At 44.0% G+C, this 121,896-nt stretch overlaps 1 protein-coding gene across 3 annotated transcripts; it reads right to left on the minus strand.

Moving 5' to 3' along the window:
• Positions 1-18,360: 18,360 nt before the first annotated feature.
• Positions 18,361-121,260, minus strand: SERINC5 (serine incorporator 5). 3 transcript variants are annotated; one of them, XM_059175340.1, is made up of 12 exons: positions 121,066-121,260; positions 71,243-71,410; positions 50,869-51,047; positions 50,320-50,402; positions 48,516-48,648; positions 42,710-42,921; positions 39,873-39,968; positions 34,941-35,061; positions 28,704-28,770; positions 25,667-25,706; positions 24,918-25,062; positions 18,361-22,944 (listed from the first exon to the last, which is right to left on the minus strand). In XM_059175340.1, the coding sequence occupies exons 1-12, from the start codon at positions 121,090-121,092 to the stop codon at positions 22,797-22,799; spliced, it is 1,419 nt and encodes a 472-aa protein (XP_059031323.1). In that variant the 5' UTR covers positions 121,093-121,260; the 3' UTR covers positions 18,361-22,796. The 3 variants fall into 3 exon arrangements, with proteins under 3 accessions (XP_059031323.1, XP_059031322.1, XP_059031325.1); XM_059175339.1 differs by having other exon boundaries at positions 34,941-35,067; positions 121,066-121,259; XM_059175342.1 differs by having other exon boundaries at positions 34,941-35,067; positions 48,516-48,609; positions 121,066-121,258.
• Between the last annotated feature and the right edge of the window lie 636 nt (positions 121,261-121,896).

The raw sequence follows: 121,896 nt of genomic DNA on the forward strand, positions 1-121,896 counted from the left end.
CCTTGCCCTTCTGCTTGATTCTATTGGGCCCACTTGGATAATCCCTAGTATTTATTTTAGGTCCACTGATTAGGAACTTCAGTTCCACCTGCGAAGTCCCTCCTCAGCTGTACTACATTGGTGTTTGATTTGAGTAACAGGGCCAGAGAACAGTGTGGGGGGAGGGGAAGGGCTCGCAGAAATTTCAAGGGCCACATACACCCCCGTGGGAAGGCATCCCCGAGATGTGCCCACAGCAGCCCGGAGAGCTGCTGAGACAGTGCTTGCCCCTTTAGCCCACCGTCACCGGCACATGAGACACTCTTTCAAGGTCATGGTCTTCCGAAGGCTGAAGCCTCACTTTCTGACTCTGGCTCTCTTGGGAAGGCATTAGCTCTGCTCTGAACCACACTGGGACGGGACCTCTAGAGGCCGTGGTGTCACCTCTCCCTCAACACACCACACAAGCCATTTCCTCCCTGAGGGCTCCCAGGGCTCGTCCAGTTTGCAAGACGCAGGACATCCCCCAGTCCCCCATATAGGAACCACTGTTTCTGTCCCATCATCACATTTTCCTCTTCCTCCCCGCCCCGCCTCATCATCAAAGACAACAAATACCATGTCCCAGATACTTGGGCTAGATCCAGAGTCCTGTCTGTCCTGGAGCTGCTTTAGGCTTTTAGAATCTGATACTGTTTTCCTCCCCGTCAACATTCCTCACCTGAGGCAAAGGGCCTGGTAATCAGCTGCTTTCTGGTTTAAGTCTGTGTGTACGGGGAAGTGGGAGGGGCAAAGCAAAGCAACCGAGTTTTCCTGCCACTCTCCTGATGTGGGCTCTTCTTTAGAATGCCCTTGGCACTGGGTCCATCACAGGACATCCTTGGACACCGAGCTGGAGCCAGAATCCCCCCTTCCATGGGCTTCACCTTTAAGCATGGGGCAAGGAGTGGCTGCAGGCAGCTTTAAGGCCTGCACCTGACCAGGGAGACTTCTCTGTTCGCTGTTCGGGCCCAATTCAGAACTCACCTCTCTATGTGGCCTCTCCTTCCCTCCTTGGGGATTCTCCCATTTGCTGTCTGATGTCCTTTCAAGGAGGTGGTGACACACTTGTTCTTCAGGATCAGACTGCCAGAGGGAGCACGTCAGAGAAGCCTGTCCCCGGGATGAATGAATCAGGCACAGCTTTCCCCGGGCCCACCTGGAAAGGAACACGTTAAGGCTCAGCTTCCCATCCTAACCATGCCAGAAGGTCCACAAGCAGAAGGGGAACACAGGAGGGAGGAAAATCCTTCAGATCACATAGTGGCATTGATCTTCTGACTAGCCCTGGGCAAGGGCGAGTGGAATCTTTAAAGGAACATAATCTTGATCCTTGTCCTCAGGAAGCTTACGACCATTGAGGAGAAACAAGATTCTCACATAAATGAATGAGACCAGGGGACCTGGGTGGCTCAATAGGTTAAGCGTCTACCTTCGGCTCAGATTACGATCCCGGGATCCTGGGATCAGGTTCTGCATTGGGCTCCCTGCTCAGTGAGGAGTCTGCCTCTCCCTTTCTCTCTCAAGTAAATAAATGCAATCTTTAACATAACAAAAATAAAAAATAAGTTAATGAGACCAGACACCAAGGGGGACGGACCAAGTTCTCACACAAGCCAAGTCTGTGCAGTAAAAAGCAAGCTGGGCAAATTGGAAGGGGGCCGCTGGGGCAGGGTGAGGCAGGAGTTTCTACAGGTGGTCTGTTAGTTTGCTGGGGCTGCTGGAACAAAGCTCTGCAAACCGAGGGGTTTAAACAATGGATATTTATTGTCTCACGGTTCTAGAGAACTAGTCTTAGAAATTAAGGTTTCTTCTGAGGACCAGAAGGGACGATCTGTCCAGACCTCTCTCCTCAGTTGTTGATGGCCATCTTCTCCTTGTGTCTCTTTACATCATTGTCCCCCTGTGCCTATCTGTGTCCAGATGTCCTGTTTTTAACAAGAACACCAGTCATATTGGATCAGGGCCTAGCCTAGTGATCACGCTTTAACTTGGTGAGCTTTGCAAAGACCAAGACCCTATTTCCAGGGTTCATATTATGATGTGCTGGAGGTTAGGACTCCAACATGATTTTTAGGGGACACGATTCAACTCAAAACAGGTGGCTTCAGGGAGGAAAGGAGGCTTGAAAGACGAAATTTGCCCATTGGAAGGGGCAGGTTCCTAGGCACAGACAGGCACTGGGGGTCTTGCACTTTGTAATTACTGAATTAATTCTAGGATTTGGAACTATAAGAACATTGTCAGGGCCAAAAGATACCACATTGTACAGGCCTTCTGTAAGCATGCCCCACATACGGGTAGTGGGGCATGCAAATTAGTGGGTAATCTCTTCATGTCCCTCGCAGAGTCATGGTCCCTGAGGAGACTGCGTCTAGCCATAGGCATCGGCTAAAGCCAAGTCCCCAAGGTTTCCCACCAAAGGGGAAAACTGCTGAGATGTACATGAGGACCCTAATGGACACTGATTCAGAGGGCAGCAAGCAGCCAGAGTAGGCTAAGAGGGCAGGAGGATCCTTCTCTCTGTCCTCACTACCCATGCAAACATAGGAAAAACCCCTCTCCTGCCTGTTTGGATGACTTACGGGTCCAGGACACAGGGTAGAGGAAGGAGAGCCACTGAACCTGCACCTGACATGCACGAAGGGGCTTTGTTTGACTTTTGGTGCCATTTCCAAATGTCTTTGTTATAAGCAGAGTCGTGTCCTCCAAAAATCAAATGTTGAGGTTCCTAACTCCCCAGGACTTCAGAATGTAGCAGTATTTGGAGATAGGGTTTTTAAAGAAGCAATTAGGTTAAAATGAGGTTATTAGAGTAAGCCCTGATCCAACATGATTGGTGTCCTTATTAGGGACAATGGGACACAGAAAGAAAACCATGGGATGACACGGGAACAGACAGAAATCTACAAGCCAAAGAAAGAGGCTCAGAAGAAACCAACCCTGGGGACGGCTGGACTGCAGACTTCCGGCCTCCTGATCTGGGAGGTGATTTCTATTGTTTAAGCCACATGTCTGTGGTACTTCATCAATGTAGCTCTAGCAAACAAATACGACGTTAAATCAAGATTCACATCCTGTGTATTTTTAAACATTAATTCTTAAGTGTAAATATTAGAAGACTGTCACATTTTCATCTGTTCTGACTTTTTTTTTTTAAGGAGGCCCCACACCTAGTGTGGAGCCCAACACCAGACTTGAACTCACCACCCTGAGATCAAGACCTGAGTTGAGATGAAGAGTCCCCCACCTACCCAACTGAGCCACCCCAGTGCCCCAGCATTTCTGCATTTTCAATACACTGGAAACTACGACCAGCCCTCACAAATCAAATTGGCTCGGATCTCTGGGTACCTCTGCGTAGCCCCCGTGCAGTGCCTAGGCTGCAAAGAGACGATCAAGCAGCCCACTGCTGGCTCTCTGGAAATGGGGAAGGTTGGTGTGCCTGCACGCGGCCGGCTTATCTGGCCCCAGAGCCAGCTGGCACCACTGGACCGCACTTTCTCGGTAGGCTGGCAACATCCCAGCCCCCCTTCCCCCAACCCCCACAGAACCATCTGGAAAATGAAAATAATACCGTCTGCTTCCTACCAAGCTCCAGGGACTCTGCGAGGGACGGGGAGAGATTACCGACTAAGTCCCCACATTCCTAGAGAAGCTTGTCCTGGAACAGGCTGTTGTCTGACCTTCTTTAAACAGCAGAAGGTGCTGGTCGGAGCGCTCTCCAGCTGCCCTGGGCTCAGGAGCCCCACCGCCTCTAGCTCACGTGACTGAAGGTGAGGCTACCCACGGGCGCCAGCCCCTCTGAGGGGTCCTTGCCTCCCACTCCCGTGCAGAGTGAGGCCAACTCCGGCCACCTGGGGATTGTGAGACTGCAGACTCCAAGCTTCTTCTGCCCTTCGCCCTCGTGATGCAGATCTTAACGGTCAGGGTGGGAAAGAGCTAGACAATACAGCAGGAGGGAAGTGGAGTCTCGGATGTGTTTTGGCAGAAACCCCGACTCCCAGGCCAGCAGCCTGATGGTTGTTGTGAGAAAGTGTGCTGCTCTCCCCGGAGGCTCAGAGGGGGTGCAGATCCGCCTGGGCTTTTGCCCAGGCCCGTTTCCTCCCACTTCCAGGTGGGCAAGCAGCCCCAGAGTCAGGGCAGTGTTTTCACTGGCTTTCCATCAGGCACCAGCAATTAATTTGTAAATTAGGGCTCTGGAAATCCATAGGTGGGCACAGCTCAGTTTTAGAGTGTCCCTGAGAAACAACGCAGCCCCTCTCCAGATGGGCCTCTCTCTGCACCTTTCCTCCCTCCAGGGAGGCCTGGCCCAGGCCCCAGGGAAGATTCGTTCTGGTTAATTGCACTTTTCCTGGCAGGGTTTCCAGGCTCATGAAATTTGTCTCTTGCCAAAGGCAGAGGATCAGCTGGCAACAGCACGGGCTCCAGCGAATCAGGTGTAATCATTTTTAATGACACATTCTTCCCCCTAATTATCAAAATCGTGCAACTCACTTCGCGTAATTAGAAAATGTTGAAAAGTATAAAGAAGGAAACGAGCCTGCGGTTCTAGAACTGGAAAATAACCCGTTTTAGCATTTTGAAAAATGTTCTTCAAATCTTGCATATGCTTAAGTGTAATTGGTATACGGCTCCGCACTGGGCTCCCCATGGTCTTTGAAAACATGATTTTCGACAGCTGTGGAATATTTTCCCAAATAGACCCTGAGCCACTTGAGGCCAGGACTTGTTCCTTTTCATATTCCTGCAATTTGACAAACAGTAGGTGCTTGACAAAATTGTGGTGAATAAATGGAAGTTTCCTGAGTTTATGGTTTACTGCAAAAAAGATGATCCGTTTTTGCTAATTTCAATCTCAGTTGAATCTCTGAAGGCTAGTGTAGGAGTATACAAAAAACTATACGTAGAGGTCGAGTGCAGTTATCCTCTGCAAGCAAGCCATCTAGAACGTTTCTAGGGCTCTTCAACAAGCCTTCAGGGGGACCGCTGCCTCTGCTGACAAATGGGGAAAATTCTAGAAAGGAAGGGAATCTTTGTTTGGGGTACGTAATAGATTGGTCACAAAGTTAATTCAGCATTGAAATGGACAGAAGACGTCAATTTCAACAAATGTAAAAGAAATCAACCCTCTGGCCTCATCTGGGAAACCCATGCTGGGGAAGAATGGGGCAGATGGACTAGTGTGGGGCAGAGCAGAAAGCCTCCCGTTGGCTGCGGCAGTGTAAAATCGGACCCCTTACCTTTGGCCCCCCTGGCATTCCATCTTGTCTCTCCCCTTCCTGCACAAGCAAGCTATATTAGATTTCCTTTACAGATTCTAAAACCAAGCTTTCCTGTTAGAGTCAGGGCCCAAGACTTTCCACTGCCTCTTGCCCTGGGGATATTTGACCTGGGCCTTAAGTCCTATAACATTGTTTTCTGGGAAAGAAATAGAAATGAAAATCTAGCTTTGTGTCTCCTCTTCTCACTGACAGAGGTGGGACAGGCCAAGTCAGTCCAGGCCATTTCGAACCTTGTAGGAAATGTCAGTGCTTATTCCCTCCTTCCTTCTCTGGGACGTGGGAGGCCCATCTCCATGCTCTGTAGCTGAGGAGGGGTGAGGCAGGGAGTGCCCACCTGCTTTCTCCCCCACTGTGGGCAGAAGCTGAGAAGCTGGTGGCTTACCTCTAAGAGGATGTCATACGTTCCTCCAGTGGCCTGGAAGCAGCCTGAGCTCAGCCAGCATGCCAACCCATGCCAGCCCACTGACTCATTAGCAGCCCTCCGCGGAGCCAGTCCTGGCCTGGCCTGGAGGGGAGGCTGTATACGGGAGGATGAAGGCTTGCAGAGACCATTTTTCATTCCACTCCCTGGCTCTGGCCACCGGAAGTCATGGAGCCCAGAACAACATAACTAAGCACATGCAAGAGAAATGACCCACAGTGAAAATGGTGCAGGGGGCCGCTTAATCTAAGATGTGGGGGTAAGACAGACCTGAGTTTCCGGGGTCACTCTTCCCTGACTCGCCATCCCACCACAGAGTAGATAGGACCTGAGCCTCAGTTTCCTCATTTGTACCCTAGGCTACTAGCGGCACCTCCCCGGGAACTGGTGGGGGGCTTAAGTGAAGTGTGCCCGGACAGCACTGCGCCTGGGGCCCAGCACATATGCAGCACTCAACAATATTAGAAACGACGAAGGCAATGATGAAAATATCATAAGTGTGACACCACCAAAAGGAAGGGGCAGATGCTGACGGATGATTACAGTGGGCACCCTGACTCCCCAGTCTGCAATCTTTCTCTGATTTTCAGGGCTTTTTTTTTTTTTTTCAGTCTGCGAGCACACGGCATTTCCATCAGCCCTGAATGCTCACTGGTGTTTTCACTTGAAGCAAATAGGCTGTATTAGTTTTCTGTGGTTGCTGGGGGAAAAAACACGTCAACACAGGAGTTATACTCTCCCAGTTCTGGAAGCCAGGCATCTGAAATCTAGGTGTGCTCTGAGGCATCTACCCCAGGGAGCTTGCTAATGCAGGTTCCTGCCCTGCCCCCTGGACTGGCGCAGGAAGCTTGAGCAGAGTGGAGATAAGAACTAACCATTTCAAACAGGTGCCTTAGGTCGTTCCCATGCACTTGGACAAAACCAGCCATGACAAAGAAATTATAATCCAACCAAGCTGTCCGTAGCCATGGGCTCAGTCTCCAAACTTTCTAAGATCCTATGTGTCAGACTGGAAAGAGTAAGAAGTTGGGCGTCCAGCAGCATTGAGTTCCAAACTGAGGTCCTCCACTTAATAGCTGTGGGACCTTTGGCAAAATGCTTGATGTCTCTGGATCTCAGCCTCCAGTTCCGGAGAGTGGGAATAATACACCTCTCGTGATTGTAGTGTTAACTAAATGGCGATTACGTAGAATGCCAGCAGTAGGTTGAGGCAGAGACTGCCCCCTTCACTAACTCATTCCCTCCTCTTCGCTGATACACAGCTAAACTATGTCTCCAAACACCCGGGATAGTTAGATATGACCACTTGGCCAGCGCTCGCCAACGAAATGACTGTTGTGTGCTTGTGCTGGACAAAGGCTTAAAGAACAGTGCACCTACTCCATGTTTTCTTCCATCTCGCACTAACTGGAGGTAGACGACAGGCCCTAGGAAAGAGGAGAGCAACAGTTACACAAGGAGCCTGGGTCTCTGAACTGCTAGACAGTGGAAAGCTACCACCACCAAGAAATCCCGCCCGGTATTTTTTTGCAAATGAGTATGAAGCCTGTAAACTTTGAGAATCTATTTTTCTTTTTATTTATTTATTTATTTATTTATTTATGAGCACGAGAGAGAGAGAGAGAGAGAGAGAATGAGAGAGAGAGAGCAAGTGCCCAAGCGCAGCGGGGCAGGGAAGGGCAGAGGGAAAAGACTCCCAAAGAGACTCCATGCTGAGTGAATAGCCTGACGTGGAGCTTGATTTTATGGCCCTGATATCACAACCTGAGCCAAAACCAAGTCCCCAGGAAATGTTTATCTTCTTTCTGCAGCTCCAAATTACAATTACAAATTACCTAAAACTAGTGAAAGAGTTTAATGCTACTCAAAATACCTTTATAGGATAGAACATGATCTCTTTGTGGTAGGCAGAACTCAAAGATGGCCTCTCTGAGATTCTTATCCACTGGTTATTCAATCAACTGAACACAGATCTAGGTACTTCTGTGAGGGAATTCTTTAGATGTAATTAAAGGTCCAAAACAAGTGACCTCAAAATGAGATTATATCAAGGGACTGATTCAGTCATGGGGAGGGGCACTTGGGAGGTGCAGTTGGTTAGGACTCCCAGCTCAGTTCATGATCTCAGGGTCATGATCTCAGATTCTGGAGATCAAGCCCTGCCTCAGGCTCCCTGCTCAGTGGAGAATCTGCTGAAGTTTCTCTTTCTCTCTTTCCCTCTCCCTCTGCTCCTTGCCACTGTACTCTCTGTCTCTAAAATAAAAAAATCTTTAAAATACAAAATAAACAGGGTGCCTGGGTGAAATAGTCTGTTAAGCATCCTACTCTTGGTTTTAACTCAGGTTGTGATCTCAAGGTTGTGAGATGGAGCTCCAGGCTGGGCTCCATGCTCAGCACAGAGTCTGCTTGAGACTCTCTCTCCCTCTGTCCCTCCCTGCTCTTCCCCCTACATCACTCCCACACCCCTGCACTCTCTCTAAAATAAATCTTAAAAACAAAACCAACAAAAAAAGAAGGGAAAGTCAGAGAGATTCAACTGTGAGAAGGATCCATGTGCCCTTGCTGCTTTGAAGATAGAAGGCTATGTGAGGAGCACCTGAGGGCAGCCCCTGGCTGGCAGCCAGCAAGGAAACAAGTCCTTCAGACCTACAGCCACAAAGAATTGGATCCTGCCAATTACTTGAGAGAAGATTCTTTCCAGAGCCCAAGATAAGAGCTCTGTCTAGCCAACATCTTGATTTCCAACTTTGTGATACCCTCAGCCTAGAACTTAGCCAGGCCCACCCAGAGAGTTCTGACCTTCAGAACTATGAACTAATTTGTGTTGTTTGAAGCTGCTAAGTTTGTGGTAATTTGTTACAACAACAAAAGAAAAATAATATATTCTCTAAACGCAGCAGTAGTAAGTTAGAGGAGTTGCTATCCAAGTACCCTCTTAGATTCCCACTTGCTCAGTTCCTAGTGCTTGGTTGTATATTCGGGAGCTCCTTGCCCTATAGCACTTGTGATCTGGTGGGAACACACTCTGGATGTTAGCTGGAGTTTTATGAGCAGAGATAATCCACTGCCCACATCACCAGCCCTTAGATCCAAAACTTACAAGTGGGACTGCTGTCAAGAAAGAAAAGTTGGGCAAAGCGATTTCAAAGCCCACTGTGCTCACCTTCAAGTAATGGTAGTTGAGTCCCCTACTATGAAGCAAGTTCTGGAGAGCCTTTGCCTGTTCCCACTTAGCTTGTCTTCATCTATTTCCACCATGTTTATTTTTCAAGTAGATTTAGGGCTCTGAGATAAAGTAACATATTAGGTGTTTTTAGTAGTTTTAGAAATTATTCACAGTAATTCCAATAATAAAAGGAAAATTTCATATAAGGAGGCTACAGGAATGGGTGGTGGAAACTCATAGTCAGGAAAACATGTGGGGAAGATCCTAGAACCAGAATCTGGAAAAGTGACCAGAGCTCTCTCATTATCTTGTATCTTGTCTCAGAAATCTTTATCTTATCTTATGACAGATAGCCTTCTTTCCTACATCTCTGGTCCATAGGATCAAAAAAAAAAAAAAAAAAAAGTGACCATGGAATGGCCTGTATTTAATGGTGATTATCTGGCCACTGGCAGGGAAATAGCTCTTCCTCCCCAACACCCTATCCTGATTTCAAATTTCAGGGGAAGGGACACAAACTGGACCACCTTGGTCCAAGTGCCATTCTAGATTAATTCACCAACTAAGTCGCCAACCCCCTAACCTGGGTGGTAAGTGGCTGTGGGCTGTCTTACTTATGAATGTGGCAACTCAGCCTATCTCTATAACCCTTTGGAAGGAAGGGTTGGGGAGGGGACAATTCCTAGAGAAAATGTAGAGGGGAAGACAAGGCAAAGGGGATTCACCCCATTCCTGATAGTGTGGTGAGATAGTAGTTACATGGCACCAGACTCTGTGCCTCCCATTATTTCAGTATCAATAACTAACATGCTATAGTCACACTTCCTTGTGAAGCCATTCACCCATCCATTCATTTAACAAAGAGCAACTACACATCCCGACATTACACTAGGTACTTGGTACACACAATGGTGGAAAAAAATAGGATATTCTATCCTCTTGGAGAAGGCAATACTACCACATAAATTGAAAAATTACAGTACTGTAAAAAAAATATATTAAACTTAGTCTAAAACCCACATCAGATCAAGGGTTGGGCTGAGGAGGTTGTCAAGAAATCTTCCTAAAGAACATGATACCTGAAAGGAATCTTGAAAATCAGTGAGACTGGTAGAGATAGGGATAGGAAGAGTGCTCCAGGCAGCAGCAAATTTCATTGCCATGGAGGAGCATTTGGGGAAACAAAAAAGTAGTACAGAAAATTGACATGAAGTGTATGGGGGTGAGAGTATTGGGAAATAGACTAGAAAGGTAAATAGAGACTAGATCTGAAGGCACCTGGAAACCATAAGCACATGATGATGGCAATGGGCTTCCTACAAAGGCATGAACTAAGTAACTTGAGTTAATTTCTTGAAAGGTCACCATGGCTTCTAATGGACTGGGAGTATCCGAAAATGGAAAGACAGAGGTGGGCAGTTGTTCCAACAACTGGTGACTAAAGGTGGCCAAGGTGAACTAAGACAGCGACTTTGGAGATGGCAAAGAGCAAAGTGATTCAAGAAATGTCATTGCATGGGTCTAGAAAAGGCCATACAGTAGGTGGGGTGGTGAGAAAAAGATAAATAAAGTTTACTTGAAATAGTGGGAAAAAAACTGAGACTCATTCTATCAACATTTACTCAGCAGATTCACAAGGCTGAATCATGAACATTCCTGCAAACCTAAAGTTTGAGCTTATCTGAGCAAGGAGGAGCTTATGAGTTACCTGTCCATGTGGTTGTCTGGGTTTTCTTGTCTCCACAGGACAAACAGGAAGAGAACCTTTCAGGATCATTATTACAAAAATTCAGTCAAATACAATGCAAAGCCAAAATGGTGGGGTGGAGGAGAACTGAAAATTTGATTGAGTTTCAACCCCCATGTAGAACTGGGACAAAAATGACCAACTAGGCAGAGACCCAACTTGGATTATAAAAAGCTAATTCATCAGTAAGATCGGTACTGACTCTAAAAACAGAAGTAAATGAAGAGTCAGTTAAGCACAAAAGTTTTTGCTGTGATGTTATGCAGGAAGATCCAAACTGCACTAAATATGAAATTCCCTGCCAAGGAGAAATATCATCTTCCCTGATGGCAAAAGTCAGAATCTCATGACATCAGCCAGATAACCACAAAAGAATGAATCTTGTAATACAAGATGTCCGTAAGCCATCATGAGACTATGCTCTCCCCACTAACTAACCAACATTCATCATTCACTGATTCTTTTACTTAACAAACACATTCCATTTCATACCCATGTTTTTATTATGCTGACGGGTAAGATAGTGATCTACCTAAAATGTAAGCTTTCCAACCAGCATTTTTTCCTTCAATGTTGTGACATGTATCTTTCTATTTTGTGTGTGTGTGTGTGTGTGTGACATGTATCTTTCTAAAACGGCTGTACACATACCACTCTTTCTGTATTAAAACCAACAAAGAGTTATCTACTGCCTTTTTGTCCAAATAAAATTTATAAATTTTAACCTGGCTACTAAAGGAATTTTTAATTAAAAACTTTAATTTAAAATGTTTAATCTGACCACAGTACCTGGCTATATTCATTGTAGAAATTTCCAAAGAAGAATATTAAAAGCATAAATTCGAACACTCAGAAGCAATCAAGTCTGTAAATTAGCACATATTGACAATATAGGTGACAGAGAAAAAAAGGAAACTGTAAGAAAAATGTTAAAATCTCCTTATTCCATATTATGATTGTATTATACATTTTAATATTTGGTGTCCCACCCTTGGGGGAGATAATACGTCCCTGTCTCATTGCATCAGCCCTGGGTGTGTGACTTGTGTGGCCCCCAGTGTGGGAAGGTTATATATCCCCACCCTGTTGACCTCAAGAGTGGCCATGGGACTTGCTTTGAGCAAAGTGATGGTAACAGAAATGTGCACCACCTCGTGCTTCTTCCATCTTCTCTCTTTCTTCCATGTGATGAAGGATAATTAGAAGGTAGGCAGACAGGGACTAGCCCCCATCCTTCCCCCCCCCCCCCCCCCCCGCTAAAAGGAAACCACCCTTCAAAGAATTTACATCACCCTCAAAGGAGCCCTCCTCCCTTTCCCATGTGACAAAAACCTGATTGGATGGCAGGCGCAGGGATGGTTAATCAGATTAAAATAGCCCACCAACAAGCCCATAAAAACCCCTAGACTTAGAAATTCCTGTGGCAACCCCTTTGGGTACCCTCCTTCCTTCCTTTGTATTATTATTTTGCTGTCACTCAATAAACCTTACTTTGCTCTCCACCACTCTATCTAGTCTATGGCTTCATTCTCTGAAGTGGTGTGACCAAGGACTGTGGGCACCCATGGAGAAAAAAGTCCTGTAACATGCAAGACCAGTGTAGGGGAGAAAAAATAATTTTCCTTCTACCCTTCTAAGTTCTAGGCTGGAGCCCCTATAATAAAAGAGAAAAACAGAACAAAGAGAGATTTATTGACATGTTATAGTAAAGGAAAAAGAATTTTCACTCTACCCTTGAGTTCTTGGCTGAGACTCCTGTATTAATAAAAGATGAGCAAGAGAAAAACAGAAGCTTATTAATATGTATATTTCATGTACACATGGGAGATAACCCAGGGGAAAATGAGTGATCCCTGAGGTGGCTTAGAATTCAGGCTTAAATACTGTCTTAATAAGAAAAGGTGTGTGTGAGTGGGATAGGGTGGGAGGTGTAGGCTTTTTAGGGAGAGTAGATGATTTAGAAAAGAGGAATGGGCCCTTAGGAGAATGGATGGGAGGTATGATAGTTTGGAACAGTTCATCTGGGTGTGATGTCAACTTCTAGTCTCTCCTGTGATGAAGTCCATCCTCCCCAGTTGATGACAATCCCAGGGAGATTTATGATAACTGAGTTCCTTTTAGAGGATCTGTCTTTAGGCAAACAGGGGGAGTTCAAAAAAAGCTTCTCCCTGCACTTGCTGTTTTTAAAGTACCTACAACTCAAAATAATATGCTTAAGTGGCATGTTTGTTACCCATCATTCTGTACTTTGTGTATACATGGAGATACCCACAATGAAATAACTCTCAGAAACGGGTTACAACTCAGGCTTAAATAACAGCTTCAGCTAAAGACAAAAGAAAGAACAGTGTGGGGAAGGCCAGTTATGGGCAAGTAACCCAGAAAGAAAGAGCATGGTAAACAAGAGTAAGGTTTTTATGCAGATTTAAGTCACTTACCTCCTCCATTGATAAGGGTCTAAAGTTGTCTCCAGCGATGAACATTTCTCCTTTCTGGTACACAGAGGATGGGGGTAGGAGTGGAATATAGCTGTAAATTTACGCCCTGCTTTCAGGCAATAGGGAGAGAGCAGAGCTTTTCTTCTGTTTCTTCTCAATTACCTTCAGCTCAAAATAATCCTTATGCAAAGTGACATATTTTGGTATGCCATATTCTGCTATCTTTCATCAGCAAAGTGTCAAATAGCCGCTGTATCAATCTGCCTTCTGAAGTGAAGAGAAACAAACAGAACTACAGACAGCCCACAGCTGAATGTAACATGGAGAGCAGAACTTTAGTCACTATGAACCGCTGAGACTTTTGGAGTTGCTTGTTACCACAGCATAACTGAGCCTACACTGACTGATACACCCCAGGTGTCAACTGAGTTTTTACATCTAAAGAGAGCTTTCAGTGGCGCCTGGGTGACTCAGTGGGTTAAAGCCTCTGCCTTTGGCTCAGGTCTTGATCCCAGGGTCCTGGGATTGAGCCCCACATCGGGCTCTCCGCTCAGCAGGGAGCCTGCTTCCCCCTCTCTCTCTCTCTGCTTGCCTCTCTGCCTACTTGTGATCTCTGTCTGCCAAATAAATACATTTTTTTTTTTAATCCTTAAAAAAAAAATGAAGAGAACTTTCAGGCACTGAGATAAGTCTTATATTTGATATATACAAATAATGTATTTTAAATTTTAATTTCTAAGCCTTTAAACTCATGTAATTTTATTTACAAATTGATGATTTTTTTGTTAATATTTTATTATCCAATTTGATTTTGGTTTGATTCATAACTTTATAAGCCTAATTAGCAAATTAGGTTTACAAATTTAATAAAGTACACCCTAATATTATCAAATTTTTAAATTAAGTTTTAGAAAATTCACATTACAACTAATATATTTGATTTTCTCAAGTCCTTCAAAAATTCCAAAAAAGTATTCACATTTCTATAGACTAAATCTTTCTAAACATTTGAAACACGCTAGAGTTCAACTATATAAACTTAATAATCTGTAACTTAAACATTTAAATAGTGACTTTAAACTACCTATATGTTCTTATGAATTATTGATATTTTAAGTCTAATTAATCAGTCTCTTTACTTGCCTTGTCACTCTAAAAGTTGGAAAAACGTACTACATACTATAATGATTACAAAACTTATTTCTAGATAAAATTCATTACTAGACATAACTTATCTTGTCATCAGAGTTTTTGTAAGTATTCTTGTTTACTGGCAGTATCAGAATATTCCAAACCCTCATATTTCCTGTCCTAAGATATGCAGTGTGCTTCTCTGCAGGGAGCCCTGAGCCCTACCTTGGGCTTCTGTCTAGAATGTCAGAAGATGGATATACAAAGTAGCCCCTGAGGGCCACAAAGAAAAAGCCAGAAATTCACAATAACCTTTGGCTTGAAGTCCTTGAGATACTGAACCAAACAGTCAGGTGTTTAAGACACTGAGGTCCAATAGATTACTCCAGGGCAATTCCTCACTAATAAAATTGCTATACAAATAGAAAAGCCAAGAGAAAGCTCTATATATGAAGAGAAAATAAATTGACCGGAAAGGGTAATTTGGATGGGGGGTTGGGGGATAGTAAAAAAAAGAAGGAAAAGGGATAGGAGAATGGAGATTCGGCAACCTCTGTAAAAACAATTGCAATTATTCAGAATTTTGAGAAAAATTTGCCCCTTTCCCCTGTGTAAAACAAGGGTTAGAACAGTAAGGACCATGGGATCTTTGTGAGGATTATGCCAGGCACACATCAGGGGTTCCATAAACATGATCTACCACTATCCTTTTAAACTGGAATTCCAGAACGGATTAGAGCTGGGGACTGGACACCATAAGACATGCAGAAGCCCATTCTCTCTCTGCCTCCCTCTTCTCTTTGACTTCTCCTCTGCGCATCTGCTTCAATCCTGTAGCTTTCCTGCAAACTGGGTTTGTGTCCATAATGCCTAAAAGAACCACTAACAACATCTTTTAAGTTTCCGACCCTCTGGAGGTGCCTGGGTGGCTCAGGCAGTTAGGTGTCCAACTTTTGATTTTGGGCTCAGGTCATGACCTTACAGTTGTGAAGTTAAGCCTGACATCGGGCTCTGCTCTTATTGGGGAGCCCACTTGAGATTCTCTCTCCCTCTCTGCCCCTTACCCCACCCTCTCTCTCTCAAAAAATATAAATAAAAAAATAAAATAATAAATAAATAAATAGATAAATAGATAAATAAATAAACTAAAAAAAAAAGAAGAAGAAGAAGGAAGAAAAAAAGGTTTCCCACCTCCTTGGTTCAAGAATGCAGCCACTCTCTGGCTGTATTTTCAGTTCTAAGCCCAAATTTCGAGAGAGGTCTGCTATGAAGAGATGAGCATATGGGTACATTTTCTGGCTGTGCACACTTGTGGGCATGTTCTGACAAAGACCCTCCCCTCTCCTTGACCAAACTTTAGTCAGGCTCCTCTGGGCTCTCTTCTTGACTAGGCCTGGGCTATCCATGTCCATTCTGTCCTTGCCAGGCCCACACAGCCCAGTCTTAGCAAGAACACCCTACCCTTGACATCAGCTCATGTTCTTCATCCCTCACCCTTCCCCCCAACTTTTTAAAGGATTTTATTTATTTGACAGAGAAAGCATAAGCTGGGAGAGAGGGAGAGGGAGAAGCAGACTCCCCACTGAGCAGAAAGCCTGACATGGGGCTCCGCCTCTCACCTTTGATGTATAGATTTTTGGTATGCCTTTAACAAGAGTCTGGTTAGGCCAATTTATCAAGAATCCTTCCATTTGGTGATGTGGAGCTTAGCATAAGAAACTCCATTTTGGGCCTGTTGTCTTATTTTTAACAGCCTGATCTCTGCCCTGTTGTAGAACTCCAATGACAACAGTCCCGAATAAAATCTTCCTTACTGATTTAACAAGTGTCAGAATAATTTTCTTCTTTGACAGTTCACACACACCCAGGGCTTGGGTTACACTCCAATAGTTTTCTAAACTATTTTTCATTTAACAACATATCTGAACACATTCAATGACCTATTTCCAACAGCACTATTTTATTAGCTGCTTATCATTTCTCATATGCCACAAGTAAAATGTGACCTCAGCATCGTGATAAAGCCCTCTCAGCTAAGACCTCAGAAAGATTCGAGGGAGTGATTCTCAGATCCTCCTGGCTAGACAAAAAGGCTTCTGCAAGAATAGGAGTACTGTCACACAGCACTGATCTACAGCCGAAAGCAGAAATCTAGAAAAGATCAGTGGAGATGGCTTTTATCTGACCTATTGAATCTCACTAAAATTCCCAGAAAATACGATGTTTCTAAGAGAAATGAGCCAAAGCACCACAGCTTACACTGAGGCAGAACTATTCAAACTAAACCCACTGACTCGCAGTCATTATGGGCTGAAAGCCAGCTGAGCAAACTATTGAGCTGCAAATCAGACCTTATGGAAAAAGAAAGGAGGTTCCAGAAAGTGGTGCTAAGAATGAAGGTACTGTCCACTTGAAGACCATGCTCCCAGGGGTGGTTCCTTGGGTGTGGTCCTGTGGGTGCAGAGACTAGGACCTTGGGTGTGGTCCTGTGGGTGCTGAGAAAAGTTATCTCCTTCTTCTGATCTTAAGATCTATGTCAGCAGGGCCAAGGTAACAGAATAGACAATCCCTTTCAAAACAGGGTGTAAATATCAGTGAAATCTGAATGAGGTTGTTTAGTTGATACTTTCGAGTGCTTCTGATAACCCAAATAAGATGAGGACAAATGGATTCAGCAACATGGAGGTTACCAATGGCCTGAAAAAGCAGCTTCAGGTAAAAGGTATGTGCGAGGCCCTGTTGCAACCGGTTCAGTTCAAGAGCCCATGGAAGAAATGATGGCAATGACAAAAGTAGAGACTTTGGATATTCCTGAATTCTCACACAAAAACAGAGTACTTAGCACGACCAAACTCACATGGGCAACATTTGCAACAAAAAATGGTGCACCCCAAAGTACAAGTGAGCCAGAAACCTGCACAGGATCGTCATCTAGGTGGGAAGATGCACAGAGGGGACAATGAAGCAAATGGCAAATTCAGAGAGACAGAAAGTAGGACAGCAGTGCAGAGTCAGGCACTGGTGGGAAGTGCCATCTAATGGGTACAGGGCTTCTGCTTTGCAAGATGAGAAGAGTTCTGGAGACTGGTTGCACAACAGTACGGATGTCCTTAACACTATGGACCACACACTTTGAAATGGTTAAGGTGGTCACTGTTATATTATGTGATATGTATAATTCACATTTAAAAAAGGACTAGAAGAATCAAGATTACATTTATGGGATGCCTGGGTGGCTCAGTCGGTTAAGCATCTGCCTTCAGCTCAGGTCATGATTTGTGGTCCTGGGATCCAAGTCCTGTGTCAGGTCCCCTGCTCAGTGGGGAGCCTGCTTCTCCTTTTGCCTGCTGCTCCCCCTGCTTGTGCTCTCTCTCTGACAAATAAATAAAATCTTTTGAAAAAGAGATTAAATTTCATACAAAGACATTTTAATAAAAATAGCAATACTATACCATGCTACTAAAGAAAATTTTAAGAACCTACATGAATGAAAAATAACCCTAGATTGGAAGACTTAATGTTAAAATGTCAACTCTTTCCAAATTAGTCTAATGACACAATGCCATCCCCCTCCCTCAAGCCTAAATTTTCAAGGAAAATATAAAAGGCCTAGAAGAGCCAAATCTTGAAAAAGAAGACCCATGTTGGAACACTTCTACTATCTTCCTTAGAGACTTGCTCTAATTCTCGTATTTGCGAGAGTGTGGCACTAGTCTAAGAATAGGAAAAAGGAAGCAGCCCACAAAAGCTGTGGGGTGGGGGGGAGTGAAGGAAACAAAAAAGTTGGGTTTTCACGTTTATATTTTCATTATTAAGAATCAGAAAAGAGGGGCGCCTGGGTGGCTCAGTGGGTTAAGCCGCTGCCTTCGGCTCAGGTCATGATCTCAGGGTCCTGGGATCGAGTCCCACATCGGGCTCTCTGCTCAGCAGGGAGCCTGTTTCCTCCTCTCTCTCTCTGCCTGCTTCTCTGCCTACTTGTGATCTCTCTCTGTCAAATAAATAAATAAAATCTTTAAAAAAAAAAAAAAAGAATCAGAAAAGATTCTATGAGCTTGAGAGAAAGATGATTAACACCTGAAGGCAACATCTTTGGAAAATACCACCTGGAGGACTTCTAATTACAAAAAAACCCCCAAATCAAAACAACAGCAACATAGTTTTCCATTTTAATTTTTATTAAAGTACAGAGTTAACAAGTTCTGAGTTTTCTACATAGGAAAAGACTGGTCAACTTCAGACACTTCATAGAAAAATTAGCATTCAAAAAACAAATATAAACCCACAGTTGCCTTTGTGACTCGAGGGAAGAAAATAACTTTTAAAAAAGTTACCAAAACTCTAACCATATCCAAGGCTATTATAAATTTCAAACAGTAAATTTATCACACATACTACATTTCAAATTCTAAATAGAGCAAAACATAAACCCATAATTCTGCTACAACTAGTTATTTTGGAAAAGTTTAAAAAAATTAACAATGTTACAATTATAAAACTTCCGTAAAATTTTTTTTTTTGCAAAAGTAAAAAAAGAACTTAAATCTTTAATATAGGAAACCAAAACAATCCTCATAAATTTCTTATAAATAACTCTCAAGACATATATTACACATCTGTTGCAAACTTTCTTTACCTGAGAGAACTTCCCAGGATCCTTCACCCAGAGGATTACCTTAAAGAGTTCTTCATCATTTTACTCACATAAATATGACTAAACTCCTAAAGAAGCAGATTTGGACATATGTGGTTTTAATCTATCCTTACCCAATTAAGTTTTTCTGAAGGAATTTTGTTTAATAACAAACAAAAAACCCTCTTTGGTAAAAGCCAAATATTACCCCTTTCAAAATGAATGCCTCTGCAAGTGACTTACTGAGGAAGAAAATTTTTAAAAGGTAAAGATCTTTAGAATGACCAGTGTTAGTTGGAAAGATCTATGTAAACAGCTCTCTAGTTCTGTAGCGTAGGTCCAACATGAGAGTGCCCATCTCTGCCTGAAATGCAACACTGAGATGAATGTGTCTGAGGCTTTACAAGCATTGTAAAGATGGTGGGAAACATGGTGACCTTAAGAATTAAGCAGAGGGAGTTAGTCCTATTAGGAGACTATCCTACAGAGAATTCCATGAGCTGAGTGACTCCTGCACTGTCCCTGATTAAGGAGGACCCAGCGTTCTCTCTAGACAGGCAGGGTCGTAGCCCAAGGTCACACCCTTCTTCATTATAGGTTAAAACTGCTTTCACTTCCAAGAGGAGTAGAACACAAATGTACACTGAAATGAAATGCTATTTAGAAAGGCAGTCAAAGGAGAAAAAAAGCCCAGGTGTCTTAAACAAAGGCTCTGGAATTCCCTTTGTAGGGTAACATGAAGCACCAATCGTGATAAACTTCTGGCTAAAATTAAATAAGTACATAATCTTAAATAGGCAGAGGGGGACAATATGGGGGTGAGGGTGGGGACTAGCGCTACATGAAGGTCACCCAGAATGAAGGATCCTCTGAGGAACTGGAAATTTAAAAAGATGAGGTGTGGGGGCCCAATTGCTGTCTATTCCTGATGGGCACCAGAACCCCAAATCTCCGTAACCCCACCGTCCAACAGCCCACATGCAGACAGTCCTTCAACTCCACGAAAGAGCCCCAAACACCTCTGGGGAACAATTCTCTCAAGCTATTTCCCAAGAACGGAGAGGACAAAAGCAAAACCCGCTAACCAGTATTACAAAAACTCAATCCAGTAAGGACCCAATCGGGTTTCCAAAAGCTTTTGACAGAAAAGTCTCCAGCCTTAACTCAGATAACCCATCTAGGTATACAGCAACATTCCCAGAAGAATCCCTTCCCCCACCTAGTGTTTTTACTCATGAAAACGAGAGGGGAAAATATTTCCATATCTAAGGAATAGCACAAAAGAAACATATACACAGTTAAAAAAAAAAAAAATTTCTCTCACATCACTAAAGGAGTCTGACCAGCAGCTACTGGGAATGTACTTTTAAAAATCATGTACAGAAAGGTGGAGGAAGCAAAATTATTTTAAAAAGAGATCAGTGAACTTACCCAATGAACAGCATCATTACAGCAACTGAAAGCAATTGACACAATTTTTCCAGTTTCTCATATCACAATAGCACGAGAATGTAGGTTCTTTACACCCACAAACATTAACTCATCACCTGAGTATTGTTTATAACAATTAATAATCATTAAAGTCGACTTATTTATATGCCCTCAGTCCTTCGAATATATTCACATCTCTCCCATCGTTCAGATAAACTTGCTTCGATTCTGTTGAGGATAAAAATCAGAGTGACCGCAACTCTATCTCTTCCATCAGACTACACTTCAAGAAGAACTTTGGGCCACAAACCAATGTGAAGCAGTTGGCAAACACGGTTTGGCTGGGTCAGCTAAAGAAGGGAACTCTGAAGGCCCTGCCACTGGCAACGAATGTCCTTTCCTTTCTGTTTCCCTAAGCTTCTTTCTGCAGGGGAAGCCTGCCAACAAAAGCCAGCCAAGGAACAGGAGCCTTGTCAGCTGGACCGTGACCTGCCCTGAGGCCAGTTCTCAAGTCACATAGTTGGCTGCCCAAAGTAGCAAGACTCCAGCAGGAAGAAAACACAATGAAACTAGTATCCCAGTTTTTGATGGGATTCTTCTCGAGGTCTTTCCTAAAGCCACTCTCGGCTTACTGCCCTGTGTCACCGCGCCAGCTACTGCCACAGTTCCTGCCGGGGGCTCCCACACACGGCCAAGTCCCTCAACCTGTCCCCGACCCACAGAGCTCCCAGGCCAACGGGCTTAACAGGGGCTGCGCATGGCGGCTTTCCATTCTGTGATGCCAGAGGACCTTTCAACTGCCAGAAGAGCTTCTGACCTAAAATAAGAAATGGGATAAAGTTTGCAAAACAAGGCTCTCACTCATACACGAGTGCCTTTCAAAACGGAATCTCAAACATGAGAAATAAGGCATGATTCTAGAAGAATTCGTCCACTGAAGTTGTCTCCCAGCTTGTGTTCCTGGGAGGAGGGCAAAGGAGCAGAAATGAAGAATCTAATTCCCCAGACCAGCATTTTGGCACACTGAGACCCGATTCTGCCCAGCTCGGCAGGATACACTCTATTCTCAGACCCTCTGTGCCAGAGAGCTCAAGAAGACCCTTTCCACCCTTACAGGGCACTCACAGAAGCCTCCGCACCACATCTCCACTGGGGTCTCTGATAGACTTTCCGCTGAGAAAACTCTTCCCTGACTGAGGACAGACATCAACACTGAACATGAGTATTTTCTTGGGCAGCTGCCTAAAGTCAAACCTCTTACGAGGATTACTTTACAAGTTTGTATTTTTGGAAATCTCCGTGGATGTTGCTTATGGCTTAATTAAATACCCACTTCCCCACCACCCATCCTCCAACCCATCGTTTCTTTTAAGTATATTTGGCCACTTCTACATCTTGTACAAAAGGCCTTATCCTGTCAGCGCAGTTTGAGGTGCTGCCTGGAATCCTCACCTCAGCAAATTTACTCCAAAAACCACAGTGAATATTATCATTCACATTCCAGATCCAGGAAACAAGAGCCCTTTTGCTTTTACAACTTCAAAGGCCTCAAGGTGGAAAAAAACTGGCTGACTTTCACAAGAAAAGAGAGGTGCCGTGGGCTTCGGTTAAGAAGCGACTTTTCGGGTAAGGTCCTAGAGTACTGTTAAAATTAATAGTAGAAACAAGTAAGAACGATAGCCTTCCACCGTTCAGGCAAAGAAAACAACATGAATATTGTTCTATAATCATGTGAACAACACCACAGACAGGAGTCATGATTATTGCCGGAACTCGGATCAGGAACGAATAGTACAGTGGGGGAACCACATGGTAGTGATGGCAAATTGTGCTTTTTCACATTATAGCAAAGACGGCGAGGCCAGACAGGATGGGGGACCTCTGGGAAAGGCAAGGGTAGAGAGTGAAGTTGTGATTCCCAGCACCACAGCCTCAAAGGGAAACGTCTGGGGGCCAGGAGGAAACAGCACAAGGGTGGAGTTCAAAGCAGGTGCTTCCTCTTGTACCCTATAAATACCAAGTAGCGGGGGGCAGCAGAACGAGTGCTGGCTGCAGAGCCCGCTGCAGACGAGGGTCCCGGCTGAGGTGCGTGACAAGGGTCTGCATTCTGTCAGGGGCTGAGGGTTTGAGATTTTGGCAAGTTTTTCTATTCCAAGGATAAAAATGACAAGGGCAGATTTATCCCTGTCGTGCCCCAAACTCTGTTTTGGTTAAAAAAAAAAAAAAAAAACAAGGAAAATACTAGCCTAATTTCTATTCCAGTTTTTAGGGCTAACACACACACAAAATATATTATCCCTCAGGATCAGCTTGGTTTAAAATTTCAATTCTTTTGGAGTAAAATGGTTCTTTCTCTTGATTTTCCGAATTAAAAAGTCAATCGGGTGACTTTTTTTCCCCCCTCTGAAAGCCTTTTTCAGACTCACTCAAACCAGCCAGCTTTTCACAAAGCACCAGTCACGGCTCAGACCCCTGGGACACTTCTTCAAAGCACGTCACTTCCAACCTGCAGGCCGGCTCAGGTCCTCCTCACACGGAGAACTGCCGAGAGGGACAGCAGAGGGGAGCGACCAGGGTTGCCAGGTATAAGAGCACACACATCCAGCAAGAGGCCATCTTGACCCAGAAGATGGACCAGCTTCCGCTGAAGAAGGTTTCGATGTTGGCGCTTTCATAGCTATGGAAACAAGAACCAACTGTTGTCAGAGCAAGAAGAGAACAGGCAGAGGGGAGGCCTCTTCCAGAAGGGGTCTCCCTGCTCCCATAGCCTCCAGTCTTTCTGTTGTTCTGTTTTATCTTGTTCTTCCTAACAGCTCGATTCAGATACGACTCACACTATTTAAAGTGTACACCATTTCCCCACCTCTTCCCAGCCCCTGGCATTCACTGGTCTACTTTACTTTCTGTCTCTCTGGATTTGCCTATTCCAGATATTTCACATAAATGGAATCATGTGGCCTCTTATGACTGGTTTTTAAGATTTATTCATGTTGTAGCATGGATCAATACTTGATTCCTTTTTATTACTGAGGATTATCCTACTGTATGGAGATAATGTATTTTGTTTATCCATTCATCAGCTAACAGCCATTTGGGAGGTTTCTACTTTTTGTCTGTGATAAGTGATGCTACTATCAACGCGTGTGTAGAAGTTTCTGTGTGATCATACTTCTTCCTATAGGGAATATACCTGGGATTCGAACAACCAGATCCTACCATAACTGTGTTTAACATTTTGAGGAACTGACAAAGTGTTTTCCAAAGTGGCTGCACCGTGTTTATGATCCTAGCAGGAGTTTTTGTAAAAGGTTCTAATTCTTCCCATATTCTTGGCAACATCTCTTATTTTTTGCCTTATTAATTATAGGTCCCTCCATCAAGCTTGCCATGCCAAAACTTGCCAGGAATTACCAAAGCATTAGATGCATTGGGGATGCATTAGAAGCTTCCTCCTCCTCTCTTCTTCCTAGGATGTTCTGGAAAAAAAATCTCCCCGACGAAGCCTTCTGCTGGCCCCAGCATCCCCAAGCCCCACCTGGTATTCCTCATTCCTCTTCCTCTTTTTCCTCCCTAATAGTCAGTGCCATCTGCCTACTGCATTTGGATCACAGGCTGTCTCCTCCACTAGATTATAAGCCGGCCATTTATAAAGGGGCAGCACGTAGGAACCGCTTGGATAGTTGCTGCGTGAATGGATAAAATAAAGCACAATGAGCCTAAATGTCTATCCCATGCGTATTCTGAGTTATAACACAAAACTGGTTCAGTGAAAAATGATCCAAAAAGAATTAAAAAGAGTTTCTATGTAGTGACAGGGAAAGTGAGATCCATCATGGATTACCAACTTTAAAAAACAAAACAAAGCAAAAGAACAACAACAAAAAAAAAGCTGAAGGGGAAACACATATAATCGTATCTATGTTTTTTTGTTAATTTATTTATTTTTAAACATTTTATTTATTTATTTGACAGACAGAGGTCACAAGTAGGCAAGAGAGGAGGCAGGGAGAGAGAGGAGGAAGCAGGCTCTCTGCAGAGCAGAGAGCCCAATGTGGGGCTCGATCCCAGGACCCTGGGATCATGACCTGAGCCAAAAGCAGAGGCTTTAACCTACAGGGCCACCCAGGCACCCCTGTTTTATGTTTTTTTCCTATGTTTTAAAGATTGCACAGGCTTGGGGGCTTCTGTTGTTGAAAGGGCTGCCTTTGGCTCAGGTCACGATCCCTGGGTCCTGGGATCGAACCCCACATAAGGCTCCCTGTTGGGCAGGAAGCCTGCTTCTCCCTCTCCCACTCCCGCTGCTTGCATTCTCCCTCTTGCTGTCTGTCAAATAAGTAAATAAAATCTTTTTTAAAAATCGCACAGGCTTGTAAATGCACAGGAAAGGAATGAAGGAATATGCGCTACTGTAGCGCAGGTTGTGGGGCATGAGGATCAGGAAGTCCCAGGATTAAAAGCATGTCTGCAGACTGTTGAGACCCCAGGACTGTTTCTGTGTAGGTGAGCACAGAAGGACCTGGAGAAGAGTTAACTGACTCCCGGAGATTGGATCTGGGACTCCGTGTGGCTCCCAGCACTTAAAAAATAGGACTTAAGTTGATTGTCTAAAGACTGTCCCTTCTTAAATGTCTAAGACAATGGGCCACTCACTTGAACCAGCTGGTGACGGTCATCATCACATAGAGGGAAGCCAAAAAGAACACGAAGTGGAAATAGGAGTAGCTATACACGGTGCCTCTCTTCTCATCATAAATGACCCGCGGTCCCTCCTTTACGTTCTGCTGCTCTTCAGTGTCTGTGAGGCACAAAGCGAGCACAAGCTCATTGAGTGGACACATGCACAACTGCTGCCCCCGCAGAGCCACACTCATTCATTTCCACCCCAGGGGCTGGTGAGTAGAGAAAGATGGCAGAAGCCATGTGTAGCCTTGGGCAATTTCATCCACACCCTCTGTGCAGAACCCTCACCCCCAGGACCGTTCTGCACAGGATAGATTTCCCAACCTCACATTCGTTTGAAAAGAGCAGAAAAGAGCCCATATAAATGGAAAACCCATGCTCAGCTCAGAGGAAAGTGAAAGGGCATGACAAGTGTTTTCGAGCCCCAGGATTCTCCAGTCCAAGAAAGAAAGAAGGTAAAGCAGAGAAATTTTCAAAATTTTCATTCCTTTGAAAAATGTACTCCTCGAAGTCTCACTTAGAATTTACCTTACAGATGAGCCGGCCAGAATACCAACATGAATACACCCAGCGATCGATCGCTAAGAAAGAATGTGAAAGTAGAGCCAACAGTACACCAGCTCTGGAAGAAAACCTTCCTCTTACCATTCAAGTTATCTGGGTGTAAATCCCAAACACCTACAGACTAGAGCTGCATGGGAGGGAGGTTGTCTACTTACCCTCTCCATCAGGGCCGAAGCAAAAGCAACAGCGGGCTACCTGCAAGGGCAAAACCCAACAGCGTCAGGCGGTGTTTCTACCGTCAGGAAGGCACGAAGGGTCATCCCCATGCTGTGCCAAGCCCTCCATGCAAACCCGCGGCCAGGCTCGGAACTGCGCTCATGGACCCCTTTCAAAGGATCTGACTAGGCATCTGTTCTTCCCAAGTGCTTCAGTGCTGGTGACAGGAAACAGATACGGAGGTGAGCCACCCAGGTTCCCTTCAGCGGTGCTCACTTAGTGCTCAGTCAGCTCCCTGGGAGTGCTGGGCACAGCCTCTAGACGGCAGCTCCCAGGCGTTCTCTTAGCCACAGCGCCAGCCTTCCCAGGCAACCCACGCTGAACTGGCTGCTCGAGGCAGGGAGGTAGAGGTGCAGCCACTGACTCTTGGCGACAGTTCTGATGGGTCATATCTGCTCTGGGGCCCTGAAGGGGTCAACAGAGACTTTGTCCCACCTCTGGGGCTTTTTAACTTCGCCCAATCTTGCCTCCCTCCCTTCCACCAACATTGATCCCTAAGGGACAACCTGCACCTCAACTCTGCCTTGGCAGCTGCTTCTGGAAAACTCGGCCTGAAACACAAGGTGAACAAGACTGGTCCCCCCCCCCTCACAGAGCTCATTCCTGGTGACGATTTGCTATACTTGCTAGGTCTGGGAGCCGGTAGAGCTGGCAGGATCAGAAACGGTCAAGCTAAGAGGTCTGGAAGCAGGAGGTCCACCTGCATTGCCGATGAAATCAGGCTGCTCAACTGTCTCTACAGAGGCAGAGGGCTAGGGACCGGGTTAGATGGAGGGGATACTTTCCTTTGAAGAGTCTCTGGCACCTTTTAAATTCTGTACCATGTTTCTGACCTAGTCAAAACAATAAACTAATAAAAAACTGGATTACGAAAAATTAATACATGATTTCAGAAAGACTCTGGTAACCAGAGTAAGAAACATTACACGTTGGGGCACCTGGGTGGCTCAGTTGGTTGGGTGTCTGCCTTTAGCTCAGGTCATGATCTCAGGGTCCTAGGATCGAGCCCTGCATTGGGCTCTCTGCTCAGCGGGGAATCAGGATCCTTGCTTCTCCCTCTGCCCTTCCCCCGCTCATGGTTTTTCTCTCTCTTTCTCAAATAAATAAAATCTTTTTTTTTTTTTCCAAATAAATAACATCTTAAACAAACAAACAAAAAGGAACATTCCACATAGCAAGACCAGCTGGGAAGTACTGGGTCGTTGGCACTTTCAGGCTGATAGTATTTGTACTGGAAAGAACAGAGAGCCAGGGACAAGGGACAAGGACATAGGAGCTCCAGCCTACATACAGCAAGGCCAAACCCCTGTTTCCCTACTACATCAGGGACACTTCTAATAGAGGGAATGGACTTGACAGAATCTTGGATCAGGTGACACAGTCTAAGATCCACTAATCATGCAGGGGGCTCAAGACATGGTATCCTGGGGTCCTAGTTCTTCTGAAACTTGACTTAGCATAAGAAACTACTAACTTTCTCTTTCAAAGGTATATCCTGTGAAACCTGATACAAGGAGAGCAGACCAACTTCCGTTTTGCATGCTCTCCAGTTCAGAAGAAAACACTGGGACACTTTCCTTAGCACGAGAAGGAAAACATCCTCTTCAGTCTAACTTGGAGATGTGCTATTCTTTGGGCTTGCACTCTACACAACAGGGATATTGAAGCCGCTGTGCACAACCCCAGCAGGTGGTCACCCGGCTGTGGGGAGAACAAACGTGTCCCTTCTAGAGACCCTTCTCTTCTGTGTAGGAAGCAGTAACCTATTCAGACTCAGCAGAGCCTTCTTCTTTTTTAAGGGACAGAAAGAGCTGTTGAATGCTGCTGGCAGCCTGACAACCCTTCATAATGTTCACTGTCTCCAGGTCAGGTGCAGGAAAGACCGTCCCCATAGCCTCAGCTGCAGAGAAGAGTGTCCGTATCTGGACACATACCAGGGCTCCTCCATCCGGGGAAAGCTCTGAGGACACGGCAAGGGAGGGGGGGTGGAGGGCTGGGGGTCAGGCAGGGTCTGCAGCAGGGCTGGGAGCTGGCACTGAGCTCTCGCAGCAGAGTTCGGGAACATGGACTCTGGAACCAGGGTGCCCAGGTCACAGTGCCAGCAAATCAGAAGCTTAAGTAACTTTTCTGTCTCTCCCTTCTGTTAAAACAGAGTTTATAAAGCCCTCACTGGGTTTTTACAGGGCTGAAATGTGATCACAAATACAGTGCTTAGAACAGTGCCGGGCACGTAACAATTGCTGTGAAGTCTCAGCCATTATTGGAACCCTGTGTTCCTTCCATTCCTGGGGTCAGACTTTTCCCGGCTGCCTCCACGGAATTAGCCCTTTTCTGACCTTGATGGATGTTCCAAGGGCCCCCACAAAAGATTATGGCACAGGTAAGGAAGTGACAGGCTTCCTGCTGACCAAAAGGCATCTACTGCTAAGCCCCTTGATTCTCTGGACCTCTACTGCTCCCAGGTCCTTACCCAGAAATGCCCACCTGACCAAACCGAAGCAATGAGATAAGCTAATGTGTAGACAACGCTCAGCAGTGTGGCAGGGAGGGATGCTCATTCCTTCCCTTCTGTGTTATACCTGTCTGTGGCCTCCATACATAGCACGACCCTAAGGTTATGTGTAACAGCTGTTCTGGAGAAGAATGGACTAGAAGTTAACACACACACACACAAACACACACACACACACTCCATTGTGACAGGAGGAAAACGCAGAGAGCAGCCCAACAAAGCGACTCGGATGGGAGAGGGGGAGCAAGGCCACAGTAGAGGCTGATTCTGTTGGATGAAAATCAAAGATTCATTTTAATCCCATTGTCTCTACATTATTTTTTTTCTGTACAAAAATTGTGTTCTTTCCTGAGGAGAAAAATGGGATCATGGAATGCAGATCAATAAAGACACAAACACACAGAGCCTTCCTGAAAAATGGGTCTTCTGAGGTGAAGCAGGGCAAGGGAGGGAAATGAACTTACTTCCAGTTCCGGAGCTGCGTATCGCCCCTGCAGAGCATCAGAACTTGACCTTGTCGTCGATGTCAAGCTAAGAAACAAACACACACATTATATCCCATCCGAGGAAGGGCAGAGCCCCCTGGCCAGTGCTCTCATGAGAGGCTCACCACGTCCTCCAGCTCTGGCTCCTTAAAAAGAATTGTCTGTTTCAATATTCCACTTTACTCCAAAACTGACCGACCAATTCTACAGTTGTCTTTTTACACAGATTGCATTAGATCATTCTAAGCAAGAGAAGTTTGTCAATAAAGAGATAAGGTATCTTTTGGCCCTATTATCTTGATTTTCACCTCTCCTCCCTCATAAACCAAGCCAAAAGGATTTTCTGATTTCCATTTTATCTTTCCACAACTTTTGATTAGTCTCACTTAGAAGGATCAAAACCAATGAAAGAACCCAGAGATGGCATTAAAACAAAAAAGGCAAAGGCATGGAAAGCAAAGGTCACAGTTATTTACTATGATAATCAGCCTTTGGCAGAACAAGGTTTTCTGCTCGGAAATTCAACATACTAGCTATCAGTGTGATTAGGAAAAAAAAAAAAATTCTTCCCACCACTCTCCCTATTATAAAATCTGGCTTATAGGGGTGAAAGAGGTATTTCTTTGGGGGGGGGGGGAAAGGGAATATTTTAAGCAAACAGAAATGTATATAACACTCAGGGTTCTAACAAACTCTGTAAGTTCATTTAGCAAATATTTACTGAAGGCCTGCCATGTGTCAGGCCCTGTTCCAAGCCCTGGGGACTCAGTGAAAAAGACAACAGTCCCTAACCTCTTGCATCCTCTGTGCCAGCCTGGGGGTGTGGGGGTGTGGCCATGGGAGAAGCAGGAATTAGCAGACTCATTTCAACCAAATAAACCCCATGAGGCAACATGCCTTCTCTGCTCATTCTCATGCTCCTTCTCAAAGACAGAAGAGATCAATGAAATGCAAATAAACAATAAAAAGCCTTCTGCACAAAAAGGTCCTCTGGGATCCAAGCACACTGCTTCCTTTGTGGGCCACTCAAGTCCAATAGCATCACTTTCACTTCTGCGCGAAACAGATGGGATGCTGATCAAGGCCCAACCGCCCCTGCTTCCTGACTTCAAGCCTTGTCAGAGGAATTTTAGAGATCCTTTCCGACGGCGGTACACCCCAGAAACACATTCCCCTCGCTCCTGCATGTAAGAGCGTGCTGTATTTTCTGCATGTGAGTTATGATTTAATAGTGTATCATTTCTGTGGAGGAAAATGTAACTTTTTAGAAAGATCAATTTTTTTTTTGCAATTTTCACCTAAAGGATGGTATTCTTTCTTTAAAAGCATTAGAATAAATACTGTACTTTTGCAAATTTCTTTGGAATAAAGTGGTTTCAAGAACAACAAAGCTTTTGATTCTGGCACCTCTGCCAACTTACTTCCATCATCAGAGAGCACCGAATGGGGAAGCTTTTGTTCTTTTTTCTAAATACCTATATTCAATTACTCAGCAATCAAACGGGATCTTGCCATTTCCAACAATGTGGCTGAAACTAGAGCATATTATGCTAAGCAAAATAAATCAGAAAAAACAATTATCATATGCTCTCACTCATTACTGGAATTTAAGAAACAAAACAGAGGATCATAGGGGAAGGGAAGGAAAAATAAAACAGGATGAAACCAGAGAGGGAGATAAACAATAAGAGACTCTTAACAAACTGAGGGCTGCTGGAGGGGAAGTTGGTGGGGGGATGGGGTAACCGGGTAATGGGCAATGAGGAGGGTGTGTAATGTAACGGGCATTGGGTCTTACATATGACTGACGAATCACTGACCTCTACCTCTGAAACCAGTAACACACTATATATTAATTAACTGAATTTAGTTTTAAAAACAAATAAATACATTCAGTTCATCATTAATGACAGAGAACTTCTACAAGTAAGATGCCATTATAAAATACTATTATAATTCAGTCATGGCCTTCACCCAGAAGATACTCTTTTTGGAATTAACAAGGACACACTGTTTTCCCAAACTCCTTAAAAGCTTAGGAAATTCTTATTGTCTGCACTCTACTACTCAGACCCCTCTGTTTGGTGAATGCAAGACACGTTGCTGAACAACAACTCCTGGATTATGCAGAAGCTCTTCCCTTCCAGGGCTAAGGCATGAGCAACTTTCACCCACTGCTTCTGGTGGGGCGCGGAAGGACAATGATCACATTTGATTGGGACGGGGCTTCACTGTACAGACAAGTCATAGCCCGTTGACTATCTCTAGCCCCCACTCACAAGAATCCAGCAGTGCCTTGCAGCTATTGCGAAAAGCAAAAAAGTTGTCTCCCGTCTGCCCATCCCCCACCATCACTGCCATGCCCAGGGCCTCTTCTGTATTGGCAGAATGACTCAAAATGCAGGTGGCCCTCTGCACCTGTTTCAGCTGCTTCTGGAATTGGCCAAACTCTCCTAGATCAAAGAAAATCTCTAGAGAACAGGTCCAGACTTTCCTGTTGGGAGACCATGGATTCTGCTCCCTGACAAACTTACAGGGCCCTCAGGAGATCTCAGGACTAGTCCTACCCTTTGTGTGAAGTTTCAGTTAGGCCCCCGATGCACAGTATAACTGGTGACTCACAGCTCCCAAAGGAGATGACAGTCCTATGTGAACTGAGGGGGGAGGCCTGGCCATGTCCCTAACGTACAGCCAGGAAGATTTCTAGCTGGTAGTTGAGGGAGCAGCAGGATTCTCAAAATAAAGCTTGTATATTCCTCCTTCATTTTTTTTTTTCTTAACTTGTTCTCCTTTCTTAAATAAAGGTAGCAGACACAGAATGCACCAAAAGAACAGACACCATGATTTGCTAACTCATCTTGGTTTAAGCCAATCTTCTCTCCAATTCTCTTACCAACCATGTACTTATTTCTACATGGTTGGCCTTATTGCCATGAGTGTTTCATTTTGAATTAGCAAGTTGTTTCACATTTAATAAGAATTCTCAGTTTTTCTCATTTCAAATTCAAATTCCTAAACATTTAAATAATAAATTCTCATAAGCATGGTTAAAACTGAAATAGCTGGGGCCATTTTATAGCACAAATACCTTCTAATAATAAAATGAGGCAAGGCACCCAGCTTATGGTTGAACCTCAGTGAAAGACCTTACTCCAGATAATCCCAGGGGGAAAAATTACTTTGAACCTGCCTCTCTCCCAGAACCCTAGCACAGGAAACTCAAGGAGAGGGTCCCTGAGACTAGGAGTAGAGAATCACAGAAATGGGCTCTATGCTCTTCAGTTTCCTTTTGATGTACAATGAGGGAACTGAGGCTCCCTCACTGACTCCAGGATCCCGCCTGACTGGACGGTGTGAACTTGAAGCCAACAAAATAACAATTTCAATCAAAATCTAAAGACCAAGGAGGGAATTAAGAAATAGTATAGTGGAGGCTGGGACCTAAGGGTGTGTCAGGGGGATGGACCTATACAAAGGCCATTAGGGAACCCCTACCTGGGGTCCAAGCTGTGATACTTCTTCATAGCAGTAATGTCTGGGGACAACAGAAGGGGCATCTAGAGAAAGAGTGGCCTCAGCTAAAAAGCCAGGGAGTAGGTATAGGTTGAGCCGTTCCTTCAAGCTATGACAGCAAAGATAAAACATACTCAGAGTGAGTGCCCCAAAAGCAGGACTTGGGACAGAGAACAGAAACTGAGCGCGGAGGCCAGCACGGGAGTCCCCTAAAGAAGCAGATAAGGAGATAGCGCAGTAAGCCTTCTAGGAGCTTACAAAAAACTTAACCCCAAACATACGCAACCTTGGAACTTTCGGTAACAACATGTAATGTTCACCCTATGCAGTCTTTAGGCTTCCTACCATTTCTCTCACGAATCCTAGATATTCCTGGGGCAGACAGCAGATTCAGTCAGAAGAGCATACAACTCTTCATCTGGGGGTTGTGAGTTCAACCCCATATCAGGTGTAGAGATCACTTAAAAAATAAAATCTTTAAAAAAAAAGAAAGAAAGAAAAGAAAAAAGAATTCTAGATATTCCTTTAAAAAAAAAAAAAAAAAAGTATGGGGCGCCTGGGTGGCTCAGTTAGTTAAGTGTCTGCCTTCAGCTCAGGTCATGATCCCAGGGTACTAGGATTGAGTCCAGCCTTGGGCTCCTTGCTCAGCGGGGAGCCTGCTTCTCCCTCTCCCTCTGTCTACTGCTCCCCTGCTTATGCACACATGCTCTCTCTCAAATAAATCAATAAAATCTTTAAAAACATATATTAAAAATACATAGTTGTGTCTACATATATAGAAAAAAATCACCACTGTTTTATGGTGAGGTACCATGTCTCTTGTTTGTTTTTATATCACTAAAAAAAACTCTACAGATATTTGACAGAATAAAATGGTCTGTTTTTGTGGGCTGCGGAATGCCTAATCACACACGAGAAAAAGCGTTTGCTGCTTGGATGAAACAAGGCTGCGATTTTCTATAAATCCCTCAGTGGAAAGATGGCAGTGATTCTACTTCATGGGCTGACAGACCTGCCACGTGGTGTTAGTTTACAGCACGGCATTTTCACCCTGTCAGATTTTCACTGCCACTCTTGAGTGAGAGATGAGGAAGAAAACCTCACCTCTTTCGGAATTTAGAGGCTCCACAGTGGAGGCTGGTAGAACTGGTTTGATATTCCCAAAAGATAACAATTTTCAAAGCCAACCATAGCTACTTGGAATCTGTGTAAATGCCAACAACAGACGTTACCAAATGCTAGTAATTAAACTGTGACACCGTGGTGCCTGCTGGAAGGAGACGGAAATCAGTATCCGCACAGGGGGAGCCCTTCAGGAACCTCATAGCTCTGGGAGCCCTTGTGTGATAGGTGGAGTCAATGGTAATTACTCATTAGTAATCTACTTTCGCCTCACATAATCTGCAGTATTTCTTATGGGCCAATACAGAAAAAACCCTGAGGGATAAATGATGAAATTAGCCATGCTGCTGCTATTTCCCTCCAAAGCCCACTAAAAACAGACTCAGGAAGGAAGAGCTTACTCAGAAAAAGAAGAGCTGGAAATCAGCATTCAAAATTTGGGTGGCTTTACGGTTTTCCTGACAACATTCACTGACTTAGGCCCGAATCCTATCCACTGCTTTGGGTAGAGTAGGTACAGAGTGAACAACTATGGAATTAATAGAAATGAGAGGCCAGACATGGCCAATGTGGTCCTTTCCACTGCAAGGACAATCTGTCACTCTGTGGGGGACAGGATGAGGACCAGTGTTATGGAACCTTCCATGGGACAACCATTGCAACACAAGCAGGGACTTTCGTGGCCTAACACATGACTCAACAAGTACTCTAAAAACCCAGTTCCCCCATTTCCAAAATGTCTGTCTGTAGGTCCCTTTCTAACAGGAGGGAGTGTAGGAGCTGTAGGAGAAAATGCCAGCGTGCACAGAAAGACATTTTATTTACATAAGCTAGCACCACCAGGATTCTTTGGTTTCCACCAGAGGAGTCCATAATGCACCCATGACAAGTTGAAATTTTTATACATTGAAACCTAACAAATAAAACATAAAACACAGAAGTAAAACCTCAATGTGAAAAGGTCTCTGCCGATGGGAAGCTTCATTATCAGTGAAATGTGTACTCAGAATCAGTAATTTCTGTTACTTTCCTCCCCTGGGCAATCTTTTAAACATTCTAAATAAAGGGGGCACCGACTCCACCACGAACAAGCACGTGAAATACAGCCCGCTTTAACGGCATTGTGGGTTTCGGCATAAAAGAAAGGGGACGTTTCCTGTCTTTTTGGGCCAAGCACAAAATGACCGTGTATGTACTGCTTTGTACTCTTTCCATCAGCAGCAGAACAAATGGTATTTCCCATGGATTAGAAAGCTGCCAAAACGTTCTGGCACAAGCCATTTCTTCCCCACTTTGTAATCCCTTGCCCTCCAATAATGCTTTAGCAACGAATATTCAACCCTTTCCTCAAGGCTTGCAATGTACTATAGATCTATTATAGTTACCCACACAAATACAAGTCAGGAAAATGTCCAAACACTGAGGTTCGATGCTGTGAGACACACTTTTTAGTTCAATCTACTTTCCGTCTTCCTCGGCTGGGATTTGTTTTGCTACTTCGCCGTTGCTAAAGCTTACTTAAATTATCCTCCAAAATATTAAAGTCTGCAAAGGTGACCTCCAGTATCTCCTAAGACTTACCATGAATATAAGATGCACAAGAACAGGAGAGTGGTACCCAGGCCAGTAACCAAGTTTTCATCTCTGTACAGGTCCTGACCAAACTCTGGCACACAGATTGTCACATTCTTCCCATGCTCATCTAGAGCTTACAAGGAAAAGACAAAGAAATCAGAATTCATTAAAAAAGCATGTTGTAGCTCACAGACACATTCACTTGGGGAAAATTCTGGTAGCTTAGAAGAGTGAAGGCTTCTTATTGCAAACTCCTACTCTACAGTCCCACTGAACTCAGACTAGATTGCTCCTACTTCAAAGGACCCCCTGCGACACAGTGGCTCAGTTGGTTGAGTGCCTGCCTTCAGCTCAGGTCATGATCCCAGGGTCGTGGGATCGAGTCCCACATCAGGCTCCCTGCTCAGCAGAGACCCTGCTTCTCCCTCAGATAAACAGATAAAATCTTTAAAAAAAAAAAAAAAAAGCAACCCCTCCCACCTAAGCAGCATCTTCAAACAAGACCCTCAGATTCCAGTGGAGGGCCAAAGGGTTCAAAGGTTTCCTCTATGCCACGATGTAGTAAGAGTCTCCTCTTTTCAGTACTCTTCAAACAGTAGTAAAAAGTGAAACGAGATCCATTTTTCAGTTGACTTAGCAGGCTCTGAATAGAAGTAGTACGCACACATTGTTGAGTTTCTCCCATGTCTATCTTCTCCAGAAGCATGTTGAGGCTACTCAGTCACCAAATATGTACTGACTACAGCAGCCCCTGGTTCAAAGCTCCAGCCAGACGAGAAGTCCCTTTACGTCAGTAATAGGATCATCATGATCCTATGATCCTTTGCTTACTTCTTGCCTCCTTTCCCAGGAAGAGCCTCCCATAATGGTCCCTTTCTCTGCACTTTCTTTCTTTTATTCTTTTTGTAAGATTTTATTTTTAAGGTGGTGCCTGGGTGGCTCAGTGGGTTAAGTGACTGTGTTGGGCTCAGGTCATGATCCTAGAGTCCCAGCATTGAGCCCCACATCAGGCTCCTTACTCAGTGGGGTCACAAGCCTGGAATATGACAGGCCCCCTACCCGCGCCCTCAACTCAGCTCCCAGTGGAGCCTGCCTTTGCCCCCACAGATCAGGGTTGCCACGCCTCTACGCCCTAACCCTAACCCTAGGTTGGGTTATCAGGCTTCTGTACCCAGAGGCCTGGCCGAGTCAGCTTCTCCCTCTCCTCACCAGCCCCCACCCAGCTTGTGTTCTCTCTCTACTCACTCTCCGACTCAAACAGGCAAATAAAAATTTAAAAGAAAAGAAAAAAGGATTTTATTTTTAAGTAATCTTTATACGCAACTCAGGGCTTGAACTCACAACCCAGAGCTCAAGAGTCACATGCTCTGCCAACTGAGCCAGCCAGATGCCGCCTCTCTACATTTTCTTTATATATATATATATATCTATATCTATATATATATATCTCTTTATATTTACAGTCCTGATCAATAAAAAGAAATAAGAATATATATATATATATATATATATCTTATTTCTTTTTATTGATCAGGACTGTAAATGTGCTAAGTCTACAGTGCTAAAATAAAAAAATCAGTTTATTTATAAACAGAAGAGTTATTTAAAGAGAAGTTCTTTCCTCAATGATACTGCAGTATGCATTAATTCCATTTGTTACTACTGTGCACAAAAGTCTTGTTTACAAGGGAACAGAACAAACATATCATTTTGCTCAGTGTATTGAATAGGTATAACTGGTTAACAGTTACTGAATCATGATGTAGAGAAACATGACAATACCAGGTGTGTACTTCCTGAGTGTTTCAAATTACAGTCTATGAAATTGCTGACATCCACAGGACAGAATAAAATTACCTGTGCAAAGGTGGGGTAAAATTAGTGTGTGGGGTCGCCTGGCTGGCATGATCGGTAGAACATGTGACTCTTGATCTCAGGGCCATGAGGTTAAGCCTCATGTTGGGCATGGAGCCTACTTTTAAAAAAATAAAAATAAGGGTGGCTGGGTGGCTCAGTGGGTTAAGCCGCTGCCTTCGGCTCAGGTCATGATCTCAGGGTCCGGGGATCGAGTCCTGCATTGGGCTCTCTGCTCAGCAGGGAGCCTGCTTCCTCCTCTCTCTCTCTGCCTGCCTCTCTGCCTACTTGTGATCTCTCTCTGTCAAATAAATAAATAAAATAAAATAAAAATAAAAATAAAAATAAGTGCTAAACACAAACACACCCTGGGGTGCCTGGCGGGCTCAGTCAAAGGAGCACGCAACTCTGGATCTCAGAGTTCTGAGTTCAAGGCCCATACTGGGTGCAGAGATTACTTAAAAATAAAATGTCTTAAAAAAAAAAAAAGTTTAGGGGCACCTGGGTGGCTTAGTCGGTCAAGTGTCTGCCTTCAGCTCAGGTCATGACCCCAGGATCCTGGGGATCAAGCCCCACATTGGCCTCACTGCTCAGGAGGAAGCCTGCTGCTCCCTCTTCCTGCTGCTCTCCCCACTTGTGCTCTCTCTCTCTCTGACAAATTTTTAAAATCTTTGAAAAAAAAAAAAAAGCTTAAAAAAATAGCATATGAACATCCTGATGTTTTCTAGATTTCTAGATTTCTTAAAAGTTTCAAGAAGTAGGGTACCTGGGTGGCTCAGCTGGTTAAGCATCCAACTCTTTTTTTAAGATTTTATTTATTTATTTAAGAGAGAGAGAGAGCATGTGTGCACAAGCAGGGGAATAGTAGGCAGAGGGAAAGGAAGAACCAGGCTCCCCGCTGAGCAATGAGCCCAATACTAGACTTGATTCCAGGACCCTGGGATCATGACCTGAGCCAAAGGCAGCTGCTTAACCTAATGAGTCACCCTGGCATCCCAAGTAATCGAACTCTTGATTTCGGTTCAGGTCAGGATCCCCAGGTTGGGAGATCAAGCTCCATGCAACAAGCTCCCTACTGGGACTGGAGCCTGCTTGAGATTCTCTCTTTCCCCACTCCCTAAATAAATAAATAAAAATAAAAACCATTTTACAAACATGTACATTCTGAGTATTAGAAGATGGACTACAATTATTACTGGAACTCACATTTGAGACAGCAAAAATAACTGTGCTGTGGTGTAAGGAATCTTTATTCTTAAGCCAAAGGGGAAAAAAATTTTTTTAACTGACCAAAATATGAACTTTTCTCTTTAAATAGTATTTCCTGAAACTACGAGTAAGTTTTCTGTTTGTAAGTGATAACTGCCATTTAAGAGAAAAACACTCTAACCAAAAACCTCACTATATTAAAACCAAAAATTAATAGCTGTAAAAGAAATTCTTTTTTTTTTTTTTTTTTTTTTTTTTTTTTTTTAAAGATTTTTAATTTATTTATTTGTCAGAGAGAGAGAGAGAGAGAGCACAGGCAGACAGAGTGGCAGCAGAGTCCGAGGGAGAAGCAGGCTCCCTGCGGAGCAAGGAGCCCGATGTGGGACTCGATCCCAGGACGCTGGGATCATGACCTGAGCCGAAGGCAGCTGCTTAACCAACTGAGCCACCCAGGCGTCCCGCTGTAAAAGAAATTCTTAAAGAAGCTAGACAAAAAAACTTAAGAGTCAAGATAGAGCTATTTTAAAAAAGAATTAAATCTAGGATAGACTATACTTAATATAAGACCTATAATTGTACCACTCTGCACTATAAAAAGCTCTAAAGACAAGATTCATACACACAATACATGTATGTAAAACTTTAAAGATGATCTTTACATTTACTTCCTACATTTAAAAAAGGAAAACTTCAATTTTCTATTCCAGAGAAAAGATAGCACATTTATTTAACTTGATTTATAAAAGATCAAATGTACCCAAACATACACACATTTATAAATACTTCTGTGTATATATGTGTGTATACATTTATATATACATTTATCACAAAACTGATATAGATAATGAAATACAGTGAGTTCAGAAATCAAAATAAAAAATGGTCTTTTGGGGTGCCTGGGTTCAGCTCAGGTCATGGTCTCAGGGTCCTGGGATCAAGCCCCGCATCAGACTTTCTGCTTAGTAGGGGGCCTGCTTTCCCATCTCTCTCTGCCTGCCTCTCTGCCTACTTGTGATCTTTGTCTGTAAAATAAATAAATAAAATCTTTTTAAAAAATGGTCTTTTGGTGTTTTACTGACAAGGGGCTCATACATTAACAATTTATAATACGACAGGGCTCTTATAGTTCTCAAATAATCTTTACAACCACTCTCCAGTAACAATAGCTAACCCACATAGAGTACCTACAACATGCCAGGACCATATACACACATACACACTCACTGAATTCTTTAAAACTACCCTATAAAATAGGAATCTTATTTAATTGCCTTGATAAAATAATAATGAAAATCCTTACTTTAAAGACAAGGTATCTAGGCAGAGAGAGGTATAACCTTCTACAAGTTACTGAAGTGGCAGAAGCAAGCTATAAACCCAGGCGGTCTGACTCCCAAGTTCATGCATGTTCTATAGTCTCGATAAATAAACAGCATTTAAGAAGAGCAGTTCAAGTCAGCCACTGTTAGAGCTGGGCTCAAATCCTGTCTCCTGCTTCCTTCTCCCACTCTCTCTTACGTCAGAGAGATGACCACCTGAAGAAAAGTAAATTAACAACAAGCAAAAAACAACACAAAATAAGCAAAATACAGTAACGTTCATTGAAAACACAGAGTGGGAAAATGCATATTAGGCCCCAAAGCAAACTCAACAACCCATCTTTGTTCCTGTCTTCCCTACACAGCGGGAAGACTCAGGAGAAGAAATTTTTCATTTTCGCATCCAATGTTAAAGACTTTATCTAGTGAAAAATTTAGATCATCCATTCAATTTATTGTACCTTCGACATTCTGAACAACAGTTCAAATTCCTTCCTCCACAATGAAAATATTCGTACCGCACGCACACACTCCCTAAGGTGGCGGGCTGGCTTACCTACTTCTACGGGTTTGCTGGACAGAGCCGAGAAAGTGAGATACGTCACGTAGCAGCTTATAAGCCCAGACTGCAGTAACCCGGAATGGGGCTGTCCTGGAAAAATCAGAGGGTCAGATTTTAACACAGGGTCTGAAATTTCAAAAATAAGAAAGCCTAAGAAAACGAGGTCCCCATCCCCAAATGATGCTTCTCAAACCAAGACCCCCATCTCTGAAGGAAGGAAAAGGTCAATAATGTTATTTTCCAAACAACACTAAAAAGACAGGGAAAGGGGCAGAATTATCCACGAAGCCTGACTATGTTGTTTTAGAGACACCAGGTTCTGCAGTCCTCTACTGCCACATCACTCTAATAACAACTGAATTAAGTGTACTGCCTGGTCCTCCTGAAGTTCATGGACACTAGTTCTCAAATCTTAAGACCTCAGAAGAAAATTCACCATCATTATCGGTGAGACCATGTAGCTTAGTGAGATAAATGGGAAACAGATGTCACAAGGCATGGATTCCAGATTCTAGGAGGCCATCAGACACTTGAAGTCCATGACAGCAGAAAAACTTCGACTTGTCAATAGACAAAAAACAAAAAACCTTCGTGAATACCAGTTCAGGTCAAAGAAGAAGGCACTGGGGTTAAGCAGTCATTGAGGGAAGAGCTTTAACATGCTATAATATTTAAATTAAATGAGGTGTTTCCTTCATTCAGAGTTACCAGGAAATGACAAAAAGGATGTATCATTTTTGGGTGGAATTTTTAACCATCTGCCTACATGAAAGGACTCAGAGTTCATCCAGTCTTCCCTCTGATTAAATTTGTTTCAAGTTTTAATTGCTAAATTTTACTAACCAGGGGTGCCTGAGTGGCTCAGGCAGTTAAGTGTCTACCTTCAGCTCAGGTCATGAGGTCAGGGTCTTGGGATCAAGCCTTGCATTGGATTCCCTGCTCGGCGGGAAGCCTGCTTCTCCCTCTCCCACTCCTGCTTATGTTCCCTCTCTCACTGTCTCTCTCTCAAATAAACAAATAAATAAAATCTCCTTTTAAATTAAATAAGATAAACTATACTATACAACAAAAGTATATAAGTAGTCTTTTTTTTTTTTTTAAAGATTTTATTTATTTATTTGACAGAGAGAGATGGCGAGAGAGGGAACATAAGCAGGAGTGGGAGAAGGAGAAGCAGGCTTCCCGCCGAGCAGGGAATCCAATGCAAGTCTCGATCCCAAGATCCTGGGATCATGATCTGAGATGAAGGCAGATGCTTAATGACTGAGCCACCCAGGCATCCCTAGAAATAGACTTTTATAAATGCTGCTCTTTGACACGGGAATAAGACTCACTTCAGCAACTAATGGCATTAAACTAAATATTTCAAATTATAACTATTTTAAAAAGTAGGATTTAATCCAAATGGAAGTTTAATCTGAATACTAGTATGTTTTAGGAAATTCTTAACTGATCAGTTAAAGGGACTGGGAGATTAGGACTCTCATTTTCAATAATGTAATTGGAATTTTCAGTACCAGAAAACCTTTAAATTATTCAATACTAGTTCACTTCTTTTTTAAGTTTATTTATTAAATTCCTTAATCCCTACACCAAACGTGAGACTTGGACTCATGACCCTGAGATCGAGTGTCATACACTCTTCCAATAGGGATGGAGCAAGCCAGGTGCCCTAAGACTAGTTTCACTTTTTAGATAACCATTTTAGAAATGACTGGAGGCACTATACATTATTGGTCACCTTTCCCTTTTCCTATTAAAAACCTAGATATCACTTGCATTTCATCTCCTGTAGAGTAAGATACCTTCAAGAAAATTAGATCATGAATACTTCTTTCTACAACCAAAGATGGTATTCTGGTCTAAGATATCAGGAGTTGTTTATAAAAGACAACTCAGGCCTATACTTTCTAAAGCATTTTCAAATCCCAGTATCTCTTCCGTTTTGCCTTTGTGGGGTTTTGTTTGTTTTTAAGTAAGCTCTAGCCCAAAGTGGGGCTCAAACTCATGACCCTGAGATCAAGAGTCACATCCTCTACTGACTGAGCCAGCCAGGCGCCCCTCTTCCATTTGCCTTTGAAACAACCTTGAGCCAAGAAGATTTACAGATTTCTGTTGGCTTCACTGAGAAAGAATTGGGTCTGAGGAAGGTTAGCTCACGGGGCTGGCTGCTGGCTCAGCCAGACTGGATTTTCTATTTCCTGACTCCTACACCACATGGTTCCCGATTTCTGACCCAGAGGCCTTGGGTGAAAGATGAGCCCAGAAAGAGCTCCTTCTGGAGTTTTCTCATTCAAGTTTTACACAGGAATACAAGGAAGAACTTAATACACACTCAAGGCATCCTCCACTTAAAGGGTCCCTGTAGTACATTATTTAATAATGGTAACATCTGGAGCGCCTGGGTGGCCCATTTGGTTAAGTGTCTACAGCTCAGATCATGATAGGATCAAGACCCATGTCACACTCCTTGCTCAGCAGGCTCCCTGCTTCTCTCTCTCCCCCACTCCCCCTGCTTGTGCTCTCTGTCACTATCCCTGTCTCTCTTCCTCTCAAATAAACAAATAAATAAATAAAATCTTTAAAAAATAATAATAACGGTAACATCTACCTTCCTGTTGATTGACTTCACCATATTCCGATCTTTCTGGACCCGAGGCACGCCGGCTATCACATTCAGCCCAAGTGTGTCCTACCCTTCCTATGGCGGACCCCTCCACAGTAACTTAAGGAATGACCATAGTTTAAAAACACAAAAACATGAGGTTTTGCTCAAATTTAGACACAACAAAATACAAATCAAGGGGAAGGGGGAAAAAAAACGTGCTTACGATTTTGGACGCAGGGCGAGATGGCTACTGCTGAAATGAGCAGACACAGGCCCCCATTCAGCCCCAGGAGAATTTTGTTTTCCAGACAGCCGTCTTTCTGTGTATAAAACACCGCCATCAAAATCAGGCCTCCGGTGGCAACGGAGTACATGATGAGTGTCACGAGGGCCAGAGCTGCGTACCACAGCTTGTTGGTAGCCGTGCCTGCAGTCCTGTTTCTCCACAAGTGTCAGACAGAGGGGAGAGAAGACAAGTCAATGCAGCCCCCATTCTCTGACCACACTTAACCACCCCTCAGGCACTCACAGTGCTCTCAGGCCACAGGCCAAGATAAACCCAACTGTCCAGAAGACCTATCCTTTTACCACAATTATGCTCCAGCAAAGCCAGAAGATACAGGTAAATATGCAAAAATGTTTTAGATCAGGCTCAGAATGTTTTCTAAACATGAAAACATTGTTTTTAATGTGTGTTCATCAACTACAATGCACGTCCACAGACTTGATTCTACCCTCCCCGTTCTGAATAGGAATTACCCTGTGGCGGTCTTTGGCAAGTCTCAAAAACAAGTGGCTCCTAGATGGGGTTCTCTTCACATTTTCCCCGCTCAGCATGGAGCCCGAACGTGCCACTGCCTCTTACTACTTTAGGGAGAGAAGCAGCAAGTCAACCTCACTCACAGAAAGACTAGCTGACCTCGGCCCTTTCATCGATCTGCTGCAAAGAGGCATCTACTGCTTCTCAAAAACAATGCCATGTAGGATGGAGGGAGAGTGTGAAGAGAATAAAATCAGCCTGGAAATGAGTAAAAATTATAACGGGATTTACAATAAGAAACTTCCAGAGATTAATCTGCTTTCTAGTTTATATATATATTAATAAAGGGAAGGAAGGAATAGGTGGTGGTTTAATAATCTCTAGAAATTCTTCAGAAGAATGACCCAAAAAAGTGTTCCAAACCACGAAATAAAGAGGACAGAACAAGAGAGCGCACGGAGTGAATCAATGCTGTCCGTCTTACGATTAAAAGGCCCCGCTGTAACTACGTTCCAACAAACCTTCACAGAGAGAGCAATTTGCTTCATGTTTTCACAAAACTGGAATGCATTCAGGCAACTCAGCTAAAATGTTTTAATTATGAAAAAGTTATTGTAGCCAGAGACAAACAAGGAGGACAGAGAGAAATGATAATGACCATCATATTCCTGAAACCAAGCCAGGCACTCAATGACGACAGAATTAGTCTAACATAAAAGAGGAAATGACAGAAAATGAGACTTATGAAAAATAAAATTCTAAAAGCCAAATGATGATCAGTGACAGAGAAACAGAATGCATCATGTAGAAAAAGATGAACACAGCTGACCAGTATGTGGGTGGGGTGAGACTGTTTCACCACTGGTCTTTTGGGCTATTTTTAGCATATGAAGGGCTTTTTTTTTTTTTTTTTTAAAGATTTTATTTATTTATTTGAGAGAGAGAGAGAGAGCACACACAAACAGGGGGAGGAGCAGAGGGAGACAAGCAGAGTGCCCTGGGTGCAGAGCCCAAGCTAGGGCTCAATCCCAGGACCCTGAGATCATGACCTGGAGCTGAAACCAGGAGATAGACGCTTAGCCAACTGAGCCACCCAGGCACCCTGAGAAGAGGAATTTTTTACAAAAAGGGAACAACTCCTGACTGCAATCTTCCTCTCCCAGCTCCCTCCTCCCCGACCACATCCTCATCACCAGCAGCAAAGTCTATGAGTTCCAACTTTGGAACATACCAGAACCTAACTGCTGCCATCATTGTTCGAGCTACAGTCAGGCCTGCTCACTTGCAACTCTATCCTCCTCCAATCTTTTCTGGAATTAAAATGTACATCATATCATGTTCTTCTTGTTTCAAACCCCAGTGATGCCCTCCCATCTCACACAAGGGCCCCAGAAGCCTGACATGATCTGAACCAATGCCTTCTCCTATTCTCACCTCTGGTGCCCACCCTTCAGCACTAGGGGGCGCAGCACAGAGGATGCCCGTTTGCCCCTCAACACACTGGGCCTGGGCCCAGCAGAGTCCTGCCTCCATCTCTCCCCCTTCCACCTCTCACGGTTGTCTCCCTCACACCTGATTGGGAAGCCTTTCCCTGCCCTGCTCTCCCCAAAGCCCACACCCTGCTTTCTTTCCCTCCAGTCTTTTCTACCACTGAGCCTGTTACTTCCTTATCTGCTTGATCATAAACTGATGTCCTCCCGGTGCCCCTGCCCTCCCCAACAGGAGGAGGTAAGCTCCATGGATCAGGACATCACTGTGTTCTCTGCTCTTCTCCTGCTGTTGAGTGACTGGCAGATAATATGTGCTTAATGAACACTGGTGTGAGGACTATCAACCGTTAAACCATAACTTTGTGCAGCAAAGGTAGCAGAATGGCCGCCACTCCTGCAGCTTCAGACTCATGACTTCCGCCTCGGTGACAGCTTGCTCCAGCAGGTGTCCCACATAGGTGCCATATCTTTATACTCTCTGTGCCTACCACACAGTCTGGCACATAATTAAATCCCCCCCAAAATGTGAGTAAATGCTAAATGGGAAGAAGCACTTGGAAGGAGATGAGAAAAGGACCAGAAAACCGGCAGAGTGCACAACACAGTATGCGGGTGCCAGGTTGGGAGAGTCGGCTGCCCTTGGGCTTGGGACTCAGTAGGACCCAACAACAATGGAAATAACAGATCTAGCACATTTAGAAGATGGGTCTTTGTGAGAAACACCTGAATGTACCTTCTACTTTTTGCTATTTCATTTTTGATAAAGAGTTGTCATTTCAAATCACAAAATTTGAGGTAGAAAGGAAAGAACACATTAAACATCTAATGCAACCATATTATTCTGTAGGTATGAAAACTGAGGTCAGAGAGGCCAAGTAATAACCTAAAAAGAAGTGGGGACATGAACACTTGGAGTCTCCTGGTTTCTGGGCCCAGGGCCTCAGGCCTATTAGCACTGGGATCTTTTCCTTCTCAGGATGTTTATTGAAAAGAGAAGAAAGGGGGGCCCTGGGTGGCTCAGTCATTAAGCCTTTGCCTTTGGCTCTGGTTGTGATCCCAGGAACCTGGGATCAAGCTCTGCATCCAGTATCCTGGTCAGTGGGAGGCCTGCTTCTCCCTCTCCCACTCCCCCTGCTTGTGTTCCCTCTCTCACGGTCTGTCAAATAAATAAATAAATAAAATGTTTTAAAAAAGAAAAGAAAGGGATGCTTGGGTGGCTCACTCAGTCAGGCGTCTGCCTTCGGCTCAGGTCATGATCCCAGGGTCCTGGGATCAAATCCCCTGTCAGGCTCCTTGCTCAGTGGGGAACCTGCTCCTCCCTTTCCCTCTGCCTGCTGCTCCCTCTGCTTGTGCTCTTTCTCTCTGACAAATAAATAGAGAAAATCTTTAAAAAAAAAAAAAAAAGAAAATGAAAAGAGAAGAAAAGGAAAGAAAAAGTACTTTGGTTGTTCCATTAGGAGTGATGTATTTTCTAGACTAACCCTGTAAGCAACAGTCTTTATTTAAAAATGACACCCCCCAAAAACTAGTAAATTAATTTACCTGAAAATAGTTTCCTAGCTTAATCCTAATTTTAGGCAGACAAATCAGCTATGAATATGATGACAATAGGGATTTTGTTGGGATATTAGCCTCAACGCCAAGACAACAGCAACATCATTTGTCACAAAGCTCTTAAGCCATTCTTATTGAGTGGTTTCTGGAAGGTTTTTACAGCAGCCTAACTCTTCCAAAATGCCTGTTAAAACTTGGCATCAATAATTAGTCTCTGAAAATGGCTTTAGAATCAATCAAAACAGTCAAATCAGAGCTGAAGAAGCACAAGTATTCTCAAGAGAACATACTACTTAATGGGCAAATCAGGCACTCAGTACTGAAGACATTATTATTTTTAAAAGTTCAATATTTGGGGGGCACCTGGGTGGCTCAGTGGGTTAAAGCCTCTGCCTTTGGCTCAGGTCATGATCCCAGGGTCATGGGATCAAGTCCCGCATGGGGCTCTCTGCTCTGCAGGGAGGCCTGCTTCCTCCTCTCTCTCTCTCTCTCTGCCTGCCTCTCTGCCTACTTGGGGTCTCTGTCTGTCAAATAAATAAATAAAATCTTTAAAAAAAAATAAAATAAAATAAAAATAAAAATAAAAAAAATAAAATAAAAAAATAAAAGTTCAATATTTTGAAGTATACATGTGAAAATTTTACAAAAAATTTTGGATGACTTTTTATTAGACAAAATAAATTTCTGTAGTGCTATCTATGTGACTATTCAATGTGCTGTAAAATTTTAAAAACTGTAAGTATTTGAGTGCTTACTCCAATATTTACCAAATTAAAAAATGATAACACTAGCCTTTCACTCATGCACCTCTTGATTTGTTCTCCAAAGAAACAAAACCAAAATCAAAATGAAACTACTACTACTACCAAGCTGAGGAATGTAATCAGAATGAAAAGTATTTTCAGGGGCGCCTGGGTGGTTCAATTGGTTCAGCATCTGCCTTTGCCTCAGGTCATGATTCCGGGGTCCTCCTAGCAGGGAGCCTGTTTTTCCCTCTCCCTCTGCTGCTCTCCCTGCTTGTGTTCTCTCTCTCTCTCTCTGTCCAATAAATACATAAAATCTTAAAAAAAAAAAAAATTGTCAAAGAATTCAGACCATGTGTTTTTTGTCCAAGATAAAAAATAAATTTCAAATTCATTCATTACTTTCTGCCCTTTTTCCAAAACATTATAAAATAACACAATACAAACAAAAATCTACAAAATAGCAAAAGTTTTATCAGGTACAATAGGTATTTTCATTCAAGTATTTTTAAAAGATTTCATTTATTTATTTGAGAGAAAGCACGGGGGGGGGGGGGCACACAGGGCAGGGGGAGAAAGAGAAGCAGACTCCCTGCTGAGCAGAGAACCTGATGCTCATACTTTCCATCCTAGGACCCTGAGATTGTGACCTGAGCCAAAGTCAGGTGCTTAACTGACTGACCAACCTAGGCACCCTTCTATTTGTATTTTATAAGCAAAGTAAGACAACAAGAAGCCAAGTGCCCCTTGCCTGGAGTCACAAAGTGAGCCCAGCCAGTCTTAGCACTCAAAGGGCTAACCCTCTTCTAGCTACCCGTCCCTCAATGTGGTTCAGTAATAAAATAAATAGAAATAAAAGTAGCTATTAATAGTTTGGCATTTCCCACTTCATTCTAGGATGTGAATCCCATGTTCAAGGCAGTTAGAAGAACTCCACATCTTTTAATTCAGGATAGCTCTCTAAGGCAACACAACAGACCTTCCTAGTGAAGGGATCCTTATACTCTTAGGCAGGTGGAGGAGGAACCAATAAAAATTTAAGAAAACAACTATCATATTCTTTGCAGAAAGTGTATTTTCAGCTCCAAAGTTTTTTTTCTCTTTAAAAATCTCTTAAGGATAGAAGCCTACGATAAAGCCTGCCCAAATTTTCAGGCACCCACCATCCCAACCAGGAAGCCAGGGCTGAGAAGTGCCAGCCCATTCAGAGCCCAAACGACAGCGCATGGGAAAAAGCCAAAAAGGGAAGAGAAATGAAATGGAAGAAGGAAAGGGAGAAAGGAGAGAAAAACAGCATGGTAGAGGAGTGAATGAAAAGGTTCAAAGAGCAGGAGTGAAGGGAAAGTGTGGACCAGCTATCTGAGGCGTAAGCAGGCTGCTGATCCCAGCACAATTCAGAGCTGCTGGTTAACACCGTCCTGTGGGCAGTTTCTCTGAGCAGCAGGCGAGCTCACTTGGAAGCTTCCCCCCAAATGCACATACCAGTTCTTGTTCCATTTATGTGCGAACTCAACGAGCAGGATGAGTTGGATGCCTATGAAGATGAAGCCTCCGACGGCTCCCACATAGCGCCAGGCTGCAAAAGAAGACCATCGTCCCAAAGGAGCTGAGGTGACTGTTCTGGCATTGAGTTCAAAGGAGAATAAAGACTGTAGTTATCTTTACCGTGTTCTTCTTGTACCTTTAATTTCCAGGCAATCCCATACAATGGGTGCCACCACTATACCCACTTCACAGATGAGAAAAATGGAGAGTCCATGTAAACCAACCAAGTCCCATAGTTAGTAAAGGACTAGGCTGGGATGTGAACACAGAGTGTGGCTCGGGAGCACCTGGGCTTAACCTCCATACCGCATCTGCCAGATAGCCTAACAGATGAAGTCGTTCATAAAATCAACAATGACCCACAATCTAAAACTAAAAAACACAAGTTATGAGGTAAAAAAGGGTTCAAACTGTATTGCCCATGGAGTCACCAGAGACTAGTAGAGAAATGAGGTTCAGAGAGACTCAGATCCACTTCTCTGCGACACAGAAGCTCTAACCTTGAGTGAGCCATGTCGCTCCTCTGGGTTACAGCTTGTCTGTAAAAATGACTGAGCTGCACTAGAGGACCACTGGGCCCCTTCCCACCCTAAATCTACCATTTCCATACATAAAAGTACATCTGTAGGGAACAGAAAACTAATTAACAGCATTTTAGGAAAAAAATAAGACTTAAATATAACTTCCTTAAGGACTACAAAAATTAGTATGACCCTAGGGGCACCTGGGTGGCTCAGTGGGTGAAGTGTCTGTCTTCAGCTCAAGTGGTATCGCAGGGTCCTGGAATCGAGCCCCACATCAGGCTCCCTGCTCAGTGAGGAGCATACCTCTCCCTCTGCCTCTGCCTCTGCCTCTCTCCCCACCTGGTCCATGCATATATGCGCTTTCTCTCTCAAATTAGTAAATGAAATCTTCAAACAAAAACAAAAAAATTAGTATGACCCTAAAAACTAGCCAGACCCTAGTGACCATCTGAGAGGCTGTGGGCTGTTCCTTACGGACGGCTACTGCGTGCATGTTTTTACTACTTGAACTAGACACATGAATTCGTATGGGTTAAACAGAGTTTCGAACCACTGAAATTCAGGCTTTTTCCCTTCCGGACTCTTATGAAAAGAGGCCCCTGTTTCAGGTATGATTAAAGGCTTCCAATTAAATTAATTTTGGTAAATCCTACAAAAAAGAAACATAATTCGGTGTTACACAGTTTCACGTCAGGTAAGTTTACAGGTAGGACTAGGACTAGAGGAAGCCGGTCTGATCTCACCACAGCTGCAGGCAGATCTGAAGCTGCTAGGACAGCCCGAGGTCCAGAGCAGGCGGATTTCCCGGGCGGTTCCCTGGGAATGAACAAGGCCTCCCTGGGCCCATTCAGACATGGCTGATGGGAGTCATGCTGACAGGCTGAACTGGTTTTCAAACACATTTTTAAGTGCCCCACTTTTCCCCTCGGGCCAACAGCCTTAAAATTATGCTTTGAATTCTCTAGGCTGCAGAGGAACACCCAGCCAGAAAGGGAGGAAATAGGGGAGAGATCAAGCAGGAGTGGGTGTCGCGGGGAGAAGAGAGGGAGAAGAGAGGGTGGATGAAGAGTGGGCAGGGAAGGAGGGGCTTTTTTATGAAACCACAAGAAAATCACTAATTCAAAATATCAAAGGCACCCTGGACTACAGTTTGCAACAATTTTACAAAACAGGTAAGGACAAAATAAATAGGTACCACCCAAATACCCCATTTGTACCATTCAGAAAGGTCTCCTGATCTGGAATGAAGAAAGCTCCTGAGCACATGGCCCCCAGCAACAGAAGTTTAAAGAACCAAAAGCTGGAAGGGAAAAAAAAAAAAAAAAAGAGGAAATGTATTTAAATGATATTCATGGAAGGACAAAAGAGCTCTTAGAAGGTAAGTATGTCAGCCCATGTTTCTGTTGTTGGTACTGTTCCTTCCAAATCGAGGGGAAGTAATTAAGTGACTGGAGACTGCCTTTTCCCATAATTAGACCAACCCAACCACTTTGTTGAGGTGGGGGGATGATGTAGGGACAGGCCTTAACACAAGAAATAAAAACTCTCATCTCTGCTGCAATTCTCGTTGTGGTACTAAGTGTTACAAATAGGACTCTAGTTCTTAAGCCACTGAGGGGTGACAAGTCCCACCTTCCCTAAGGTCAGTCAACAATTTCAACTAGAGGAAGAGTAGTCAGACGGTCTGATGAGCACGAGGTTGAGGATCAGTACTCTAAGCATCAGGGGAGACCACCTACCCCCACTCTCGAAGACCAAAGACTTACCCATTGTGAATATGCGCTCTACAACCTTTGCTGCTATTGATTTTCAGGGTCAGGAGGCAGAAGATGAAGAAGAAACAGGCCATTCCAAAACAGACTCTGTACACTGCAGAATACCCCACCAACTTCTCACAGGTGTCACCAGCTTTAATGCCTTTACAAATATCTTCATAAAATGGAATCTGAGGAAAAAGAAAAAATTCATCTGTTCAAACTGGGTGAAGAGGGGCTCCTGGCTGACTCAGTCAGAATAGAATGTGACTCTTGATCTTGGGGTGGTGGGTCTGAGCCCCATGTTGGGTGCAGAGATTACTTCAAAAGTAAATAAGTAAACAAAGGGGTGCCTAGGTGGCTCAGTAGGTTAAGCATCTGCCTTTGGCTCAGGTCATGATCCCAGGGTCTTGGAATCAAGCCCCACCTGGCACCCTGCTAAGCAGGGAGTCTGCTTCTCCCTCTCCTTCAGCCCGGTCTCCTCTGCTTGTGCTCTTATGCTCCCTCTCCCTCTCTCTCTCTCTGAAATTAATAAATAAATAAAATCTTAAAATAAATAGACTTCTAAAAAAAAGAAAGCCAGATAAGGAAGGGATGTCATGAAGTGTTTGTTCAGCACAAGTCAAAACCCAATGTGGAAATGTACGTGGTGCACAGAGAAATACAGACTGAGAAAAAAGTCCCTCTTCCAAAGACTTTTTCTTAATTTTCTCGGAATCTTTTTTTTTTTTTTTAAAGATTTTATTTATTTGATAGACAGAGATCACAAGAAGGCAGAGAGGCAGGCAGAGAGAGGCAGAGAGAGGCTGCGGGAAGCAGGCTCCCTGCTGAGCATAGAGCCTATGTAGGACTCAATCCCAGGACCCTGGGATCATGACCTGAGCCAAAGGCAGATGCTTAACCTACTGAGCCACCCAGGCACCCCTCTCCGAATCATTTTTAAAGATATAGTGCTATAATGTACCATTTCACCTTTACTTAGTCTAATGAATTCTGACGTCTAGAATCAGAACTTAAAAAAAAATTATACAGTAATACACGGATATATTTTTTGAAATGCATATACAGACTAAAAAGTGAAAGACTTCCTTCAGTCCCACCCCAAAATATCACTCCTCTCCTCAAGAGTTAACAATTTGGTGGGTATTTTTATTAGTTTACAAGTGTGTCCCCAACCCCAATATTCATTCATAATATACCCACATACACATACGTACATACATACACTTGTATGTGGCATATATACAGTGTATAAACAAAAAACTTTGTTAAAGAGTATACGTATTGTTCTACAATATGTTTTTTCCTAATTAACAATAAGCCATAGAGACCTTTCCCTATTAATTTACGTAGAATTCCAATCCACTTTTTAACCACTATTTAATATTTTATGGTTAAGAATAGATCAAAACTGATAAGCATTCCCACAGTGAACATCTGGAGACGATTTTTTGTTTTCCGTTATTTGTGGTTTTTTGTTATTACACACACTGACTCCGTAAACACTTACGCATGCTTCATTGAACATGTGCCTTATATGGATAGACTGCTGACCTAGAAATGGAATCAAATTTTAAAGTTTCAAGAGGTAAAGTCAAACCATGCTTTTGAAGACTGTATCAATTTATATCTAGTAATATTGGAGACTGCTCACCATTCCCAACGTGAACATCCAATTTAAAGATAATGTGTAAGTTCAGAACAAATGGCCCCATAATATGGCACTTTGGTATGCGAATTATTTTGATCTGAAAACAATCAAGTTCTAGGAGACTCAAAAAAATGTTGACCTCCCTGATAATTGCCTAAAAAAAATTTAGACTGGGGGGCATGGATTTAATAGAGGACCTGCTCCAGGAAGAGAGCTACTGCCACAGAGAAGCACAGAATACTGTGAACTCAGTGTGGTAGAGAAGAGGAATTGAGCAAGGTCTGTTTGTAAAAATTCCTTTCTCCATCCCTTGCTTCCATATGGCTCAGTAAACATTTGTTTACCAAACATTCGCTCCTCTTCATCCTCCTGGAAATTACTTTTCTTCCCATCGAAGTCTCGGGTCCCTTCGCCCTTCTCCTTAGTTCAGGATAACATATATATCTCATTTTGCCCTTCTTTGGAATCTCATGCTTATGAAATTATGTGGATTCCACCAAAGTACAAAATTAAGTTTGACTCTTCCAGATTAATCTGTCTCATGTCAATTTAATTTTTAGACCAGCCAAAAGATTCTTGAAAGGCAAAGAAAAAATTTTCCTTCCAAAAAAAAAAAAAAAAAAACAACAAACCCACTATCTTATTTCAATGTCCATCTTCCTCATTACAAGTAAGGTTCACATCATCTGTTAAATTTATGGCTATCTGGGGCGCCTGGGTGGCTCAGTGGGTTAAGCCGCTGCCTTCGGCTCAGGTCATGATCTCAGGCTCCTGGGATCGAGTCCCGCATCGGGCTCTCTGCTCGGCAGGGAGCCTGCTTCCCTCTCTCTCTCTCTCTGCCTGCCTCTCCGTCTACTTGTGATTTCTCTCTGTCAAATAAATAAATAAAATCTTTAAAAAAAAAAAATTTTATGGCTATCTGGATTTTACTCTGTGAATTGGATATTAATTGGGCTTTCTTTTTTATTCACTGGCATTCTTTATGAGTCTTAACCTTCTGAGAAAGGTTGACAATGCTTTATTCTAGTCTAACCAGAAGGTTTCAGTGTAAAATCTATGCATATTATCAGAATAATTAAAATCTTACATAATGAGAACAAGCAGGGTATTTCTATTAATGTTGGGAAATAAAGTGGTTAAAAAAAAAAGAAACCTTGCTTCTTATTAACATTGAAGTTGAACATTCTTCAAAATAAAAATGTAAGTTGAAAATCACACTGTAACTGTTATGCACAAGACAAAAAAATACTGCAGAGGAAAAAAAAAATGACACAAAGCTGGAAGTAAAACTGAAGCATAACAATTTGGTTTTATCCTCTGAAAAGATCTTAAAGGAACAATAGCAACTGAGGCTATTCAGATTTCCATAAGCAAAAAGACTAAGTTTAACCAGAGTTCATTTTCCTGAATGAGGATTCCCTCCACTCAAAAAAGGTCCACAGTCATTACTACACCCTAATCTGAAACATGTTTCTCTGAAACATGTTTTTTCAAGTTAGTGCCTCAGGCAAAAATGTGTTGCTGCTGAGACTCAATTAAGTATAGTTCTCTTTTTTGTGAACAGATGGATACAAAAGTTTTCACAAAGAAATGTCAAATATTTTGTAGTCACAAAGTTTCTGCAACTGCAATTTTTTTTTTAAAAGATCCAATCAAGATGTAAACGCATAGAGAGAGACACAACTGTGTTTCTGAAAAGGCTACAAAACAAAGTAGCAGACATGTAGGATTGCCAGATAAAACACAAAATATGTAATTAAATTTTGAATCAACAACAACTAATTGTTTAGTATGTCTGCAGGAGTGCTGACAGTAATGACTCCATCTTTGGTCCTCCATTTAGTTTGTGCTCATTCAACGACCCCTCTTGGGGTCCCCTGAGGATTAATATACATACCTTAGAAATGTCTGCCAAGCCTAGGATAAGGGTTGCAGGGAAGGCTTGTTTGGGGCTCCTGTGAATCTGTTAGATATACCACAGGTGGTGTCACAGATCTAATTAAAGACTGGCTGTCAATGAGGGGCCTACCAACCTTCTGATCTCCTGATAGTCCCTTCTGCCATGTCCCCTCACTCTGTAAAAATCTGGACTAAGGTCTGGACTTTGCAGAGAATTAACTGTGCAGCTGCTATAGATCATTGTCTGCCAGATCCACCCCCCTGCCATTCCTGCCTCACCCTCACCATCAATAAGGTACCCTGAATAAAACTCTATAAATTGTATGAAGTTGCTTGCTTCATTTTCCAGTCTCAAAATTGCCTTCTTAGTTTGGGGGACACTTTACTGTTCCTCTCCTATCTTCCAACAATGCCCCCATACAATATTTGGGACATACTTATACTAAATATTACATGAGACATACTTATACTAAAAAGAGCATTCCTTTTGCACAAGATAAAGCTAAAAGAAAATTCAGGATCTCGCTCCAAAGAGCCAGGTGTACTACTCTAATGCTAAGAAATCTGGTCCCCATCCTACACGCAAGAGAAAACAACAATTTTAGCTACAATATGGAGGTAGGGCTGGGAAGGCAACCGGCTTCAGGCAGGAGGGTTAGTTGAAAGGCCACTGGTTTAATAGTCCAGTGGATTGTCGATGGATGCCAACAGTCAATGAATGAAGAAAGTAAACCACTGGCAGGGAGACCAGAAATTCTATAGGTAGAGATCAGAGTTGGTAGGACTATATGGATGACAAGAAAGAAGTAAGGGAAGTGGGCAGGTGCTGTTTGGTGGGGGAGTAGGGTTGGTAGAGGACAAACAGGTGAACCAGAAGAACAGATCAGGAGTTTGTGTCAACTTATAGGGTTTGAAGCTTCCTGGGGCATCGCAGTGAGAATGTCTGGTCTGGAAATTCCTCCAGGACAGTAATTAGGACTAGACGCAAGAACACAGGAAGCACCCCATGCAGGTAATGAGAGGAGTCAGCAAGTGCTTTCTGAATTTTGAGTGTGAATTTTTAGCTGTGTTTTATAAGTGAGTAAACTCACATGGTTAAAATCTTCAGATATTCAACATCCAAAAAACAAATAATCCATTAAAAACTCAGCAGAAGACATGAATAGACATTTCTCCAAGGAAGACAGATACATGAAAAGATGTGCATCACCTACCATCACGGAAATACAAATTAAAATTACAATGAAATATCACCTCACACCTGTCAGAATGGCTAAATTAAATAACACAAGAAAAACAGGTGTTGGCAAGGATGTGGAGAAAAGGGAACCCTCGTGAACTATTGGTTGGAATGCAAACTGGTGCAGCCACTCTGGAAAATACTACGGAGCTTCCTCGAAAAGTTAAAAACAGAACTACCCTATGACTCAGCAATCACATTACTGGGTACTTATCCAAAGAATATAAAAACACTAATTCAAAGGGATACATGCACCCCTATGTTTACAGCAGCATTATTTACAACAGCCAAATTATGGAAGCAGCCCAGGTGTCCATCAATAGATGAATGGATTAAGAAGAGGTGGTATGAGTAAATGTATACAAATATACACGTGTGTACACACACACACACACACACACACTCTGGACTATTACTCAGCCACAAAAAAGAATGAAATCTTGCCCTTTGCAATGACGTGGATAGAGCTAGAGAGTATTATGCTGAACGAAATAAGTCAGCCAGAGAAAGACAAATACCATATGACTTCACTCATATGTGGAATTTAAGAAACAAAACAAATGAGCAAAGGGGGGAAAAAAGGAGAAAGAGAGAGAGAGAGAAACCAAGAAAGAGTGAACATGTCATGAAATGAAATGAGTGATGGTTGATGTATGGAATTGTTGAATCACTATACTGTACACCTGAAATTAAATAAAATTGCATCTCAACTAACTGCAATTAAAATAAAACTTAGTTTAAAAATTTTTTTTCAAAAATAAATAAATACAAAAGCACCTGTCTGGCTCAGTCAGTTAAGCATCTTGATTTCCCGTCAGGTCATGATCTCAGGGTCCTGGGATCAAGCCCAGTGGCAGGCTCCCCTGCTTGACTTGTCTCCCTCTGCCCCTTCCCCTCCTAGCGCACATTAGCATTTTCTCTCTCTCTCTCAAATAAATAGGTAAATCTTTAAAAAATAAATAGACAGAGGTGCCTGAGTGGCGCAGTGGGTTAAAGCCTCTGCCTTCGGCTCAGGTCATGATCCCAGAGTCCTGGAATCGAGCAACACATCAGGCTCTCTGCACAGCGGGGGAGTCTGTGTCTTCTTCTCTCTCTGCCTGCCTCTCTGCCTACTTGTGACCTCTGTCAAATAAATAAATAAAATCTTTAAAAAAATAAAAATAAAAAAATAAAAAATAAATAGACAGAGAAAATAAATAATAAATTTTTTGGATACTGACATAATGGGAGAGCCCACACGAAGTGAATGTTTCTAAACTTTTCAGAGAGGAACAAAAGCTATACCCATATTAAGTAATGCTGTGAGAAACAGGTAATATTGCTTTAAATCTGTAAAAGTCACGGAGGCATGACACCACCTCACTTATTCAGCTGTTTTATTTAAGCGGGATTTATTGCTCTACAATATTCATTCAGCTTTTTCTTCCTTCCCTTCTTTCTTCCACTCAATCAACAAAACTAATTCCTGACACCTCCCTCTCCCCCGCAACTATAACACCTGCAAGTCAGTACCCCTTTCATCTCCACCAGCCCATCTTTTACCTTCAGTCCCCTCTCCCCCACCCCAACAATCCTCACACCCATTTCAAGAAAAATGCTAATGCCAGGAGGGCCTAACCTCAAATTCTATCACCACCCCCCAAATCCCCTCCCTTATTTACTCCCAGAGGCTCTCAGGCTCATCAGTGGGTGACTATGTGGCATTGAGTATTTCATCCCAAATAGAAGTAGCCAAACAACCGGTTGCTCTGTACTAAGACCTGCCTTACGCTCTGTGGGTGACTTAGTCATTTAGTCCTCAGTAAGTGGTGAATATTTTTAAGCGAAGAACCTCTATTTGAACAAGCCAAGAGAATTTACCAAGGGGAATTTGCTCTGATTAAATATTTGCTACTCCAAGCTCCATCCCAGTTTTAGAAAAAGAAAACTCACATCACACACAGACTCTACACTGTGGGGGGGAGAAGGTGACGGGCCTGCTCAGGGTGTTGCCTCTTCAAGTCTGGCTCTGGGCATCCAAGGACACTACTTCTATGTTGGTTCTGTAGGGACCTGTGGGCAAGAGGCTTCCTTTCAACCCTCAAGGCAGCCAAACTCAGAGCCATCATATTATCAGTAAGAGTAAACAAGGACTCAGTAGACTTCCGATCCTAACTCCACTACTAACCTGAGCAAATATCACACTCTCTCTGAGCCTCAATTCCCTATTTGTACAACAAAATAATATTGCCACCACCTTATGAAGTTCTCCCAAGAATTAAATCACTCAGTCCTCGTAAAGTGCTTGCCATGGTTCCTATTCCAACATAGCCATGAAGTAAACTTCCTGGGTGCCTGGCTGGCTCAGTCCTGAGAGCATGGGACTCCACACTTGGCATGGGGCCTACTAAAAACATAACAAAACAACAAAACAAAACAAAACAAAAAGAAAAGAAAAACAAAACAACCCCTCACACAGTAAGTTTCCTTAAATTCTAAGGTGCTATCTATCTTATAAAAAGAACTTTGGGGAGAGGGAATCAGCACATTACATGAATGACAGTTTCCTGCATTCTGATTTGAACATGGGGGGAATAAGCATCTTAGAATTCAGTAGATGCTCTACTCATTTTGCCAAGGATTCATACTGCAATAGTCAGGAAAATATATCTGGGGGCACCAGGGTGGCTCAGTCATTGGGTGTCTGCCTTCGGATCAGGTCATGATCCCAGTGTCCTGGGATCAAGCCCCACATCGGGCTCCCTGCTCAGTGGGAAACCTTCTTCTCCCTCTCACACTCTCCCTGCTTGGGTTCCCTCTCTCACTATGTCTCTCTCTGTCAAATAAATAAATGGGGGGAAAAAGAGAAAGAAAGAAAAATCAGGGAAGATATTTTCAAAACATCAACACAAGTATTAAGCGCAAAGAGATGGAGCTGGAAGAAACCCCACATGATGTTTCCTGCACAAGAGAGACACTAACTATGCTCCCCGAACAATTTCTATCTCAGATGAATAAATATAAAGAAACTACAGAAGAGCCACAGAAAGGCCCACATACAGCTCTGGTTGGCCAGGGGCCCAGATGCTGCAAACCCAGAAGAACAGACTTTGGGAGGTTTCTTAAAGAAACAGAGAGGAGAAAGATGAGATTGGTGCCCCTCTGATATGGAAGTGTTATTTGGGAAAGATAAGAAAATGGTATATTAGCAAAGCTAATGATTCTTACAGTCTATCAGATTTCTAGAAGGCTGCATGAATCCAAGGTGCCAAAAAAGCTGTAGGCAGTTTGGCCTGAGTCATAGCATAAAAACTAGAAGAACTGGGTCTTCAAGTTCAGTTTAATATCCCTTACCTGAACATGAATTTCAGAACCAGAGCCTCTTTCTGTCTGCCTCTCCTCTTTCTGGAATTCCACTGATCTTCAAACATTCTAATTCTAAGACAACTTGGTTTTTCTCTGTGGAATAAGTCCAGGTCCAGCAATGTCTGTCTGCTACCCACGACCGCCAGCAGCTGTGAAAGGGGGAATGCTGAGGTCAGCTTCCGTGCTCCCGGGGACCACCTCCAGGCTCATTCCTTGGTAAGGAGTCAAGTCTACATTTGTCATTATTAAAAGCCACAAGAGAAACTAAACTTAAATGTTTAACGTCTAGTTTTATCTGACCCCGTCACTTCTGAAATCAGGAACTTAATGCTCCCAGTGGTAACTCTGCAGAATCTCAGAAGCATGAGACAGAGACTAGCATTAGGGCTCACAGCCCCTTCACCACAAGCACTTCATCAGGATGGAGCAGCCACAAATTTGATTAGATGGAAAACAACTCTGATCAAACTGTAAACAAAAAGCTTTCAATCCAAACAAGACAATTCCCAGAGGACTGACTAATTATGATGGAATGAAGGCATCCTCCACAAAAGGAGACGGACCAACTAATGTCAGTCTCTGTAAACAGAGAATGAGTTAACATCCAAGGTGGAATGTACAAACCAAATCGTACAAGTAACCAGTCTTGAATGAGAAGTCGATCCCAGTGAAAACTTACGTTAACTCTTCAAGGAGGCAAAGAATTTGATGACTGGGGGCCAGGGAATGGGTAGGTCCTCTTTGCTGATTTGGGGTAAGCCTACAGATAAAGGCAGAGGAACTCAGGTATAGGAATCCTGGTTTCTAGTTTGACAGCTGATCCAATGGTCGACCAGTGGGGAAGAGGAATCACAGAAGAGCAGTTTCAAAGCAGTGGGGCAATACTTCACTTAAAAACAAATTGCAGGGGTGCCTGGGTGGCTCAGTGGGTTAAGGTCTCTGCATTAGGCTCGGGTCATGATCTCAGGGTCCTGGAATGGAACCCCACATCGGGCTCTCTGCTCGGCAGGGAGCCCGCTTCCTCCTCTCTCTCTCTTTCTCTCTGCCTGCCTCTCTGCCTGCCTCTCTGCCTACTTGTGATCTCTGTCTGTCAAATAAATAAATAAAATCTTTAAAAAAAGAAACAAAACAAATTGCAGGGGTGCCTGGGTAGCTCAGTCAGTTAAGTGTCTGCCTTCGGCTCAGGCCATGATCCCAGAGTCGGGCTCCCTGCTCAGCGGGAAGCCTGCTTCTCCCTCTCCTTCTGCCTGCCTCCCCTTGCTTGTGCATGCCACACATGCTCTCTCTCTGTCAAATTAATAAATAATTGATTATTAATAAATATATTTATAAATTAATAGACTAATAAATTGTTTGAATAATTAATAAATATAAATCTTAGTTTAAAGATTAGTAAATTAAAACTCTTTTTTTTTAATTGCACGGGAGGTGCCTGTATCAAGAGGACGTGTGAGCAGGTGACTCAGCAAGGGCGCGGCACTCCAGGAAAGATGGCTGGATTAGAGCTACAGATTTGGTAGAGCAGCAGAAATGACCGTCAGTAGACTCCCCTGGAGAGGAACGTGGTGAAGGTGGGGAGGGGGATGGTGGACACAACCCAGAACCCTGGAGAATACAAATATTCAGGGGCTGGGAAGAAGGAAAAACTCAAGGAAGAAACTGAAAAGGTCCAGAACTGAAGGAGGAGACTTGGAAAAAGAGGCTTTCAAGAAGCAGAGCGAGGTCAGCAGCATCAAAAACCACCAACATGAGGAGGACTGAGAAGGAACACAGGGTCTGGACACTGAATCAGAATATTCTCTAGAGCCAGTGGGAGCAGAAGCCAGGATGCAGATGGCCGAGGAGATAGCCAGGCTCTGTGTAGGGATCAGGAAGTGAACCCAGAGGGTCTTCCACCCCTGTTTTCAAGAAACCTAATGGCAAATGCAGGGGGTCCAAGGATCATTCCTAAATGTCACTGATTTGTGATTACACAGCAATACATAATTACATGCCTGTTGCCAGGGAAAATGTAAATTACCATAAAATAGAGAAAATACAAGGGGCGCCCAGGTGGCTCAGTCAGTTAAGTGGCTGGCTCTCGATTTCAGCTCAGGTCATGGTCTCAGGACTGTGAGATGGAGCCCCACTGCGGCTCCGTGCTGGGCTCAAGCCTGCTCAAGTTTCTCTCTCCCCCTCTGCTCCCCTCACCCCACCGCCTCGCACCCAAGGACATGCACCTTTTCCCTCTCTCTCTCTTTCAAAATAAATAGATAAATAAATAACTAAATAAATAATAAAAGAGAAAATATTATTCTCGACCATTGTCCCCCAGCTCTAACTCGATTGCTTTCCAGAGGTAATAAGCACCGTCGCAGCTGTGTGTGGACCCTTCTGGACCCTTCGCTGTGCTGCTCTCCACTCATTGTGTCTTGCAGATCGCTGCATGTCTGCACCAACCATCCTTTAGTTTCTTTTACCCAAATGGCAGACGTTTAGGCTGTTTCTGATTGTTCATCATTACTTCATCCATAATTCACAAACAAAGCGTACTGGGTATTTTCCCTATTGTGCATCTCTCTCAGCACATGTGTAAAACATCCAGGAGGACAGCTACCAAGAAGGTAATCTGGGGGTCAGAAAGTCACTATGTTCGAAATTTGAGCAGGTACTGCTAAGCTCTCCCCAGGGAGGGTTTCTGAGAACTTGAGGGCTGGAGTGACAAGTGAAGGAAAAGAAAGGAAGGACACAACTTTCAGAGCCACTGGCCTCTCAGAGTCAGCATCTCAATCCTTTTTCTTGGGGGTCTTTGTCCAGAAGCACTGCAAGGGGGTAGGATAGGGATGGGGCCCTCTGACTCTAAGGAAAAAATCTACACCTAACCACAGAGACACCTTATAACTCACCACAGAGCACTGTACTCCATTTTACTGGCAAATAAGGTTACTATCCACCCTGCCCCTCCCACAGAGTACAGGGTCTGAAGGAGTTTGTACCTGTCCTGAGGAAAAGAGGCCACTGAAGAATCACCCGTGAAGGCAGAGATGCTGGACTGTCTCTAACGAGAAGATGAAACATCTCAATAAGCAAAACTTTCTATTTAGATCACTTACCAGATAGAAGACATGTTCAGAGCCCAAGTGAGCCCCAAATCAATGGTCTTTGTGACTATGTGGACTGGAATACAGTGATACACAAATTCAACTGTGTGCCTGTCTTCTATGAATAATTTTTTAGACCCAGTAAAACTAGATTTCATATGTGCAATCTTTCTTCTATACTATATGTTAATGTCATTCAAGCATTTTCATGGTTAATGTTAATTGTTCGTGATTTTTGCCTTAGGTAGGACATGAGAATCTAATATCCCCCCAAAAACTGCACCCTACCACACCTCTAACTGCAAGTTTCTGAGAGCCCCTACTCCCCAATCCTCGTACTGAGGACCAGGAGGACATGGCATATGTTCAGGTTTCTGGCCCAGCATCTTTTCCATTTTACAATTTACCTGACTTGGAATGGGGAGTCCTTGGCAGCCGGGGAAGCAAGGCATCTTCTCCCTCCCCACTTTTTCCTGATCACCAAAATGCTTCATCTGACTACAGAAGAAGAGTATAGATTATTTTTATCTGTGAATAATTTATCATTTATTTCAAAAGGCCACGCATACCAAGACAGAGCATTAAATGTGTCACAGTAAATTTATTGCTGCAATATTCTTGTCTCGTCGATCTAGCACGTGGTTGACACATCCCAATTATCTAAAACTGAAAGCAATGACTCTGGTGTCCTCAACGTAACTTTTAACCATTGAAGTTCTCCTCCCAAGGTGGACAGACTGACTGTACATGACATGCATAGGGCCACTGACAACAGAACACAAGAATCAAAAACTCACAGTCTGTGGGTTAAATCCCGCTAGCTTCTGTTTAGGAAAATAAAGTTTGATTAGAACACGGCCACACTCATTTGCTGGCACATTGTTTTGGCTGCTTTTGCCCTACAATGGCAGCATCTGAGAAGTTGCTGGAGACCACAAAAACCCCCAGACTGGAGAATGTTATCTAGCTGGCTTTCTACAGGAAAAGCTCATCAGCTCTACAGATCAAAAGCCAAAGGAGGAGCAGAGAGGTCCTAGGACTCTGCCCTGCCTTCTCACCTCTACAAGACTCTGGAACTTGTGCTTTAAATGAATCCAACTGTGTATCTCCCATATGCCATTTTTAGAGCAGCAAATTAAGTATTTTAATTTAGCTGCAGGGTGGTGGGGGTGGGGGGGACAGGCATGGGAGTCCCAGTGCTCCTCGCCACAGGCCAGAAGCCCTCAAGAGCTCTAACAGAGAAAAGTCCTCACATCTGTTATGCAAACACACTCCATGCAACCAAAAATAAAACCCACTCTGATGAAAGCCGCCATTTGGAAAGATAATTTTAGACTTATTCTGAGACTGTAGAAACAGTCATCACTGAAATGTAAAAAACCACACCCCCAAAATGCCTGACCCCCTAGAGGTACAGCCTTAAGCTTAGAGGGCTAGACACATTCCCTCACAAACCTCTACCCTCACCCAGGCTCCTCTGCTTGCAGTCAAGGACACAGAGAAAACATTCCTGAGTGCTAACATGACCCCAAAGGTTAACAGAAATGATGGCGAAGCTGAGGGCACTGTTTCCAAGTCACTAATGGAGTTCACACACCCGGAGCTTTCAAACCCGTCCCCGTGTGCACACTTGCCATCTAACATCAAGGGGCTCCTCCTGAGTGCAGTTACTAAACCATTCTGCTTCCCCTACCTGGGGGCCAGTTCTCTAAGGACGACAACTGTGTTACTACTTACATACCCTTGTACCTCGCCCAGGGCTTGGCACTTACATAGGAAAGAAGGAAAGACAGGAGGAAGGAAGGAATTATTTGACTTAAAAGACTTTTCCAAGCACAAACTTGGGCTACAGTTTAACCAAGGAACATGATCTGCCTTTTAAATTCTCAAGAGCATCAAGACTCAACTATTCACAATATTTATGTTTCCTGCTCCCAGCGCTTTGAGGCTACTGACTCTTAGTTCTTTCTGCATCGTGCCATTGGTCTGCTCCCCCGGGCCTGTTTTTATAATGACAGAACTGTTTGCTTCCAACTGGAAGTTCTTGTCTGTTTCATTTATCTGCAGAGGGGTGTTCTGAGGGCCCAGCAGACAGTCGGTGAGGAGATGCTTTTGAAGATGACAGCAAAGGGGGTTCGTTCTCCCCTTCCCACAGCCAGATCCATCTTGAAACAGAGATCCTCTTTAACACTTGATGCCCCCCCCCAAAAGTTTCTAGGTAATGGATCCTCCAGTCCAAAGACAATAACTATTGTTTCATTGTTCTCTGGCTCCTGGGAAGCTCATTATTCCTGGACAAGGATCAAACTTTTCTACCCTTGGTTCAGATTCAAAAAAAGACTCTCAGCAGGGTCTCCATTAGTTCAAATCGCTGCTTGTACTACAGAACTATTTCCCACCATCATTTTCCCAGAATTCACTTGTGAGCAGGAGGGTGAGGCCCAATCAAGGGGAGGAGGGAGGGATGGCAGGGTTGTGAGGACTCTTGGTTTTGTCCCACACGGTGTTAGGTCTGGATGGAATTGAGACCAAACAAAAGCTGTTCGGAAACACATGCCCCCAAAGTCACTCCCACTTGGAGGGGAGGGGACCCAGAGTATTAAGAGGTGGAAAATTCACTGCCAGCTCCCCATAGGAAAATTCTCATTAAGACACGGTGAAAATATTCTCACGGGGTCCTATCAAGGACTTTGAGGTTTGAGGGCCCAAACCCACCTTTAACCTCAGAAACATATTCATTGATAGACTCTACACATACAAGGTACAACAGTACGATGAACTCAGCTGCTGTTCAGAAAGAGAACTTCTGGAGAGCATTCTATCCCATCTGGATTTAAAAAAACAAAAACAAACAAAAACAAAACAAAACAAAAAAAACTCCAGAATTAAAGAACTGATCAGGTCAGCATTTTTCCCCCCCTAATTTGACACTGGGTCTAACACAAAAGCATAAAATGCCAGCTAAAAAAGGGGAGTTCTACTATCTACTACTCTATAAAGCTTCATTGCTTGGTAATAACACCTGATACCAGGTCTCAGATACACAGTTTTCTTCACATTCAACTGGTAAACATCAAAATCAAAACAAGAGCCAGACTTTCCACTTGAGTGTGAATGACTGTCATTCACAGTCATTCACACAGACTCCTCAGTGTTTTGGATCAAAGCAGAGTATTTTTCATTGCTGATATTTGTTTACTTTTAAAATATAATGACACCAAACACAACCTGAAGGCAGTTTCTGTTTCACATGCAAAGCCGCCAAATAAATGAAAACTAAATTTGCGGTTGCTTCTATTTTCTGCGACAGACCAACCATCATTCCTGGAGCCCAGCTTCTGGTCCTCACCACCAGAAAGCAGCAGATGGGAAGATAAGCTAAGAAAGCTGCCTCAGGCCTGAAGCTGAGCTGCTTACAGAAGAAACACTTCTCCTGTACCACCGGCTCCAGAAGAAAGATTAGCATTCAGGAGGAAGGATAAGTTTTCTATGGCCTTCCCTATGAGACTTCTTTGAATACCCAAGGACAACCAAACATAGAGGTACGGGCAGGAACAGCACTGGCCAGGCAGCCAGGAGGCCAGCACTCCTGGGGTTCTAGTCTCAGCTCCATCTGGGGTCACAGCCTTGGACAAAACATGTCCCTGCCCTGCTCCCAACCTGTCAAATGAGGGGTCTAGTTAGGATTCTGACTTAAGATTCTCCCACTTTTAAAATCTCTAACCTCCGGGGCATCTGGGTGGCTTGGGCCAGCTTGATCTTGATCATGGGGTGGGAGGTTCAAGCCCCACACTGGGTATAGAGATTACTTAAAAAACATCTTTCAGGTGATCAAGATATGTCATGGGATCCAGACCCATGTCAGGCTCTGCGCTTAGCATGGAGTCTGCTTGTCCCCCTCCCTCAGTTCCCCTTCTCCCCTTTTCTCTCTCTTAGGCTCCTTCTCAAACAAATAAAATCTTTAAAAAATAATCATAAAAATCTAAGTAAATGTCCAGTGATGGGGCCTCTGAGGAAGCACGGCAGGCTCACCCCTCCTAAAGGAGCCAAGTTTAAATTTTAAATGAATGATAATAAAAACCACTGGCCAAACAAGAGCCTGTAGGCCAATGCACAAGTCCTGGGCTCACCGGCAATCTCTGGATGTGGCAATAGCTGGCAACTGGGGGCCCGGATGCTAATGTCAGGCTGGCTGACTTGCAGCAAGTCCTAGGAGAAAATGGAATGTAAGGACTGCTTTTAAGACACTGAAGAGGGGGCACCTGGGTGGCTCAGTGGAGAGCCTGCTTCTCTCTCTCCCTCTGCGGCTCCCTTTGCTTGTACTCTTTCTCTCTCTCTCTGTCAAATAAATAAATAAAACATTTGAAAAAAAATTTAAGTTTAAAGCAGACATATAACAACAAAAAAACCTCTGTATCCACAATGTTAAACATGTGTTTGGGTTCTAAAGACAATAACATGCAAAGATTCAGCTAGTTCAGGCACAAATTACCACATCTCAGTGAATGAGAGCAGCCTGGGGACAGCATGGAACACGAGTGAAGAAAATGGATCTAGGAAGGTTCAGGGTAGGCCCATTTAAGTCTGCTCTTACGCTGGCCTGTCACCTGAGCTCACAGGGAGCAAGGCCCACCTGTCCTTCCCTCTCCAAGCAGGCAGGTTTGGTTTTAGAGGCCCCTCCTCCACGGGAAACAAGGAGAACCTACCTTTCTCCTCCCTCTTAAAAAGCCTCGGCAGATTCCCCTGGGCAGATTCCCAGGGGACGGAGCCCTCAAAGTGTCATCACTTACTTCCAAACAGAGAAGTTACACCTTGATTTAGTGGTGCAGGTCAGGAGGCTTAAGTCTCTCAAAACAGCCCCTCACCAGCCCATTTTGGGGTTTTTGTGGTGTTTTCTAGTCATCCCACATTCTGAAATGGATTTTTTAATCCCCCAGCATCAAATATCTCAAGACTGATGAGGGAGCAGAAGGCAGGTTGCTGACAAAGCACAAGCGGACCCCACAAACCAGCCCGCTCCCCCAGGGGGGATGGTGTGACATTCCTCAGTCACTCCAGGCTGCCCTAAAGCTAACAAACAGTTAACTGACAGAGATCACAATCTTGCAGGACAGGAGCCTCCACCAGTTTACAAATGTCTCAGTGATTTACAAGGAAAAGGCATTCTAACCAATAGCCTAACTTTTGGAAACCCAGAAACCGTGGACTCCATTTCCTAGAGGCCTGACAGCACCCTCCCCTCCACAGTGATGTGGGAAACAAAGGTAGAAGAGAATGTAAATAAATTAAAATTTCCTTATAACCTGCAGCCCACTGACCAATACTTGAGGCAGGCAGAGTGTAAGTTCCCTCCAGATACTCCCCAAAGGTCTTATGCCTTACTAGAAGAAAAACACCTTCACTTGATACTAGCCAGGCCTCCAGCATCCCAAGAGTCTTCCTTAGCATATGAAAGTCTTTAGGAAGACCTCCCTTTGTCCTGGCCTCCAGCTCCCTAGGATGTTATCAGCCACTCCTCACAATCCCTGTGCAGCAGGTTTTCCTACCCATGGGTCCTGTCCCCATGCTTTAATAAAATCACCTTTTTGCACCAAAAACATCTCAAGAGTCATTTCTTGGTCTTCAGCTCAGGACCTCACCAACAATCCAAAAACCATATCTAAATGATACCTGCTTGGGGCCCCGGGGTGGCTCAGTAGGTTATGGTCTCCAACTCTTGGGCTCAGGTCATGATATTGGGGTTATGAGATCGAGCCCAATGTTAGGCAGAGTTTTTTTCTCCTCTCCTCTCTCATTCTCTCTAATAAATAAATCTTGGGGGGGGGGGGACTATACCTGTACCAAATCAATTGACCTCAATGACCTGCAGTAAAATGGCTCCTACACTTTAGGATGGGAAACATGCCTCAGGAGAAGACAGAGATCATGCCCTGCTTTACCAGCACTGGCAGAGTTTGCTCTGAGCCAAAGTTCTCATGGAAAAGAGGAGTTTCCCTAGTGAAAGGAGGCAGGATGAAGTGTGGCTGGGCAGCTCCTTGCAGTCCCCTCCTGCTCAAATCTAAACTTGGGCTACATTTTGAAACCAAGGCAATAACTGAAAAGGAGGGCTGCCCTCGTGTTCTTAACCCACGCACTGATGGCCCATCTGGCTCTGGACAGAGTCCCATCCTCTGTACCCCAACGTGAGAATGCTGCGTACGAGGCAATTACACACTCCCACCCGGGCCGTTACAAGCACCCACGCTTTCTCCTCTTCCCATCACATCCTCAAACTTTCCACAGCCCAGCAAAGCGGGGGCTGCAGCAAAAGCCCAGTGTGTCTGCCCACAAGGGGACCTTTCAATGCCTGCCTTCAAGCATCGCCTGAGTATGAGGTCAGCCTCCATTCTATAGGCTGCAAACAAGCTGACTTTGTGACCAGCCAGTTCTGCCTCCTATGAGGCCCTACGAATGGAAAAGGAATGGTTTAGCCAACAGAGACCTCATTCCCTATGCAGAAAGCCCAGCCAAACCATTTTTAAGTAAGTACATTCAGGAGAGAGGCATAGAAATGCTTACAAGAGACAATGTGAGGAGACGGGGTGGCCCCTCTCCCCTTTCCTCCTTCTGTTCCTCCCTGCTCTGACCCCGAATCACACTGTACACACAACCACACCACCTTGCTGAATATCTGTCTCCCACTCAAGAATCGATAATGGCTTCCCACATTTGCCACCACACCATGGTCAAATGCCTAACCTTGGCACTAAAATCCATGCAAGACCATTTCACCTACCCAAATCTCCTCTCTTTGCCCTCCTCCCCACCTACACAGCGTAGCAGCGAAGAACACATTTGGCCCAGGTTCAAATCCCAACTGTACTACTTAGAGCTGGAGGCCTTGGGCATGGTAACGAGATGATTCAGTGCCCCAGCCTCCTCGTCTGGAAGGCAGGAGCAAGCACAGCACCCACTGCCTGGCCAACAGCAATAGTGAGGAACCGAGAGAATTCAGGTAAAATGCTCAGAATAAAACCTGGCATGGGGTATCACCCAATAAATATCAGCAATTAAAATACTTATTATTATCACACAAGTCCCTTCCATGAAGCCTCCCTTAGGCATACCCCTCAACACTCAATGTCTTCTGCTTCTTAAATGTTCTACAGAGACCTGGAAATCACAGATACAGGCTCAAGTTGTTAAGGATGGTTTCATGCAGGCAGGTTACCTGGAAGGCCACCAAATGTTAAAATTATTATTATTAAAGTCGTAGTCTAAAATGTATCCTTGTGGGTCCCAAAGGACACCTCCCGCCCCCGCCCCCAAGTCCCCCCACCAAGTAACAATGTTTCTGATGGGTTCACCACTACATGTTTGTAGAGTCTCTGGATTTGTTTCTTGGATCCAAAGCTGAATTCTATGGAGACTGAAATTTTCTGAAGTGCTGGAGTTGCAGCAGAGACATCTGCTACCCGCTCAGAGTTCCCACCACAACCCCAAGGGGATCCTCAGACCAACGCCTGCTACATTAGAAAGAGAACATGAAGTTATCTGGAAGACAGAGGTGATAAATGTGAGATCAGACACCCTGTCAGTATTGCTCTTCTCAAACTTACTGCCACAAACATACAAGATCAAACCACAGTATGATGAAGAGGACAGGTGCGGACTATCACCAATGCAGGGTGAAGCCTGGTGTGGCCTAACAAGGCAGCCTTAGCTATGGGTCTCCCTGCCTCCAAATTTCCAAAGCATTTTATAGATCCCTTCATATGGCACCTAGTCATTTCTACTTTTTTTATGCCTCTGAAGACTTTACACGCTGTCTTCCACAGAAGCAGCTCCGTCTCTCACAGGTCTGAATGCCCCGGAGCTCCCACCGCAATGCCTTACTGAGGAAAGAGAGCCAACGTTTAAAGCAGTCCGCAGAGAATCGCAATTTCACAAGCTTTCACAGTAGTCCCACTATATTCCAGACCCTAAATTCACAATTATAAAAGCATTACCTAACAGAACTCTTCAAAGGGCCTAATGGATAGAATGTATCAAGTGTTTTTTAGGAAATGGTTGTTCTGAAGCCTTGAGAGTGAGTGTATGGAAGAGAGTCCGTACCATCAACCTAAGGTTGAGGAGAAGAGACTCTCGTCGGGAGCTGCTCCTGGTGATGTCACCTCCACTGTGGACAAGGTCCATCAGAGTACTGCCCCTGGCCTCCTCCCCATCCTCATTCTGCTGGTCCCTAGGAAAACAGGGCTGGAGAGACAGCCTTTCCTCTCCCCCTTTCCTTTGGATCTGCTGCTCTTCCTGGTGAACTGTGTACCTCTGTAGGGGAAGTCAGGTCCAGCCCCGTGAGACTGGTAACTGGGTCGGGTCCCCCAGAGTCATTTCGGGGTTCAGTAGTAGGAAACACACTTCTCGGCAGATGCAAGCCACAGTGTCTCACATCAGCAGTATGAGGGATAAAGGTGATGTCTGGCATCTATCTGCTGACCTTGTAGTCTCTTTGGTCAATTTGTTGACAAACTGACAAAACTTAGGAAGAGAAATGTTATTTATTAGGCTCCCTCAAACGCCCCAACGTGTCCCCCTTTCATCTGGCTGATCATAAGGCCTTCCACAGGGAAAGCCCACGAAAAGGGCCGCAGGTGTCTTCCTTAGCATCACATCACCAGGCCCACCTCTGCATACACTGCCCCAGAAATGGCCAGAAATCCATCCCTCACCCAATTTACAAATGATACATCAGCAAAATAAAAACTGCCCTATTGCCCATTCCTCATTATCTGTGGGGATTTTGTATGCTTTATCATGCATCCCACGTAGGCCAAATTGAGTTAACAACAGCTACTACTTGAGACACCGGCAGCCTTCCTTCGGACAAGGGAAAAGTACAAAGTCTACAAGAAAAGACTGTACATCCGAGGAGGAACAGCTCTAAACAAGGCTAGGATAAAACACACACTACATCTAAAGCATCGGACTCCATCTGTACTACTGCAAAAGTGCAAGATGCTGAATGGTTCCCCAGTTTGGCAGGAAAGTACCCAAGAGGCTTCCGGAAGGTTCTGAGAACGCAGGCCGACCCCCAACCACACCACGGTTGCTGGGCCCTATCCTCTAAATTGAACAATTCCCACACACCCTCCTCAACCAAGGAAAATGGGAAGGGCTGGAAAGAGGCCAACTTACATGCTCTTTCATCTCGTTAGCCACAGTTTTGGACATCATGACGCAGCAGAGCAGGACGACGAGAATGAAATACAGCGCATACATGGTGCGTGTGCTCCGGGACTGTCGGATCTTGGGGCAGCAGCCGCAGCAGAGGGAGCAGCCAGCAGTACCACAGCAGCAGGCCAGCTAGGGAAGGAACACAAAACAGCCTCTTAGAGTCACACATTGACAGCCCCACAGATGCCAGACCTCTACAGGTCCACCTTCCCAGGCAATCATTCTTCAGAGCCACCCTGCCCACAGAACGTGCGGGAACAGCGCGGTGTGGGGACAAAGCTTTCTCTCTCTCTCTCTCTCTCTCTCTCTCTCTCTTTTTTTTTTTTTTTTTAAGATTTTATTTATTTGACAGAGAGAGACACAGTGAGGGAGGGAACAGGAGTGGGAGAGGGAGAAGCAGGCTTCCCACTGAGCAGACAGCCTGATGTGAGACTCGATCCCAGGACCCTGGAATCATGACTGGACCCGAAGGCAGGCGCTTAAGGACTAAGCCGCCCAGAGGCCCCAGGAACAAGGCTTTCACCACAATCAGTCTGACATTGTCTTTAGTAGAAGGTGGGCATGTGGCTTGGGAGATGCCCCATTGTTAACAGAAAAGCCACAGTTCACCCGAAGCACTGTCATCATTACTCTGCAATAAAACAAAGATTTCTGAGATCAGCTGTAGAGTACAAGAAGCCAAGAATGAGACAAAGGGCAAAGTGGGTGGGAAGAACATGAAAGTCAAGAAGCAGGGCCCAAGAAAGGGACGTGCCAAAAACACAGGAGGCAAAGAATTAACTGTATAAACACCTAGGGACAGGCTGGATGGGACAGACTATGTGGGCGGGTCCACATCGTCCTTGTCCTTCGGAGGCAATGATGGGAGCGTGTAGCCTGCAGCTTCTGACACAGGCTTTGTTCCCCAGAACTCCGTGCCCCCACCGTGAGCTTTCAGGCTAATGAGCAGGCACAGGCACCGGGGAGCACAGAGATCCTGCTGTACCACTAAGTGCACACGCATCTTTTATTTGGGGAAACAGGTTTTTCCCCGTCCCCAATCTCTGATTGGGCTTCATTGGTCAATGCAAACTACACATAATTTGGGAATAATAAATAAAATGGGGATTAAGTTTTCAAGTTTGAAACCAGTGTTGACTTTTTTTCTTTTTAAAGACTGTTTTTTTAGACCATTCTTAGGTTTACAATAAAACTGAGAGGAAGACACAGAGATCTTCTATACCCCCCTGCCCCCCACAGATGCATGGCCTCCCCCATTAGCAATATCACTCACGAAAATGGTACTTTTTTTTTTCTTAAACAAGGATGAATCTAACTTGCATAACATCACCCAAAGTCTACAGGCTACTTAAGGGCTCACTCTTGGTGTTGTGCACTCGATGGGTTTGAATAAATGTATAATGACATATACCCATCATTGTAACATCATACAGAGCATTTTCACTGCGCTAAAAAGAAACTAGATCTTTAGGAAAGCATGGGGTAATGGGGAGTGTTGTTAAAAGTTCAGGCTCAAGGGGTGTCTCAGTGGCTCAGTCAGTTAAGCCTCTGCCTCTTAAGTTTATGTTCAAGTCATGGTTTCCCAGTCGTGAGATGGGCTCCGGGCTTAGCATGGAGTCTGCTTGAGATTCTCTCTCCCTCTGCCTCTCTGGCCCCTTTCTTCTTCCCCGTCCCTCTCTCTAATAAATACATAAAGGTTTAAAAAAAAAAAAAAAAAGGCTCAGGCTCAAAGTCAGCCTGCCAGGGTTTAGAACCTGGCTCCTCAATCTACCAGCTGTATACCATGAGCACGGTATTTACCCTTTTAAGACTCAGTTTCCTCATTTATAAAATTGGGGTATTAACGGTATTTATGCTTGTGCTATGACCTCATAGGTGACTTGATCTAACATACCTGGTCTTAGGAAGGGATTTCTCTTAAGCAAACAGGGAATTTTACAAAAAGATTACCATAACTTACAAATAACAACAAAAGCTATATATGTTAATGCTATAGTCGGGCACCTGGATGGCTCAGTCAGTTGAGTTTGGCTCAGGTCATGATCCCAGGGTCCTGGGATGGAGCCCTACATTCGGGTCTCTGCTCAGCGGGGAGTCTGCTTCTCCCTCTGCCCCTTCCCCAGCTCACGCTGTCTCTTTCTCTTTCTCATATGTTCACTCTTTCTCCCAGATAAATAAATTAAAATCTTTAAAAAAAAAAAAATAGACAATATACTTGGTCTACAGATGAACTAACCTACTTTCCTTGAGAACTGCAGACCACCGGCCTTAAGGAATAAAGGACCAGACTTCCCCAGAGGAGAAGTCCTGACCACTTCTCCTGGAACACAGCTGCTGCTGATGCCAGCAAGTCTGTTCAGGGTCATGCCAACATATGACTATTAGCCTGGGTACCACCTTCTCCTGCAGGTAGCCCAGCACCAGCCCCCAGTGTCCCATACCTTCCCCTTTAAAACCCTCTGGCTTCACCTGGACAGGGAAGAGGGTCTTTGGGACATCAGTCCACCATCTTCCCAGGCTGCCAGCTTCCTGAATAAAGCAACCTTTCATTTCCCACCATCACTTGACTCCCGAGTACTGATTTTGAAGCAGCTGAGCTTGAGTTTAGAACTGATTCTCTGCCCAGGGACACCCATCATTGTCTGAGTACTTTGTATACTATTTCATCGCTTTCCATGGTTGCTAATGCACTCTTTCCATCTTATGTTCAGTTTTCCAAACTGTCTTCCTCAAAAGACTCTTCTGGCCTCATAAGGCAAGGCCACAGCCTGGTAAGGTAAGTCACTCTGCTTGGGCTGGGCTAACAGATCTCATAAGAGAGAGCCCAACACCACTGCCTCTGTGTGCTTCTGATAGGTCTCCTTCCTTTATAATTTACTCACATCCTCCATCCACGACTTTACTGATCTCCTTCCACCCGAGGCCCGAGTTTCCCCCTCTCCCTACCTTCTTAACCTCTCTCTCCTCCCGCTGACGTAGCAATCTTCTCCCCGGACGCTCACTTACCTCTTCCTCACCTCCCAAATTCTTTCCCAACTGTCTCCTTTGTTGGCTGCTAACTTTTTTTTAGTTCTAAGGTTTTTAAATTCGTATGTATTTCAAATTCAAATGCAATAAAATATGTATTCTATTTGGGAAAGAAGTATTTTTAAAGCTGTTAATGCTTCCCATGATAGAATGTTCCCATAGGACAGTCAACATTTACATCATTTCCAGATTTTATATTATTTATTTATTTATTTTATAAGAAATGGGACTTTAATGAAGACGATTTCCCTTTGGAATAATTGAGACCCATGGAGACACCCGAATGAAACGAAAAGGCCAGGACGGATATCTGGGAGTCCAGTACTGGCAGCGGAAGGACGCCTCCGGGGGCTCTGGGGGGTCCAGGAAGGGACGGCGAGGCGGCGCAGGGCCTGTCACTGCAAGGCCTGTCACTGCAGGTGTGAAGCTGCTCACACCTGTGGGGCCTCCCGGGCTCCCTCCCAGTCCTAGCTCAGGACCTGCTTCTCAAAGACCTGGGTCTCTGGTAGAAAGGAGAATGCTGATGGGCCCAACAGCCACAAAGGCTGGGTGGGCGGAAGAAAATGCCATCATTGTAAAAGGGCTTTGAAAAGTCAAAGAGGTGATGTGTACACATAATTGATTGTTGTCATTTTGTGCTCAGGATAAGCCACAGAAAACAAAAAAGGAAAATAAATCTACAGCCCTAAAATATATGCATAAAAAATAAAAATAAATCCCTTTCTAAGTTATTTTATTTTTATTCTAATATTTATATTTTATTTATATATTTTTATTTATTTACATATATAAGTGTATCTTATATATTTATATTATATATCTATATAAATTATTTTATATATTATTCTTTGTTATTATTTAAAGGTAAGTAGTAACAGAAAGAATGTGATTCCAGAAAATGTGAAAAAATCATACTGCTTACTTAGAAGACTCCTATTATTAAAGTCACATATCATTGTATGGATTTAGCTTTTCAAACTTTCCTTACTTTTCACTTTCCCTCTTTATTTATTTTTCTTTTTTAAAGATTTTATTTACTGGGGCTCCTGGGTGGCTCAGTGGGTTAAAGCCTCTGCCTTCAGCTCAGGTCATGGTCTCAGGGTCCTGGGATCAAGCCCCACATCGGGCTCTCTGCTCGGCGGCAAGCCTGCTTCCCTCCCCCTCTCTCTGCCTACTTGTGATCTCTCTCTGTCAAATAAATAAATAAAATCTTAAAAAAAAAGAAAGATTTTATTTACTTATTTGACAGAGATCAAAAGTAGACAGAGAGGCAGGCAGAGAGAGAAGAGGAAGCAGGCTCCCCGCTGAGCAGAGAGCCTGATGCAGGGCTCAATCCCAGGACCCTGAGACCATGACCTGAGCTGAAGGCAGAGGCTTAAACCACTGAGCCACCCAGGTGCGCCCCCCTTTCTTTTAAAAATATACATGCACATGTATGTGTATCTGTATGTATACACACACATGTGTGTGTATCTGTATCTGTATGTATATTTACAGGTGTGTGTGCATATATATTCATACCTAATATTAGAATCTAACAGCCATTCTCTACTAGCCTAAGAGTTACTTATCAAATCAATCTATGCCAACAACCAATGATAAAAGTGCACTGTCTTAACCTAGACACTGATATGCATACCAAGTATATATTCAAAATGGCATTCTTAAAAGAAATGTTGTGCTAGCATCTAGAAAATCTCACAGAGCTGCTGACTTACCACTTCTTTTAGGAAGAGCATAATTTGGAATAAAATGGGTGCACATCCAGCCCCTGCCACTTACAGGTTTATTACTTTGAGCATGTCACTCATACTGATCTTTACCTTCAAACTGGAAAAAATCAATTCTTGTCCAGCTGAAACTTCCAGCTCTGTCACATGCTTGGAGAGAGGTTCCAGAGTCTTGTTACCTCTGGCTCCAGAGAACCTAAATCTTTTACTGAACAAATTATGGTCTTAAAAAACCTAATAAATGCATTTACGACGACGTGGATGGAACTACAGGGTATCATGCTTAGCGAAATAAGTCAATCGGAGAAAGACAACTACCATATGATCTCCCTGATATGAGGAAGTGGAGATGCAACATGGGGGGTTAAGGGGGTAGGAGAAGAATGAATGAAACAAGATGGGATTGGGAGGGAGACAAACCATAAGTGACTCTTAATCTCACAAAACAAACTGAGGGTTGCTGGGAGGAGGGGGTTTTGGGGGGCGGTTATGGACACTGGGGAGGGTATGTGCTATGATGAGTGCTGTGAAGTGTGTAAACCTGGTGATTCTCAGACCTGTATCCCTGGGGATAAAAATACATTATATGTTTATTAAAAAAAAACCTAATAAATGAAGAATGTACAACACAAGAGTGAAACCTAGTGTAAAGCATGGACTTCAGATGATAATGATATGTCAGTGTAGGTTCATCAACTGGAACAAGTGTACCACCCCATGGGGGCTGTTGACAACCACAGAAGCTATGCACGGAGGCAAGAGATAGACTCCACAGAGTCCAGTTCGGAAGTCAGGTGATGCACTCTGAATCTCTCATACCAGCATTGTATTATGAACAGCATTGAGGGTTTTAATTTATAGATACTGCATACTCTCCCTTCCCACAAGAAAAGATTATACACTCAAGAGAGACCCAGGAAATGTCTTTGGAGGAGGCTTACAATTCTTCTGTAAGTTCATTCATTCTGCTAATATGCTTGCAAAAGGGTACAGAGATTTAGTATAAGGTTATTCATTATGAGCATGAAAACAGTCTTTTTCTCTAGCTACATGGGGACTGGAAAAATGAATAATGGGCAATCTATACAACAGGGTATAGTTAAAAAGAGTAATTCAGTTGTTGACTGAATTGTGCCCTCTCTTCTCCCCTCCCCACCCATGAAAATTCCTATGTTCCTCTTCTACCTCAGAAAGTGGCTATATTTGGAAATAGGAGTCTTAAAGAGGTGATTAAAGCTAAATAAGGTCATTGGAGTGGGCACTAATCCAACATGACTAGTGTCCTCAGAAGAGGAGGAGGTCAGGACAAAGACACACACAGAAAGTAGACCATATGAAGACACAGAGAGAAGACTGCCATCCCTAAGGCAAAGAAAGAGGCCTCAAAAGAGACCAACCTCCCAATTCTTGATTTAGGAATTCCAGCCTCCAGCACTGTGAGAAATGAAATTTCTGTTTTTTAAGCTACTCTGGCTGTGGTACATTTTTGTGATACCGCCAGCAAGCACAACCAGCATGCCTGATATTTTATACACATGTCTGGCTGTGGGAGGATGCAGGGGCACCAATGTACAGCCCACAGTGACCCGTGATGCTGCTTATCTGTAGAGTGGGTCTACAGAGAGGAAAAGACCACATCGACTTGTTACTCTACTCCCGTGCTTGGGTTTTTATCATGTTCACATATCACGCTTACAATTAAATAAAGAAAAGAAAACTGCCTTTAAAAATTTAAGCTTGAAGATATTGATATAGAAGTATTTGCAAGTATGGAGTTGACTTATGTGATTTCTTTTTCTTTCTCAAGAACCTCCCCTCCCCCAAACACAGCAAAAAAAGTCTCCGAAGAACCCTTTATCCCCTCTATGTCACTTCTTTCAGAATACCAATGGTATGGGGGTCCCTGACTGGCTCAGTAGGTGGAAAGTGCAACTCTATATCTTGGGGTGTCTGTTTGAGCTCCATATCAGGTGCAGAGATTGTTTAAAAATAAAATGTTTAAGGGGCGCCTGGGTGGCTCAGTGGGTTAAAGCCTCTGCCTTCAGCTCAGGTCATGATCCTGGGGTCCTGGGATAGAGCACCGCATCGGGCTCTCTGCTCCACAGAGAGTCTGCTTCCTTCTTTCTCTCTCTGCCTACTTGTGATCTATCTCTGTCAAATAAATAAATAAAATCTTTAAAAATAAATAAATAAAATAAAATGTTTAAATTTTTTTAAGATTTTATTTGTCAGAGCAAGAGTACAAGTGGTGGGGGGTGAGGGGCAGGGAGTGGCAGGCAGAGGGAAAAGCAGGACTCAATTCAGGACCCTGGGATCATGACTCCAGCTGAAGGCAGATGCTTAACCGACTGAGCCACCCAGGCTTCCCAAAAATAAAATCTTAAAAGAAAAAAAAAAAAAAATAGCAAGAGTATGAATAGCAAAGGCTTTTGGAAACAGAAGGAACTTTGTCCTTGCCAGGGCAGAATCAAAAGGAAAGGCTACTCCAGCTACTTACTTCTACCTGGGGCTGGGCCTCCTCAGTTAGAGTCACTCTTCTTCTCCCGTCTATGGACACCACACACACCACCCCCCACAATAAATAAATAAATATCATAAATATCAGTCTTCCTTCCCCCACACCCCCAACTTTGGACACAAGATAGTTCCTCCAAAGGACTGACCTCAGGCATGTGAGGACATGAGCTAGGGCTGGTTTCTAACTCCCCTCTGTCAAATCAGAAAGCACCATTCCTTTATTACTTAGACTCTCCAGCTGGCAACACCACCAATTAGAAATAGAAAAGAATCGGGAGGAAAGCCAAATAAATGTCACAGAATCCGCGCACACACATAGAACATGTATCTTATTTATGACAGTTCCTCCCGCCCTCCCTCCCTCAAGTCTTATTTTCAGTTATAACAGGCTTGCTTAAGCCCACAGCTGCTTGGAGGGAAAAACTGGCGGGAGTTCTCTGGCCTGAGAACCAGAAGACCAGGATTCTAGCTCCCGGGTGTGCTTTGTGTAAGTCATCTTTCCTCTCTGGGGCTTTGTTTTCCTCACTTGAAAGCTGAAGGAGCCTAAGCAGACAAGATAGTAGGTAAATAGGTTTCATCTCACATCACACAGCCCACCAGCAGGGCTGGCCCTGTTATGCTGTCTGAGGTGCATCCTAACACCGAATGTCTCCCCAGAAAAACTGAATTCTACCTGCCAGAGGCATGGCGACGTTCATGCTACATTTTGGTCATCCCTGCAAGAAGTTATGAGACATCTCCACCATCCATAGATACTTAGATGTTAAAAAATGAACTACAGGGGCGCCTGGCTGGCTCAGTGGGTTAAGCATCTACCTTAGGGTCAGGTCATAATCCAGGGTCCAAGGATGGAGCCCCACATCAGGCTCCCTGCTCAGTGGGGAGCCTGCTTCCTCCTCTCATTCTCCCCCTGCCACTTGTGCTCTCCTCCCTCTCTCACTTTCAAATAAATAAATAAAATCTTTAAAAAAAAAAAAAAGAAACAAAGAAAGAAAAATGAAGTGCAAGAGGCAAGCACACAGAGTTAACCCCAAGGCAAGAGAGAGAAAAACCAGTTATAAAAAGAAGCAAGAACTCGAAAGTGGAGCAGCTGAAAGCTCTTCAAACACCCCACAGGGAAAGTGAGCATCTCTTGCTTCCAGCCTCTGCTCCGGAAGCATAGCTGACACAGGGCACTGTGCTAACTCATCCATCGCGTCCCCTTTGCTCCACTTAGGAAGGCAAAGAAGGACACTTCTGCCACAAGGACATCCCAAAGAGGGTCACTATTTTATTCTGACTTGCAGTGTATTAGCTTGGGGGCACGTACATCCCGCAGCAAGGTGGAAAACATTCATTCAGAAGGACTTATTCCTCGAGAGTTCCAGAGAGCCAACTTGGTTTTAATGTGTCTGAACTCAGTCCAAACTCCGAGAGGAAAGAAATCTCTAAATCTGACACCACCCTTCATTCATTTCCCAACTTGGGAGATAGGGGAGCCCCAGCAGAGCTGAGGGAAGACATAAAAACCTTCTGTTAACTACAGGAATTAGAATATTGATCCCTGATAAAGGGTGGGGAGCCGGGGCAACAGGAGGGCAGTTCCTCAAATACGAAAGCTGGTGAGGGTGTTAAAAGCAGAACCAGGTCCCTGGACATGCTGCAGGGTTTTGATCATCAAAGAAACAGGAGCAAATCTTGAAAGCAGAAAATTGGGTGCAAATTTTTTTATTCAAGTGAACAGTGTTCTCCCACCTTTAACTATATTTAGATTTCCGTATCTTTCAGTAATATACAAAACTACACGCGCTGCTTCACAGCCTGCTTCCTTTCGACCTTCTTTGAGGTTTTAGGATTACTTAGGAATCATAGGGCAGGGTGGGGTGGGGGTGGGTGGTCCACGCAGAGGTAATGAACAACTGATTAGACCTGAACAAGCAATATCTGTTTGAACTCTAAAGCCCACAACCAACATTTTGCAGCTCATTCTGGCCCTGAGCTCAAAAACAGCTTCGCATTGGGTTTGTAGAGACCTTCTTCTAATACAAGAAGGCAGAGGGGGTGGTAAATAGCCTCTCTTGCCCCCATGGTGTCACAGGCTGTCCTTACGAGGAGCTATGTAAGGGAACAAGGAGACAAGCGAACAGGGAAAGAAGTAGCTCACCAAACAGCAAACACAGGTGGCCGGTGGTCCCTAACACACAAAGCAATCGTGTGCTGGGAAACTCAACACATATTACACACGTGTCAGTAAACCGCTTTGGGGCATACTGTGGATTTCTCCCATACAAAAGAACAGAGGGCAGCTTATCAAAGCGTACTTAATCCACAGTATTAGCTAACAATAGCTAACACTTACTTATTCATCCCTTAGTCTCTGCAAGGCACAACTATTATTATTATGTTAGCACCCCAAAGTTACAGAGCTGAGACAGAGACGCAGAGACATTAGGCAACTTCAGGTCAGAAGGCTGATGAGTGGTGGAGCCAGAATTTCAATCTGGTTGGCCCTCTGCCATTCAGCCCTGCTTAATGCTGGCATAGAGAGGGTGAGCTGGACAGACAACACCCGCAAAAGGGAAACTCTGGATGCATAAGGAGGAGGCAGCAGGAGAGGAAGCACTTTTTCTTGCCTGCCCTTGGGTGTATAGTAAGCATTCAACAAATACCTGAAGAAGGCCATCTTCTCTGGGACCCTTTCTCTCTTCCAGGTCATGTCAGGCCTCAGTGGCTCTGGATGACCTCAATTAAATACAGCCCTGCCCCCAAGCAGCCCAAGCACCAAGCTCCCTACATCACCATGAAGTCCTAGCCACCATTAAAAGCCCTACTCCTAATCCTATGGAAATAACCAGGGCATTCATTCACTCAATTCTATCTATCATAATCTACACCTACTAAGCACAGTGTTAATTCCCAAGAATGCAGCAATAAAAACAAAAGACCTTTTTCTACCCTCACTAAGCAAGAATACAAGTAAGAATACAAGTAAGGATGACCATCGAGGGGTGCCTGGGTGACTCAGTCGTTAAGCGGCTGCCTTCAGCTCAGGTCATGATCTCAGGGTCCTGGGATGGAGTCCCACATCAGGGTGCTTGCTCAGTGGGGAGCCTGCTTCTCCCCTCTTCCCCTCCCCATGCTTGTGTTCCCTCTCTCACTGGCTCTCTCTGTCAAATAAATAAAAGTCTAAAAAAAAATGAAATGAACATCTACATGCTGTTTAGAAGAGAGAAAGGAAACTTGGATGTTCCATGAAGGATTAACCACCGAAATGACGGTGTGTTCACTTCGTTGAAGACAAGGCTTCCACCAAAATGATTATACAGTATGATACAGAACAATTTATTACCATGGAAGATAGCAGCATTGTATTCACTGAAAATAGTTAACAACACAACAGTATAGAGTATGAGAGCATGGGGGGAGTAACAATATAGTAAGACAGAGACCAGCAATGACAATAACAAAAAACAATCTAGAAGGATATACCAACTTGGCAACAGTAATTAATAAACTTGTAGGAGTAAGTGACTATGTTTTTCTTTATTTTCTAAACTCTTTGCAACAAGCACATAGCTTCTAATTAGAAAAACATGACAACAAGTTTCTATTTTGGGGAGAAAACAAAACAATGTTCCTATTCTATCTCACAGGTGGTAAGCATTCAAATATTTATTTACTGAATCAACCAATGAGTAAATGAAATCTACTTTAGCTATGTGACTGGGAGAAAACAGCCAAAGTAAACTATCACTGAAACTGAGGGATAAAACCAGAAAATTCCTACTGCAGTGCATCTTTAAAATTGGGTAAGATGGGAAATTTTCTATTTTTTTACCACAATAAAAAAGAAAATTCCTTAACCCTTGCAGTATTTTTTTTAGTGTTTAATGGATGTAAATAAACCCCTACTTGGTAGAATTTGAAACAAATAAAAATGAAATAGAGAAAAATTACACAGCTACCTAAAAGTTTAAGATGTTGAACAAGAAGCTATACATTTGCCTAAACCAGAAATGAGCTCTTTTATTACCTTCATCTGAAATTCTTAAGTTTTTCTCTTTTGAGTTCAGAGAATCCCTCAGAGTTCCAAGGGTTTGTCTGGGTTTTTTTTTTTTTTAAAGATTTTATTTATTTATTTGACAGAGAAAGAGAGAGAGAGCACAAATAGGCAGAGCGGCAAGAAGAGGGAGAGGGAGAAGCAGGCTCTCAACTGAGCAGGGAGCCCAAAGTGGGGCTCGATCCCCGGACCCTGGGATCATGACCTGAGCCGAAGGCAGCCATTTAACCGACTGAGCCACCCAGGCACCCCAGCTCCAAGGTTTTCACAATTGTTCCCACAACCGTGGCAACCAGATCCTAGGCATTTGCCAGAAAGAAGTTTCTGACAGTTTCTCACGCAGGTTTCAACTCCCTCAACAGCACTACCATGAAAAGCACTGTCAAGGGTCAATGTCCTTCCTTAAATGGAACTGGGCACCTAGGGATTTGGGGACCGAATCCAAAACAGGCAGGCTGTGAACACACACAAAGCCAGCACCAGCTTCTGGGTTACAATGGGGCCCGAACAAAACCGTTCTCCTTGCTGAGACTCTCTTTCTCACAAGGTTAGGGTTATTTTCAGCAACTCACACATACCAAAAAAAAGAAAGGAGAAAAAAAAAAAAAAAAAAGGTTGATCAAATTCTCTGTCCTTAGGCAGCAGCTGGAATTCTTTGACTCTTTCCATCACGTCCCCCTCAGCTTCTATCTCTTCTACAAAAAAATACCACCCTTGATATGTTTTAGTAGGTGGGTGGAGAGAGTCTATTGGTTTAAAGTTAAAGAGGTTAACTTCATGGCCCTTCAGTAGGAAACAAACATTCCCGGAAGGCAGGACTTGCACAGTGGTTTGTCCAACTTGGCACTGGAATGTTGGGGGTGCAGGAGTCTTTGCTGGGGTGTTAGGGCGGTGGCTGGCATGTGCACTGGTGGGTGTTTCTCAGCGTCCTGAGCCTCTACTCACTAGATGCCAGGAGCCCCCTTCCTTGTCCCCCTCGCAGGTGATAACAATCAGAAATGTCTCCAACAACTGCCCTCCCCTCCCTCTGTTGTCAATCACTGCTTCAGGTAACAGTGAGGTAAGAGCAATGAGGGGGGGGGTCAAGCCATCTGGGTTCACACCAAGGCTTGAATGCTGCCGGGTTATGTGGCCTTGGACCAATTCTTTACCTCTTGAGGTATTACTGTCCTCATTCATAAACTGGGAATAAAAATATCTACTTCACAGGGTCATTATGAGGATTAAATGAAACAATCCAGATTAAGTTCTTAACATGGAGCCTCGCACAGGGTGCTCAGGAGAAAAAAAAAAGAGCCAGCTGTTCTCAACATCTTTAACACCATCAGTCCTCTCCCTCCTCCCTAGATGTGCATTGTCCTTGGCCCTTCAGGTCATAAGGAAAGAGGTAAGGATAGGAGGGTGATGGGACCAAATGACTAATACCTCATTTATAGCAATGTTTTCATTTCCTGCCTTAACATGGCTGATAAATGCATCTGTTGAAGGAGAATATTTTTAGAAACAAGAACTCCTAAGATCTGAACCCAGGAGGGCATTCTAGCAACCTGGAAAAAAGCTTCTGCATGCATGCAGAAAGAAGCACTTCCCACCTGCCAAAAGCGCAAGCTATCTTTGTACTTTGTTTCCACTGAAGAACAAACAAGGCAGCAGAACATTCGTTTGCACACACTGAAGCCACCAGTGCCTGCAAGAGAACAGGCGAAGAAAGAAGAGTTTTGAGGGGGAAAAAAAGGTGTTAAGAACATGAAACCCTGAAACTGGAAATGGTAGATTTCCCAGATTTTCCCAGGATGGGAAGAAAAGTGCTCATTTTTAAAAGTTTTAAATCTTCCCATCCAAATAACAGGGGGAAAATCTTGCTTGTTCTACTTATCCACAAGTATGAAACACAAAGCCCCAAATTCGCCTAATTGTGTCATGGAGGTTACGCTGCAAAGGAAAAATCTGTCAAGGCCCTTCCAAAGGGGTGCTTTCTGCCAACCCAGGCCACAGACTCCGCCAAGCCACGGAGCGCTTCGTGGGCTGGCAACGGAGGCCACAGAGCCAACGGGATCCAAGTATGCTCTAAACAGAGAACAGAAATGAGCTTGTTTCACCAGCTCCCTGCCGCCGGAACGACCATGACCTCAGAGCTCAGGAGGGTCTGCAATTTCCAGGGTTGGCAGGGCACTCCTCTCCCCATCAAACGGAATTCTATAGGCTACTCCAACATATAAAACCTATATGTTTCCCTGTATGAGATGAGATGAGATATGAGATGCACTGTAATACTATAAATATGCTTACATGTTCATACAGCCCACTTACCAAATGCTTACTAGTAACCCAGAGTATGCTAGGAGCGGGTCATACAGTTCTTACCCTCCTGAGGCTTGCATTCTAGTGGATTCTTTTTTTTTTTTTTTAAGATTTTATTTATTTATTTGAGAGAGAGAGAGTATAAGCAGGGGGGAGGAGCAGAGGAAGGAGGGGGAGCAGACTCACGGCTGAGCAGAGACACCCCCCACCCCCAGTGCGGGACCTGATCCCAGGACCCTGAGATGGCAACCCAAGCTAAAGGCAGACACTTAACTGACTGAGCCTCCGAGGCGCCCCAACATTCTAGTGGATTTACGTCAAACTCGGCAGTCCCCAAATTCTACCTAGCACTTGGGTTAAAAGCCCCTGACCCAATACAGTCCTCTTGTGTTCCTGACATGAAACCTGTGGCCCAGAAATGTTAGGTGATATGGCTCAAAGACAGATTTAGTGATGTGCCCCAGAGAACCAGGAAAAACAGGCCGCCTGAAACAGCTAAGCAAATCGAGAGAAGGGACAGGCTAAGTCAGTCAGTCTTTGGGTCCCATACTTCTGTATGGATGGTGCAGCAAACCAACAGATACTTGAAGCAACTAAATGAAGTCACCGTAAAGTTTAAACGGCACTGTGGACCACGGTAAGAAGGCAGCGTCTGCGCGTCTAGTACATTTTGAAAGGCTTCCATCCCAACACAGCTAAAATGAAAGTCTGGCACATGATGAGGTAACTGGAGAGGTCACAAAACCTGAATGCTGCTCAACAGCCCCAGGCAGGAGTAGGGAACACCCAGTCCCCAGCGGGACCTACCCACCCTCAACGCTCCCCATTCTGAGAAGGCAGCCAACAGGAAAGCCCCTCCACCCACCCGACCCCACCCCCCCACCCCCCCCCCACCCCCAAGCCCAATCCCACACACAACCCATGTGCAGGATCAAGGGCTGGCCAGCTTCCCTCCCCAGGCTGCAGAAAGGAGCCATTACTCAAAAGCCACCTCTGACCCTCTGCCCACTGGCAAGATGCCTCTCTTCGAAGGTTTATCTAGCTCCAGTGGCTCTGTACAAGGAAAAGCTTGCACACACCATCTACCTTGGGTTTTCTAACAGTTAGGATTTCACTGGATCCTATCCTTTAGGATTCACAAATAGACCAACAGAGGGTGACATCTGGGACCTCTTTTCACATAAATGAACACATAAACTGGAGACAAAAAAGTCAGACATGGGGCCTCTGGTTTGGAAAACTCACAGCTGCACCTGGGTGGTTCTAGCATTTGTAGGTGGAAAAGGGGAAGGGGAGCAGAGGGAAGATTTACACTGCCGTGGACTCCTCATTCTCATGGGAAAACTCATGTCCCTCCCACAGGTCCCCCTCAGCCCTCTAACTCTCTTTATGGAGGAAAACCTGGTGGCCACCCCTGGTCCTGGTTTTTAACAGTTTTTTCTTGGAGCTGAAGTAACAGCTATGCTGCTTTCCTACAGCGGAGAAACTTTCTCACACTTCATTTCACCATCCCTCAGGAAGCCTTATTAGTTCTGCTCTCCTTTCAGCTTCCAGATTTATCTCCTTCTACCACCTCCAGCTTAAAGAGGAAGGAAGACTAGGTGTGACTTTCCCCCAGGCAAGTATCTACAGTTCATTGCCTTTTTCTTTTATCTTTTTTTAAAAAAATATAGTATCATTTTTTTTAAAAAAAGATTTTCTTTATTTGACAGAGAGAGATTATACACAAGCAGCGGGAGCAGAGGGAGAGGGAGAAGCAGGCTCTCTGCTGATCAGGAAGCCTGATGGGGGAATCAATCCCAGGACCCTGAGATCCTGACCTGAGCCAAAGGCAGATGTTTAACAGACTCTGAGCCACCCAGGAGCCCCGTAACTGCGTTCTTCAATCAAAGTGCTGTCCAGATGCCCAGCGGACCTCATCATCACCCCCTACATCCTTCTGAACCTGGTCCTCATGACAAAGCCAGCCGGTACAAAAGCTCAGGCAGTGTTTATGAAGATACTTTTATTCATGTATGGCTGCCTTGATGGTACTGATGAAGTCCCAGAACCTAAGTCAGGTTCGGTGGGGTGAGGTTCGGAGCTGATGACTAAAGAAAGAATTCTTAAGACATCTTTGGTGCAAAATGGTGGTTTATTAAAGCACGGGGACAGGACCCGTGGGCAGGAAGAGCTGCGGCTGCCCCGGGTTGTGAGGAGTGGTTGGTTATATACACAGGAGTTGGGTAGGTGAGGACAAAGGGATGTTCAGAAGGGCTATTGGGGCAAAGAATACTATCAGGATATTGAAGGCTTAGTTGCTATCAAGTAAAGACAATTGGAAGTCTGGTGGAATGTTACATTCCTGCTATCAAGCATCCTTGTTAATGAGATTTAGGTTTAGAAGAAATTTAACTTTATTTACTTTTCTTCTACTTCCACCTCCTTCGGTTTTTATGGAGGGGAGGGTAACATTAGGCTTGAGGAACTGAGTTCTGTGTCTTTGGAAATTGGGCTATTGATAAGGTAACTTCTTTGTTGTAATCTCAAGGACATTTGCAAACCAAGGGAGACTCCTGTTTTGCAGGATTGCGATCTCAGCAAGTTAACTATTTATCATTTTATGGCAGTCAAGGGTGCCTGAGGAATGCTACACCTATGGAGGGGAGCGGATGAAGGGGGGGTTGCAAGGCGCCAGCTCTTGCTTTGTCCTCAGCCAGCCTCCTGCTCCCTCATCAGTACCAACTGGCAGATAACTGTTATCATAGGCAATTCCTGGGGGCAGCCAACCCCCAACTTGAGAAACTTCCTGCTGATGTTCTTAAAATAAATTTGCAAAATGAACCAGGGCCAAATGAAGGAACCTATGAATCATATTTTTTCTATCAAAGAGACCAATAGTTATGAAAATATTTTTACATAGGGAACCCCAACCTTTACCTTCTTATTTTCCACTCATCAGGGCATTCGCTTTGTGAGCAAGTGGGAGGCAGGGTAGAGGGGATTCTAAGAGAGGTTTCCCTTGGGGCATTCTTTCAATGAAACAAGTTACTTACTCATGTTGAGAGTGGTGTTCCCTCTGCTTTTTGAAAACTATAAAGACAGAGCTCTTGGGTGCCTGGGTGGCTCAGGTCATGATCTCCTGGTCCTGGGATCGAGCCCCACATGGGGCCCCATGGCAGGCTGCCAGCTCAGGAGGGAGTCTGCTTCTCCCTCTCCGTCTGCATCTCCCCCCTGCTCATGCTCTCTCTCTGTCTCTCTCTCTCTCTCTCTCTCTGGTCTTGAACGAATAAATAAAATTAACAAAAACATAAGGACAGAACTCTTCTATCAGTCCTTGGCTGTGAAGAACAGTATCCCAGCACTGAAATCAAACACGATGGACCACAAAGCTAGGCTGACACACAAACCAAATGAACAGTGTTTGGGCTGCAAGGTAAACAGGCCTCAGGGGTGGGCAGCTCAGGAAATGGACCTTAATTACTGTTATTTGTTCAGTCAAACCTAGAATTTCTCGAGAGTCTGTTGGGTAGAGTGGAGGATGGAACAAATAGAGGGCTCCTTTGATGATTTCTGGATCTGTCTCACCCCTCCTTCTGTCCCTGGGGCAATCCAAGACCTCGGTGTTCAGGGAGCCCCAAGGGGCGTGACAGGTTGGGGTTGGGGCAGGGCTGATGGACGGTACCTCTGAAGTGGGCACCCCCACCTTCCATGAAGACAGCACATAGGTATCTGACACCACATGGAAGCTGGGGGGGGGGGGTGTGGGAGGATGGCAATCAAGGAGGAAGTAACTGAGAAACCTCTGGGGACCCAGACTTGCTGGTGATGGTAGGAGGAGCAGCCTGGGGGAAATCCACCTACCCTCACTTATGTTGGCAGGTAGTAAACAGAACAGATCACAAATATTAATGGAAAACCAGGAATCAGAAGGTGACATTTAGCTTGCATTTTCATGAACATGCTGCAATTTTTATAAGACATAAACAATAATTACATTCTGCTGTCAAAACTCTCCAGTTCATATCACTAACTTTCTCATGAAACTCTGTAAAGAACGCCATGCTTTAAAAAGGATATCCCACTCCGAGAACAAGTGTGAGAGACAGAGTTCTAATCAAATTAAAACTCATTTGACAGACTGGTTACCCTCAGGCGTCCAGAACATCTTGAAAGGAAGCATTCCAAAGCAGGAAAAACAAACCAAAACAAAAAGTAGTTGTCAGGTATAAATTGGAAACCTGAAGATTTAACCTGTGATAATACAACTTCCCATTTACCAACTAGAAAGTGAGAAGGCTTGATCCACAGATATTCTAGCCAACTTCCAGTCTTCCCAAGGAAGGTGAGGAAGCAACTGGGGAAACAGAGAAAACAGGCTAAAATAGGCAACAGAAAAGATAACAGAAGCAACTTAACTGAGCACCTATTGCATGCATCATACACTTTACTTGATTCCTTACACACATTACAGAATTTACTGTTCATCATGACCCTTTGTTGTTATCCATTTCCATTAAGGGTGAAAAAGTTGATCAAATAAAGACACATCTATAAATGAAAGAACGGGGATTTCTATTTCAGTTGGGTGGCTCCTAAGTCCATTTCTTTCCACTGTTTTATAATGTTTAAATATCAGTGTAACACTTTGGGTCAGGGAAGGGTAAGAGGAAGTAAACACTGCTCCTTGGTAGTCTACACAATTCCTTTCTGCAAATTAGAAAAAGGCATAGCATGAGCAAGCCAGCAGGGACTGCATCTCAGCTCTCACTTTCCCTCTCAGCTGGTTACCTTTGTGCAGTACACAAACTGTGCAACCTTATATGGCAGCCCTAGTGCTAATGTATCCCTGAAATGCCTCGTGACCTGCTTAATCCTACTGCCTGGATTAAGTTCTTTTTATAAATTGTCTTAACTTCATAAAACCCATCTCACTGGAATTAGGTCTCTTGGGAATGATTTATTTAAAATCTGTTCCCACACTAGCCTCTATATTCCATCAAAGCAAAGACTATGCTTCTTGTTCTAGGCTCTCTTCAGTACCTAGCCTGGTGCCTTCATCACAGCTGGTGCTCCCTAAATATCTGTTGAATATTTTAGAAGCTGTCTAAAGGAGAGATAGCACTCTTATTGAAGTAACTGGCATGAAAAGGGCAGGCAAACAGCTAAATGAAGAGTGCAGCCCCCAAAAGGAAGATGTCACTTCTAGCTGAGGTCATCTGGGAGCACTCACAACAGAGGTCGTGTTTTCTTTTGCCTGCTTGTTTATTTTTTATTAGCTCTAAATGTTGGGTACAGACCAAAGTCAAATATAAAAATATCTCTACCATCTAAAAGGGAGCATTTGTTTCCTAACCTTCCTCTTTCTTTTTTTTTTTTTTTTTTCAAAGTAAGCTCTGTGCTGGATGTGGGGTTTGAACTCACAACCTAGAGATCTACCAACTGAGCCTGCCAAACCCCTTTCTCTTTCCATGGTAAAGATTATAATGGCAGGGCATCTCGGTGGCTCAGCCGTTAAGCGGCTGCTTTAGGCTCAGGTCATGATACTGGGGTCCTGGGCTCAATACCCGCAGGCTCCCTGCTCCACAGGAAGCCTGTTCTCCCTCTGCCTCTCCCCTTGCTTGTGTTCCCTCTCTCACTGTCTCTCTCTCTGTCAAAGAAATAAATAAAATCTTTAAAAAATAAATTTAAAAAGGGGCACCTGGGTGGCTCAGTGGGTTAAAGCCTCTGCCTTTGGCTCAGGTCATGATCCCCGTGTCCTTGGATCCAGCCCTACATTGGGCTCTCTGCTCAGCGGGAGCTTGCTTCCCTTCCTCTCTCTCTGCCTGCTTCTCTGCCCACCGTGATCTCTTGTCAAATAAATAAAATCTTTTAAAAAAATAAATCAATCAATCAAAAAATAAAAAATAAATTATAATGGCAAGTAGGTGCATTATGGGATAAGAACTATGTGAGTTCTATGTTCCAGGGGCCTGTACCCTAACTTCATTCACTTAGGAAGGTTGAGCTCTCGGTTGAGGCTACACTCGTCCATTCTCAACACTTCCATCAAAGTGTAACACCTGCATCAGCCTTCGCAAACCTCCTCACGTTCTATCCTGGTAACCACCCCACTGATGGGCAGGAAGGGCAGCATTACTCCCATCATGGAATTGAACGCAAAGCCTGGATGAGTTGCCTCACTTTCTGAATGCATTCTTTCTAACATAGCACTGGACGAGGATAAGGGGAGAGAGAGGAGCCTGCTCGCAGGAGAAAGGACAGTTGAGCTAACCTAGATACTTCCACACTGCTGTGGGAGCACAGGGTTCCCCAACAGGCAGTGTAGGACGCAGTCGCACAGACAGGTGAGATCACGCACACGTGCACGTGAATCCAAGAAGGACAGAGTCCCAGCACTCCGGCACTACTTCCACGTGTCAAACTTTGCAGCAAGTTCCACAGTTCAGGAAGGCAGAGAATTACATGCTGCACTGCTATCAAAACACTGATAATTAAAGATGAGAGTGTCTGAGGCAGCCAGGGCGATCCTTCTACTCAGTACTCATTATAAATAATCGTTACCTACCCTTTCTTAAGCGCTTCCTCTGTGTCACGGCACTGCCCTGCGGAGCTTCTATGACATTCTTTCATTTAATCTTCAAAAGAGCCCTGCCATGTAAGTGTTGCAATCCCCATTTTACACCAGAGGAAATCGGAATTTCTGACTGCAAAGATCATCAGGATTCCAAAATCTGGGTTGATACATCACCACATCTCCAGCGGACTTAAGAGTACACGGTTTGAAAAAAGAAAAAAAAAAAAAGGAGTACACGGTTTGGAAGCTTCCTCCACCCGCCCCAACAGAGATACACAACATGAAGACACTGTAGAGCAGGTCCAGGCACACAAAGCCCGGGGCAGTGAGAAGAGCCCACCGGACCTGCTTCCTCCTCGCCCCGCCCCCACTGAGCACCATTCCAGTGGTTTGCTGTCAGAACACAGCCCCGCCAAGGCACCCTAAAAAGCCCTCCATAGGTCTTTCTGAAGGGCAGTTCTTCATACTACTAAGTTCTGGCAGTGGCTGTGACATAATTTTTTTTGAATAACAACAACAACAAAAAATTTGTGTATTTTCTAGGTACCAGCCAGGGTCCTAAATTTTGGGCATAGATTCATTTCATCCTCACAACCCTGTAAGGTAAATACTCATTGATGCAACTTTTTCATTGGTAATTTTCCCATTTTTTTCCCCAAACAAGAAAGTATTACTGAATTTTTTGGCATGAACATATACCACTTTTATAAACAGAAAAACACTGTATAAGCTATGGGGACTCAGAAAAGGTGCTGGAAAGACAAAATAAAAAGTGTTAAAAAGAAAATCACAGGCTCAAAATGGTGTCACTTAGGTTAACACCCCAAGTCAGTAAATAAGACTTACTACCTAACTACAGCATCAACTCCCCAGAAAAGTATCCTTTAACCAGTTAACATGGAATTTCCTGGTCAGCACTGGGAAGTTTACTAATAGACCCCTTCCACTCCCCTTACGAGGCAACCATGCCTAAAACAATGGATTCTCTGCTAGTGATTTCCTGACCACCCCCCCTCTTTAAAAACCTTTCCTCTTCTATAGCCAAATGGAGCTCTCCTCTACTTGCTGGATGTGAAGCTGCCAGATTCGGGAATCGAATAAAGCCAAATCTTCAAAATCTACTTGGTTCAATTTGTGTTATTTAACAAAAGACACGGAGAAATAGAAGGTCATTTCCATTTTTTCACACATGGGAAAGCTGAGGTGGATAAAAAGAAAGTAACTTTTTTTTAAAGTTCTGAGGTCCCGAGATGTGAACTCAGGACCTAAAATTCACCCAGACTTCAGCGGTACCGTCTCTAAAATGAAGAAACTGTCAAGAGCTGATGACATACACGTGTGATAAGATTATGATCTACAGAGAGAGAGAGGATGTTTAGAAGTTTGAGCAATTATTTGAGGCTTTAGTTAAAAACACAGACACTAAGCATAGAACAGAGCGAAGCTGAGTTTGGTACCTGTAGCAAGTCTAAAATCCTACCCGTAATCCCAATATCCTCGCACCACTAGCTACCTTCCTTCAACTATTATACTCAGGAAACATTTTTAAGCTTGCTTACATGTTCATTCACTTTGATTCTGCACAAAATGCCCACTTCTAAAATGTCCCATGGTTCCTTTTTCCCATTGCTAATATTAGAATTCCTCCCACTCTTTCTAAGATACATTAACAAGATCATTCCAAACTCTTCAAACTTAACTATTACAAGAAGATACAAAAGCAAAAGACAGAAAACAAAAATTATACTTGGGCTTAAAGCAAATTGAGTGGTTAAGTTCTTCAGAAAATTCCCTTTCCCTCAAAATACCACCTTCCAACACCTGAATACTTTACACAGAGGCAAATTTTCCCTATTTTAACATCTTGGAATCATCCCCTTTTAGGCTATATAAAACAAAACAATTTTGGGGTACCTCGGTGGCTCAGTTGGTTAAGTGTCTGCCTTCAGCCCTGGTCAGAATCCTGGGGTCCTAGGATTGATCCCCACATCAGGCTCCCTGCTCAGCATCCGGGCTGCATCTCCCCTCCCTCCCCCAGCTTGTGCTCTCCCTCCCTCACTCTCTTTCTCAAATAAATAAATAAAATCTTTTTTTTTTTTAAATCATCTTGTGGTGAATTTTGAAGTTATCAAATAACTGAAAAATGATCAAAAGAAACAAGAATTTGAACCCCCTCACATTAAACACTCATACTTTAAGTCAACACTACAAAAGCGTGAAAGCCAACAAGTAACAGAAACTTGCTCCCTGATGTAAGCAGGAACCCCAGCCAGTGAAGCAATACAAAAGTACAGCGCCCCGTATCAGAGTTACGATGATGAACACCTGTAAGGATTATGGGAGATCCGCCGTGCAAAGTGTTTATTTATTAGCCCACGTGCCCGGCACACAGAGCAGAGCTCCACAGTAGCTTGGATCAAATGCTCATCCCTTTCAATACAGTTACTTAACTACACTGTGCCTTGGTAGCCTCATCTGCAAAACAGAAATACTAGTAGCTCACACATCGTGGGATTATTAGGATGGACAAGGCATCCACCAAAGCACTTAACAACATTAGGAAGAAGCTCAGGGCTCACAGGGGCTGGGATGTGAACCTAGTTACTCCAAAGTAGCTATGACCTCGTTTCCTCGAACTCCACCTGAAAACTTATGCTCAGGGAGACTTAACCTGATCACCAACGTGTTTCCCAATGCTCAAGGAAACTCCCAAGGGCCCCCATCCTCCCGACAGCTCAGTCAGCTCCAGAGACTTGCAGCGTACACCCTCTTAGCCGGATCACCGACACCCTACATCTGACCAAAAAGTGATTCCCCTCTGTATTCTGGTGTGCCAACTTTTTTCAAACAGGGCTTGGAAAGGGTAGGGAGGAGAGGGTCATAACTATCTAAAAAATTACAACAGGGGCACCTGGGTGGCGCAGTTAGTTAAGTGTCCAAACCTTGGTTTCAGCTCAGGTCATGATCTCAGGGTCATGGGATCGAGCCCTCCATGGGGCTCCACATTCTGCGTGGAATCTGCTTGGGATTCTCTCCTCTCCTTCTGCCCCTCCCCCCTGCTCGCTCTCTCACTCTCTCAAATAAATAAATATTAAAAAAAAAAATTACAGCAACAAAGGCAACCACACACACCTGGACAGCAATTGGCTACAGTGCTATGATAGACTCCAGCAAATATGGACAATTTCTGCCACCCCATGAGGCAGTTACTTTCACTATTATCTCCACAGTAGCAATGACGCATTTGGGCTCAAAAAATTAAGTCACCCAAGGTCACAGCTCATTAGGCACAAGGATAAGGGCTAGACCCAGGTGTGTGACTTTAAAGGCAGTGTTCTTCAGTTAAAAAAAAAAAAAAAAAAAAAAGTCAGCATTCTTAACCACCTCACCAAGCCAATACAGGAAAGATAAAAAAGGGGTGGGGGGAGCAACTGGCCTGCTCAGTCAGGAGCCTGCAATTCTCAATGTGAGTCATTGACTTTGAGTCCCGCGCTGGGCATAGAGATGACTTTAAAAAAAGATAAAAAGGAAAAACGGAAGAGCACTTTAAAAAAAAATAATCTTGGGGGACGCCTGGGTGGCTCAGTTGGTTAAGCAGCTGCCTTCGGCTCAGGTCATGATGATCCCAGCGTCCTGGGATGGAGTCCCACATCGGGCTCCTAGCTCAGCGGGGAGCCTGCTTCTCCCTCTGCCTCTGCCTGCCATTCTGTCTGCCTGTGCTCGCTCTCTCCCCCAATCTCTCTCTGATAAATAAATAAAATTAAAAAAAAAAAAAGTTAAAAAAAAATAATCTTGGAAAACTGAATCAAAATTTATTTTCCAATCAACTAACTGCTTGGTAAATGGAAATATTAAATAAAAAAGAAATGGCTACTGCTCCATATGGCAAGGAAGTGCACTTTAGTCCTGACAGCTCCACTACCAAGGAGCAGTTTAACTGTGACCTGTGGATGGCTCCAATTTCTACTGCTACAGTGTACATAGTCTTTGATTTGTACAAACAAAACCATCTCTCATGCCCCTCACAATATCTACCACAGCCCTGTGTTACTTATAATTAATCCTCTATAATATTTAATCTCATGACCACACAGAGATGAGTCAACCACCTAAGAATGACTAGTCACCAGTCACCAAACTGCAATTTCAAGCCCATTGACTGACTGTCCCACTGTGTCTATAGCCCAGATGAGTAATTCATCCAGTGTATAGTTGATCTTTATTTTTTTTTAAGATTTATTATTTATTTATTTGACAGACAGAGAGAGAGAGAGAAAGCACACGCAGGGGGAAGGGCAGCGGGAGAGGGAGAAGCAGCCTCTGCACTGAGCAAGGAGCCCACCCAGGGGACTTGATCCAACGACCCTGGGACCATGAGCCAAAGGCAGACACTTAACCAACTGAGCCACCCAGGCATGCCTGTATAGTCAATTTTTAGAAATTAAGAATTGAGAGCCCAGAAATAAATCCTAACATTTATGGCCCAATTGATTTTTGACAAGAAGATCAATTTAAGGGAGAAAGAGCAGTATTTTCAAAAAATGGTGTTGGAACCCGATAACCAAATGCAAAAGAATCCCATCTTATATCATACATAAAAATTAACTCAAGACGGATCAAAGACCTAAACGTAGTAGCGAAAAACAATGAAACTGTTAGAAGAAAACACAGCACTAAACCTTCATGACCTTGGGTCAGGCAAAAATTTCTTAGCTACAAAACCAAAAGCATAAGCAAAAATAATAATAATAATAAAGTGGACTACATCAAAATTAAAAGCTTTTATGCTTCAAATGATACCATTAAGAAAGTGAAAAGACAAGTCACAGAATAAGAGAAAATATCTGCAAATCACCTGTCTTATAAAGCTATCTAGAATATCTAGATATCTAGAATCTATGAATCAAGATATCTAGAATAGATTATAGAATATCTAGAATATTTGAAAAACTTTTAAATTACAGTAATAGGGGTACATGGGTGGTCCAGTTGGTTAAGTGTCAACTCTTGGTTTTGGCTCAGGTCATGATCTCAGGGTTGTGAGATTGAGTCCTGTGTCCAGCCCATGCTCAGCGCAGTCTACCTCAGAGTCTCTCTCTTTCTCCCTGTGCTCCTCCTGCTCACGTTCTCTCTAAAATAAATACATATTTAAAATTAAATAAATAAATAAACAAACAAATAAATAGCATAAAATTCAGTAACAAAAAACCACCCAGTTTAGAAATGGACAGGGTCTGGGGGCACCTGGGTGGCTCAGTGGGTTAAGCCTCTGCCTTCGGCTCAGGTCATGATCTCAGGGTCCTGGGGTCGAGTCCCGCATCGGGCTCTCTGCTCAGCAGAGAGCCTGCTTCCCCTCTCTCTCTCTGTCTGCCTCTCCGTCTACTTGTGATTTCTATCAAATAAATAAAATCTTTTAAAAAAAAAATAAATAAATAAATAAAATCTTAAAAAAAAAAAAAAGAAAGAAAGGAAGGAAGAAAAGAAATGGACAGGGTCCAGTGTGGCTCAGTCAGTTAAGTGACCAATTCTTCATTTCAGCTCAGATCATGATTTCAGGGCCATGAGATCGAGTCCTGTATTGGGCTCCACGCTCAGCAGGGAGTCTGCATGAGATTCTCTCTCTTTCCCTCTCCTTCTGCCCCTCTCCTGCTCGCACTCTCCCTCTCAAATAAATAAATAAAATCTAAGAAATGGGCAACGGATCTGAACAGACATTCTTCAAAGAAGATATGGGAATGGTTAATAAGCACCTGAAAAAAGATGTTCGACATTATCAGCCATTAGGAAAATGCAAATCAAAACCAAAATGAGATGCCACTTCACACCCACTAGGATGGCTGTAATTAAAAGGGAAAAAAAGTAACGAGAGTCAGCAAGGATGTGGAGAAATCGAGAGCCCTCATACAGTGCTGGTGGAACAGTACGCCACAGCAGCCTCTTTGGAAAATGATTTGACAGTACCTCAAAATGTTAAACATGGTTAGTTACCACACGATCCAGCAGTTTCACAGATAGGTACTGAAGAGAAATGAAAACATATGCACACAAAAACTTGTACACAGATGGTGATAGAATCATTATTAAAAGGCAAAAAGCAGAACCATGCTCAAACAACCATCAACTGACAGACAGATGAGTAAGATGAGGGATAGTCCATAAAAGAGAATGAAATACTGGTACACGCTACAACATGGATGAACCCTGAACACAAGCCCAGTGAGAGAAGCCAGTCAAAAGACCACACACTGTTTGGTTCTTTTCATAAAACATGGGGGCACATGGGTGGCTCAGCAGGTTAAGCCTCCGCCTTCGACTCCGGTAATGACTTCAGGATCCTGGGATCGAGCCTGATATTGGGCTCCATGCTTGGCAGGGAGCCTGCTTCCCCTTCTCTCTCTCTGCCTGCCTCTCTGCCTACTTGTGATTTCTGTCAAATAAATTAACTAATTTTTTTAAAAAACACGCAGAAGAGGCAAATCCACAGAGTTAGCAAGCAGGTTAGCCATTCCCAGGGCTCTGAGGACATTTGGGAGGAAAGTAGGAATGGCTGCTTACAGCCAGGGAAGGTGAAAAAATGTCCCACAGTTAGACTGTAGTGATGGTTTCCCAACTCTGGGAATATCCTAAAAACCACTGTTTCATACAGTTTAAATGCATGAGCTGTATGGTATGTGTACTATGTTATCTTAATTTTTATAAAGATTTTTTAATTAAAAAATAACCTTATAAAGTCCTTTTAAAAGAAATGGGGGAAGTGTTTAAAAAAAAAAAAGAAAGAAAACCTCAAATCATGATTTTTTTTAAAAAGCTGGCTATTTTTCCTCAACAGAAAAGTAAAAGCTTAGGCATTTCTCCAACTCCACTTCAAGAACAAAAAGGAAACTATGAGGTTTTTTGGAACACCTGTTAATTTAAACAGGAATCAAGTGTCCCCCAAGGACAAATCTCTAGCACTTAAGGCTGAAATCGTTTCATGTATTTAACTTATTGGTCAGCTATAAAATGCTTTGTAAAGTTTACATAAAGTTTTTCATGGATCTTTCCACATTCAGTTTTCTTAAGAGACTGCACATTGGTGATGGCTGAATTCTGGCACCAGAGCTCCCATTTCTCCAACAATTTTCTTGTTTTATACCAAAGCAGCCCTTTCAAATGTCTTCTAAAAATCCAGAGACAGCTGGAGACCCTTACAAAAACTAATTTGATGGATTAACCGTAATCTTGGCACCCACTTTTATGGGTGGCATATTCTTTTTTTCCAGTTCTGTTCACCTCAGTACACTCCAGTTACGAAAAAAAAAAAAAAAAGATATTTACATATGCAAATGAATAATACACATATACCCCATATCTGTACAGAACTGTGCAGCCAAATTAATCATCTCAGCTTCCTGTCTTAATGCAAAAATGGGTCAAATCTATTATGTCTAAAGCCATTTCCTAAATATATAACACACATACCACTACCACCATCATTTCCTTGAGGGGCAAGAGCAGTATCAAGAATGAAAACAGGGCCAGAAAAATGCAATCATACATGTCAAAATTCACACATTTAAGTTTGCTAAAACCGAAGACTGAACATTTTAAAAGTAACCGACACATGCTCGTGAAAAATTGAAACAGCACAGCAAGATGCCAAATGAGAAACAAATGCTCCCTCCATTATCCTCTACCATCCAACCTCCTATTCTTACTCCAATGCAGTAAGCACTCACCACAGGGTTTTTTTAACATTTTTTTTAAAAGATTTTATTTATTTATTTGACAAAGAAAGCAAGAGCAGGGGGAACACCACAGGGAGAGGGAGAAGCAGGCTCCCTGCTGAGCAAGGAGCCCGCAGGACCCCAGGATCATAACCTGAGCCAAAGGCAGAGGCTCACCTGACCGAGCCACCCAGGAGCCCCACGACAGTTTCTATGTGTATCTTCTATATGACAGTATACAGTCTTCTATATATGACAGTTTTTGTATATTACAAAATATCTTAAGAGCTTTCAGAAGCCTTTATGCATTTACAAGCACTGACATACATAAATACTTATGTACCCATTCCTTTAGAAAACCATATATATTGGGTTTCATCACATACATACTTTTCTTTGATCCCTATTTAACAGCACATCTGGGACTTCTCCCCTCTCTGCACAAATTTACCTTATTTTTTTAGGGGCAACCTAATATTATGTTGTATGGAAGTCTAATAAATTTATACTTATAAATTGGTTTTCACTACCAACAATGAATTAAGATGTTCCACATTTACTCCCAATACAAAAAAAAAAAAAACAGAATTTATTCCTTCAGAGGTGAATAAACATGAATCTACAAACGATGGTTTTTCTATCACTTTATCAACTCTGGGTATTATACTTTTTTGAGAGAGAGAGAGAGCATGCAGGAGCAAGGGAGTAGTGGCAGAGGGAGAGGAAGAAGCAGGCTCCCCGCTGAGCAGGGAGCCCCCATGCAGGGCTTGATCCTATGGCCCTGAGATCATGACCTGAGCCAAAGGCAAAAGTTTAACCGATTAAGCCACCCAGGAGCCCATGGGTATTATATTTTTAACTGCCAATCTGATTAGAGATATTTTTTCACTATATTTTTAATTGTATTTTTTAATTATGAGAAAGACTGAGCATCTTTTCACATATTCTCTGACAATTTACTTTTTTTTTCCCTAAAGTATCTATCCCTAACCTTTGTACATTTTTTCTATTGTGTGTCTTTTTCACTGATTTATAAAAACTCTTCTGGTACACTAAGGAAAACATATCTTTTTTTTTTTTTTTAAAGATTTTATTTATTTGACAGAGAGAGAAATCAGAAGAAGTAGGCAGAGAGGAAGGCAGAGAGAGAGAGAGGAGGAAGCAGGCTCCCCGCAGAGCAGAAAGCCCAATGTGGGGCTCGATCCCAGGACCCTGGGATCATGACCTGAGCCGAAGGCAGAGGCTTTAACCCACTGAGCCACCCAGGTGCCCCAGGAAAACATACCTTTACCCTATGAATCACTGTGTATCATTTGTGCTTGATTTTGTTTATATCTTGCTCTGGACAAGCTCCTCATTTTTATATAGTCAAATTCATCAATTTGTTTTATGTATCTTCCATTATAACTAGAAAAACCTTAGCCATTCCAACATTATAATTTTAAAAATTCACTAATCTTTCCTCCTAATATGTTTATGGACCTCTTTTAACCAATTTTAATACGGTTAAATATGAGAGCTACACATTATTTATTCTGATGTAAAGGGCATGGATCAAGCCTCAAAGACACTTATTTACATCTTGGAATTTTGGTATTGTTATCCCAAAAAAAGTACCAGTCCATCCTGTAACAGGGAACATTTATGAACTCATATTCTGGGCCAGCTACTGTTCCAAGTGCAAAATCCTATGAAGACACTAGTGATTACCCCATATCACAGGTAAATAAACTAAAAACAGGAAAGGCACACCACTGGAAAGGGGCAGACTACACCTAAATTCAAGCATCAGAATCAGCTCTTAACTATCTAACTATACCACCTCTAGACAGTCAACAATAAAGCCTAAAATGCACATTTGAAATAGGTCTAGATGAATTCTCTCACTATAAAGCATGCTTTTCCTTTTCCTATCAAACATAGGCTCATTTAACTGGCTTACCTAAAGCACTAACTCTTAACATACTATTTCTGAGCAACATTTAAAGTAAACCACATCCAAAGTACAATCTGTGTCCTTATGTCAAGTTTTTATTGTATCTCATAGTATATATTGTATCTACTATATCTCATATATGTCAAGGTGGAGCTGTAGTAGAATCATCTACTTTGCTCGGGTCCTTTTTCATCTCTACAGTTGTCGGCTTTCAAGGAGAATTCAGTCTGTTTCACAAGAACTCTAAACTGTAGGGAAAAAATTATCAAGCCCAAAGCACTCAGTGGTTCTTATCTGGGCAGTGTCCCACCTCCCTGGGGCTTTGTGGGTCACAGATGATAAAGGGCAGGGCAGTGTTTTCACCAAGACCAGTGAGTGCTACTACTATCTGGGGTTTATCGGCTCTGCGGGAAGAGTCGCTCAAGAGAAATAATTGTTGCACCCAAAAGACCAACACCACTGCCCTGGGACATGCTGGCTCACATCAGCCCTTCCAAATGCTACAGCCCACTTAAGTCCACAGCTTTTTATCTCTTCTAAGAACAGCCTTACAGAATAGATAATTTGTGATCAAGAACTCCAGAAATTCTTTACAGTACTAATTTCTAATATTCTCGAAGTCTTGCAAACAGGAAGAGGGAGTTATGCCAACCAGAAGACAGAAGGGATGTCTCCCAAACAAAATAATCTAGGAATACCCCCAGACTTGCCATAATGAGGATCAAATGCAAATGAGCATTAATTAGCCTTCTTCGCCAGCACTCCAAAGCCCTGCTTGCTTTCTGCCACACCACAGCAGGAAAAAGAAGTCAGAGACTCTGCTCGCTGGACCTCTCGCTTCCAAGAAAAGGCAACCCCCGGGACAACCCACATCACTCTCCTCCCCCCATCATAAGGAAATGATTTACTGCTTCATGCATTTCAAAGCCTGCGAGGAGCAACTACTGCTCAGCATAATAATGTGCACAGAGCGGCTCACTGGTTAACCAGCTCTTTCTAAATAGCCTAATACCTCTTATTCAGCAACCTGCAACTTCCACAAAATGACATCACTTGGTAAGAAAACATAGTCTTAAAAACTGCTTTCTGTTAAATCCTACAATCCCCCAACAGAGCAGAACTTTCTGGGGGGAGGGGGGGAAAATGGTAAACAATTATTTGGGAATTTAAGGGAAGAGACAGGACAAAAGGTGTAAACTGATTTTATTTCAGCAAAACATGGTATCAAAAACCAATATGGGACATCAACCATAAGATGTTTAAAACCTATAGCCATGAGCTCTTTGTTGAACTGCTCTGCAAAGATGGTAGATGTCTTCAGGATAATTAAATATATATATCCACCCATTCACTCTCTTGTCATTTAAGAACTGTGTACTGGGCACTGAGCATGGCCAAGGCCTGGGGAGCAAGGTGGCAGCCCCTGGGCCCTGATTTGCTGTTGGTTGTAGAAGAGGCCCTGAGCTCTGGGAGCTACTCTCCTCTTCAATAACATGTGAGGGTGGGTGTGTCACTCCCTTAAGGATCCTTTTAGCTCCAGAAGTCACCTGTGACTTCCCAGATTCCCACAGGCCACAGGCCATCGGAAAACAGCAACCCACAACCAGAAGTGACAGCTATCACTCCTACCAGAAAGTCAGGAGAGAGACTCCAGGTGGCCTGCTACCAACCGAACACTTCCCAAGATGGTTCTCATTTCAAACTACCTGACAATTATCCTTAAAAAGTATCTGAGTTGCTAAAAGTTCCAAATATTTTGGCTTCCGATTGAAATTTCTCATACCCCGAGGCCCAATTCCCCTTTGTCAGCATGTCCCAATTTACAGTTTGTGGTTTGGGAGGATGCTGGGGATTCCCATAACCAGCAGGATCAACCCAGCTGTGGTCCTCTTATGGCCCAGGAGCCACCGCGCGCACCCACCTTCCAACTTCGCCTGCCTCTTCTGACTATTACACAAAACTATCTTCTTCCTCTCCAAGATCCTAGCTGACGGGTCATTTTGGACTCGGGAGGTCCACAGGAAGAATTAAACCAGAGCTCCCAAAAGTGGAGGAGAACAGCTTCCAAAGCTAGGACGTTTCTGTCTCTGGAGCTATTTGCTTATTATGGTACAAGAAATCTGAGCATAACTGGGTACGAGGAGGAGCAGAAGACAGAAGATCCTTCCAGCCACTTCCAGCACCAAGTTTCTGGGAGTTGGTCCAAAGGGAGGCAGGGGGGCCAGCTCCCCCCTCACACAGCTAACAGGAGCATAAACTGGTCAGTTTAGTGAAGAAGGTCTCCAACATCCAGGGTTTCGGAGCTACTCATCCTATGTCGGTCCTGCTATACTTGCTTTAAAAACACAAATTTGGGGGCGCCTGGGTAGCTCAGTGGGTTGAGGCCTCTGCCTTCAGCTCAGGTCATGGCCCCAGGGTCCTCGGATCAAGCCCCACATCGGGCTCTCTGCTCAGCGGGGAGCCTTCTTCCTCCTCTCTCTCTCTCTCTGCCTGCCTCTCCACCTACTTGTGATTTCTGTCTGTCAAATGAATAAATAAAATCTTAAAAAAAAAAAAAAACCACAAATTTGCTCCAACAGAATTGATACATTTTTTAAAGATTTTATTAACTTGAGAGAGAAAGAGAGAAAGAGCACTTGAGCGAACAGGTAGGAGCAGAGGGAGAGGGAGGAAAAAATCTCAAGTACATTCCACACTGAGTGCAGAGCCTGATGTGGGACTTGTTCCCACAACCGTGAAATCGTGACCTGAGCTGAAACCAAGAGTCAGACGCTCAACAGACAGAGCCACCCAGGTGTCCCCCAACAGGGCTGATAATAAGAGTTCAGAGCATGTCACCTTAAAATATGACACTTTGGCGTATCGAGTAAAGACACCTGAGAAACAGCAGGTGCAAGAAAGACTCTGGCCTTCCTTTTGCTTCCTGAATAAAGGAGATAAACTCCCACAAGGAAGGTGCCCTCCCTATCCCGGGAGGAAAGCATTCCTATGAAAGAACAGAAGCTTAACTAGTTTCCTTTTTTTTAATGTATCACTGACAAAGTTAAGAATGCTATGTCCCAACCTCATTATTCCCTTGGCCTGTGGTTGTTTTGGGTATTGTTTTGTTTTGTTAAGATTTTATTTATATCCTTGCAAGAGAGACAGACGGACCATGCACAGGGAGGAGGCAGAGGGAGAGGGAGAGGGAGAAACAGACTCCTTGCTGAGCAGAGAGCTCTATGGAGGGCTCAATCCCAGGATCCTGAGATTATGACCTAAGCAGAAGGCAGACACTTAAACAACTGAGCCATCCAGGTACCCTGCGCCTGTGGTTTTTACTGTACAATTCTGCATTGGGTGATTTTTAGGAATTATATTCACAATGTGTTACAGTAGGACTATTTCCAGTGTTCTAACCTAAAGAGGCACAGGTATAGAGAAAAATTATAGAAGACTTATTTATAAGAGTTGGGGGAATTTTTTTGAAAGAAATGCACTGGGGCACCTGGCTGCTCAGTGGTGGAACCTGAGACTCATGATCTCAAGGTTGTAATTTTAAGCCCCCTGTTGGGTATACAGATTACTATAAAACTTTGGGTGCCTGGGTAGCTCAGTTAGTAGAGCATGTGACTCTTGATCTTTGGGTTGTGAATTCAAGCCCCACATACAGCAAAGAGCTTACTTAAAAAAAAAAAAAAAAAGACAAAAGACACAAATGGTCTTTTAGAGATCAGACAAAGACTTAAAGATAAAGAGCATTTCCAGAGATAAAAGAGACCATTTTATTAAAGGATCCACTCAGGGCCCCTGAGTGTCTCAGTCAGTTAGCATCGATTCTTGATTTGGGGTCAGCTCATGTTCTCAGGGTCCTTGGAGGGAGCCCCACACCCAAATCCAACTCCTCGCCCAGCAGGGTATCTGTTTGAGATTCTCACTCTTCTCTGCCCCTCCCCAACTTGAGTGCATGAGCCCGCCCATGCACACACGCCCTCTCTCTAAAATAATTATGTAAATCTTAAAAAAAAAAGATCAATTCCTTACAGAAACATAACAATCTTAAATGTGTGTACACCTAATCCAGCTTCAAAATATAGTAAACAAAAAATGATAGAACTAATGGGAGAGATAAAAAACACAATCATTTTAGAAAATACCCTTCTCCTAGTAGTTCATGGAATTAGATTATCTCCATCCCCACCACCACCGACACTAAAAAAATCAGTACAGGAGATCTGAGCGACACAAGCAATCAATTGAACACTATAGGTAATAATGGTAGAATCTGCTCTTTTCAAGAGTACATGGGGTAGTCACGAAGATGTATCATTTCTGGGCCAGAAAACAGCTTTAAAAGGAGATGCAACATGGGGGGTTAAGGGGGTAAGAGAAGAATAAATGAAACAAGTTGGGATTGGGAGGGAGACAAACCATAAGTGACTCTTAATCTCACAAAACAAACTGATGGTTGCTGGGGGGAGGGGGGTTGGAAGAAGGGGAGTGGGGTTATGGACATTGGGGAGGGTGTGTGCTATGGTGATTGCTATGAAGTGTGTAAACCTGACGATTCACAGATCTGTACCCCTGGAGATAAAAACATATTATATGTTTATAAAAAATTAAAAATTTAAAAAAAAAAGTAGGCACCAAAAAAAAAAGGACTTAATATATACAGAATATGTCCTTTGATCCCCACAAAAATAAATTTGAAATCAATAGCAAAAATACTCCTGAAATATCCTCAAATATTGGAAAATCTCTAAATAACCCGTAGGTCAAAGAATAAATCGTAAGAGAAATTAGAAAATAAACAGAATAATAAAAACACAACATCAAAATATGTGGGATATAAATTATGACTTTAAATACTTATTTACAAGAAAAACAAGAGTTTTAAAATAATAGTCTAAGCTTCTGCCTTAAAAAAAAAAAAATCAAAGGGCAGATTAAACTTAAGGTAATGATTAAGATAGAAATAAAGAGCAGAAATCAATAAAATAGAAAACAAATGACAATGAAAAAAATTATTTCTTTCACAACATGTTTTTCTGTTTTGTTTTGGGTTGGGTTGTTTTGGGTTTTTTTAGAGGGAGAGAAACAGAAAGAGAATCTCAAGTCAGGTTCCACATCCAGCACAGAGACTGACATGAGGCTCGATCTCACCACCCTGAGATCACGACCTAAGCCAAAATCAAGAATCAGAAGCTTAACCAACTGAGCCAACCAGGCAAGCATCTTTCCTAAGTTTAATAATAAAATTGATAAACTCCTAGGTGGAGTCATCAAAAAAAGAATAAAGAGGGTCCCTGGATGGCTCAGTCAGTTAAGTGCCTGCCTTTGGCTCCAGTAATGATCTCAGGGTCCTGGGATCGAGCCCTGCATCAGGCTCCCTGCTCAGCAGCGAGTCAGCTTCCACTTTTCCTCTCCCTCTGTGACCTCTCTCAGCCTCACTCTCTCAAATAAATAAACCTTTAAAAAAGATTAGAAAAAAATTAAAAACAAATTGCTCATATCCACAATATTCCTAGTCCTATCAAGATTAATATATTCTAGGGCGCCTGAGTGGCTCAGTGGGTTAAGCCGCTGCCTTCGGCTCAGGTCATGATCTCAGGGTCCTGGGATGGAGTCCCACATCGGGCTCTCTGCTCGGCAAGGAGCCTGCTTCCCTCTCTCTCTCTCTCTCTGCCTGCCTATCCATCTACTTGTGATTTCTCTCTGTCAAATAAATAAATAAAATCTTTAAAAAAAAAAAAAAAGATTAATATATTCTAAGTAACGGATTTCTACAAAGAAAATCCACTGCATTAACCCCAAACAAGATTGGAAAAATCAAGCAAGGGATGACAAGATTATAACCATACTTTAGTAGAAGGATCAAGCTGCTGGTGGTGTGAAAGAGATGACCATGCAATGCAAGAAGGGACTAGAGGGAGGAAAACCTGTTTATCCAACACACATTTCCACCTTCCTGCCTCTAAGCCAACACCCCACACACACACACACTCCGGTCTCACTTCAGAGGGTGTCGTCTGTTCTCCGATCCAGCCACGATGAGTGGGAAGCACAGTGCTCACTGGGGTCGAGCTGATCACCCTAGTTCCTCACACCATGCACTCCACATGGACTGCCTTGCTCAGCCTCCATTCATTCCTACCTTCTCTCACGGGTCCTTCCAGTACTGCAGAATCCGGAAAGTAAAACCACATTTCTCAGACTCCCTTGCTGTTCGGGGCCTGACAGTTGGTAACACTCACAACTGGAAGAAAAACCAAATGGGCGCCTCTCTCCTGCTGTGGTATCTGTGGTCAAGCAAGGTCCCCGGACAGGAGAGGCAGTTGCCTCAGCTAGACTCGGAGGTCCTCTGTTGAGCCACCAGCTTTGTGGGTTTCAAGAAATCGTCACCACCGTGACTGGAAGCAGCTTCAGCTTCCAGACTTCTGGAACACAGCTATCATAGTATGTTCTCAAATCCAGCAGCTTAAAGGCTGGTCCCTGATTCTTGCTCCTCTACTTCTTTTATTTTTTAAACAGCTTAGTTTCTTGCATTGTAAATGACACCCTTGCATCACCACTTCACAGAGAACAAAGAGTCAAAGATATCTAGTTAGGATCCTTTTCAGCAATTATATAAGGGAAGCAAGACACAAATCTCCTCCATTTGATGAACAAAGAAACCAAGGCTCAGAAAGCTTAAGAACTGGTAACAGGACTGAGCCCCCAACACCAGGGAGGTTTCTAAGGTTCACTTAGAAGGGACATTTAAAAAAAGACATCTAAGTTTTTGAGATGCCTGCGTGGCTCTGTCAGTTAAGCACCTGCCTTTATTCAGCTCGGGTCATGATCATGATCCCAGGGGTCCTGGGATCGAGTCCCCGCATGGGCTTCCTGTTCAGTGGGGAGCCTGCTTCTCCCTCTGCCTGCTGCTCCCCCTCTGCTTATACTCTCTCTCCGACAAATAAATAAAATCTTAGAGGGGGAAAAAAAAAAAGACATCTAAGCTTCAGATGGGGAATTTAAAAAGGGGTGCCTTTTAAAGTCTCTTCCAGAAGTTTCTCTGATTCCATGATCTGCCTCAAAAATCACCCCAACCACAAAACCTGATCTTTCCAGAACTAGACTTGAGGATTTTCCAAAGAATAAAATCTCAATGGATCAAACAAATTTAAACAAGAAAAACAAAGGCGAAAGGGGGTAACGGAAGAAGAGAAAAACCAAGGGGATGGAGGCTACCTTCAGACTAAATGTTGGCAGCTTCCAGAACTTAGAGTAAATGAACTTCAGCATCCTGCAGTCTGGGGAAGGAACTGTCCAAGTTTCTTCACTACGCATACCAAGGGCCAGCCCCAGATCTGTTCATGTTGTAACCCGTTCCTCCTTCACGAGAGCAATCTGTTCAGATCTCCCTCTAAAATCAACCACAGGCCCACAAAGGAGTCAGGGATGCCAGGCCAAGAAACCAAACTAGGGCTTGATCCCTAACTTAAGTGAAGTCCTCCCCGCCCTCCACCTCCTTCTGAGAAATATAGTCTTAACAAGTCAGTCAAGAATTTTGCAGTAAGCACCAATGAGATCATCTGTCACACGGGCCCTTCTCCACCCCCTCAAAGGAATATGAGGAAATCTGCCTGTTAAGACCCCTTTCTTGGGATACCTCCGTGGCTCAGTCAGTTAAGCGTCTGCCTTTGGCTCAGGTCATGATCCCAGTGTCCTGGGATCGTGTCCTGCATCGGGCTCCCTGCTTGGTGGGGAACCTGATTCACCCTCTGCCTGCTGCTCCCCCTGCTTGTGCTCTGACAAATAAATAAATAAAATTTAAAACACACACACACACACACACACACACACACACCCTTCCCACTAAGGGAAAGCGACCTTGCTTAAAACAATCCTGTTGTTGTTGTTGTTGGCTAATAACGTCCTTGCCCCGCTCTCCTTCCTATGAAAACCTCCCATTTCCTAAAACTTCTTGAAGCTCCCCTCTATTTGCTAGACGGGATGCTGCCCAATTCATGAATCGGTTTTTTACCCCCCCCCGCCCCAATTTTTTATTTTTTTTTTATTTTTAAGTAATCTCTACACCCAGTGTGGGGTCTGAACCCACAACCCTGAGAGATCAAGTGTCGTATGTTCCACTGACTGACCCCACAGGCGCTCCCCAATTCATGAACTGTTTAATAAGGCCAATAAGATCTTCAATTTTACTCAGCTGAATTTTGTTTTTTAATACCCCAAAACATTCCACTAAAACCCGGTATCTCGGGATGCCTGGGTGGCTCAGTTGGTTGAGCAGCTGCCTTCGGCTCAGGTCGTGATCCCAGCGTCCTGGGATCGAGTCCCACATCGGGCTTCTTGCTCAGCGGGGAGCCTGCTTCTCCCTCTGCCTCTGCCTGCCATTCTGTCTGCCTGTGCTCGCTCTCCCCCCTGCTCTCTGATAAATAAATAAAATCTTTAAAAAAAAAAAAAAAAGATATCTCCCACATCTAGCTACTAACCTCCCCTCTACTGCCACAGGTCCTAAAAATGCATTACCTCCCCTCCCCGGCTTCAGTTCCTTAGCTCCCCAGTATCTCTAACCCACAGTGCCATCGCTGCTCCTCCTTGGAAACCAGGGTTCCCCAAATCCCCCAGCATCTAGGACTCTCCCTTACAAACTTCTAGGATGTAGGGTGCCATCTGACAAAGCCAAAACATCTCCCACCCCAAACCCCCAGGCCCTTTCCTCTCCAGGCAGGCTGTACCCTCCATCACTTTATTCTCTTTCTATATTTGCTACAGGAATGTCTTCCTTTTAAAGTTTTGGGTTTGGTTTTTTTATTTTGTTTTGTCTTCAGATTTTATTTTTATGTAATCTCTACACCCAGAGTGGGGATAGAATTTACAATCTGGAGATCAAGTGTCACTGGTTCCACTGACTGACACAACCAGGCACCCCGAAAGCCTGCCTTTTAAATGGAGATGTCTCCACTGTTGGGTCTTCCTTTTATCAATCTACATTAGGTCTTTTGAGGTCATAAGATTCTTTTGAGAAGCTAAAATGGTAAGAACCCTCCCACATGAAACACTGTATAACCACAAGGCTGCACAGAAACCACCTGCACAACTTCCCACCTGCTCCCCTGGGGCTAGTTCATTTACTCCTAAGGAATTGTCTCCCCCAGTGAACCCACTGCTTCCTCCCCTTTCACAGGCATAACTTGGAAGTTGAAATACGCCAGCCTCCATTCAGGTCTCTGAAGGAGTTCTGCCCAGGAGAGATCTTATATGAAGAAAATCCAGCATCAGGGGCACCTGGGTGGCTCAGTGGGTTAAGCCTCTGCCTTCAGCTTGGGTCATGATCTCAGGGTCCTGGGATTGAGCCCCGCATTGGCCTCTCTGCTCGGTGGGGAGCCTGCTTGCCTGCTTCCCCCTGCCTCTCTGCCTACTTGTGATCTCTCTCTCTCTCTCTGTCAAATAAATAAAGGAATAACCTTAAAAAAAAAAAAAAAAAAAAAAAGAAGAAGAAGAAGAAGAAGAATGAAAGAAAAGAAAAGAAAAAGAAAATTCAGCATCAATTCACTAGTTGCTCCCAAGCATAAAAGTAGGACTAGTTAACGCCTTGAGCTCTATTTTTCCAGGTACCCAGTGATTATTTACTGATTGACATATTGCTTTAGTTGTAGTAAGCGTTTTCTTTTTCTTTTTCCTTTTTTTCCCAAACAGCAGAGAAGACATCAGTATCCTTAGGAATGTTAAAAAGAAAACCACAGGTCCAAAATGGTGTCACTTAGGTGAAGTGAACTGCAGTTTCACCCCCTGAAAATGTAACTTTTAACCAGTCAACGTGGAATTTCCTGGTCAGCACTATTAAGTTTACTGATGGCTCCTTCCCCTTCTGCTCCCCTTAGGAAGGGAAACTTGCCTAAAACAATGGATTCTGTACTGATGATTTCATTTTTCCCTCTTCCTCCTACTTTTGAAAACCCTTCCCTGTTGGGGAACCTGGGAAGTGTAGTCGGTTGGATATCTGACTCTGGTTTCTGCGCAGATCCTAGTCTCAAGGACGTGGGATGGAGTCCCAAGTGGGCTCAGAGCTGAGCGTGGAGACTGCTTGAGACTCTCTCTCCCTCTGCCCCTCCCCCTTAAGCTCTCGCTCTCTCTCACACACTCTCTCTATCCCTCTAAAATAAATGAATAAATCTTTAAAAAAAAAAAAAAAAAGGAAAAGAAAACCCTTCCTTTTCTGTAGACTTTTGAAGTTCCCTTCTACTTTCTAGTTGGAATGCTGCCCAATTCATAAATTGATTAGTAAAGCCAATTAGGTCTTTAAAATTTACTTGGTTGAATCTTTTGTTATTTAACAGGAATAATGCTACCAAAGCGGGGAAAAAAAAAATTCATACTGATAAAGAATCCTATTACAGAGACATTTTCATTACTATGGTTACAAAATACGGCCATTGTTTCTGAGAATACCACTGGAGGAGTTCAGTGAGCATGGAGTCAACAACAAAAGACTCAATTCTTCCTTGTTTTGGTGAACCACACACACACACTAAGGATCAGAGCATTAGGAGACTGAGCCCTCTGTGAAATTACGGAGATATAATGCAAGAACAAAAAACTAGAAAATAAATCCTATGAAGACCTCATGGGCTTTGTTTCAAAGTATGGTTGGCCCGTTTATAAAGACAGCTCTCCTACTTATCTCTGCATAAATAAGATTTAAGGGGTTGAGTGTCCATGTGTTTTTCCTATTTTTGTTTTGACTAGACGGTTTTCATGAGGGGGGAAAATGCTGTTTAATCACTGTATGCTGCAACTTTACTTCTAACCTGCAAGTTGTTTCAAAATTTAATCTGTGCTAAAAAATTCACTACAATTTTTCCGTAACAGCTGCTTTCCTTAAACATCAGCTCAGCTTCAATCTCAGACGGCAAACTACAGAAGAAAAGCCAAAGTAAAATCCCGTTTCCTTTAAAATTCAGATGTTTTATGTAATCAAATCAATCCACTATTTGAATTTCCTTACACATACGCTACACTGACTCTCACACTGTGTTCAAAAATTTTGCAAAGTATCACTTTAGACTACTTGGAAAACCTGATCATTAAATATAATCACAGCTCAGTGACTTGATCAATATTGCTCTCAGGATCCTGTCTCAACCCTAAATTCAACTGACAATGACAAAATGTAACGACACTGTACCAACAGTGCTGCTTGACGTGATGCCCAGAACACAGGATCTCTAGTGTTAAAAAGAAAACACACCCAAAATAGTGTTACTTAGGTTAAGACCCCAAATCAGTAAATGAAGACCTAATACCCAACCAAACTGCAGTTTCCAACCTCCAAAGATGTAACCTTTAACCAGCTGACATGGGAATATCCTGGTGAGCACTGGGAAATTTATGTATATATCCATCCCCCCAACCCCCGCCTTAAAACGGTGACAATGAACTCTTTGCTAATAATTTCCTTTTTTCTACCCTTCACCCTTTAAAAACTATTCTTTTTCCACCCTCTATCTTTATTTTTCATTTTTGACATTTTTTAAAAGATTTTATCTATTTAACAGAGAGAGAGCATGCACACAAGCAGGGGCGGGGGTGGGAAGGCAGGCAGGCAGAGGGAGAGGCAGGCTTCTGGAGGAGCAGGGGGCTGACCCAGGACTCATCCCAGCTGGAATCATGACCTGAGCCCAAGGCAGATGCTTACCTAATTGAGGCACCCAGACGCCCCTCCCTCTCCACCTTTAAAAACCATTCTGCTTGCTAGTGGGATGCTGCTGGATTCATGAATCATTTAATAAAATCAATTAGATCTTTAGAATTTACTCAGTTGAATTTTTTTCTTGAACCATAGTTATGTTATAGTGAAAATTACAGGTACTGAAAACAATTCAAGAGATAAAATGGAACTGTGTCAGTGGCTAGTTCTGCATACCATCTTACATGAGGACTTCTTTTTATTATTTTATTTTAATTTCATTTTACTTTACTACTTTATTTATTTTATTTTATTTTACTTTACTTTACTATTTTATTTTATTTTATTTTATTTTTTGGGTAGGCTCCACACACAATGCGGATGAGCTCAGATCAAGAGTTAGACGCTTAACCGACAGAGCCCACCCCCCACGCCACACTGAAGACTTCCTTTTTGAGGTCAGATTATCATAGATGAACTGAAATATAGGTAGACAACGCTGTCCTCACTGTTCTACCCTTGCAGTTCACACTGAAACACCGGGGACACTGAAAGGTAAGCTTCCGAGTCTCATACTTGACTCACTTCCAGATCTTGAATAGCTGTGGGAAGCCTATAGGTGATATTTACATGGAAAACCAGGCAGAATCAAGCAATGGGGAAGAGATGATCTCATTAGCAGACACAGTCTGAGGCTGCCTCCCACTTCCCACAGGCCGGTCCTCTTCAGCCCTCCCAGCCAAGGCATCCCACGCAGCCCAAAGCTATTTGTCAGCTCGCCCAGGTCAGCTATAAAGCACCCCAAGAAAACAAATCTGAGCTAACCCTCACACTAACTCTCCAACCAACATGGCTACTTTCACTCTATTTACTGCATAAGATATGTGACAGACTTATCTCCCCAACAACCTAAACCTGCATAACTACACAACATCTCCAAACACTCTTTCTGTATTAGCTCACCAGTGAGGTATATAAGCCTACAGGTCAACATCAGCCAATGACCACCCTTTGTTAGTGTGGGAGAGTGACTATGTGGGCACCTGAGTGCACTATGCCTGCATTTTACAAAAATGAACAGAAAAATAAAAGTGCTGATACTAGTGATTAGAAGACAGGACTCAAAGTTCATGTAACTGAAACAGTGATGAGCAGCTTCATACAACAGGAAAATAATGACTCAGACACCATCTAGATAGGTAGTATCTATATAAATAAAGGTAAGGGAAATTATTAAAGTTAAAGAAAATGTTAGAAATGACTGAAATATATTGTCGATGATGGCATCGAAAGGGGGTGTAATTCAGATTTTCTTCACTATTTTTGTTCTTTTAGAAAAAGAAAAACACCCAAACCTATTAATACCTATGCTTATTAACTAACTTTCACTCATTCACCTTTATTTAACACCTCTGGAGAATTTATCATGTTTGAAGGCACAAGAATAACTACACCTGAATGTCAGCCCAGAAAGTATTAATGGCTACAAAGGAGTGGCTTCTGTCTGTTAGAAACTTCCCTGACCAAGGGGCACCTGGATGACTCAGTCAGTAGAACCTGCAATTCTTGATGTTGGGGTTATGAGTTTGAGCCCCATGCTGGGAGTAGAGATTAGTTAAATAAACAAACAAACAAAAACAAAAATTCCACAAAAAGAACAGGACAAATACTGCAGCTACAGCATAATCCTAATTTTGCAAAGTAAAATCATATATACTAAATATGGGTGGCTGGACTTTAAAATACCAAAATGTGGTTCTCTGGGTGATAAGTGTGTGATGTTTTTTCCCGTGTTTCACAAATACCCCCTGCAAAGTTCAAAAACACACCAGTCATGGATAGAAATGAACTTTCATGCCTGGATCCCTTCCAAGGGTCGAAGCATCACATGCTATAATGAGGACCTAAATTTCCAATCACTATAAACAAAGAGCTATAGGGAGAAAAGGTTTTGTAACCAAACGCATTCAACAGGGGGGGTTCAGTGAGGTCATAGTATAAGCTTTGTCTAGGGAGAGAGAGGAAGCCCATACATGCAGTAACCAGGAAAGAATTCCTGTCCATCAGATGACCATGTAGTGGGTGGTGTGGGCATGTTCAGAGAGAACTCTCAAAGCAAGGGGAAGATCATTACTAAGGAAATGCTTCTTGAGCTTATTTACTTTTTGTACAAGTTTTCATAGACTCTGTGTGTGTGTTTTAAGCTCCAATCTGGGGGTGACAAGATGCCCTGATGAGGAACACCCATGCCAGCTAAAACTTCCTCAGAGGCCACACTCTTCAGTCTCCTGCATGGGCTTTGATGACCTGTACCTCCAATGAACCCAGGTTTTGTTAACCAGCATAGTCATGGTGAGAAATGGTGAAAACTCCCTCGAAATCTCAACACAAAGCAACTCTGCACAAACCCCTGCACAACAATGACCGAACTGTAAGAGGGCTTCCAGCAGTCTGAGGCTGCATCCCTGGGATGACCCAACTGCCTTTGTCCTTTCCGTTTTGAGTCAGGAGAAGCTCAGGGCTCTCAAAAGAAATGAATTGTCCTAGCCAACATCTAAGATAGGCCCTGGCCTCCCTTTCTTAGAGCACTGACCAAAGAGGGCTTACAACTCTGAGTCCTTGTCCCTTTGAGATGTATATGTATTTCCTATGACTCTGCAGTGTCTTTCTCAAAATTTACAAAATTTTCTCAAGGACCCATATGCCATCGCTTGGAAATATAATCATCAGGAAGGACAGGACGTGTCTCCCCAGTCTCAGTGGAAGGACAATCTTAACATGCCAACCAGCAGACACAACTGGCCTAGTCGCAAATACACTCACCAACTCCTCTAACGTTTCACTTCCTTAACTCTGCTGGGCCCCACTCACTCCTCCCTACTCCCTCATTCCCCCTTGAAAACTGGACAAATGGCAAAAGAGCTCAGCTATTTTCCCTGCTGTCAGTGGCTATGGAATAAAAGGTTTCCACTGCTTTAACATTTAGCTTTATGTGTCTTTGACCATGGATGGTTCCTGGTGGCATTCGTGATTTCATTAACCAATGTAACCAAATGGGCTTTCAGGGGCGCCTGCATGGCTCAGTGGGTTAAAGCCTCTGCCTTCGGCTCAGGTCATGATCCCAGGGTCCTGGGCTCTCTGCTCAGCGGGGAGCCTGCTTCCTTCTCTCTCTCTGCCTGCGTCTCTGCCTACTTGTGATCTCTGTCAAATAAATAAATAAAATCTTTAAAAAAAAAAAAAAAGAAAGAAAAAAAAAAGAAATGGGCTTTTATTTTCATTGAGAATCTCAATGATTAATACAATCTGGCTGGAAATACCTTGGCCAGGGCATTCCCGCCCTTACACGAACTGGCTCGACCACCATTGGAGAGTGAATGTGCACCCCAGGAATGGCACCATGGCCAGGATCCATCCATGCAGTCATGCTGGTTTGGCAGCCTAGGGCCCTGCGCACTAGACTACAGCTGTGCCTGGTGATGCAGGGAACATGCAAGTTCCATGTCAATGCCCCCCCAAGAAGGGCCAAGAGCTGGGATCAGATCAGGCTGCGTGATCATTCTGTACCTGCCTGCCAATACATGTCCGGATGAGCGGAAGAATTTTGTCTGGAAGAAACTAAACCTCACTCACCCACAGCCACTAGCAACTACCAATATCTATCAAAACAGTCCAGTAGCTGGGTATTCAAAACCGCCTGAGGCCCATGATACCCCCAGGTAAGATAAGGAGCAACTGTTACCAATTATTTATTCATTATCAGAATATTAGAGAATGGCAATCTTGTAGTTAAAAGCCCCAACTTAAGTGGGCCAGTGTTCAAGACCTGGCTCCACCACCATGAAATATCAGTCAAGTTCATTTATTTCTCTGTTCTACTGTTGCCTCCCCTGCAAAAGGAGGCCAGTCAATTGCCCCTTAAGGCTGTTGTGAAAAACGAATGCTGTAACATAGGTGGAAACAGAGAGCACGATGTGGGCATGAAACAAACTTCAGCTATTGTTACTGCTATCATTCATGCTTACACTTGCCTGGAGAAAACCCTGTCGAGCTTTATTCTCAAAGTGCCCTAAGAGCAGTCTGGATTTTTCAACACCTCATTTCACCTCTGACAGAGTGCGTACTGTCATTTTCTGTAGCTAGCTTTCCCCACATTTCCACCCCCGACTAGCCCTTAAGTTCCAGGAGAGCGAGAAGCTTTCTTCATCATCCAGTCTTCAGGGACCTGCCACAGTGCTGGGTACCCACAAAGTGTTGAGTGGTCACTCTATCCTGTCATCTCTCCTTCCATTAGCATCCATTAGCAACAGCATAAGCAAAATCTAAGTGCATATTAGAGTCAGCACAAATGTAAGACGACCTGGACAACGCCTAGGCACAGGTGGATATCAGCCCATAACAAACTAAGAGTTTTGGGGTTCCTTACTCTGTGCCAAGCCATGTTTCGGAGACCATTATGTCTAGATCACATACTATCTTCACATAACCCCAAGAGGTACTATCCCACCCATTCTACAGTTGAGGAAAACTGAGGTTAATAGAGCAAAGGTAAAATGCACTCATTCACAAGAGCCCTGGTTGTCCAGATTTCCCAATTCAAACCCAGACCTGAGTCCGTAGCTCTCTTATGGCTTACATATTTTTCCTAATGGTCCTCAGTTAAAGTCCCCCAAATTTCTATCACCAACCTCAAGCTTCTCCTAACTTGTTTTTTAAGATTTTATTATTAAGTAATCTCTACACCCAATGTGGGGTTGGAACTCAACCCCAAGGTCATGAGTCACATGCTCTACCTGCCAGGCGCCCCCCAAACTTCTCCCAATTTAAACATCTAACTGGGGGCACCTGGGTGGCTCAGTCAGCTGAGAGTCGGCCTTTGGCTCTGGTCTTGATGCTGGGGTCCTGGAATCAAGCCCCACATCGGGCTCCCTGTTCAGCAAGGGGAGTCAGCTTCTCTCTCTCCGTCTGCCCCTGCTCATGTTCTCTCTCTCTTGCTCACTCTTTATATCAAATAAATAAAATCTTAAAACAAATAAGTAAAATAATCATCCAATGGATAACTTGCCACTTCCATTTAATTTATAATAGGCTTCTCAAATGTAACAAAGCCAAAAGAAAATTACTGGGCTTTCCTTCCCAAATGCCCTCCTCCCTTCAAGCCTATCTCACCTAGTAAATTGTCATCAATCCACTTGCTGGGGACAAATCCAGAACCACTCTCATTCCCACACCCACTTCTTATCCAGACGGAAGTCCAATTCTATCTCTAAAATTAGCCCAGAAGCCAACAACAGGACACTGTAAACACTACAGCCTACGTTAAGGTAAAACACGCTCTCCTCAGACTAACAGCAGCAGCTGATCATCCAGATTTAAGCTCCAGCAGGAGGTATTTCTGCTCAGTGCTACAGCCTACTTGCACACGGAGGAGGCAGTTAAATCATATTCACTGAATGAACAGCTCTGACTGCTCTCCCTGCCTCCACTCTAGTCCCTGATCCGGTTGAGTCTTCACAGCACCCAGAGTGATGGAAGCATAAATCGAACCACAGCTCTCACTGGAACAGGAACAAAACCCCAACTCCAACCGTGGCTGACAGTCTCTGGTCACGTCTGCTCCCCCCGCCTGCCTCTTTACCCCATCTGCCTCACTGATGACACTCCAGCCACACTGTACTCCCTTCTGTAACTCGAAAATCCTGAAAGCCTCCTTACCCAGACCTTGACATGGATGTCTCTCCTTACCGATCTGTCTCAAATCCGGGAGCATTTTCTCAGTCTTCCCCAGCAAGCTACCCAAAGCCCCTCGGCCACCAGGTCTGGTTATAGTACTACTACTGACCGTTTCACAGTTTACATACTTATGGGATGTCCCCACCCACAACAGGACAGCCACGGAGGGCAGAGATGATGTCCACCTGGCCCACTGCCCTATCTCTAGCTCCTGGCACATAGTAGGTGCTGTGACATTGTGATACAACCAGAAACAGAGATTTGGTCTTCCTTTGTGGTGTGGGAGGCTCAGGAGATTTGTGTCTGAAATGTGGGACGAGAGGCAGTCTTATCTGACTAAGCCTGTGGGATACTAAATCCAGGTAGTGTCATAATTGAGTTGAATAGTTGTGAGTCCAGTTGGTGTGCGGGGAGTTGGGAAACTGGTTGGTGTGGTTGGCTTGGTCAGTTAAGCGTCTGCCTTCAGCTCAGGTCATAATCCCAGAGTCTCACATGGGATTCCTTGCTCAGCGGGGAGCCTGCTTCTCCCTCTGCCTGCCTCTCCTCCTGCTTGTGTGCTCTCGCTCTCTCTCTCCCTCTCTCTCTGAGAAATAAATACATAAAATTTTAAAAAAAAAAAAAAAAGAAAGAAATGCTGTGAGTAAAAACAGTTCATAGGTGCTCAAACAAAACAAAAGATTGGCAGAACAGAAAAATTGACTTAGCTTCTGATTGTGCTATGAGGTTTTCTACAGTTGTTAACAGCCCATGGGATCACAGTGTCATCAACCCCTCACTGCCTTGAGACCCACCACATTTTTGCCTCCAGCAGCCCAGAGAAAGCAGAAGTCAATTTTCCTGTGATGAATGGCCAGGATTTGGTTCTTTCCAAAGTCCTGAGAGGGGGATTTTAGAAACAAGTCATTAAATCCTGCCAAAATATCAACCATACCAATAATTCTTTTACAAGACCACTTGAGTCCCAGTAATCATTTTCAAAGCCCTAAATTAGCCGCTTGGAGTCACAGAAGGCCTCAAGGGGCTTTCAAGGGACTAGAGAAAGACAGATGCCCCTAAATGTCTGCAATTACTAAATAATGCCATCAAATTGGAAGGCATCTCAAACAACAACAATGAAAGATTTGCAACTCTTTCTTGAGCTTGGGAACATTCAGAAAATAGCCTTTTCCATCACCTTGGTCTCAAAAGCCCTGGCAAGGTGGTAAGCACCATCTCTCTCTTCTTGCCTAACTTAATGCAAATCACTACAGCTCAAGGTAAAAACCTCAATTGTCAGCGGGGCCTGGCTGGCTCAATGGGTGGACCACAGGATTCTTGGTCTCAGGGTTGTGAGTATGAACCCCAGGTTGGGTAGGGAGACTACTTAAAAATACAAATCTAAAAAAATCCCACAAAAACCTCAATTTCCTCATGTCTGAAAAGGCCAATGTGAATGCATGCCAAGTACAGTATTAGACCCCCCAAAACCAGGATAACTTCACATAGCCACTAGAAGGGTGATGGATTATCTGCCAGTATAACTGGCCAGTTACAGAAACTCACAGTTTAACCCCCGCATCACTTACACGGGCTGCCCTTGATTGCCCTGAGGCTGAATATATTAGAAAGCAACAACATCCCAGCACGTGAATGCTCCCGGAGATAGACTCATTTGGGGGGAAAAAAATTAAAATTGTGTACAGAATAGAGAACACAGAGAGAAGGGAGCTCCACATCTGTAAGGCTTTACCTAGTTGGTTGTTTCTTAGTCTGCAGGAAGGCATGAAATTAGTGTTCAGGAGTTAAAACCTAGTAATTCTGCCCAGATGCGCTACTCACCAGTAGGAGTCGCCAATCCCAAGTAGACATATATGTTTTAAGATACTGTATATATGAGTGTAACTGGCAAGTTCAGTTAAAAGGAGGGACGGGAAGGTTCGCGCTCTGCCCAGGCAGCCAGGTTGCTTCCAGCCAGGATTGCGTTGGCAAACTCGGGAAGCAGGGCTGAGTCTTCCCCGCGACCCGCCCTGAGTACCATAGTTTGGAAACAAGGTTTCGAGACATTGTCGAAGGCACAGAGCCAATGCTCTACGCTTGCAAGATGCCAAGTGCAAGCTGCCTGGGCCATATGACCCGAGTTTTGCTCGCGGCAAGAGAAAGGAGACGTTGCCCAAACGCACGTCTTTTTCTGGGCTCGTCGGGTAGTGCAGAACCGGTGGGCTACGGAGCTCAGCACTCGTGCCCTACAAAGGGGGAGGCGAAACTCTCCGGGGACAGTCGGGTTCCTTCGCCCGAGCCCTGCCTGCCCCGCCCTAAGTCCTTAAGACCTGACGGGAAGACCTCAGGGTCTCCTCTTGGGCTTCCCCGTGTCCCTTCCAGGCCGCCCACGGCACAGGGTTTCCCCGACGGCTGGGCGCCGCGCTCCGGCCCGAGGCACTCACCCGGACTGCGCAGCGTCAGCCCCGTACGACCCACCTGCCCCAGCTCACTCCCAGCTGCGGATCTGCGGCGCGCACGCAGGGAAGTCGGCGGTGCCTGGGCTCCCGGTCCCGCAGCCCGACCCTTCGCCCCGCTCCCGCGCTCCCCCCGGCTCACCTGGCCCGCACAGCACTGCGCTGACATCGCGGCGGCCGACGACCACGGGCTTACTCAGCCCGCTGCCCGCTCGGCTCCGGCCCTCCTGGCTACCTCCAGCCGCGATCGCCCCTTTCTGGAGCAACTCACTCCTGCGCGTCGACCAGCCCCAGTCCAAAGCCCGGCACTGCCGCCAGGGTGAAAACAACCGCCGCCAAACCCCGCCTCGCCGCCCAGGCCCCGCCCGCCCCCTCGAGCCGCGGCCGCCCTCAGCCCCGCCCCGCTCCCGCCCCTTCCCTGGCGCTCCGCGGCGGAGCAGGCTCGCCCTGGGCTCGCACTTCCGCTGGCGTCAGGCGGCCGGGCCGTTGCGCTCACTTCCCGGTGCGGCGCGGGGCTGCGCAGTCCACCCACCGTCGGGCGGGCCTGGCGTGCCCGTGCCTCGCCGGCGCTCGGCCCCCGCAGAGGAGGTCCGGCGGCCCTATGACCCGCCGCTCGGATGAGAGAGCTGGTGGCCAACTCCAGGGAAGCTTAGATCCTTAACTGATTGCGGAGTGACGGGCACAGAACCGACGCCGTGGGGACCAGCGAGTTCTGGTCGGCTCTCTGCCTCGCGCCCACTGAGATCTCGCCTGGATCCGTTTCTGAAGTCCCGTTATCTCCCTCCTCTGCCAGGGAAACTAAACGACTTTAGGGGAAGTCCCCTCTTCTCCAGTTTCCTTGAATCCATGCGCCCTTGGCTGTTTGGCCCTGTCTTTGCCAGGGCACTTTGGGGAATTCAGTGAGAGCCCTTTCCGCGCTTGCCTGGACATTGATCTATATTCCAGCTTTCATCCCCGCCCAGGGACTCAGTTT

This window comes from Mustela lutreola, chromosome 5 (assembly GCF_030435805.1).
Source record: "Mustela lutreola isolate mMusLut2 chromosome 5, mMusLut2.pri, whole genome shotgun sequence".
Classification (NCBI taxonomy): domain Eukaryota; kingdom Metazoa; phylum Chordata; class Mammalia; order Carnivora; family Mustelidae; genus Mustela; species Mustela lutreola.

Excerpts from the sequence above, each read along its gene's own strand:
- SERINC5 (XM_059175339.1), bottom strand. The coding sequence starts at position 121,092 with ATGTCAGCGCAGTGCTGTGCGGGCCAG. Across the intron at positions 39,969-42,709 it reads CTCGCCCTGCGTCCAAAATC|GACAGCCCCATTCCGGGTTA; the intron begins GTAAGCACGTTT and ends TGATTTTTCCAG. Across the intron at positions 35,068-39,872 it reads CAGCAAACCCGTAGAAGTAG|CTCTAGATGAGCATGGGAAG; the intron begins GTAAGCCAGCCC and ends TTTCCTTGTAAG.